At 40.0% G+C, this 132,495-nt stretch overlaps 1 protein-coding gene, 1 long non-coding RNA gene and 1 pseudogene across 6 annotated transcripts; 1 reads left to right on the top strand and 2 right to left on the bottom strand.

Annotated features, from left to right (window-relative positions):
• Positions 1-13,285: 13,285 nt before the first annotated feature.
• LOC149122690 (uncharacterized) lies at positions 13,286-100,038 on the top strand. 4 transcript variants are annotated; one of them, XR_016219804.1, is made up of 5 exons: positions 13,287-13,397; positions 29,908-29,983; positions 41,213-41,320; positions 84,929-85,005; positions 99,776-100,038. It is a non-coding gene; the product is annotated as an uncharacterized LOC149122690 (long non-coding RNA). The 4 variants fall into 4 exon arrangements; XR_016219803.1 differs by lacking the exon at positions 41,213-41,320; XR_016219805.1 differs by lacking the exons at positions 29,908-29,983; positions 41,213-41,320 and having other exon boundaries at positions 13,286-13,397.
• On the bottom strand, positions 75,897-77,264 carry LOC100349616 (N-acetylgalactosamine kinase pseudogene; annotated as a pseudogene).
• AKR1C1L (aldo-keto reductase family 1 member C1 homolog) lies at positions 95,147-113,905 on the bottom strand. Of its 2 annotated transcripts, NM_001297497.1 has the most exon segments (9): positions 95,147-95,189; positions 97,188-97,270; positions 102,598-102,763; positions 102,990-103,096; positions 106,984-107,106; positions 107,525-107,602; positions 108,894-109,010; positions 111,307-111,474; positions 113,766-113,849. In NM_001297497.1, coding segments are annotated over 9 exon segments (969 nt in total).
• Between the last annotated feature and the right edge of the window lie 18,590 nt (positions 113,906-132,495).

Below are 132,495 nucleotides of genomic sequence, written 5' to 3'. Positions count from 1 at the left end.
TTTCTTTAAGTATCTTTAATTCTTGTTCACTTATCTAATTTATTTTGGTTCTTTGTGTTATATACTGTTACACTAGTTCACTAGTTTTTCTATAACTCTTCTAATGAATTGTTTGCTTATATCTTATTCTAGAGGTTTATATTTTATTTATTTTTTATTTCAAGAAATCTTATTTAATTAAAAAATTCAAGGTCAGCGCTGTGGTGTAGTAGGTGTAGTAGGCTAAGCCTCCACCTGTGGTGTCGGCATCCCATATGGATGCCAGTTTGATTCTTGGCTGCTCCATTTCTGATCTAGCTCCCTGCTGATGACCTGGGAAAGCAGTAGAATATGGCCCAAGTGCTTGGGCCCCTATATCCATGTGGAAGACTTGGAAAAAGCTCCTGGCTCCTGGCTTTGAATCAGCCCAGCTCAGGCTGTTGCAGTCATCTAGGGAGTGAACCAGTGGATGGAAGAACTTTCTGTCTCTACCTATCTCTGTCTGTAACTCTATCTCTGAAGTAAATAAATAAAAATCTTATAAAAAATTCAAGAAATATTATTTACTTAAAACATTTACAAGTCTGTTTTAAAAATATATCTCTTTATTTCAGGTGATATCAACACCTCTTGTCTGCCCTTTAAATAGTTTATAGTTTATAAATGTGTGCATTTTATGATCTTTTCTAGGTTGTCTTATCCAAAATTCTTGAGATTTTAGTCCTTCAATTATTTTTGTGAACTATCATTCATATTGTTTCTTTAAATTTTTTATTCTTTCATTTTAGATTTTTATTTTTTATTTATTTGAAAGGGCAGAGTTACAGAGAGAGGAGGAGGAGGAGTAAGAGGAGGAGGAGGAGGAGGAGGAGGAGGAGGAGAAGAGAGAGAGATATCTTCTATCCACTGGTTCACTCCCCAAATGGCTACAATGGCCAGGGCTGGGCCAGACTAATGCTAGGAGCCTGGAGCTTCTTCTAGGTCTCCTATATGGATGCAGAGGCCCAAGCACTTGGGCCATCTTCTGCTGCTTTCTCAGGTGCATTAGCAGGGAGTAGGATTGGAAGTGGAGCAATTGGGTCTCGAACCACTGCCTATGAGGGATGCTGGCATTGCAGGCAGAGGCTTAGTCTTCTATGCCACAATGCTGGCCTTTGTTTATTTATTAATTTGGTGTGTTTACTCATCTTCAGAACTTTAATTGTAGAAATGCATTCGTTTGTTTCTTCTAGTTATCTTGGAAGTATAAGAGGCTTAGGACCAGTTTTTTTTTTTTTTTTTAAGTTTCTTAGTTTTGGAATTTTTGGACCATATAGATTGTGATTAAATTTGAACTTTAATCCTGAGAAAGACAACTGACAACTGAGGTTTCAGTTTCTTGTATGAGGGGCCAGCACTATGACATAGCAGGTAAAGCTGCCACCTGCAGTGCTGGCATCCCATATTGGGAGCCAGTTTGAGTCCTGGCTGCTCCACTTCCCATCCAGCTCTCTGCTATGGCCTGGAAAAGCAGTGGAAGATGGCCCAAGTCCTTGGGCCCCTGTACCCACATGGGAGACCCTGAAGAAGCTCCTGGCTCCTGGCTCCTGGCTTCGGATCGACGCAGCTCTGGCCATGGCGGCCAACTGGGGAGTGAATCAGTGGATGGAAGACCTCTCTCTCTTTTTCTCTGCCTCTGTCTTTCTGTAACTCTGCCTTTCAAATAAATTATAAATCTAAAAAAAATTCTTCTATGAAGTTTTTTTTTAAATTAGGTAGTAAAAATTTTCTCTGTGCCAATGGTGAATTTTTTTTTAGTCCTTGTCTTATGAAGGTTTTTCTCCTATGAAGAGCTTTGTGCAGGAGTCTCAGTTCTAACTGCATGGGCCCAGGACCCTCTCCTCTGGCCATAGGTAGATGTTTAAACCAATATCCTTGAATACCAGAACCAATAAACAAACTGACTCTGCCAAATTCTGTTGTGGGTGATCTACTGCTAGTTGTTGAGGATCTTTGGGCCTAAGATTCCTCATCAGCAGAAGTGAGGATAATTATTCCTAGCATAATGGGTTATTATGAGGATTAAATAAAATAACATATGTTATTACCTAGTCCAGGACCTCGCCTGAGAAAAATGCTTAAATGAGGTCAATTTCCTCTCTCTGTTCTTGGTAGTTGAAATAAAGTGTATTAACTTATGCAAATTGTGCTCCAGTGTAGGAGAGAACCCATCTCCTCGTACCCTTGCCAGCTTTGATATTAAAACAAATATTAAAATATTTTCTCATTTGTTTTACTTAGATTTTTCTTTGTTAATGAAGTGAAACATTTTTTCAGACCCTATTGATGGTAATCTAAAATTTTTCTGAAATGATTTCATTAAGGATCCGAAAAAATTCTTGTAAATTTTAATCCAATCATTTATTTTCTCTGAATTCATGTAAAAAATAGAGATAAGGATTGAAATGATGATTAAGAATCTGCGATGTGCCCAGGAATCTTCATTTTAAAGATCAGGTTAAAATGACTAACTTATTAAATCTAAGTTAAATTGGAATGTTATTTTCACCATCTAGGAAGGGAGGGCTGGGCAATGTGGTTGGGTTCAACCTGTGTCACTGCGGTCTCTTGACTGTGATGCCTTCTCCTTGAGGGGCCCTTTGAATCTTTCTATTCTCATTGTCTTCTCCATATCTCTTCTCCCTCTTATCTACCACTCCCTTTTAACTTGGTGAAATTTCTTAGTGCATTGGGTTGGAGAGTGAACCAATGGAAGGAAGACCTTCTCTTTGTCTCTGTCTCTCTCACTGTCTATAACTCTACCTGTCAAATAATAAAAAGTAAAAAAAGAAAAGCTCTAGATATTAGGCTAATGAAAATGTAAAGCTCTTTGTTTTTGAGAATGCTGCTGGAGGACTATGTATTCAGAGGTGTTTGTGTGTGTGTGTGTTGTTGGGGGGTCTATATGAAATGACGTTGATAAACTGGAGCTTGACTTGAAGATGATGAACAAAATGATGAAGGACCTGAAACCTGATGCAGTGCAAAAGAAACTCTAAAGATTTTGTCTGAAGAAGAGATGATAGAGATGAGAAATGTGAGATGATATTAAAAGAACTTCATTTGCAAGAGGGATTCATTTTTTTTTTGTAACTACAACTTAATTTTTTTCATATTTATTTGAGAGGCAGACATGCACACACACACACACACACAGAGGAGAGAGAGATGGCTTTCACCTTCTGGGTCATTCACCAAAGTCTCAGAACAGCCAGGGTTGGTCCTGGGTTGAAACCGGTAGCTGGGAACCAAATCCATGTTTCCTGTTAGGGTTCCAGGGACCCAATTACTGAACCATCCCTGCTGCCTTCCAGGGTCTGCATTAGTAGGAAGCTGGAGTTGGGAGTGGAGTTATGTGCTGAAACCTGGCACTCTGATATGGGATGTGGGTGTCTCAGCAGATGTATTAATTGTTAGGCCAATCACCTACTGTATATATAAAGTCCAGATACTAGAAATTTTTTTTTTAAATTTATTTGACAGAGTTAGTCAGTGAGACCGAGACAGACAGAAAGGTCTTCCTTCTGTTGGTTCACCCCCAAATGACTGCCACGGCTGGAGCTATGCCGATCTGAAGCCAGGAGCCAGGTGCTTCTTCCTGGTCTCCCATGCGAGTGCAGGGGCCCAAGCACTTGGGACATCCTCCACTACCCTCCCGGGCCACAGCAGAGAGTTGGACTGATAGAGGAGCAACCGGGACTAGAACCAGCACCCATATGGAATGCCGGTGCCACAGGCGGAGTATTAACCAAGTGAGCCACGGTGCCGGCCCTAGAAATAATTTTAATGGATAAGAATTACTGAGGGGCAAAATTTCCTTAGTCTAGATGCTGTTAGATTCTCCCTTATACACCAAAAAATAAAATAAAATAAAAGATAGTATAGGGTCCTCTTGTCACTGAAAAATAAGCAACAAAGAAATGACCACTGTACTTCATGATGGTGAAACTATGGAATATAACTTTAGGGTGGGCATAGTGTGAGTGGAGATCAAGGAGGCAGAGAATCAGGTTGCCTTCCGTATTGTAACCAGGATGTCAAATTTTCTGTTTTTGTGCTTGGGTTATACATAATAATTTGTGGGGAAACGAGGCTTTTTATTTCTAAATCAAATGAAATGAAATGAACCCAAACTAAATGAAACAAACAACCTTTCCAAGCCACAAGTCTGAAAATTACATTGTTGGAAAGAATTTGGGTCAAGGCAAACAGAAGCACACTGGCAGTCTGTCACAGAGTGAGGAGAGGATGCAAGCTCCTCAGCTCCTGGACCTGTGTTGTACTTATTTTCATCTGGCTAGTCTGTAAAATCTAGAAGGTAGAACTGGCAAAATTACATATATGTTAGCAGTAATCACATATAACTAAACAGTTTTTTTAACATGCTTTTTTTGAGGGGGTGCACTTTCCTACAAGCATAGACTGCTTGGCCAAAGGGAACTTCCTAGTTTAGTTCAATTTCTTCATTTTTTCAGAAGAAGAAACAGAAACATAGATGTGTCAAGTCACTTAGGATCACACAGAGCTCAGGCTTCCTGATACTAACATTCTCTGGAGTCTGGTTCCTTGCAGAGCTGGATGACTCTGCATTTCTGACCACAAGGAGAGAAGATAATTCTGCTTCAAGAGTGGATGATTATTTTGGACATGGAGCCTGTAATTGAAGATAATTCTGCTGAAATGAAATAAAAGTGAGAGATTATTGGATATTTATTCAAAAAGACAAGTGTAGGGACTCAGATGACATTGGGATTATATTTTATCTCCAACAATCAAAGAAAGGTGAAGGATATGTATATCATTCTGTGAGTATCTGGGGCTTAGTGAGAAGGCAATAATATAACTGATAGCTTGCTTTTCAGAGTATAAAATCATACAAAAGTAATTTTTATTGTAAAAGCAGAAGGAGCAATTTAAATTAAAAGGGGGATGCTTCTCTCTCTCTCTCTCTCTCTCTCTCTCTCTGTGTGTGTACTCAAATGGTGGACACTGGAAAGAGTAAACAATCATCAATCTATAATTTCGGCCAATAATTGTTATGGGGATGGGGATAGGGATGTAAGCTCCTGTAAGTTGGAAAAACAGTTTCCTGGGAAGACAGATCCTTAGACAGAATGGACAGGCCATCAACTATTGATGTTCTCTCATTTTGCTCCATGGGCCAAAAGGTAAACCATCCTTTACTAGTTTTGCTTTCACAAAACAACACTCTAATCTCATAACTCCAAAAACAAGGTGGAACATGAGTAGGATGAAAGGCAGATGTCTTGATAAAAACTTTTTTTTCCCTTATTCTACTTTGGTAGAAACCTTCCATAAATTCAGTTATCCCTTCAACACATGTTTCTTGGATAGCTACTCTGTACAAGAAATATAGGTGCTAAGTACTGTAGTATGATCATTTGAGTACTTCCAGATCTGGCTACTCAAAGTGTGATCCATGGACTAGCAACGTCAGTGTCACTGAGAACTTGCTAGAGGTTTCTATCCCAGAACTACTGAACCAGAATCAGCATTTTATTGAGAACCCCAAGTGAAAAGTGAAGCTACATGAAGCACTAACAAAGAGCTTTGTCATAGGGATTATTAGTTTGCGAAATCATACAATTGAGTGGAAAGTGAATCTCTCAAGAGTACTCGAAATGATTAGCTTCTTTATTCTTTTTGGAACCCAAGGTGACTTCACCTCAGCAAGAACTGATGGAATTAATGTCATTTTGTTCCATTAAGATCTATAGCTTAGGGAAGGGCATTCGTGTTTTATGGGGCAGGGCTGCAGTAGAATAATAAAAAGTGTTGCTCAGTAGTTCCTATAAGACATTTCCCTGAAATAGCTCATTGGACCTTGGGCCTTGTGGAACTGGAGGGCCCAAGTTACTTGGACAAGTGCATGAAGAGTTAGGTTTTGTAGCCTGAGGAAAGTTGGGTGACATGCGCTTGTAGCCACAGCATAGATCTTATAGTAGGTTCTGACTTTTATTTTCCCTCCCATTGCATTTTCAAACATTTATAAAGCATACTTCTATTTCTGTTCATCCGACACTTGTTCCAGTTGGTGTCTTGGGCATAATAGCATTACTATTGCAATTTCACACTCTGTATGTGAGGTGATAGTTCACTGAGCCTATGGGGCTCCTGTCAGAAAGGAGATTTGAATACTCATTGCAGTAAGCAGCAGACACATGGCCAGGTCCCAGTGTTTGCAGGCTTGCTTATATCATACCCAACTGGAAGGCAGTGGAATTTGGGCTGAACCTGGAATTTGGGTTGAATGAGAGCATCTCCAGAGGATCTCTCAGCGACTCTGACTCTCTTATTCTTTTCTTCTAGGCATATTTTCTTTTCTTTCTTTTTTTAGAAAACTTTCATTTAATAAATAGAAATTTTGAAACTACAACTTTTGGATAATAGCAGTTTTTCCCCCCATAACCACCCTCCCACCCACAAACCATCCCATCTCCTACTCCCTCTCCCATCCCATTCTTCATTAAGATTCATTTTTAATTATCTTTATATACAGATGACCAACTTAGTATATACTAAGTAAAGATTTCAACAGATTGCACCCACACAGACACACAAAGTATTAAGCACTGTTTGAATACTAGTTTTACCGTTAGTTCGCATAGCGCAACATGTTAAGGACAGAGATCCTACATAGGGAGTAAGTGCACGGTGACTCCTGTTGTTGATTTACCAATTGACACTCTTATTTCTGACGTCAGTAATCACTCAAGGGTCTTGTCATGGGCTGCCAAGGCTATGGAAACCTCTTGAGTTCACAAACTCTGATCATATTTAGACAAGGCCATAATGGAAGTGGAAGTTCTCTCCTCTCTTCAGAGAAAGGTACCTCCTTCTTTGATGGCCCGTTCTTTCTGCTGGGATCTCACTCACAGAGGTCTTTCATTTAGGTCATTCTTCTGCCTCCTGGGCATATTTTGAAACATCCAGACTTTGTTATTGAAGAGATGGCTGACTTATCAGTGCTCTATGATGAAGATAACTACAGCTTTCCTTTTGTGAAATAAGTTGCTCAAATGACTTCCTATACACTTTGTTTTTATCTCCAATTTTTTTATTTTGAAACTTTTTCAATTTTTTTTTTTTTTTGACAGGCAGAGTTAGACAGTGAGAGAGAGAGAGAGACAGAGAGAAAGGTCTTCCTTTTTACGTTGGTTCACCCCCCAAGTGGCCGCTACAGCTGGTGTGTTGTGGCCTGTGCGCCGTGCAGATCCAAAGCCAGGAGCCAGGTGCTTCCTCCTGGTCTCCCATGGGGTGCAGGGCCCAAGCACTTGGGCCATCCTCCACTGCCCTCCCGGGCCACAGCAAAGAGCTGGACTGGAAGAGGAGCAACCAGGACTAGAACCCCGGGGTGCTGGCGCCGCAGGCGGAGGATTAGCCTAGTGAGCTATGGCGCCGGCGGAAACCTTTTCTAATCTGTAGAAAAGTAGAAACAAGAGTATAATGAGGCCAGCGCCGCAGCTCACTAGGCTAATATTCCGCTTTGCGGCACTGGCACACTGGGTTCTAGTCCCTGTCAGGGCGCCGGATTCTGTTCCAGTTGCCCCTCTTCCAGTCCAGCTCTCTGCTATGGCCCGGGAGTGCAGTGGAGGATGGCCCAAGTCCTTGGGCCCTGCACCCGCAGGGGAGACCAGGAGAAGCACCTGGCTCCTGGCTCTTGGCTTTGGATCGTGCGATGTGCCGACTGCAGTGCGCTAGCTGCAGCGGCCATTGGAGGGTGAACCAACGGCAAAGGAAGACCTTTCTCTCTATCTCTCTCTCTCAGTGTCCACTCTGCCTGTCAAAAAAAAAAAAAAAAAAAAAAAAAAAGAGTGTAATGAACATTGAAATATTCTTTTTTTTTTTATTTTTTTATTTTTGACAGGCAGAGTGGACAGTGAGAGAGAGAGACAGAGAGAAAGGTCTTCCTTTGCCGTTGGTTCACCCTCCAATGGCCGCCGCTGCAGCCGGCGCACCGCGCTGATCCGATGGCAGGATCCAGGATCCAGGTGCTTTTCCTGGTCTCCCATGGGGTGCAGGGCCCAAGCACCTGGGCCATCCTCCACTGCACTCCCTGGCCATAGCAGAGAGCTGGCCTGGAAGAGGGGCAACCGGAACAGAATCCGGCGCCCTGACCGGGACTAGAACCTGGTGTGCCGGCGCCGCAAGGTGGAGGATTAACCTATTGAGCCACCGCGCCGGCGAAATATTCTTTTAATCAGCTCATCTCAGTTAGGAATGTTTAAAACATTTTTTAACAAAGAACCTAGATGAAGTGTCTCGCAGAATGGCATGCATTTGGATTTGTCTCTTTTCTCAGGTTGGATATTTCTTGGCAAGAACATGTCAATGACATTGTGTACTTCTTTCTCTATCACATTAAGAAGTATGTCACAACATTTTGTTCCATTAATGATGATGTTAATTTTGATCACTTGGCTTAGATGACGTTTGTGAGATCTCTATTGCATGGTCCCTTTTCCCCTTTCTAATTAATATCTGTTGATATTTGTAAAGCACATGAATAGACTGTTTCTCAATAAATCTTCAACCAATGGGCTTAGCACTTAGTAACAACATGTGATTGAATAAATTATAAAACTGAGGATTACCAAATGGTTATTAATTAATTCTGTAATTTCTTCTATATTTTTTAGCTGGCATTCTTTTTTAAAAAGATTTATTTATATATTTGAAATTCAGAATTCTAGAGAGGGAGGGAGGGAGGTAGGGATGAGGGAGAGAGAAAGAGGAAAAGAAGAGATATCTTCCATCTGCTGGTTCACTTCCCAGATGGCTGCAATAGTTAGGGTTGGGCAAGGTTAAATCTAGGAGCCAGGAGCTTCTTCCAGGTCTCCTACTTGGGTGGCAGGGACCCAAGTACTTGGCCCACCTTTTTCTGTTTTTCCCAAGCCATTAGCAGTGAGTTGGATTGGTAGTACAGCAGCTGGTACACAAACTAGTGCCCACATGGGATGCTAGCCTAGCAGGTGATGGCTTTACCCGCTGTGCCACACGCTGGCTCTGGCTCATATTCTTTCGTAAACAAGAGCTTCTCTCTCCACCACTTTTTCTCTGTCTGTTTCTGCCTCAATCTCTGTCTCTTCATCTGCCTGTCTTCTGTCTGTATCTCCCTCATTTCTGAGTATTGCCATGGAATTACAGACTCCCTTTCTTTCTTTCTTTTTTAAAATTCCATTGTTTTAGCGAGCTTTCTGTGGCTTAAACAGGAAACTTGATACTGGGTAATTTGTAGAGGTTATAGGTTTATTTTAGTTCTTATTTGTGACACCAGGATCTGCTTAGCTTCTGGTGAGGACCCCATGGCAGAAAGTGGAAGAGCAAGTGGGCACTTATGGAAGAGAGGAACAGGGGCTGAATTCCCAAAATAGCTAACTCATTCCTGAAAGAAAATTCATTCACAAGGGCTCTACCCCTGAGACTCAAACCTCCCATGAGGTCCCACATCCCAACACTGTTTCACTGAGGACCAAGACTCAGTATGACTTCTGGTGGGGACAAACCCACCATATATTCTCCAAGAATATGGATGCAAAAATCCTCAAATAAATACTAGTAAAGTGAATATAACAACATATCAAAAGGGATAATATATCATGACCAGAAATACAAGTAGGATTTACTACAGGAATACACAATGGTTCAGTGTTTAAAAATAAATGTCAATCTGTCTTATTAATTGACAAAAGAAGAGAAAAATATGATAATTTCCACAGAAATGGTTTTTGATAAAATTTGTCAATCTGTTCATAATAAGCAGTTTCAGTAAATTAATAATGGAAAGCTTTTCACCCTAATAAGTGACATCTATACTAGTAATAACTTTGTTGGTGAAAACTCAATGCTTTCTTCTAAAATTGGAAGCAAAAGAAAATATATGGTTTTATTACTAGGATTCAACATCATACTAGAAATTTTAATGCAATAAAACAAGAAAAAGAAATTAGAAACATAGATATTGTAAAAAAAGTGCTCACAAATTACATGATTTCTATGTTAAGAATTCCACAGAAGCTACATAAAAACAATTGGAGTTGTTGAGCTATTCTAGAAAGAAAATAGAATAGAAGGTCAACAAAATCCATTGCATTGCTGTGAACAATTAGAAATTGAAACAGAAAGTAGCATTTTTAATAGAACCAAAATAAATAATAAATAAAAATAAATTACATGTGACTCTTTGTGTAATTTACCATAAAAAAACTGCTGAAAGAACTCAGAGAATACCTAAATAAATGTAATATTTTACCACACTTACAGATTGGAAAACTATAGATAGTAAAGATGTCATATAAATTTTTCCCGTATTGATCTATAGGAATAAAATTTCCAATTAGGTTCCTAGCAGGTTTGTTTTTATAGAAATCTATCAGCCAATTCTCAAATGTATGTGTGAGATTAAGGAACTAGAAATGCCAAACCAACTTTGAAAATGAACCACGAAGTTAGAGGGTTTACTTTACTTGATTACAAGGAATAGCATAAAACTACAGTACTCAAGAGAGCCTTGTCTTGGAGACAGATAAGCAGACTAAAATTGAGTCCAGAAACTGACTCATATATATTTTCCAATAGAGGTACAAAACCAATTCAGTCTCTTCAACAAACAGTGCTGAAATAAGTAAATATCCATATATAACAAAATAACTCTCAATTTATGCTCTTATTACTTCATGTATAAAATTAACTTAAAACTAATCATAGGAATAAATGTAAAATCTGAAACTAGAAAATTTATGGGAGGAAATATAGTAAAGCATTCTTTGTGCCTTTGGGTTAGGCAAAAAAATTTTTAAAGTTTTTTTTTGTTTTTTATCTTAAAATATTGCAAATAATAATACAGAAGTGTATAAAGAATAGTTCAAACAACACATATAGATGTAACAATTACTAACATTTTGCCATATTCACTTGATAATATAAACATTATATATACATATGTAGACACACATGCATACTATTTTTTGAAATGGGATGGATATATTAATATCACATAATGTAGGATTCATGACAATGATTCTAAAATGAAGAAATAAGAGTATATCATTATGTAAAGGCTATAATTCAGTAAAGACAGCATTTATAAACATCTATATGCCAAATAGGGGCCGGTATTGTGGCATAGCAGGTAAAGCCTCTGCCTGCAATGTGGACATCCCATATGGGCACCAGTTTGAGTCCGGACTGCTCCCTGCTAATGCTTCTGGGAAAGCAGAAGATGATCCAAGTGCTTTGGTCCCTGCCATACATGTGAGAGACCTAGAAGAGGCTCCTGGCTCCTGGCTTCAGCCTAGCCCAGCCCTGGCTGTTGCAGCCATTTGGGAAATCAACCAGTGGATGGAAGACCTCTCTGTCTCTTCTTCTCTGTGCAAATCTGCTTTTCAAACAAATAAAATAAAGCTTAAAAAAATCTATAAACCGAATAACACCACATCCATACAAATATATCATTTTGCTAAGTAAAATAAACCAACACAAAAGACAAATAGCACATATACGAGGAAACATAATGCTGTCCAGTTCCACCTACCATGTTGCAAAAATGTCAGAATTTCATTCTTTTTATGTTTGACTAATATCATATTGTGTGTATATATATGTATATATAATCACATTTTCTTTATCCATTAATCCATTGATGGACATCTAGGTTGATTCCATATCTGCTGTTTGAGTTGAGCTGTGATAGACACAGGAGTGCTGCTATCTCTTTCATATGCTGATTTTTATCTCCTTAGGGTCACTTGGAAGATCTATGCTAGTCTTTATAGGAATGTGCATACTGTTTTCTATAATGACTACACTAATTTGCATTTCCATCAACTATGTATCAGGGTTCCCTTTTTGCCATATCCTCACCAGCATTTGTTTTGTTTTTTGACATTTTCATAACCATTCTAACTGAAGTGAGATGATACCTGATTGTGGTTTATATTTGCATTTCCATGATGGCTGATGATCCTTTTTTATGTTTGTTGCCCATTTGCTTTTCTTTTTTTGAAAAATGTCTATTCAGACCCATTGCCCATTTCTTAATTGGATTGTTTGTTCTGTTGTTGAATTTCTTGAGCTCCTTATATATTCTGGATATTAATCCTTTATAAGATGCATAGTTTGCAAGTTTTTCCTCCTATTCTAGTATGATATAATCCTATTTATTTATTTTTGCATCTGTGGCCTATCCATTTGGGGTCTTATTCAAATAATAGTTGCCAGTGCTATTGTCTTTGAATGTTTCTCCTCTGTTTTTTCCTCTAGTAATTTCGTAGTTTCAGATCTTACATTTAGACCTTTGATCCATTTTCAGTTGATTTATGTATGGGGTGTAGGGCAGGGGTCTTGTTTCGAATCTCTCTATTTGGAAATCCAATTTTCCCAACACCACTTATTAGAGAAATGATCCTTTCTTCAGGGAATATCTTTAATACATTTTCAAAGAAACGCTGGTTATAAATGTGTCAATTGTTAAATCAACAACAGGAGTCACTGTGCACTTGCTCCCCATATAGGACCTCTGTCCTTAATGTGCTGTACAATGCGAATTAACGGTATAACTAGTCTTCAAATGGTACTTTATACTTTGTGTGTCTGTATGGGTGTGAACTGTTGAAATCTTTGCTTAGTATAGAGTTGATTTTCTGTATATAAAAATAATTAAAAATGAATCTTAATGAAGAATGGGATGGGAGAGGGAGTAGGAGGTGGGATGGTTTGGGGGTGGAAGGGCGGTATGGGGTAAGAACTGCTAAAATCCAAAAGTTGTACTTATAAAATTTATACTTATTAAATAAAAGCTTCCTATAAAAATTCAGGAAACCTAGAAGGTAGGATTTTTTTTACTTACCATATTGAAGATAAAAATTTCATGAATTTATTATGCACAAATGAGGGTACTTCAAAAAGCTTGTGGAAATGCAATTAAAAGGTTTATTTTGGTATAAAATATTTTTAAATCTTGTGCATGGAGGGGACTTCAAAAATTTATGGGCAATATGGTTTATGGAAAAACTATGTGTGGGTTTCAAAATGCTGTTGCTCCAAAATAAACTTATCTTCTAATCCTAAAATAAATAAATAAATGTGTGAATTTTTTTCTGAGATTTCTATTCTGGTCCATTGGTCTGTATGTAGCCAAAAATTTCTAAGATATAACACTAAAAGTGTGACCTGTTTTATTTATTTATTTTAGATCAATAAGTTTGCTATCACTTTTTTTAAAAAAGATTTATTTATTTATTTGAAAGAGTTACACACAGAGAGAAGGAGAGGCAGAGAGAGAGAGAGGTCTTCCATCTGCTGATTCACTCCCCACAGATCTGAAGCTAGGAGCCAGGAGCTTCCTCTGGGTCTCCCAGGTGAGTGCAGGGGCCCCAAGGACTTGGGCCATCTTCTACTGCTTTCACAGGCAATAGCAGAGACCTGGATGGGAAATGGAACAACAGAGACTTGAACCGGTGTCCATATGGGATGCCAGCACTGCATGCGGCAGTTTTACTCGCTAGGACACAGCGCTGGCCTCAACCTATTTTAAAAATGGATAATTTGCCTTTGTTAAAATTGAGGTTTCTACTCAATAGATAAAAGAGTGAAAAGACAAGGCACATTCTAGGAAACCATATTTATAAATCACACAACTGGTAAAGAACTTTGGCCCAATATTTATACAAATATCCTCTTTAACATTAAAAAATTCACAGCACTACAAAAAATTGCTTTTCTCACTAAACTTAGCTTTTGTTTTGGAAAATAGAGTTATTTCATGTAGAATTGTATTTATATTAATATGATATGTTATTGTTATTTTAATTGGATTAATACATCACTATTATATTAATAATTATATCAATCCTATTAAGAATAATGTTATTTATTATTGATATAAATTATCAACAATTCTATGAGTAACTATAAAACTGCTTATTATAAAAATCTCATTTTTAATGGTGATTATCATTAATATTGATGGATATAACTCACATAACCAAAAGTACTTTGAGGTCCTCTTTAAATTTTTGTTTATTTTTTAAAAATTATTTGAACTGCTGATTCATTCCCTTATGTCCACAACAGCTGTGGCTTGGCCAGGCTGAAGCCAGGAGCTGGGAACCCGATCTGGGTATGTCACATGAGTGGCAGGGACTCAATCATTTTGAGTCATTATCTGCTGAGGGAAGTCTTCATTAGAGTGTTAAGGGAACCTGAGACCAAAAACTGTTTTCAATCATTGTTTCTCAACAAAAGTCTGAGAATCACATTTTTGGTAATCATATCAGCTACATGCTCTGTGGGGGAAAGATGATTGTGCAAAGCAGGCAAAAGTTATTTTAGGATCACTTTGGCTTTCATTAAATGCAAGAACTGGGCCTGATCTCATATGCCCCCAAATGCTACTTTCTCACAATTGTTCTTGTTTAGACTCATCGGCAACACCCCTTATTGCAGCAGGTATTTTAGAAACTCTTAATTCCAGGCCAGTGTGGTGTGAAAAGATGTGCCTTCCTAGGTAAGTCAGAATTGCTTAGGGTGCTTTGGCTTCTGGTAAGTTGGTGAGCTATATACTGTTGTGCTCACCTGTTCAGTTTTGCATTCCTGGATCTGGAATCTCAGCCAAGAAAACTTTGTGTGTGTGTGTGTGTGTGTGTGTGTTTTGCAACTGTCAGTCACTGGGAAGGGTAGTTCTTTGCAGCTTGCTAAAGAAAGCATCTGGTTACTTTGCTTCTTTACTCCTGCTGACTAATTGCTGATTGAAGCTCTGCGTTTGCTTGGCTGTCACATTTCCCCACTGTCTTAACCTTTTCTGGCACTCCTCCACAGAGTGCAGTCTGGGAAATATTAGATGTAAATGAAGATAAAAATGTCTCTGAGATGGATTTTCTTCTGAAATATTTGCAAGAGGGGAGTAGGTGGGAGAAAAACTAAATGTCAGCAATAAATACGTTGCAGATTTCAACAAAGGAAGTGCTTCAGAGATGTCTTGCTTTGCCATTTCAGATTATGGAACTGGCTAATTGTCCCACTTGAAAGAGGAATATGATGGGTCCTAAAAATGAGTTTTAAATTATGAAGGAAATCTGAAGTTTTGATAAGATGATTGGCTCACTGAAATATTTATTGAGTGCCTGTGGTTGTCAGAGTTGATTCTGTCTGCCGCAGATTAAAAATCAGTGGCGGGCCGGCGCCGCGGCTCACTAGGCTAATCCTCCACCTTGCGGCGCCAGCACACCGGGTTCTAGTTCCGGTCGGGGCGCCAGATTCTGTCCCAGTTGCCCCTCTTCCAGGCCAGCTCTCTGCTGTGGCCCGGGAGTGCAGTGGAGGATGGCCCAAGTCCTTGGGCCCTGCACCCCATGGGAGACCAGTTGAAGCACCTGGCTCCTTCCTTCGGATCAGCGCGGTGCGCCAGCCGCAGTGCGCTGGCTGCAGCGGCCATTGGAGGGTGAACCAATGGCAAAAGGAAGACCTTTCTCTCTGTCTCTCTCTCACACTGTCCACTCTGCCTGTCAAAAAAAAAAAAAAAATCAGTGGCATGGTTAGAATTCTTGCTTTCACAGCAGATCTTAAAGAAGAAGCTAGGAACTTAATTCCTGTCAAGAATGGGTAATTCCTATTCATTTTTTAACCCTCACAATAAATGCCACTTTATCGAAGAACCATTAGATCAAGACATCTACACTTCCATAATTTGAAAATATGACATTTGAAAATATTGCCATTGTCCTCCATAGTGGTTGTACCCATTTATACTCTGCACAGCAGTAATGAGAATGTAAGTCAAGGCCTGTTGATTAAGAATCACTGGGAGGATAAGCTGATGTGGGCTGGGGAAGGATAAGCAGGCAGTGGGGGCTGCTGAGGTGATGGCTGCTGTGGGAAGGGAAGGCCAGGGTGCTGTAAGGATGTGGGGCAGAGGCCTCTCAACCAGCCGTGGAGCCAGGGAAAGATTCTTAGACATCTAAGCTGACATGTAATGTGAGAACTGGAGGATGTTTTGGAATTATCCATTTCATTTACTCAGCGTGATGCTGCTGTCTTTTTGAATCTCTAGTATTCCTTTAAAGAAGAGCCCTTTATATTTAATTCTGCCTACCAAAAGAGGAGGCATGGATAATATTGTAAAAGTTCTGTAGACTTAAATATGTGTTACTTGATATCATAATAATAAAGAAAAATATGCAATTTTAAATGATTAGTTTATTTGAACAAGTAATCCATTATATGGTTCAAAATACAAAAGGTACACAAAAACATACGGTGAAAAATTTCCCTTCTACTTGCCCCCTAGCCATCTAGTTCATTCTGTGGAAAAAATCAAGGGTCCATTATTTTCGTGCTTCCTTCTGGAGATTGTTCATGCATAAAATGAACAAACACACACACAAATACACATTTATATGTATGTGTATATAATTTTCCCTTTTTTTCCTTGTAAGTGATGAAAACAGATAGCACTTCCTCATTCGTTTACATTCCACTTTAAGAGATCCCATTAGCAATTACTTAGTCTCCTATTGATGGTTATTTGCATTGCTTCCAATCCTTTGCTCTTAAAATATGCTACCGTATGCGAATGTCTGCAGGATAAATTCCTAGGTGTGAAATTTCTGGACCAAAGTATCCAAACTTCTGTAATTTTGAAAAATACTGGCAAATATCTCTACCCCTCCACAGAGTGTGCCAATTTATAATCTCTGTATGAACATATGAGAATACAATCTAAGACTCACAGAGCAGAATTTTGGGAATGGGAATTGGAGAAAATAATTGCACAACAGCAGCAACCACTCAAGCTTCTAATAAGTATGATCTAGTTGTGGTGGATGCCAGTTCCCACGTGATTGAATCTGAGAGGTAGCTGCTGGCACCAGCTTAATATGGATGTGTGGTCAGCACAGAATATTCACATGAGAGCCAACAATGGGAGAGGCCAAATGTTATATGAGGCTCAGAGAACAAAGAACAAATATAATGTGAATTTTATAATAAAGTTATATTTTTACATTGTTATAATTAAAAGTCTCAGGCTCATCAGCTTTGGGAGTTTAGGTGGATTATCATTAATTTCAATACAAAATTATCATTGGCTGTGAGCTCCCACCTGACTGAATAGAGTGCCGTCTTTTATAGGCCTCTTACTCAAATATTTCTGGGCTTCTCAGGGGTGTGCACAGTTGCTAATGCATCAGTCCTGACCACTGATCATAGCCTGGCTTGTCCAGCTACAACTCTGTGGTCCCAGACCTCTGTTGCTGTAGAGACGGGATTATGCTCTGGTGCTGTTATGGGTATTGTCCCCCATGCCTGAAAGTTTGTGTGTTGGATGTTAGTGCCAGGAGAACTCAATTACCAAATCTTCAAGGCAGAGTCTTCATGACCATCACCTATTTCTCTACAGTATTCATACACTTCTATGGGCCTACAGGTCCTAGGACAAAGTCCTTCTTTACCTTATAGGATGACAGCCAAGCCTCTTTCAAGATAATGGGAGCATTCCAATCTCTATTATGATTGACTTTAGGAGTGTTGCAGTGCCCAGTGATGCACAGTTTCTGAGACCCCATTTCCTCTGATACTCAGAACCTGTTACCTGCCCAGTTTATGCCAGGATCTTCCTACCCTTTGTGGTGTCATTCCCTTTCTCCTGTTCCACATTGATGCCACCTGAGAGGGTCTCCCATTGTGGAAAGGCTCAAATACTGTACCATTAGGCTTTCAACTCCCGTGTAAAGGAGGGGACTCAAATATATAAGTACAGAAAGAATTAGGTCCAACTTCCATTGTTGGACCATCTGATCCCAAGGTCCTGCCCAACAAAGACATCTAATAACATCAATAATAAAGACTGAAATCAAATAAAGAGTGAACTTCTGAATGGAAAAATTGATAACACTTTGGAATTTTTTTTGAGAGGAATTATAGACAATCATATTTCTGTTCCACTTTAAAGTGCCTAAACTATATTTAACTGCTTTAAAAAGGTACAAATAAAATGTCCCTAGTACTTACATATCTTGGATCATCAACCCATTTGATGGCAAATGCATGTGCGTGTGCGTGTGTGTGTCTGTGTGTCTGTGTGTATCTCCAAATTATTATCCTGGGAAAATTATGAACTTAGGAAGTCATTTCACTGAACCTTGGTGTGCTTCAGGAACCTACAGACTTCTAGGTGGAGTGGAGGTAAAGACATTCCAAAAGTTTTCCCTGAGGAGAAAAGATGATATTGAGTTAGGATTAGGAGGACTTCGGTCTTATTGTGAGGCCTGAAATTCTGGCAGGAGGAATTTAAGTAATCACATATTGAGTCATCTATATATATTTTTCCTTGTTGCTTGTCCTTTGTGTTTTCTCATTCTGCTTCTTTTTTTTTTCCTTTGAACAATCAAGTACCAAAGACCAATTTTAAAGTTTATAAAGTTTGAGACTTGAAGGGGACAGGTCAAGAAGGCCATCTTCCTGGTTTTGCATCTAGCCATTGGTCAAAGACTTAAAGAATCCTTTGTGCCTTAACAGCATTAAGAATTCCATTTAGAATATGGGTGCAGTTAGTAATAAGCTATGATTTTTCCCAGAATGATCCACATGCATCTTTCTCCTGTGGGTCTACAGTGGATTCCAGCTGAGTCTTCCACCTGAACCAATTAGCTATTCTTTCTGAATTTTCCCTAGAGGAAGACAATCACATAGGTAGATTTGTCAGTAAACAGTATGTAAGATTGTCATAGGGTGATGAATAAGAAAAAGGTGAAGTTTTAGAAGCAGAGAGACATGGGTTCATACCCTAGCTGTGACATTTTATAGCTAGAATCAAGAATTAGAATCTAAAGTCAAGACTTGTTTTCCAGTTCTTAATCTATAAGATGAGGAGAATGGATAATGACAATCTTTTATTTTTTTAAAGAATTATTTTATTTGGCCCAGGAGTGCAGTGGAGGATGGCCCAAGTCTTTGGGCCCTGCACCCGCATGGGAGACCAGGAGGGGTGCCTGGCTCCTGGCTTTGGATCAGCGCGGTGCGCAGCGCGCCGGCCACAGCGACCATTGAGGGGTGAACCAACGGCAAAGGAAGACCTCTCTCTCTGTCTCTCTCTCTCACTATCCACTCTGCCTGTCAAAAAAAAAAAAAGAATTACTTTATTTCTTTGAAAGACAGAGTTAGAGAGAGATATAGAGCCAGAGAGAGAGAGAGAGAGAGAGAGAGGTCTTCCATTCCGCTGGTTCACTCCCTAAATGACCGCAATGGCTAGAGCTGAGCTGATCTGAAGCCAGAAGCCAGGAACTTCTTCCAGGTCTCCCACTAGAGTACAGGGGCCCAAGGACTTGGGCCATCTTCTACTGCTTTCCCAGGCCATAGCAGAGAGTTAGATCAGAAGAGGAGCATCTGGGACTCAAACCAGCACCCATATGGGATGCCAGCACTGCAGGCCAGGGCTTTAACCCACTGTGCCACAGCGTCGGCCTGTCTTTTTACTATGTGGTATCACTGACTTCAGATTTATCTTCCTCTAATGGCAGTGGTTTTCATATTTTAGGTTACAACTGAATCACCTGGAGGATTTGTTAAATCACCAATTGTTGGGTGTGCTGATGAAGAGGGAGGGCAGAGAATTTGTGTTCAGGAGGTCTGAGTGCGGCTAGGGAATCAGCATTTCTATGTTAATAGATGATACTAATACTACAGATCTGCTGCTACAGGGACCAGTGATTCTAAATCTTGGGTGCGCATTGAAATTGGGGGAGACTTAAAAGTATTCTTGCCTGGATCTTAACAACTCAGAATCTGATTGAAGTGATCTAGATTGTGCTCTGAAGTAACTGGGTTTGAAAAAAATCTTTTTTTTTTTTTTTAAGATGATTGTAATGTGTAACCAACGACACAAAACTCCTTAAAATCCTTCCCCAAACACTTCCCTAAGTACCTTGTGCTCCAAATTTGTAATCCCTAAAAGGACCACATTTTCTTGCACCTATATGTTTGCCTTTTAGATCGTCAACACAAAGACACCCTAGCTAAATCTTCCCCAAGCTTACTTTCACCAAGAAATTCATGGATGCATTTGCTTTATGCATTCTTCATACCTGGTCTCTTCTCCATCCTAATCTGTACTGGGGATCTTAAAATAGTTCATGGAAATTCACATTATGAAGAAAACTAGTCTTAGATTTCAAAGTTTTTTTCAACCAAAGTAAACTTATTTTAAATTTCATTTTTCCATGGACATTTTGAAGAACTTTCATATTATGATTGTTGGCTTAGTTTGGTTTTTCAGAGAAGAAACTGTGTGTGGTTCATCTTTGTGTCACAGTGCACAGTGGAAAATAATAGGTATTTAATAACTGTTTGCTAAATCAATAGTCCTTTATGTAGCTGTTATGTTGCAGGCAAAATGTCAGAATGAAAAGGGAATGGTGTAGTGAAAAGAGCACTTGACTAGGAATTTAAAGGCTTTGGTTGTAACTTGGATGTCTTGTGACTTTGGGCCAGTTTGTGGGTGGTGTTTCCTATACATTAACTTATTTATTCCTCCCCAAAGGTTTACAGGGTAAAGTTCTATTCCACATTAAAAATAAAGAAAACTAATAATAAACATTTACCCTAGTAAACTTTGCCCAATTTTTCCTCATATCATTTCTCTGTCACGTGTATTTCCCCCTCAGCCATGACCTCATGGCTCTGGGGCACAGTTCTCATCTGCTTCTCTAACGTTTCAAGGAGCTCCTCAGTCTTCATGGATTTCTTTAACTCATAGCACGGTTTATCGTGTCATATATACTTGTCCTGGGAGAACTCTAAGTTGTAGTGTCTTCTTCTATGTGGTGATTCTCAATCTATATTCACAGCTCAGGCTGTCTCAGTCTAGGGCCCCAGAGTGCACATCCAGCTGCTGATCAGGTGTCTCCACGTGGATGTCCTAAAAGAAGGTCAGACTCACCATTTCCAAAACCAAGCTCCTTATATGTTCCATTAACGGGCTATCAGTTGTTCAAAATATTGAAAAAAATCTGGGTTCCACTGTTTTATTCCTAGCTCCTAATTAAGCAGTTGTCAAGATTTGATGGGTTTATGCATTAATATTCTTGTTCATCTTGGTTACACTCTGTTCTCCAATATGGATTTGACCTCCATTTTCTATAAGTGGCAAAGCAGTGTTGCTGAAATTCAAGTCGTTGTTTGACCTAAAATCCTTCTCTAGAGGATCAGAAGAGATCTCAATAGTTCATGCTGGAATTCCTCTTAGGGAAGAAACTGTCTTTAGAAAACTGCTTCTGAGGTTTTGGGAAAAAATGTGAGAACTTCTGGGCATGAATTTCAGGAGACAGATTTTACTCAATTGCTCTGGCATTAGAAATATAGGCTACTTTTGGTTCAAAATAAAGGAAAAGAAAAAAAGAAGGGTGGGAGGTTAGACAGGAAATGGTGGGGCTGGGTCCCAGTATGGAGGAGAGGATCTAGAGCCTCAGTTGACAGAATAGCTGAAAGATTTTGAAAGAATGGAGATGTTTAATGTTTAGTTTCAAGCTCACTCTCTTCGAGTATATGTGTAAAACACCTTTGTTTCTTAAGAGAGTGACTCAGAGGTAAAGAGCTCTTGTACTCATTGAGATTCATCACAGGGCCATATCTGAATTGCAAAGCTTGGCTACTTGCCAAGCCAAAAATGAGTCCTCTTACAGAATGGGATGGATATGGAGGTACAATTAGTGGTCTCTGCCATAATATTATTATTATTTTTTAATTTATTTGACAGTAGAGTTGCAGACAATGAGAGAGAGAGACAGAGAGAAAGGTCTTCCTTCCATTGGTTCACCTCCCAAATGGCCGCTCTGGTTGGTGCTGCGCTGGCCCAAAGCCAGGATCCAGGTGCTTCTTCCTGGTCTCCCATGTGGGTGCAGGGGCCCAAGCACTTGGGTCATCCTCCACTGCCTTCCCGGGCCACAGCAGAGAGCTGGACTGGAAGAGGAGCAACCGGGACTAGAACCCAGTGCCCATATGGGATGCTGGCACCGGACCCCTGCTATGTTATTAAATTGAGGCAACCCATTGGAAAGAGAAGCTAGGGACAGGGGTTAAAGTAACTAAGTCAGGTGGAAACCTGCTCACACTGTGAATCTCCCAGGGTTTAGGGAGCCTCATATTCTCTTTCTGCCCTTTGCATGTATTCTTCACTCCATTCCAAACCACTATCAGTTATTTGAATGCCTCATTGCTTTTTTTTAATTTTTAAATATTTTTAGAAAACTTTTACTTAATAAATATGGATTTCAAAAGTACAACTTTTGGATTATCGCCTCATTGCTTTGTACATGCTATTTTCTCTCTCTGGAAAGTTCCTTTTAGATTATCTATTTAAAAAAACTCATAAAAATCCTTCAAGCCTCAGCCGAAGGTGTTCTCTTTATGGTAGATTTGGGTGCATCTTTTATCTTTTTAGGTTTATTTATTTATGTAATTTATTTAAAAGGGAGAGTGAGAGAGATTTAGCTCAGGTTTTCTGTGCCAAACACCTGCCCTGGGTGTTTTCTAGTGATCCCATAGTACTCTCTGTGTACCCCTGTCATAGTCCTCATCATTGTTACTGCTTTGTATCAGCACACACATGAACCCTACATGAGACTCTAGCTTTGTTTTTTCACTGCTTTATGGAGAAGCCATACAATTCATATATACAATATGCATAATTCAATATATTCTTATTATAGTCAAGACATATGCAGCAATTTTTGCCATATCCAAAGAAGCTTATACCATTTAGCTGTCACCATTCCATCTCTTTCTCCACTCAAGCCTAAGAAACCACTAATGTATATCTCTTTAGAGTTTCCTACTCTGGGCATTTCAAGTAAGTGGAATCACACAATATATGCTTTTTTGGTGTGCAATTCAGTGGTATTTATCACATTCCTACACATATATCTAGTTCTGAACCGTTACTCACTCACTCCCTAGTCTCTTCCATCTCCCAAGACTTGCAAACCACCAATCTATATTCTGTCCCTATGTACTTACTTATCCTGTATATTTCATATAAATCACATAATACATGTCCTTTTGTGACTGAATTTTTGACTTAGTGTATAGCTTTCAATGTTTGCACAAATGTTTAATTGTGTATCAATTCATTAATTTTCATGGATGAATAATACTCCATTACTTTTCATGGATAACAAATACTCCATAAATAGAGCTACAATTTATTTATTAATGAATCAGTTGATTGTCGTATAGGTGTTTATACCAATGGGATCTTATGAATAATGCTGCTATGAACATTTGTGTACAAGTTTTTGTGTTGACCCATTTTCATTTCAGTTGGGAATACACTTAGGTCTGGAATTGCTTGAACATATGGTAAATGAATTATTTGAGGAAGTGCCAGGCTGTTTCTCACAGTGGCTGTACCATTTTATATTTTCACTAGCAGTCTGAGGATTCTGACATTTTGATAATTGACATCCTAGTTGGTATGAGGAGATACTTCACTGTGGTTTTGATTTGCATTTCCCTGATGACTAATGATGTTGAACATTTTCTTGTGTATCTACTGACCATTTGTATACCTTTTAAAGGGATATGTCCATTTGGATTCTTTACTCACTTAAAAACATTTTATTTATAAGAGGGAAGAAATTTCATATATTTAATAGGTACAGTTTTAAGAGCATAATGATACTTACCACCCTACCATCCCTCATTGCCTCCCTCCCACTTTTCATTTTTCTTTTAATTTTTACAGTGATACACTTTCAATTTTCTTTATAATCATAAGCTTAACCCTCAACTAAATGAAGAATTTGACAAATAGTAAGAAGAAAAACCACTGTTCCTTAAAAGTATAGGCAAAGGGTATAAACAATAGTCAAATCTCAAAATGTCAATTTTGCTTATATATACTATATTTTTATACTCTATATGTTGAGTTGTACAAATTCTTCATGTATTCTATATTCAAATTCCTTATAAATACTTCTGACTTGAAAATGTTTCTCTCTCACTCTGTAAACTGTCCTTTTATTTTTTAATGTCTATCATTTTGTTTACAGGGTGGAGAGAGAGAGAGGTTGAGGGATCCCATCTACTGATTTACCCCCAAATGCCCACAGAGGTCAGGACGGGGCCAGGCTGAGCTGGGAGCTAGAGCTAGAACTGTAATCCAACTTCCCCATGTGCATAGCAGGAACTACATTATTTGTTCTATCAACATTACCTCTCAGGGTCTATATTAGCAGGAAGCTAGAGTCAGGATCCAGAGCTGGGAATCCAAAATTTTCCTGGTAGTGTCCTTTAAAGCACTGAAATTTTACATTTTGACGAAATAGAATTTATTTTCCCATTTATTATTTATGCACATTTAAGAACTGACTACTAAATCTGAGGTCATGAGGGCCCTGTTTCCCTGTGAGGTAATGAGTATGAGTTCCCATCTGAGTCCACATCCTTCACTTTTTTAAAAAGATTTTATTTACTTATTTGAGAGGTAGAGTTTCAGACAGTGAGAGGGAGAGATAGAGAGAAAGGTCTTCCGTCTGCTGGTTCACTCCCCAAATGGCTGCAACTGCCAGTGCTGCACCGATCCGAAGCCAAGAGCCAGGAGCTTCTTTTGGTCTCCCACATGGGTGCAGGGGCCCAAGGACTTGGGGCCATTTTCCACTTCTTTCCCAGGCCATGGCAGAGAGCTGGATTGGAAGAGGAGCAGCCGGGACCAGAACCACATCCTTCACTTTTAGAACTTAGAAGTCCTGTTCAAATGGTCTCAAGCCCACTTCCTATGGGTCTGGTTTCCTCTGGATGTCCTTTGAGGAGGAAAAAAGATGATGAAGTATACACCCTTAGGTGAAAGGGTTGCATAGGGCAAACATTTGTGGAGATTTGGAGAGAACTTGGATGTTGGGATTGAATGTTCAAGATATGTATACATAAGGCTATTTGGGTGTGTCAGGGAAACAAGATTGGGAAGAGAAGGAAGGCCTCCTTTCATGTTTATCCTGGCTCTGCAAATGTCAGGGGCAAGTCTACCTAAAACATAATGCCTGACTTATCAAAGTTTTCTGCCTACAAGTGCACTTGCTCTAATACCGTGTTATCTTATTCACTCTCAGCCATGTTTTTTACCAGGACTGCTCCCTTGTCCCTGCCTTAACCCCCATCTTGACATGCAGAACTGATTGGATCAGGACTGCATAGTTGACCAGGATAAACTAGTAAACTACTTCTCCTTCAGAATGTAGAGTTAGTGTTCAGGGATAGTCAGGAACATTCCACGTAAAACTAGAGTGTGTGTTGGCCAGATTTTTCTATAGGACTGAAGGAGACTAGGAAAGCACAGATGATGACCTCAGGGAGAGTTGGATGTAAACCCTGAGTCCTGGGTCCCATTCTTGCCAAGATATGGCAGGTTTGGGGTTTTGTGATATATCCCCATGTCCTTAAAATAAAATACTTCTAGTTTTTCTTAAACTTACTTGAGTTGTGTCTGTTATTTAAAACAAACAACTAATAGGTTATTAATTTGCTGAGGATAAAGGTCAACTCTATACTCATGGCATAAATCTATTTCCAAGAGGCATACACGTATACACGTAAAACTCTTACCAACATCAACATCACCATAATTTTCTTCATTTTCACCTTCGTCATAATCTTAGTAAGAAGTTTATTATTCCTGTGTTTGCTATAAGTTGAATTTCCAAATCTACAAGGCTTGGAAATCCAAAAGCTTTTTTATAACTTAGGTAGTGGCAGTACTCAAACTCCACTGATGTCAAGTTGTACAATCTTTATTCATTTCAATACCTCCAGCAACAATATCAATGTGTTTCAGTGAAGATTCTTCTCCAAACTCCATAGAGTGTTACACAAAATATGGTATATGTTTGGTAAAACTTCTACAAATTGTAGAAATGATTGATTCTCAACTATCAAAAAGCTTGTGGAAAATGGAATTAAAATATGGGTTTACTTTGGTACAAAAAATTGTTGAAATTCATGCATGTGAGGATTTTTCAAAAAGTTCATGGAAAATGTGTGTTAGAGAGGTATGGTTGTCTTCTTAGAACTGTACCTATGAAATGCATGAAATTTGTTCTCTTTATATTAATAAAAATAAAAATTAAAAGACTATAAATGGATTTCTAAAAATTTTTTTCGCCAAAACAAACATCTTTTAACTCTATTTTTAACATGAACTTTTTGAAGTGTCCTCATATTTAGAAGCTTATGGGCTTATATTTTTATTGTTATAATTGCAAGAACCCCAGATGAAGGCTACCTTTGTTATCTAGACATGCCTCTTTAACCATTCTGCTTTGAGTGAGATTTTAGCAGGCTTGGTAAAATGGTATATTCTGATGGGGATTGACACTGGTACACTAAAGCCTGGCAGTGTGCTTCCAGGGGGTTTAAAGGCTGTATCCATGAGACATCATTAGCCAAGTTCTTGTTTTTATATTTACTGCTTAGCCTGAGTGCTTCTGACCCACATGGAATGCATAATGTGAACCTCATACAGCATGAGACTTGAGCTCATGGCTATAATAACTTCTTATAGGGCATTTCTTTTCACCCACATTCCATACCAAACCAAGATTTCTTGTCTTTCTGAATAGATTGAGGATTATTTTTTCCTTTTCTTGATCATGCACTTAAACAGAGAGTACTTTTTTTTTTTAATGGATTTTTTCATTATGATTGGGCTTCCGTCAAGCAAGAACCTTGATGGATTATTTAATATCCTCTGTTAGCATCAGCTTTGGAAATATTGATTAGCAAAGCAGAACTTTGTAAACACCAAAGTAACAGGACTGTTGCTAAATATGTGCTGCCAAACTGTAACCTGAAACTTTAATACACATCTGCTGTCTCTAGGAGATGCAGGAACCATTGTCCCTAATTGAAATGTACAGCAATAACCTGAGCAAATTATCCTGAGTGTAATGAAGTAGTAAAAAGATCAAGGTGAGAAAGAAATTTTCAAAGCTGATTCAGCCAAGCCTGATCTACTGCTTCTTACTCTTGGAAAATTCACTAAGAAGTATGAGAATTTTGCTCAGTGATAATCAGAAAGCATTTCTGGAACACAATTTTGTGCCATATTTTGTTTCAGGGACCAAGGATACCAAAACCAAATATGCTGTACTAAATGACCCACAGATGGAAAATAGAAATTACATAAGACATACAAGCATTTTTCAAATGTTATAAACACTGGGCAATTATTATTTTTTAAAAGATTTATTATTTTGAAGTCAGGGTTACGGTGGATGGGGCGGTGTCTTCCTCTCCAAATGGCCACATCGGCTAGAGCTGAGCCTATCTGAAGCCAGGAGCCAGGAGCTTCTTCTGAGTCTTCCATGTGGGTGCAGGAGTCCAGTATCCTCTGCTATCCCAGGCACATTAGCAGAGAGCTGGATTGGAAGCGGAGCAGCCAGCAGAAAGCTGGATCAGAAGAGGAGCAGCTGGGACACAAACTGGCGCCCATACGGGATGCCATCACTGCAGGCAGAGGTTTAGCCCACTACGCACAGTGCTGGCCCCACTGAGCAATTATTGGTTGTATGCTGAAGCCTTTATTAGAAAGACAGCATCCATTTACCCAATCATCAGCAAACTACTCAAGAAGGAAAAAGAAAAGTGTATTTACCAAAGCTGTGTGTGTTGACACAGCCAGGTGAGTTATTCCTCTTCTTAAATTTCTCATTACTCTAGACTTCAAGAAATAAATACACTAACTTTTATTTTTGTTTTGGTGTCTCAGTGTGAGATATAAGGATTTTCGATTCAATAAATATTTTCTAAGGACATATGAAAGGTTTTCAAAACGTTCATGGAAAATGAGCATTATCCTTTAATTCCCCCATTTCATAAATGTTTTGGAGTTCTCTGGTACCAAGTGTGGGGTTCTATAAGTGTTACAAATATGAATAGGCCTCAGTGCCTCTCCTTAGTGTCTATCAGCAAGGGCTCACAAGTATGTGTGTGTGTGTGTGTGTGTGTGGTATCAGTAGCAAAAAAGTATGAAAAACCTACTGTAGGGGGGCACTTTCTATATGCCAAGAGCAGCTCAAAGTTATTTTTAAATATCATTTAATCCCATTATATGAGGTGGGAACTATTCGTACTTTATGGTTACATGACTTACAAAGGGTCAACAGCTAATACAGAGGATCACAACATACTTTCAAACAGCATGATATGGGGGCTCAAAGGAGGAAATATCACATTTGAATAAAGAGATGGCAAAAGTGTCAAAGTGGAGGATGTTTTTGCAAGACCTTGACACCCAGTCAGAATTTGAAAAGGCAAGGATTGTGGATTATGGAAAGTCTGCTCCACAGAGGGAAGAATTAGAGAAAATGCCCAGGGTTGCTTATGGAACAGCATGGTGTGCTTTGGTTGATGTGGTGGGATGTGTAGGGATATGGTGATGGATGAGGCTGGAAAGGGAAGTGTTGCAGTGGAGGCCATTTTTTTGAGTGACAGCTGAGAGTTTCTGCAATGCAGGGAATATTAATGACTGAGGAGCAGTCTTGTGTGGTTATCACTGTGTTTTAGGAATGACTCTGTCAGAGAATGTGTGGGGAGGGATTATAGAGTATATGTCAGGACTCAACATGTAAAATTAATCCTGGACGGAAACACAGGAAGCAGTGAGACCCGTTAAGATAGAATGACAAGGTTTTTATGATGGGTAACGGATCTTAACATGGACAGTGGCTTGGGGAGTAGACAGTATTATATCTTTTAGGATGAGTGCCTTGTGGGTTATTTTGTTCCAGTGTTCCTAAGGTTGAAATTGTATCCCTGGGCCAGCACCGTGGCTCACTTGGTTAATCCTCCACCTGCGGTGCTGGCATCCTATATGGGCGCAGGGTTCTAGTCCTGGCTGCACCTCTTCCAGTCCAGCTCTCTGCTGTGCCCCGGGAGGGCAGTGTGGAGGATGGCCCAAATGTTTGGGCCCCTGTACCTGCATGGGAGACTAGGAAGAAGCACCTGGTTCCTGGCTTTGGATTGGTGCAGCGCCGGCCGTAGTGGCCATTTGGGGAGTGAACCAATGGAAGGAAGACCTTTGTCTCTCTCTCTCACTGTCTATAATGCTACCTGTCAAATAAAAAAAAAAAAAGAAATTGTATCCCCGAGCATCAAGTAAATCCACTTAGTAAATATTTTGATTGATAATATGGTCATATGAATCATGGAAAAATTACACTAATATATGTTAATAGTTTGTTCCCAAAGTAGCTCTGTCATTGCCATTCTGTTGCCTTGTGAGATGACTGAACCAATGGACCCACCCAGTCTTGAACTCGGAACCCCTAAAATTGTGCCAAAACAAAACAAAACCTGTTTTTTTTTTTTAAATAAATAGCTTCTCTGAGATATTTTGTTACAGTGATAACAAGCTGATACAGGAATCACTGCCTTTTTGATGAATTTTCCCCTAGGGCTAACCTTTAGTCATTCCTCATATGTTCATAGGGTGACTCCTTAGATGGACCCTTTATTGCAGCTTTAAAATTTCCAACAAGTGTTTTCATTGTATTTTTTCTGTCATTTGCACATTGTACAGAAATCAAATTTCCACTGCTGTTAGGGATTCCTAGCCTACAAATAAACATATTTTACTTAAGAAAAAGTAATGTCTTATAATCCCTATTTTACTGAAAATTTGTAATTAGAGAAAAAAGTTAAGAGATTGAGTGGTTTGCCCAAGCTCATACAGCTAGTAAGAACCCAAATCTTCTGACTTCTAAGGCAAGACTTTTTTTCTCAAACTGTCTGAAGCTACTTGAGCAGTGAAGAAATCATACTGAGGTTTCTCCTGGAAGTGAGTGAACTTTGCTATTTCACATTATGTAAATACCTTTCTTCTTTCAGATTTACCAGGAATTGTCTTCAACATGGACAAAGCATGTGAAAGAAATGAATGGAAAGAGAATATTATACCCTGAGGGTAAGGCAACTTCTTGCTACCCTCTCCCCTTCCATAAGAAGACATTACCTAGGGCAGTGCCCTAGGCTCCCAGGGGCACATATCACTCCAAATCTCCTCATGGCTGTAGAGAAATGACTTCCTTTTCTAAAAGTTAATACTCTTTAACTTTGCTAAATACCAACTAATTCTGGGTTTCTTTCTGCTACAGACTCCATGACAAACCCATTAGTAGCTTATTAGCCTGGACTGTTGGAACTGAGCTGATTCTAATTAAGGAAAATTAGTTTGTGAAGCCTAAACCAATGCTTGTAGTAATCCTTGCCTAGCCTAACAAGAGCTTGATGAATGCACACTGCAATAGGCAAATGTTGGCAATCAGAAACAATAAAGCCATTAATGACTTTCAATAACTCAGTCGAAAAAGGTCACACGCTAGTCAGGGGTGGGATGAGCAGAGAGAGGATGTTCGCATTAAAGAGTAATCTCATCAGGAATACAACAAATTTGCCAGATTTGAGTAAAGGAAACAGAGTGATGTTGAAGACTGGACTCTAGGGCAATTGGGACAGTATTGAAGGAATCTTGCCAAATATTAAAGAAGTATATTGGTTCTTGATAACTTTTATGATCTTGGTTTCATTACTTCAATGATAGAAATGATTGGTAAACTTGTGTGCACAATGAAAGGTATGAAAATGACATCTTCTAATTTCTTAAGCTCTCAATGTTTTCCTTAGAAAAAGGAAAAATCATTTTAAATGGTCTCTTATTTGATTCTTGCAATAATTCTATGAGTTAGTGAAGACTGTTACATTTGTGGTAGCTTGAGGTGTGGTGCAACTCAGGTATGGCACAATGGATGAGCTACTAGGTAACTGCACAATCTTTGAAAGACAATTCCAGTTTCCAATTTTAATGCTACAAAATTAGATCCAAGAAACTACAGATTATGAAGACATTGTCTTTGGCTCAACTTGAAACACATAGTTTAATATACTCAATAAGGATAAACCTGTACTCATAGGGCATCTCACTTTATAAATATTAGTACCTTCCATTTTACCAAGATAGATCATTCTTTCTCTTTAGGATGGTTTGTATCTTTGCAAAACTTTATTTGTATTTAAATTTACACTCAGCAAAGTTGATGTGTGTGCATGTTTCAGGTCTGCCTGACAAACAGTAAGACTCCTACAATATTTATCAGAATCTACTGATTTTTTAAAAAGATTTATCTGTTTATCTGAAGGGTAGAAAGAGAGATTCCATCTGCTTGTTCACTCTCCAAATGGCTACAACAGCTGGGGCAGGACCAGGCTGAAGCCAGGAGCTGGGAACTCCATCTGGGACACCCACATGAGTGGCAGGAACTCAAATGCCTAAACTATCATCCTCCATTTCCCAGGCATACATGCAGGGAGCTGCATCAGCAGTGGAGTAGCCAGGACTTGAATCAGTAGTCTGATCTGGAATGTCAACATTCCAACCAGTGGCTTAACTCTCTGTACCACAGTATTTGTGCAGAACTAGTGATTCCTGAAGGCATTAGGCCAGACAAAATAAGTACTATCAAAGACAGCTTGCTTATGTGGTGAGAATTATCCCTAAAATCTAGTGCAAAATGATATCATAATAACATATAATAGATTTACTTCTATATATATTATATGTATAATTATACATTATATTATATTTTATTATATCATATCATATAATTATATATATTATATATAACATATATATATATATATAAGTTTTAAGAATGTTTTTCTCAGGTCAATTTCCCCAAATCCTTGATTCCCAAGTTTACATGTTCATTTGAAGGCATTTAAAAAAGTTTCTGAAAAATGTATATTGTGAAAAAAAAACTATGCATGAATTTTAAAAAATATTTTGCACCAAAGTAAACTTATCTTTTAATTCTATTTTCCATGAACTTTTGGAAGTACACGTGTATATTAAGCCTAGACTTGTCTTCTAATTCCCCATTATATAACCCAATAGCTTAGTCCACATCTCTACTTAATATCTGACAGGCATCTCAGATTTGACAAGTTCAAAGTTGAGGTGATTCTGAAGCATCTCCTTCCAAAAGCAATAACAAACTTTCTCCCTCTAGTCTTCCCTGTTTAGATAAATGACAATTTTATTTACTGACTTGGTTAAGCCAGAAGTTTTGGTATCCTATTTGACTTAATGTTTTTCTCTCATGTTTCACATCTAAGTTGTCAGCAAATTCTCATATATATATATATATATATATTTATAGTTAGAGAGGGAGAGGGAGAGAGAGAGGGAGAGAGAGAAGAAGAAGGAGAGAGAGAGAGAGAGAGAGATTGAGACAGAGAAATAAAAAGAGATAAAGATCTTTCATCCATCGGTTCACTCTTTAAATGGCCACAATGGCTGGAGCTAGGCCAGGCCAAAGCCTGGAGCCTAGAATGCCATCCGGGGGTCTCCAAAATGGGTATCAGGGGCTCAGATACTTGAGCCATCTTTTATTGCTTTCCCAGGTGTATCAGCAGGGAGCTGGATCAAAGTTGAGCAGCCAGGACATGAACTGGTACCTATGTACGGATATTGGTGTTGCATGCAACTACTTAGCCCGCTGAACCACAATGCTTGTTCCTTGCAAACCTTATAAATTTGATATTCAAATTATATTTACAATCCTTAAAAAGTCTATTGATATAATTAATCACATGCACATATTAAAGAATAGAAGTCATATGATTATTTAAATAGCTAAAGGAAAAGCATTTAATCATATTAACATAAATTCTAATTTAAAATTTTTAAAATTAATAGAGAGGGATTTCTTTAATGAATAGAAATTATAAACATCTATAAAATCAACTTAAATTTGGAAATATTGGAAACATTCCCTTTAAAATTTAGAATAAAACAAGGATGATTATTAACACAAGAATAATTATATTCTATTCAGTGTTACAACTGGAGATCCTAGTCAGTGTCACAAGACAAAAGCAGAAAAATGCAGTTGTATTATTCTTCCCCTCTCTTCTTCAAAATATGATTATCTTCCCTCCTAAGGCATTTGCTCATGAGGTTCTTTTCCTGAAATGTTCTTTTTAATACAGTATGTGATCAGCAAACATACGTAATATATTAACAGATCAGGAAGTAGGCTACATGTAGGCAGGGCTTTTTGTCTGTTTTGTTCATTACTCATTAGCCAGTGTCTATAGAAGCAGAACAGAAAATAATTCACAAAATGAATGAAAGCATGGTGCTCTCAACCGCCCCCTTTTAAAAAGTTGATTTTTCAAGGTGGTGATAGAAGAACATTAAACCAAGTGGGAGGACCCTCTGCAACTGTACAACTCTCACGCACATTAGGCCAGCCCTACATAGAAATTACATAATAGGCACTCACAGAATAATCGTTGAATTAAAGAATACACAAATAATCTCACCTTAACATTTCAATATTCATGAGGCAGTGGGTGCAAATGAAACTTCGAGAATGGCATCATTTGCCATGTGTCAGAGTTTGTGCCCTACTGTGGCCAAATACAGTTGGAAGTCAGGGAAAATTTGTTGTCATAGTCCACCTTGATCTACCCATGCTCCCAGAGCAGAGTGGAAAAGACTGGAGGGTGAATGTGAAGTGGAGAGGACTGCTCATCATGCTCACTTGTCAGGCTCAACTCTTAACTTATTCGCCAAGAGCCTCTGAGTGCCCTGAGAAGAGTGGCCTTGTAGGATCTCCAGAACGTAGGTCCAGTACAAGTGCATCCATAGTCCATCTTTAATACCTAATTAATGAATACATGGACAAATAAGTGAATAACAAAAAAGAGACTAGCATAGAGAAGAGGTAGTCAAAGTCACCTCCCATTAAGGGATGGAAACCTGCTGAGCTTGTCTAACATATGGGAACCATTTTACAAAAGGACTGGAAATGAAACTGAGTGTATTCAAAGAAGATGAGTCAAGTGTACTGGGACAGCCCTTCCACTCTGTCTCAATGTTCTGTGTACTGCTAACAGAGGTGTAGTGGGGAGAATGGAAGAGTTGGCCAGCTAACTTACTCTTCTTGGTCCCAGACTTCCTTTCATCACAGTCTCCCATGAGCGCTGTGACTAACTGAATCTATAAACTCAGTGTCATGTTTGCTTTGCTGCATTCAATGTCTGTCTCTCGGTCCACTCCCATTCTCCCTGTTATTAGCACCCTCATGTTCATGACACTTTCTCTCATACTTTCATTTGCAATGTGGCATTCAATGGCAAAATGAATTAAATGACCAAAAAGACAAGAAGTGAAAAGAAAAAAAATCAGCTCTCATAGGACTGCCTCAGGAAGAAACCGATTTAGACTATTTTGTGACATTTGATTCCCTCTGCTAGTCCCATTCACTGACAAGAGCATGATTCCATCTTCAAGATTAGCAGAAATCAATAGACAAGGGTGGATAAGAGGGGCAAATAATAAGAGTTACTATTTTAGATTGCAATGGACTAGACATAACACACAGATATGAGTTTGTATTTGAGTGGCAAACGACCCCACCCACATATATGGTGAGACAGGGAGTGTTGTGGAGGATAAAATGGAATACAGTAAAGGGTGGGCTAGTTGGACAGGTTATAAGGTCCATGGATCAAAGCCTTTATTGAGAGAGAATGCACATGGTGCCTCTCCTTGTTGGGTGAATTTGTTATTATGAGGAATTACATTCATAGGTCTATGTCGCAGGCAAGAAATTATGGCAGTTATATGAAAATCCACCTAATGGCAAGGAGAATCCTAATGGTTTAAATTGAGGAAAGGCTCTCATTAAACCCTGCAAACTAGCAAGACAGAACATGCAGTGCAGGGTTGGGACCAGGCTTCCAAACTCATACTAGGAATGGCATTTCAAGATTACTGTGCTTTGGTGTCCCATGCTCTTGGTGTATTTTAGGAATGTTTAATGGTCAAATACAGGTGACAGAAGTATTTAAAAGGCAAGCCACAAAGGTGGGAGGCTAAAATCACAATCTTGTGTGATTATCTAGCATTCAATAAATATGAACAGAAAGATTCCAGGCCAATTTGACTAAAATTTCCACCTTCATTATGTCACATCTTTTCCATAATCCATTATATAAAATTTGAAAAATGGCTAATTAAAAAATATTTATTTTTGTTTATTTGGAAGGACTCCCAGCATCAGGCCTGGCTGCTTGGGCCTGCTCCTTTACTGTTTTTGCCTCTTTGTCATCATCATGATAAATACACTGAAGGGCTGTGAGAAATGTAGAGTAAGCTGAGTTGCCCCAGTCAACATATAAGAAGATCCCCAGACTAGTAACTGAGCTAAGGGGGACACTAAGAGCATTAGATTAGATCACTGACCCACAGAATTGTGGCAGAAGTCCCCTCCAGTGTGATCCTGCACTGCTCCTGGCAGTGAAGAGCCAAATCCAGCTTTCAGGCCTCAAACAATGCGCCTATGTCGTATCCTTAAGTAAATTCTTTTTCTGCTTAAATCATTCAGAGTTATTTGCAGTTAAGAACCTTGAGCAATCACTTGATAAAAGACAAAAAAAAAAAAAAAACAAAACCAGATGAAAACACTATTCTGCCTTTCATCCTTCAGGCCAACTCCTGAGTCAGCTGGGGTATAACTCTGGCCTCACTGAAAAGCCTCAGCTCATGTGATATCCTATCTGAGCCAAGGAGTTTGGCCAAAATATAGATGGACACAGGCCAGAAGGAAGTGGAGAGAGCACTTGAGATGCTAAGGCAAGACGTCTATGGGCCTGGTGACTGGTAGAATGGGCCTTTGTTCAGAATCGCACCGGCTAACTTTAGTGGGAATAGAAGAGCTGAGAGCGAGGGAAAACTGAGGTTCAGTAAAAACTGGACAGAAACGGGAGGAAGACAGGATCCTAAAGTGGAGTCCAGAGGAGTCTGGAGAAGTACTGGAATGGAACAGGGACAGAAGATGGGGCTGAAACCTGTAACTGAAAATGTTTTGACCAGCGCCATGGCTCAATTGGCTAATCCTCCACCTGCAGCGTCGGCACCCCGGGTTCTTGTCCCGGTTGAGGCGCCGGATTCTGTCCCGGTTGCTCCTCTTCCAGTCCAGCTCACTGCTGTGGCCAGGGAGTGCAGTGGAGGATGGCCCAAGTGCTTGGGCCCTGCACTCACATGGGAGACCAAGAGGAAGCACCTGGCTCCTGGTTTTGGATCAGCACAGCACGCCTGCTGCAACGCGCCCACCGTAGTGGCCAATTGGGGCTTTGGGGGGTGAACCAAAAGAAAAGGAAGATCTTTCTCTCTGTCTCTCTCTCTCATTGTCTAACTCTGCCTGTCCAAAAAAAAAAAAATGTTCTGTCTCAGCTTTCTTATGTCTCTGGAGAAGGCAGGAATGACTCCCTGTGGGGCTGTGGATTCCAGTAAAGGCAGGAAGGAAGGCTCTTTTTGTGGTACAACTTGTTCCATTCTGGGATGAGTGTGTGACTTAAATTCATATTCTGTGCTCTACCGCCCTGGTTTCTGGTCTTGCCTCCCTCCCTACACCCGATTCTTTCTCTCTTGTCAGAATGAGGACAGGAGATGAAGACTTCAATTGTATTAAGCTAAATACCATGACTGATCTGTGTTCTCTACGTTTGAAATCAAATCAGAGTCAAATCTGATCACCGAGCAGCACAGAAACTCATTTAAGTCATGGGCTCACTGGCTGTTTCCATCACTTTCAGTTGAGAAGAAAGGGTGCTGGTTCTGTGATCCTGCGGAGAGGAAGAACTTTCGTGGAGAGGATTTATAATAGAGCCTCAAATAATACAAGGATGTGATCCTGGGGCATCTTCCTCCCTCCCTCTACACACTGATGTGTTGGGTCTCTGGGAGCACCTGTCCCTCTGCTTTGTGTCTCCAACACTGAAACCTTGAGAGAAGGTAGTACACATTTCTTGTATAATGTAGGAACATATTTCCAAATTATCCCTCCCATTGGATTACTGTGGTTTCTGCGATCACAGCATTAGAGATCTTCTGCTTTGGGGCTTGAGGCTCATCAGTGTTCAGGAAAGCCACACTTAGATCTAAATGTCCAAACGCTATGTAAAGGTGGATTTCATCAGCCACCACAGGCAGAGCAGTCCTTTAATAGTGAGGGGAGGAGGTAATGGGACAAAGCATATTGGGAAAGAGGGAGAAGTAGAAGAGGAAGAAGGTACTAAGAGTCAAACAAAGATGAAAACCAGTCAACTTCACAGTCTTGTCAGGGATGCCTCCAACATTCAGCAGCCAAACACTGCTGAAATGATAATTTTTCTGAAGTTGGTATTTCAGGTAAGAAGAAAGAAGATCATCCTGTTAGAGGCTATGGATATAGGGGTGTATGCTTGGAAGCTTAGAAGTTTTGTGGGAAGACATTCTAATATTTGTTAATATTAGAATTCTTCTTTCATGATTTCCTTTCAACTCTATTTATAAACATAAGCTCCATGTAGCAGGGAATCATGGATTCCTTAACACTGTCTCTCTGTCACAGAGTGGTTACTCCATCAATAAGTAAGCACTGTATGTGAACTTGTGTATTTTTTCAATCTGTGTCACCTCTGGAGAAAACAAGTTCCAAAAGTTAGCTACCCACTGGGTAAAGTAACATGTCCTTTGCTTTGTTGTCAAAAAAGAAATAATTAAGCTTTCCAAGTTCAAACTATGAACAAGGGTATTTTTCAGGGTCTACTTGGTGCTATGTTTTGTAGCATTTTTGCACTTTTTGTTGATGACTTTGCTTTTAAAAATGTTCCCCAGGTGTAGTGCTGTGGTGCTGTCTATTGTTCCTATGTTGTGTTTTGTGCTCCATGGGGAAAACACTTAAACCAGGAGACACAAGCTTCATCCCAGTCTCTCATGTGGGTGCAGGGGCCCAAGAACTTGGGTCATCCTCTTCTGCTTTTCCCAGGCCATTAGCAAGGAGCTGGATTAGAATGTGAACTGGTGGTGCCCATTTGGGATTCTGGTGTCACAGGCAGCAGCATTATCTGCTACACCACGATGCTGCTCCCTAGCTTGACACTTTTTTTTTTTTTTGAGAGGTAGAGTTACAGACAGTGAGAAGGAGAGACAGAAAGGGAGAGGTCTTCTATCCACTGGTTCACTCCCCAAATGGCCACTATAGCCGGGGCTGGGTCAATCTGAAGCCAGGAGCCAGGAACAACTTCTGTCTCTCACATGGGTGCAGGGGCCCAAGGGCTTGGGCCACCTTCTACTGCTTTCCCAGGGCATAGCAGAGAGCTGGATCTGAATAGGAGCAGCTGGGACTCGAACCAGCGCCCACATGGGATGCCAGCGCCGCAGGTGGAGGATTAACCTACTGCGCCACAGTGCCAGTCCCTAGCTTGACACTTTTAAAAAAATCATTCTTAGGGTAATAAATCAGGTCTGAATGCCCATTTTTTTCTTTGTGTACTAAAATTTAAAATAAAAACACGTATTTTGGTAAGTTCCTGAAAGTTTTTTTAGTGCAAAAGCATTAAAGAAAACTTTGATTTCCTTAAATATTCTTACTATCTTCTATACAGGTGTTTTTTTTTCTTCTCCAAGAGTAATACTTCATTGGGTATATTTTGTGAGTATTTTACAAGGTCTTTCTCTGACTGCTGGGCCCTTTTAAATATACTGTTTTTTATTTTTTCTTCTGTTTGGCTCATGGGAGTTTATGTCTTATTGCTAAAAGTGTAAAGGCAGGAGTAGTGATACTATAGGATCCTGTAAATGCAATTGTTGCACAAGATCGATGTTATTTATATTCTTGGATATTGCCCTCCCTGTGTTAACTTCTTAGAAAAATTAAAGACCAACATGGAATTGGAATCAGAGGTAATTATTCCCTGTTTAGTTTGTTGAGAAAATAAGGCTTGGATTAATTAAATCCCTGCACAGCATTCATTGAGGGGTGATAGTGGAGCTGCAGAATAGCCCTCTCTGTTATAATAGTGAATAGCAATCATCTGTTGAATTCTCACCCAGAGCCAGGCACTGATACATGTTTTATACATATGGTTTGAATTGAAGTTTCTTTTTTTAAGATTTATTTTATTTATTTGAAAGACAGAGTTACAGAGAGAGGTAGAGACAGAGAGGGGTCTTCCATCTTCTGGTTCACTCCTCAGTTAGCCGCAATGCTCGGAGCTGTGCCGATCTGAAGCCAGGAGCCAGGAGCTTCCTCCGGGTCCCCCAAGTGCTTGGGCCACCTTCTACTGCTTTCCCAGGCCATAGCAGAGAGCTGGATTGGAAGAGGAGCAGCCAGGACTAGAACCGGCGCCCATATGGGATGCCGGCGCTTCAGGCCAAGGCTTTAACCCACTGCACCACAGCACCGGTCCCGAATTAAAATTTCTTATGAAGCAAAATTATCAGGTTACTAACACATGCCGTTTACTCTGAGGTAGGCAAATTTAATATTCCCATTCACCGATGAAGAATTTCAGGTGGGAAGTGGAGGAATTGGGATTTTAATTCAGGCCTGTCTGTTTTAGAAACCTTTCGTTGCTGTTAGCTCCATTGTCCTGGCATTTGCCTCTTCCTTGGACAACAACGGAAGTTACTCCTTTCTCTGCTATACTTTAATACTTAGTTCAGCGGGTGATTTCAACATTTAGAAAAATCCTGAGTATTTTCTTAGTGTATGAGGTCAAGGCCACCACCTCCTCAATTCTCATACATTCTTCTCCACACAATAGTCTAGTTATTATTACTATTTATAATTACTTCCCTATTTAAATGCTTAATTAAAGAGATAGGTGAATAGGGTGGTGTTCTTAGGTGATAGATTGTGCATTCGCTTTTGCTTTAACCTTCCCCACCCCTTGCCCTTTCCATTAGCTGATTCACAGGCTGTTTCCTTATTACTGTGAATTCTGGGGGCAGAACAAATCTATTTCTGGTTTCCATTAGCATTTTTATTTTTTAAGACCTTTTGAGTGATGGGTATGGCATATGAGTGGTTTCTGACAAAGGAGCTTCCAAACACAGTCTAAGGAAAAGAGTTATGAGGTGTATGAACCAATGCTCAACTCAGAAATTGCTTTGGTTTTTTTTTTAACTTTTATTTAATGAATATAAATTTCCAAAGTACAGAATATGGATTACAATGGCTTCCCCCCCATAACGTCCCTCCCACCCACAACCCTCCCCTTTCCCACTCCTTCTCCCCTTCCATTCACATCAAGATTCATTTTCATTTCTCTTTATATACAGAAGATCAGTTTAGCATAAGTAAAGATTTCAACAGTTTGCTCCCACACAGAAACATAAAGTGAAAAATACTGTTTGAGTACTAGTTATAGCATTAAATCTCAATGTACAGCACACTAAGGACAGAGATCCTACATGAGGAGTAAGTACACAGTGACTCCTGCTGTTGACTTAACAAATTGACACTCTTGTTTATGGCATCAGTAATCACCCTAGGCTCTTGTCATGAGCTGCCAAGGCTATGGAAGCCCCCTGAGTTCACTGACTCTGATAATTTTTAGACAAGGCCATGGTCAAAGTGGAAGTTCTCTCCTCCCTTCAGAGAAAGGTACCTCCTTCTTTGATGACCTGTTCTTTCCACTGGGATCTCACTTGCAGAGATCTTTCATTTAGTTTTTTTTTTTTTTTTTCCAGAGTGTCTTGGCTTTCCATGCCTGAAATACTCTCATGGGCTTTTCAGCCAGATCCGCATGCCTTTAGGGCTGATTCTGAGGCCAGAGTGCTGTTTAGGACATCTGCCATTCTATGGGTCTGCTGTGTATCTCACTTCCCATGTTGGATCATTCTCTCCCTTTTGATTCTATCAGCTAGTATTTGCAGACACTATTTTGTTTATGTGATCCCTTTGGTTCTTAGTCCTATCATTATGATCAATTGTGAACAGAAATTGATCACTGGGACTAGTGAGATGGCATTGGTACATGCCACCTTGATGGGATTGAATTGGAATCCCCTGGTATGTTTCTAACTCTACCGTTTGAGGTAAGTCAGCTTGAGCATGTCCCGAATTGCACATCTCTTCCCTCTCTTATTCCCACTCTTATATTTAACAGAGATCACTTTTCAGTTAAGTTTCAGCACTTAAGAAGAATTGTGTATTGATTACAGTATTCAACCAAAAGTATTAAGTAGAACAAACAAACAAAAATACTAAGAGGGATAACATATCAAGTTGCTCATCAACAGTCAGGGTGAGGGCTGATCAAGTCACCGTTTCTCATAGTGTTCATTTCACTTTAACAGGTTTCCTTTTTGGTGCTTTGGTTTTTTAACTTTGGAATGTTGCCTGATTTATAATACCTCTCCATGAGGAATGGAGAGAGGAGGACGCCAGATACATCGGGTACCCAGGTGAGGGCTACTGCTGAGGCTCTTACAAAGGAAAAGGAGGTCAGTTTCTTCCTGTGCATGGGATCAGCCAAAGCCAGGATGCCTTATAGCTTCAAACTTAGAAACTCTTATCCAAGAGTAATCCCTCTGACCATCTGAGGGGCTCCCAGGCTTCCCCTCTGTAGATTCTGGGTTTTGATGGGCCCTGACATGAGTATTTTGTCAAATGTCCCCTGGTGATTCTGAGTTACATCTCGTGGGCAAAGTATTACATCAACCATGGTTGTTTAAGGAGACAGGGTTTGGTACTTATGGTCAGTAAGGGATCCAGAGTTCATTAAATGAGATGATTCATGTAAAGAACTTAACACTGTGTTTAGAACCTAATGAATGACCTTTATTACTGTTACTGGATCAGGAGCAGAGGGTAATTCCAGAACACAAATAGGATGTGAGGTCTGGATCGCAGAGGGTCAGAGTGACATCGTTAAGCCAAAGGCAGTAAAAGGCAGAGTGAGGCAGGCCGGGGAATGCACGGGATTCAGGTTTTAGGGTTGGAACAATGCAGAAAAGGCAGAAACAGCTCCACTAAGGATGTGATGATCAAGAATCCTTATCACCTGGGTCTACCAAATGCCCAGCCTACCCCCCACCTCCCCTGCTCCATGGGTATAGTGTCTGTGTGTTCAGCTTTGCTAGTCCCCTACCTGGTTCTGACATCATTTCACCAGTGCTTTAGGCTTCAGACATTAAAGAGAATCAATTCGCTCTTTGTGCCCTAGGCCATGGCAGATTTTCAATTTCCTGGCTAACACCTGGCTTGCTTTGCTTCCTGCTTGAGCCCCTAGAGAATGCTTTCTGGCGACTCTGCACAGAGAAATAAGATGAACAATGAGTTCCCTAAAGGAAGGGAGGCCAATAAGGAATCCACAGTGGGCATGTGGGGATTATGTCATGATTAATGACAGGTGTCTCCCTTGCTCAGTGGAGTCAAATTTTTCATTTAGCACTGCGTGACCCCACCACTAAGGGATTTAATTGCTTGCCTTAGTCACTTGAAATAGATCCATCAGTGAAGTTCGGGAAATGAGATAACTTGACAGCAAAGCTCTCTTCCTTGTCTAGGAGCCAGAGAGTCAGTGGCATTAAACACCACAGAGGACAGATGAGGTGCAAACACGTTGGGTACACATGGCTCTGACTCTGCTCTTATTTGGCCTCAGTTGTGGGTTGAGACAGAAATAGACTGAAATATCCTTTTTCCTGCCCCAGTCTCCCAGCTCACTTTTAGTCTCTGTTTTGTTTTTGGTTTTTGTTTTTTAATCAAAGTAAGCAAGTAATTTTTTTCGCTTGCTTAAAAAAGAAAGTTGGAAGTTGGGAATTTAGCTTCAGTAGATTTTACTAAGTTGCCCTTTAAAATGATTATACCCATTGTTACTTCAGTCAGCTGAATATACAAGTTCTACATATACAATATCATCAACTATTAGTATTTTTGACAGGCTGCTGAGTGTGAAGAACGCATCTTACCTCATTGGTTTTGTTCCCCTCATCACAAATGACATTGGTCTGCTTTTATATGTTGATTGTACATTTTCATTTCCTCTGAGTTGTTTGATTTTATCCTTCACTAATTTTTCCCAATTTTTAATCTTTTGTATTAATTTTAGGTATTCTTTATCTTTTATGGCTACAAATCCTTTATTAGACATTAGTATCTCTCCTTGCTTGTGCCTTTTAATCTTTTTGGTCCTTATTATAAATTATAAATAAAACTTTAAATTCTAATATAATTAAATATGTCAATCTTTTTCCTTTTGGTGGTGGCCTTTTGTGCCTTTATCTATATTTTCTTCTAACTTTTTAAAAATATTGCTACTTAATTGCAGTTATTTCTTATTTTTTTGGGGGGGGGAACAGTTTGAAGTCCAGATTTACATTAGTTTTGCCAATGCTGATAGTACCAGATATGGACTAGTTCCTACCCCCTATTTCACCATCATTGATTGAAATGATAACTTTGCCATATACACTTGGCCCTCTGTAACCAAGGATTTCATATTTGCAGATTTAAAATATTGCAAATATTCCAGAAACTTCCAAAAACCAAGTCTTGAATTTGCCATGCGCAGAGTACTGTGCTGAATCCACATGAATGAAATGAAATATAGGCACTGTAAGTAATCTAGAGATGACTTCAGGTGTATAGGAAGATGTGTTTAGGTTATATGTAAATGCAATGCCATTTTATATACAGGACTTGAACACATGTAGGTTTTGGAGTCCTGGGAATACAGGAGTAAATTCCACATCTACTGAGAGATGACTACACTAAATGCCAAGTTCACAAAGATTTTCTGCTGGTCTTCAGGGTCTAATTTGTTGATATATTTGTTGTTTACTGTTCTAATGATACACACATATGATCACAATAGCTCTAGAATATTTGCAATTGCAAAAACCACATTTTGTTCTTCAACATTTCTTGACTCTTCCTGTGTACATGAATTTTAGAATCAGCATCAATTTTGATGATACCTTTTTCTTGTTTTTATTATTTTCTCCCTTTAATCTTTCCCAACTACTATATTTTCTCCTCCTCTTTTTTTTTCTAGTTTATCTCTTTATTTTGTCACTCTCTTATCTTTTTATCTCCTTCCTTCTACTTTCTTTGGGTATGTGGATAGAAACTTGGAATGGAAATCAGAAAATCTAAGTTTTAATTCTTTTCTGAGCAAGAAATGTAATTGTAGGTGAATCATTTTTTCTCTCAAGGTTTTAGATTTTTTTCTATTTTTAAAGATTTATTTATTTGAGAGGCAGAGTTACATACAGAAAGAGGGAGTGACAGAGAGAGAGAGAGAGAAAGAGAGAGAGAGAGGTCTTGCATCTGCTGGTTCACCCCCAAATGGCTGCAATGGCCGGAGCTGGACCAATTGAAGGCAGGAGCCTGGAGCTTCTTCCAGGCTTCCCATATGGGTGCAGGGGCCCAAGCACTTAGGCCATCTTCCACTGCTTTCTCTGGCCATTAGCAGGAAGCTGGATTGGAAGAAGAGCAGCTGGAACGATAACTGTCAACCATATGGGATGTTGGCACTTCAGGGGGAGGCTTAAACTACTATGCTACAGCGCTGGCCCTAGATTATTTTTTTTTCTTAAATGTTAGAATGGATTAGATGAATTCTGACATCCCATGTAACTTCTGCTCTTTTTTCACATGACAGCTTTCAATCTGTTTAAAAAATAAATTTATCTTCCAATTCCATTTTTTAAAAAACTTTTTTGACAGGCAGAGTGGACAGTGAGAGAGAGAGAGAGAGAGAGAAAGGTCTTCCTTTGCCATTGGTTCACCCTCCAATGGCCGCCGCGGCCGGCACATTGGGCTGATCCGAAGCCAGAAGCCAGGAGCCAGGTGCTTCTCTTGGTCTCCCATGTGGGTGCAGGGCCCAAGCACTTGGGCCATCCTCCACTGCACTCCTGGGCCACAGCAGAGAGCTGGCCTGGAAGAGGGGCAACTGGGACAGAATCTGGTGCCCTGACCAGGACTAGAACCCGGTGTGCCGGCGCCACAGGCGGAGGATTAGCCTATTGAGCTGCGGTGCCGGCCTCCATTTTCTTTTTTAAAGCTTTATTTTGTTTACTTCAAAGGCAGAGTTATAGTGAGAAATCGAGAGTTAGAGATTGAGAGAGATCAAAAGAGGAACACACACAGAGAGAGAGAGAGAGAGAGAGAGGTAACTTCCATCCTCTAGTTCACTCCCCAGATAGCTACAAAGGCAGGACGGGGCCAGGCATGAATCAGGAACCTAGGGTTCCATCTATGTCTGCCATGTGGAGGCAGGGGCCAAGTTCTTGGGCCATCTTCTACTGTTTCCCAGGCATGTTAACAGGAAGCTGGACTGGAATCGGAACAGCCAGGACTCCGATAGCACTCCAATATGGCATACCAGCTTAACTCGCTGCACCACAAAATTGGTCCCTGTTCTGTCTTTAGTCTCTGATTCTTGCATCTCATTTGGCTCTACTGGTCAGTTTATGTCAGAATGAAAAATCCTTTCTTTCCACCCTTCTATTCCCACCTTTGCTTCTTCCATCCAACCACACACAAATCCAGACCCTGCTGTCCTGAAACCCACATACTTAGACTCAATGTTCTCAGACTACCCTTCAGCAAAACAAAGACAGGAAATGTTGTTTAGGAGGCTCCTTTTGGGTTGGTTTAACTATTTAAACATGCTAATTTGCTGGTTCCTTTTCGTTGAGTCTTGCTTTAAGACACAGAGGGCCTATCAACCAGGCTCACATGGCTAGGATTAGCTGACAATTTGCTGTCAAGGTAGCCATCACCTATCTGAAAGTGATAAACTTTAGCAAATGGCTAGAGTGTATTTGCCTTACCCATCTGCTGTGCTTGCTTTTCTAACTGTTAATGGTCACAGTTGGAGGGCTAATGAGGCAATAGATACTCTTCTGGCTAATTAGCTTGCAGTGAAAGTGAAGCATTAGCTCAGGTGATCTCTGAGTGCTCATTTGCCTTGAGGGATATGCTAATAGATAAGGCTTTTTGCTTACTCACTTGAATTTTCTAACAGCTTGAGAGAGGATTTGGCTCATGGGATTTTACCTCCCATGAGATACACCCCTCTTGCCATTTATTTTCTAGTTTTATTTAAAAATTATTTATTTTATTTGTTTAAAGTACACAGAGAGACAGGCAGAGAGCTCTTTCATCCTTTGGTTCATTCTTCAAATGTACACAACAGCAGCAGTTGGGACAGATTGAAGCTGGAATCCCAGAACTCAGTCCAAGTTTCCCATATGTATGGGGCAGAAAGTCAAGGATATGAGCCACTGCCTGTTGCCTTCCAGTGTATACTTTAGCAAGGAGCTAGAATTGGAAGTGGAAGTGGAGCCAGAACTTGAACCCAGGGGCTCTGAGATGGGATTTGGGCAACTCAGGTTGTGCTGTTCCAAACACCTGCCCCATCTCACCATGCCATTTTGAGGAGGAAGATGTGGGCAGTGTGGATTCATAACTTTTAGTCCATAGTTCTAGAAATTCTCAGGATGGGGCCAATATTTGGTGCAGAGGTTAAGATACCTCTTGAGATGTCTATATCCCATATCAGAGTACCTGAGTTCAAGTCCTGGTTCTACTTCAATTCCAGCTTCCTGATAATGTGCACCCTGGGAGGCAGCAGGCAATGGCTTAAGTGCTTGGGTCCCTGCCACTCACATGGGACTCCTGGATTAAATTATGGCTTCCTGGCTTCAGCCTGGCTCAGCCCTGGCTGCTTTAGGAATTTGGGGAATGAACCACCAGGTAGAAGATTTCGATCTCGATCTCTCTCTCCATCACTAAATCTATCCTTATCTCTCTACTTTTCAAGTAAAATAAATAAATAATATATAAGTAAAAGAAATTCCCAGGATGGCAGCATGGTTCAAAGCTGAGCACCTCACTGCGTATTTCTTTCTTGAGATTGCTACCTACCCTAGTGGATTGGTTCACTGCCAATGACTATTGATGCAAGTATCCAAAAGAAAATGCAGCTCCTAGTCTCAGGTTGGGACAAATCAGAACTATACCGAATCTAGATCTTTCTATAAGGTAGAAAGAGGCCTCAGTCGCTGCTGCTGCGTGAGTCAGCTTCTCCTTCAGCCCAATTGTGCCTTCATGTTTCTTTGCAGATCTATCTTCCAGGAACACTCTCCCAATACCTTCTGCATGTACTACTCTGTTTTAGAGTCTCTAGAGATTCTAATTCAAGATGTACACACATATTATTGACCCAGCAGTAGCTCCCATCTCTGTGTCTTCTTAAGGTAGCACCTAGGCAGAATGCTCACTTAGCATTTATTGAATGGTTGAGTGATGAATGAAGACAAAGCTTGGATAATACGATGGGTGAAATTTTGAATCACATTTTATCTTTGCCTAGCTCAATCTTTAATACATCTCAGGCATCTCAAAGTGAAGCAGCAAAAACTGATAAAAAGGTCATTTGTAAGGCAATTGTTGAGAGACTATGCAAAATGACTTTGAGTAGTATAATGTTGAGGTGGTACATATAGCTTTTATAATACTGCTTAAAATGGTTATCTTTTCAGCAAAACAACATCAGATTTGAGAGTTGTGTAGTGGGAATCAAGTATCCGATGACCTCTGACCTATAGTGGTACTGATGTCTCCTTAGCCTCTTGCTGCTTCTTTCCCAGAAACCCCTTCTATATCCTGAAGCAGGTAAATACCCCTGGACCCCTAGGGTTGCTTAGTGCTGTTCTTGGCTAGGCAATATCCTTCACATGCTACCATTCTCCCCCTTCTTCTTGCATGAATGCCTTCATGACCCCAGCTCAGACTTGATGGCCTGCTCATTTCTGGGCATTGGCCAAAGTTCCCAGTGGCTTTGATCTTGACTTTCTTCCCTCAAGCTAAAGGGGTATTCTACTTGTGTCCTTCAAGAACTTATTGTGTGGCAAGCTCATGAGAGCCCCAAGACTAGAAATTAGGCCTTCCTGGTCTTCTGCAGGAGAACCTCCACAAGTTTCCATGGAAGGATAATCATAACTGGGATTTGACTTTTTGTTTTTATGTCATAAGAGTCTTTTATTCTGAAACAACTCCAGGTTCTTTTTTTTTTTTTTTTTTTTTTTTTTTGACAGGTGGAGTGGATAGTGAGAGGGAGAGACATAGAGAAAGGTCTTCCTTTGCCATTGATTCACCCTCGAATGGCCACCACAGCTGGTGCACTGCACTGATCCGAAGGCAGGAGCCAGGTGCTTCTCCTGGTCTCCCATGGGGTGCAGGGCCCAAGCACTTGGGCCATCCTCCACTGCCTTCCCGGGCCACAGCAGAGAGCTGGCTCGGAAGAGGGGCAACCGGGAAAGAATCCGGCACCCCGACCAGGACTAGAACCCGGTGTGCCGGTGCCACAAGGCAGAGGATTAGCCTATTGAGCCGCGGTGCCAGCTAGGTTCTTTTCTAGTAGAAGCAATGTCCAACTGCTGCCTTCAAATGCCTCAGAGAGGCAATAATAATAAAGTTAACATGTGTTGAGCACTGTTTATATGATAAGCTAAGTGTTTCTCATGTCTCACATTATTTAATCATCCCAACACTCTTTTTTTGTGTTTTTTTTTTTTTATTTTTTATTTAGTAAATATAAATTTTCAAAGTACAGTTAATGGATTACAATGGCTTCCCCCCCCGCCATAATTTCCCTCCCACTCAAACCCCTCCCATCTCCCGCTCCCTCTCCCATTCCATTCACATCAAGATTCATTTTCAATTATCTTTATATACAGAAGATCAATTCAGTATATATTAAGTAAAGATTTCATCAGTTTGTACTCACACAGAAACACAAAGTATAAAATACTGTTTCAGTACTAGTTATAGCATTACTTCACATTGGACAACACACTAAGGACAGATCCCACATGAGAAGTAAGTACACAGTGACTCCTGTTGTTGACATAACAATTTGACACTCTTGTTTATGGCGGCAGTAATCTCCCTAGGCTCTAGTCATGAGTTGCCAAGGCTATGGAAGCCTTTTGAGTTCGCCAACTTTGATCTTATTCCGACAGGGTCATAGTCAAGGTGGAAGTTCTCTCCTCCCTTCAGAGAAAGGTACCTCCTTCTTTGATGGCCCCATTCTTTCCGCTGGGATCTCACTCACAGAGATCTTTCATTTAGGTCTTTCTCTTTTTTTTTTCCCCAGGGTGTCTTGGCTTTCCATGCCTAAAATACTCTCATGGGCTCTTCAGCCATATCCGAATTCCTTAAGGGCTGATTCTGAGGCCGGAGTGCTATTTAGGACATCTGCCATTCTATGAGTCTACTGTGTATCCCACTTCCCATGATGGATCATTCTCTCCCTTTTTGATTCTATCAGTTAGTATTAGCAGACACTAGTCTTGTTTGTGTGATCCCTTTGACTCTTAGACCTATTAGTGTGATCAATTGTGAACTGAAATTGATCACTTGGACTAGTGAGATGGCATTGGTACATGCCACCTTGATGGGATTGTATTGGAATCCCCTGGCATGATTCTAACTCCACCATTTGGGGCAAGTCCGATTGAGCATGTCCCAAATTGTACATCTCCTCCCTCTCTTATTCCTACTCTTATATTTAACAGGGATCACTTTTCAGTTAAAATTTAAACACCTAAGAATAATTGTGTGTTAATCACAGAGTTCAACCAATAGCACTAGAACAAAACAAAGAGAAAATACTAAAATGGATAAAGTATTACATTGTACATCAACCATCAGGACAAGAGCTGATCAAGTCACTGTTTCTCATAGTGTCCATTTCACTTCAACAGGTTTCCCCTTTGGTGCTCAGTTAGTTGTTGCCAATCAGGGAGAACATATGGTATTTGTCCCTTTGGGACTGGCTTAATTCACTCAGCATAATGTTTTCCAGATTCCTCCATCTTGTTGCAAATGACCGGGTTTCATTGTTTTGGACTGCTGTATAGTATTCTATAGAGGACATATCCCATAATTTCTTTATCCAGTCTACTGTTGATGGGCATTTGGGTTGGTTCCAGGTCTTAGCTATTGTGAATTGAGCTGCAATAAACATTAAGGTGCAGACAGCTTGTTTGTTTGGCAATTTCATTTCCTTTGGGTAAATTCCAAGGAGTGGGATGGCTGGGTCGAACGGTAGGGTTATCTTCAGGTTTCTGAGGAATCTCCAGACTGACTTCCATAGTGGCTTAACCAATTTGCATTCCCACCAACAGTGTGTTAGTGTCCCTTTTCCCCCACATTCTCCAGCATCTGTTGTTGGTAAGAGTTGTTGCTGTTTTCCCTATTTTGTAGATGAGATATAGGTGCTCAGGGGGATAAGGAACTCATTCAATTTGTCACATAGAATGGGAAAGCAATGAAATCACTCCAGGTAACACAGTGGTGGGAGGGCTGGTGTCTGAACTAAGCAGTCTGGATGAGTCTGCCTACTTGGACACAACTGAATAAATTTGCCCTCTGGATAGTGTCACATTCTGGAAAAAAACACTGGGTCACGTTGTTATATATCTCAGCTCTGTCACTGACTTTCCAGATAAGCTGGGGAGAATCATACAAGTCCTCTGGGTTTACATGAAATGGGAGATCTTGTCTAGATGGCCTTAGGATTATTTCCAGCTGGATGCTTCTATGAATCCTCATTGTTCTTCCATTGACCAGTTTCATCTTCCTCTCCTATCCCATTTTCCCATTGTTGACTCTGGTGGTTGTTGTAAGAGAAGAGGTAATATCTTGGCACAAGAAAAACTTCAATATCTACTGCTTTTCAGGGAAGAGATAGATAACTGGCTTGCCACTGGCGCAAGTTTTTGAAATATGCTGATTGTGGTTATAGTTACGTCTAATCATATGTTGTTTCATGATTCTGACAAGCTTCAGAACATGGGTTCATCAATGTTAGTCTCTCCTAAGCTATCAAGAAATAGGACACCTGACATCATCTACTGTGTTCTGCAAAGCCAGGACAGTGTATTGTTGCTATTTTAATGATTCTTCCTGGCCTTTGTACTGTACTTAAGATTTCTTCTCAGAAATGATAAAAACAAGAAGACTGCAGAGTTGTAGATTATTGTCTGTGGCATGGAATCTGGATAACAGAATGGTTAGATAACTGCAGTGTTATAGGGGGACAGGCAGAATCCCCTAGCCTCCAGCACCTGTCTCAGGCTGACCTGTGACCCAGTAGGAAGAGGTGACAGCTTTAGCTGAAAACATTGTTTCCCTGTAAATAACAAATACTTTATAGGAGGATTAACATAGTACGGTGGTGTCTGTGATCCACCCTTTTTTTTTTGAAAAAAAGATTTTATTTATTTGAAAGGCAGAGTTACAGAGAGAGAGAGAGAGAAAGAGAGAGAGAGAGATCGTCCATCCACTGGTTCACTCCACAAATGGTCATAATAGCCAGGGCTGGGCTAGTTCTAAGCCAAGAACCTGGAGCTTCTTCTAGTTCTCCCATGTGAGTGCAGGGGTCCAAGCACTTGGGCCATCTCCCACTGCTTTTCCAGGTGCATTAGCAAAGAACTGGCTTGGAAGTAGAGCAGCCAGGGCTTGAACTGATGCCTATATGGGATGCTAGCATTGCAGGCAGCATTTTAACCCATTGCTCCACAGCACTAGTCCCTCATGATTTACTCTTGAATGTGTATGAGATTATACCACCTTTAGCAAATGGTTAAGGATACATTTTTCTGAGAATGAACAGGAGATTTTGCCATTTTCTCATTTCTCTTTCTGGTAAAAGTGCTTGGAAAATTCCATATCCAATATTTATACTCTTTTCCTTCTTATTCTCTGTTGAGTTTACTCTCATGGAGTTTTTTCTCTTTGCATCGCATCTTTCTATTTCTCTTAACGACACTCGTGAAGACTCCATTGTCAAGCTCAGTTTCTTCTTGATTCACCTGACCTGTCGGCAGCACTGCATGCTCAAGAAACCTTCATGGACGCCCTCATGCAGTAGATTATGGCCAGGGGTGGGACACTGAACTTGGAGGGAATTCATTGCTTTTTTTTGGGTAAAGATTTATTTATTCATTTGAAAGTAGTCAGAATTACAGAGAAAGAGGAGAGGCAGAGATAGAGAGAAAGAGAGAAAGAGAGAAAGAAAGAGAGAGAGAGAGAGAGAGAGAATTTCATCCACTGGTTCACTTCCCAATTGGCCGATCTGAAGCCAGGAGCCAGGAGCTTCCTCTGGGTCTCCAACATGGGTGCAGGGACCCAAGGACTTGGGCCATTTTTTACTGCTTTCCCAGGCCATAGTAGAGAGCTGGATTAGAAGTGAAATAGCCGGGACTCGAACTGGCACTGCAGCCAGCGACTTTACCTGCTACGCCACGGGGCTGGCCCCTCCATTGCTTTTAGAGGAAATGGAGACAAGGCAGTCCTTTGTCTTGGGAAAGACATTGCTTCATTCTTCAGGGCTGCTTGCTTTAAGCACAACCCTAAGAAATAGCCTGGGCAAAGAGCAGTCAGGGCCAGTTGTACTTGATACAACTGGCAAGAATTTGCTGTGACTCTCAGGGCCAGGGCAGATGACCTCTCCCAGCAGTATGTGTATCAAAGGCAATAATTCTCAAGTTCCTGAACCCTGAACCTTCAGCCTTAGTCAAGTTTAACTTTGACTATTCATTATTAGCAAATATGCCAACATTAATGCACACCTGCTAATGATTTTAATAACTGACATGAATTGATTATGTACCATCTGGTGAGCTTCATGATGGCTTCACTTAAACTCCACACCTCTTGGTAAGAAAGATAATGTTGGTTGATATAGGCTAAGTAATTCAATTACTGAACACTAAGTGACAAAATGGATATTCAAGCTTGTGTCTGCTTGATTCCAAAGTCCAAGCCTTTTATGCCCCATCACACTTTCTGATAGGATTAAATTTTGCAGTGTTGCATGAAGTACACAAACAAGAGAGTATACAGGCAAGAGAGAAGGACCAAGGGTCACATTGTGAGGAACACTTGAAGGAGCCAAGATGTGAGTTTTTAAAAAGAGTGGTGGTGAACGACAGTATATGGAAGCCCAGGCAGAGAAGGACTAAGAACAGAGGAGTGCTTGGCTGCTCAGGTAGAAAAAAGGCTTTGGGGGTGGGAGTTCCCTAACTTTCTGCTGTTTCTTAGCCACGAATTCGAGCTGTGTTTTCAGAGCAGCTGACTGACATTTTGTACATTTTGTAAGACAGGGAGTACTTGAGACAATATTATTCTGATAGTGGAGGTGAGATAAGGAAAAGTAGAGCAGCCACCAGCACCAGACAGCTGGGAATAGAGATGACAGAAGGCGGAAGTCCATACACTGATGGAGTCCATGGGCTTTGGAGTCAGACAGACCTGGGTTCAAATCCCTAGTCCATCATCTATTAGTTCTTTGGAAAATTAGATCTGAGAAAAGTCCTTTTATGTCCCAGACTCTCCATTTATCTCACTTATGATATAGGCAGTACAATATCATAGCCTAGGTTTTTGAGAGAATTGAATGAGCTGGTATATATCTGAATATGGTCTAAGAAGAAACAATACATTTTGACTTAAAAATAAACCTTTGTGGGGACAGGCATTGTGACGCGCTGGGTTAAGCAGCCTCTTGAGACATCCACATCTGATATTGGAGTCTCTTGAATCTAGTCTTGCCCACACTTCTGATCCAGCTTTCTGCTAATGTGCACCCTAAGAGATAGCAGATGATGACCCAAATACTTGGATCCCTGCCTCCCATGGGAGACCTGGATAAAGTTCCTGGCTCCTGCATTCAGCATGATCCAGCCGTGATTGTTGCAGGAATTTGGGGAGCGAACCAGAGTATAGAAGATTTCTCTCTCTCTCTGTCTCTCTATCTTTGTATACAACCATGAAATTTGTTAGACTTACAATTGGGTCACTTATGCCAAACCCTAACAAAAGCAATCAGGAGGTCATAAAGGAGGGGCTCTATTGCACACACATTGAGATGAAAACAATTACAGGAACTCCCTGGAAATCACAAACTTGCTCAAAGGCCACAGAATACTTCTGCACTGGAGCCAAGGATAATCCTTTGAAAACAATATATGCAACTGCCCTCATTTTTCCTTTAAAAGCCCTTGTCTCCTTTATCCTTCTTGGATGCCCCTGTGTTTTGAGTATTCCAGGTTATAATTTCCTGTTTGTTGCTGAACAAAATCATTGCTTTGGAGAGCTACTCTTTCGGTTGTGATTTTAGGCTAGTGATTGAAATCTTTACTGTGTTTGTGATCCTTACCCCATCCCAGATTTCTATCCTATTCTGAATTCCATCCCATTCTTCCTTTTTTAGGGTAACAGTTTATTATTTCTTTTGAAAAATCTTTCTGTATTTCTTGGAGGGAGGGATGGAGTGAGGGAAACAGTGAGGGAAGCAGAGAGAGAGAGAGAGAGAGAGGGAGAGACCTTATATTTGCTGTTTCTCTCCACAAATGCCTATAGTTGCCAGGGCTGGGCCAGGGTGAAACCAGAAGACAGGACCTACATCCAGGTCTTCCACATGGTTTTGGCAGGAACTCAAGTATTTGTGCTATCACTTGGTATTTTTCAGGTGCATCAGCAGGGAGCTGGTTTGGAAGCAGAGTAGCTGGAACTCTAACTGGCACTAGAATTGGAACTCTAATATTGGATGTGGAATCCTGCACCCCAACACCTGCCTCAGAGTTCATTATTTCTGTGGGCATCACAGATTTCTTTTTGGGTTGGTGAATCTTTTTAGGCTCTTCTCATTATGATGTTTTTAAATCCAGAAAATAAAAATGCATACAATTACAAAACACATCATATTGAAATACAGCTGGATTCATTTACTGTTGTGCTGTAACAAACTACTACAAGCTTGGTGGCTTAAAATAACACATAGTCATCATCTCACAATTTTGGCAGTCAGAAGTCTTAAGTGAGTTGGCAAAGCTGCCTTCCTTCTGGAGGTTCTCGAAGAAGACCCACTTCCCCATCTGTTCCAGCTTCTGGAGTCTGCCTTGAATAAGGGCCCCTTCCTCCATCTTTAAAGTCAAGAATCTGCATCATTCCAACCTCTGCTTACATATTTGCATCTGCTGTCTGACTCTGATCTCCTGCCTCCCTCTTACAAGGGCCCTCTCGGTTACCCTAGGTCCACCTGTGTAGCCCATGATGATATCCTGATTTCAAGATTCTTTTTTTACACATCTATTTTATTTATTTATTTATTTATTTATTTATTTATTTATTGAAGGGCAGAGTGGACAGTGAGAGAGACAGACAGAGAGAAAGGTCTTCCTTTGCCGTTGGTTCACCCTCCAATGGCCGCTGCGGCTGGCCCACCGCGCTGATCCGAAGCTGGGAGCCAGGTGCTTCTCCTGGTTTCCCCTGCGGGTGCAGGGCCCAAGCACTTGGGCCATCCTCCACTGCCTTCCCGGCCCACAGCAGACAGCTGGCCTGGAAGAGAGGCAACCGGGACAGAATCCAGTGCCCCGACCGGGACTAGAACCCGATGTGCTGGCGCCGCAGGCAGAGGATTAGCCTATTGAGCCGTGGCGCTGGCCTATTTCATTTGTTTTAAAGGCAGAGTTAGAGAGAGAGGGAAAGAGAAAAGGGGGGGGGGAGAGGGAGAGAAAAGAGAGAGAGAGAGAGAGAGAGAGAATCTTCTGCCTGCTGGTTCACTCCTCAAATGGCTGTAATAGCCAAGGCTGGGCCAGGCCAGGCCAAAGCCAGGAGCTGGAAGACCATCTGGGTCTCCCAGGTGGAGGCAGGAGTCCAAGTACTTGGGTCGTATTCTGCTGCCTTCCCAGGCACATTGGTAGGGAGTTGGATCACAAGCAGAGCAACTGGGACTTGAACTAGCATCATATGGGTTGCCAGGGTTGCAGGCTGTAGCTTAACCCATTGTGCCACAACATTGGCCCCTCAAGATTCTTAATTTATACCTTCAAATACCTTCCTGCAGTATATAGAAACATATTTGTATGTCTCTGAGGTTAGGATATGGACATCTTTGGGCAGCTATTATGCTTCCTACCACAACAGTTAAAAGACATTTTTATTACATAATAATGCACATGCTGCTTTATTAGTGCACTAAATAATAAGACATAATGACAGGACTATTATGTACTATGTTTTAAGACTAATACAGTAAATATTATTCAGGATATCTGGAACAACTGTAACATGGTAGGAGAATTCTGATAATTGTGTGGATGAGTCACAAGTATCGTTAAAATCACTGGTTTGTTTTATAGATTGATAATGGAAAGAAAAGTTACTTTCAATTAAAATGCAGTGAGAATATGCATATAATTTCTTCTCCCTTCTAGGTTCATGGAACCTGAATTCTACCCAGAGTGGTTTATGGAACCCAGATTAGGGGACTGTGCTCTAGAACGTGCCACAGAGAGGAAATGGGAGTCATGGACGGGTTGGTGGCAGTGACGGGCAGAGCTCATCAACACAGTGTGAGCCAATCAGTGTGTTTTTGGGTCATTTGTGAACCTGGATACTGCCAGTAACCCTCATGAAAATATCCTATTTGGGGGATGGGCATGTAGGACAGTGCTTAAGGCGCTGTTTGGGATACTCACTCTTTCTGGGGAAAGAGATAGAAAGTAAAAGATGTCTCCGTTCAGAATAATGAAAACCAAAATCAGGTGGACTCTCTTGAGTAGCAGAATCTTACCAACTTTATGTATAGTGATAGAAATAATTCAAAGATAATAAATTGGCCATCCCCCAATGCATAGAGTATGTTATAAAGAATGTATATGACAAAGCAAAATGGTTTCCAGTTACCTATGACAGAATGCTCATTAATCAATGATCATAATGACAAGTACTTCACATGTACATTTTCTACCCCTTTTCCTTCCTCTTAATGCATTCATTAAAAAAGAGCCAGTGGATAGAACTTGAGAATAAAAATAGAATGGAACAAAACTGTTAAGACATGGGGAAAGAATCAAGACCACCACAGCTCATTTGCCCTGGGGCAGGAGAACAACTTATCTTTCTCTTTTTTTAATAGAAATCTTTTATTTAATAAATATAAATTTCATAAGTACAACTTTTGGATTATAACGATTCTTCCCCCCATATCCACTCTCCCACCCCCAAACCATCCCACCTCCTACTCTCCCATCCCATTCTTCATTAAGATTCATTTTTTAATTATCTTTATATACAGTAGATCAACTCTATACTGAGTAAAGATTTCAACAGTTTGCACCCATACAGACATACAAAGTATAAAGTACTGTTTGAAGACTAGTTTTACTGTTAATTCTTACAGTATAACACAGTAAGGACAGAGGTCCTACAAGGGGAGCAAGTGCACAGTGACTCCTGTTGTTGATTTACCAATTGACACTCTTATTTCTGACGTCAGTAGTCACCCAAGGCTCTTGTCATGAGTTGCCAAGGCTATAGAAGCCTCTTGAGTCCACAAACTCCGACATTATTTAGACAGGGCCATAATCAAAGTGGAGGTTCTCTCCTCTTTCTTTGATGATCCCTTCTTTCCGCCAGGATCTCATTCACAGAGATCTTTCTTGTAGATCATTTTTTGCCACAATGTCTTGGTTTACATGCCTGAAATGCTCTCATGGGCTTTTTAGCCAGATCTGAATGCTTTAAGGTCTGATTCTGAGGCCAGAGTGCTGTTTAGGGCATTTGTCATTCTATGAGTCTGCTGTGTATCCCGCTTCCCATGTTGGATCATTCTCTCCTTTTTAATTCTATCAATTATTATTAGCAGACACTGGTCTTATTTATGTGATCCCTTTGACACTGAATCCTATCTTTATGATCAGTTATGAACTTAAACTGATCACATTAACTAGTAAGATGTCACTGGTACCTGCCAACTTAATGGGATTGAACAACTTCTCCTGATATAAAACACAGACTATTTGAAGACAGACAAGTAGAGGAGAGGAAAGTCAGAAGAGATTACACTTGAGGGAGCCGAGTGGAAAAGAAGATGCACTGGAAGTTAGATTGATAAATTTGAAATTTCTACCAGGAAGATTAGATGCAAAATACAAGTTGCTGCAGCTACTGAAACGTTGCCTTGTAATAGATACAACAGCAATTCTGAAAATGTTTCCCAGCCACATTTGGCAAGATGATAAGAGCAAAGAATGTGATGATTGCATTCATCCAGGATTGGGAACTTGCAAGGTGAGAGGGGCCAAGGAAAGGAGAGAAGTGATCTGAGAATAATTCTCAGTTTCCCTGATGGATGATATGGGACAGGGAAGGAGATAAAATAGGAAGAGGTTGAAAGTGGAATGGAGTTGCTGATTTTTTTTTTTTAAGATTTATTTATTTCTTTGAAAGACAGAGTTACAGAGAGAAGGAGAGACAGAGGTCATCCATCTACTGGCTCACTCACCAATTGGCCTCAATAGCCGGAGCTGTTCCGATCCAAAGCTAGGAGCATCCTCTGGGACTCCCACTTGGGTGCAGGGACCCACGCACTTGGGCTATCTTCCACTGCATTCCTAGGCCTTTGGAAGGATTGGAAGTGGAGCAGCCAGAACCTGAATCGGTGCCCACATGGGATGCAGGTGGAAGCTTAGCCTACCATGCCACAGTTCTGGCCCCTTGCTGAAAGATTTAATATTTTGCTGAAGTTAGAGTGATTTATGGCAACATAATTGACCTATCTTTATTAGTTTGATTTGGGTAAATAAACAAAATCAATTTGCATTTCAAAACTCCATGGACTAGAAAATATTTTAAAAATATTTAAAAATCACATCATCTTCTAAAGGGCAAAATTCAATTTTACTTGGGACATCAAAAGATTTTCCTTTATTGAAAAAAAAACTGTAGCTTTATTCTAAGAGCAAAGTTAATTCATTTTATTGGATTTAAACTACTCACTGTATTCTGGCTTTCTAATGTTTTTACAGCTGTGATTATTGATCAAGTGAAAAGAGGGGAGTTTTGATTATTTCATAGATAAAATAATCCTTTCCTAAAAGTTCCTAATTGCACGCCAATGACTCATTTCTCTGCATGCCCCACAGCCTTTTTGTCTGTGCCATCTATTGGATTTCATTTACAAAAAAGGTGACTTTTTCTGATGATTACTATGTTACAGGATGAGTAAAGAAAGTTTCAAAGACAAGAAAGTATGTCATCATAATTCTTTGATTCAGGGAAAACAATGCTTAACAGATTGTGAAATTTTCTTATACGGCCTTTAAAAAACAGAAGTGATATAAAATGCATATGAAATTTTATATTTTTTCCATATTATGTTGCATCATGACTATATCAAAAATTTCAGACATTATTTTTAATATTTTCTTGATTTTTTAAATATGTGATATTATTTGTTGAATGACTCCTCTATCATGAGAATTTTAGTTTGATTTCATTGTTACTTATTATAAATAGCCCTGAGATAAATATAAAGATTTTTCCATGTCGTAGATTATTTCTTTAATTAAGTTTTAGAATTGGAATCACTATATTGAACTATGTAAACATTTTGATATATTTTTCAAAAATATATAAATGGGTTAATATTAATATATGAGAGTGCTTGAAAAAGTTCAAGAAAAAATCGAATGAAAAGGTAAATTTATTTTGGTGCAAAACAGTTTTAATTCATACATTGTTTTTTCACATAATGTATTTTACGCATAATTTTAAAAATATTTATTTATTTGAAAGGCAGAGAGACAGAAATAGGCAGACTGATAGAGATTGTCCATGCAACGGTTCATTCCTCAAATGCACAGAATAACCTGGGCTGGACCAGGCCAAAGCTAGGAGCCAAGACCTCCTCAGGTCTCCCATGTGAGTGACAGGAACCCAAGTGCTTTAGCCATCACCCAGAGTATGCATTAGCAGAAAGCTGGAATTGGAAGTGTAGCCAACACTTGAACCCATGCCCTGCAATATGGGTTGTGTGTATCCTAAGCTGTGACAAACATCCACTTCCCATGAACTGCTCATGTGCATGTATTTCAAAATGTTCTGCATCAAAATAAACTTAACTTTTAATTATGTTTTCTGTAACCTTTTGAAGTACGTTCATTTAGTCCCACAATACAGAATTGTTATCACACCATATCCTCACTGGCCCTGAATATTGAACCAAAAAAAAAAAAAAAACTTGTCTGATTTGTGCCATCTGTTTGTCACTTAATATACATGGCAATGATCTTTCCCTAACATATCTGTCACCCCTTTTACATCAGAGAACCAGATTACAGTTTATACTGTGGTGTTAGTTTGAATTTTCACTTAGGATTCTTGGACCTCCACCTTATATGTTGGAAATTACTATCTCCACACACAGTACAGTATATTGCAATAAGAAGTGAAAGATCCCTTTCCTCTAGGAAAATCCTGTCATGCTGGGATATATATGTTCCTTTCACCTCACTTATCATGTTGGTCTCTCTCTTTCTTGTGAAACTTGTAGGACTTTGGGTACTTTTTTTTTAAAAAAAAACTTTTTATTTATTTTAGAGTTAGAGAGAGAGAGAGAGGGAGGGAGGAAGAGGGAGAGGGAGAGGGAGAGGGAGAGAGAGAGAGAGAGAGAGAGGTCTTCCATCTGCTGCTTCACTCCCCAGATGGCCACAATGGCTGGAGCTGGTCCAATCCAAAGCCAGGAGCCAGGAGTTTCTTCCAGGTCTGCCACTCGGGTGCAGGGACCCAAGCACTTGGGCCATCTTCTACTGCTTCCCCAGGTCATATCAGAGAGCTGGACAGGAAGAGGAGCAACCAGGACATGAACTGGCACCCATATGGGATGCCTGCACTGCAGGTGGAGGCTTAGCCTGCTATACCACAGTGCCAGCCCATTTGGATGGCCTCTTGATGTATCTTCACAAGCAATTGGAAGTTACTCGCCCCCCTCCACCCCACCAGAGTTGGACCATGTTTAGCATATTTCTTTCTTAACTGTATACCTTTCTATGTGGATTCTGTCCAGCCCAGCCCATGGGTCTCTCCCATCACTCTGTCACCTGCTCACTCTACAGTCTCCTTGGGCAACTCCATTTGCCCCAAGGCAGATTTATCTTGGTTTGGAATTTTAAATTTTATATTATGTAATCATCATATTGAAGAACCTTAAAAATCAAACCAAGATGGAGTGACCTAAGCCAATACCATTAAAAACAAGAAGTTATCTTTGCCCCAAATAAAATTAAAGTTTAAAAATTATAGCCCTAAACTTTTTCCCCCAAAGCTAAAATTAGGTGCGGCTATAAAAATAAGGGACCCTATGCTTAGCTAGCTGCGACACTTGTGCCTGGCTGTGCTAAGAGCTAACCCAGTTTGTATACCCCCTAATACTCAAATAACGGTGTGGGAAGCAGGATGCCGCTCTCCCACAAGGGAAACAAAGGGAGCGAGACGTCGCCCCCCCCCCCCCCGCCCCAGGGTGAACAAGATGGCGCTGGCAAGGAAAGGAACTACTAAAGAAGTAAACAACAAAATCGCGACGAGGTGCATGCCTCCCATGTGATCCCGTAGCTGATTGGATAGAAGACGCATGCCCTTCACATGATCAGCTCGCGGATTGGACTGCTGTGTGCATGGACTCTATAGTGCTTTTGATTGGTCGCTGCGGGTATATAAACCGTGTGGCTTTGTGTTGGGGGTGCTCTCTGGACTCCCGAGTTCAGGAGGCCCATCTGCGCAGATGCCAAATAAATCCTCTTGCTTTTGCATCAGCTGGTCTGGACTCTGAGTCTTTGGGGTGTGCCTCTCGACGTGTTAGCATCCTCACTCCGAGGGTCTAACAATATTACATAATTTTATTATTTATTATTTAACCAAATTATTAATTTATTTCATGATTTATTATGTAATTAATACAGCATAATTTAAGCAATTACATTTTGGTGCAAAGCCTAATATCTTGGTGCAAAATCTGTAAATCACGTCAGCCCTTTGCTCTCGAGCTCTGGGCCTGATTTTTTACTAGATATTTCCATCTGGTTGTCCTATGGGCCTTCACAGTCAGTACGGCCATAATTGCCACAATTGTTTCTCAGACCTCACAGCCTTCTTGACCTTTCTCCTGTGTCCTCTAGACACCTGATGAAACTTTTGTCCCTTCATTCTTTAAAGTAGAAAATTAGGAGTGTTAAGTCCGCATTATTCCTATATGTCGGATACTCGTTATAACTCAGCCTTGCTGCTCTTTTGTCTACAGTCTTGCCTTTCTTCACATTTCAGTCAGAGTGGCCTGCCTAATTATGCTTAGAATCCTTCGGTGGCCAACTATTATTGATGGGATTAAGTTAGAAATCCTTAGATTAACACATAAAATCACACATTACTTGTTCTCAGTTAATTCTCCAGTTTTTCTGGTTTAATATGAAATTTTTCTTTTCAAGCACTCTGGCTTTCATGAATTCATCTTGTTTTCCAGTTGAGCTATGTTTTAGATGACAGATTCCTAGAGACAAGTACTATGCAGAAAAAGTACTAAGCAGAAAATGGTAGAAGACAGGATTACTGCATGCTAATAACATGTAACAAACTAGCTATGTGCTTAGAAAATACTTAACTTTTAGGGCCCAGGTTTCCTCTTCTGTGAGATTAGCTCCTAAAAGGGGATTTGGAAATCTCAAGCCTCCTCAAACTCAGGTTTGCTTAATGTTCAAAAACCTCACATGGTGTAATATCAAATATAGACACTAGAGGACAGCATTTATTAAAATTTGCTGAGATTGTATGCTGGATCTCAACGCAAGTTCATTTTGTTTTGTTTCAGCAAATGTTGGTGATAAAGATCACGGCCGAGTGAAGACGGTGTATTTAGTTGGTGGATGGTTCTCTGAACTTTACAGTTGTTAACTATCAGTATGTCTGTAGGCAAGAATGGTCCCTGTTCCCTCCACAGAGCAGGATGTGCGCAAGTGGGAGGGAGTCCAGCATCCTACAGGTGAGGGCACCGAGGACTGTTTTCCTGTCCACCTGAAATCCTTCTCATTGCAATAAGCTCTGTTTATCCTGTCCTAAGGAAATATAAGTTCCAGATTTGGAAGCTCTCAGAAAACATCAAATAGTTAAAATGGTTATAAGAACACTTTCAGGTCACTCAAATTTTTTTCCTCCCCAAATTCATAGGTGAGTTCATGCCCTTTTCACTGTGGAACTAGAACTTGCAAATATGGATTCTGCTAATGAATCAGAGATAGGAGCAAGGGTAAATTAATGTTTTACATGAAAAAGAGTTCTTCACATCCCTTTCTGGAACTCTGTGTTCTCTATTCTTGGAGTGTGGAGGCTGGGTGATTGCTGGATGGTGACATTCAGTACACATCTTTTGAGTCCTACTAGATACCTACTGGCACTGTGGGAGAAGCCGGGTTCCCCGTGATGGGTAACCTGTGGTTGGAGATAGAGTGAGTGAATAGGCAAATGTGATGTAGTTTAATAAGTACTCAGCTTGGATGCAAGCATGATGAGCTGAGGGAACACATGAGACAGCTCCCTAGCCCCATCATGGGCAGTCTCGGGGAGCCTCTTGGAGGAGTTGATACCTTAGCATTACACCAAAGGGGAAGTGAAGATTTGTGGTCCAGGGGTGAGGGAGGGCACAGCATGGTAGGGGAACTGTGGGTAGTTAAGCATGGTGGCAATGGAAAGTTCAAGGGAGGGATGACCAAGATGGGAGGCTCTGGAGGAGGCTTGGGAAGAGGCTGTCTGCCATGCTAGGGAGCTTAGACTTCCTTTGGGTGGTGGTGGGAAGCACTGAAGGACTAAAGAATGCGTGGCTTTCTTGGAAGGATGCCTCTCACTGCTACATAGCTATCTATTGGAGGAGGGTAAGGGCTGCCTCTGGGACGGCTGTTGGGAGACTTCTGTTTTTCCAAAGGGTACCACCATGTATTTACTCTGGGCAAATATTGTTCCTGCTCTGGCCTGTCACCTGTCCTTTGATTTTGGAGGAAAGCGTGACTGTTGAGGATAGCTGAATTTTCATTGGGAACATGTGAAGTGAAGTTAGGATTGAGGCACGAGTTGATGCGGAAGTCTCAGTTCTGATTTGATAATTTGGCTCCTGACTTATTCCTAACTCTGGTTTATCAATATTCTCTTTCTTTTCATGACCCAGTTTTCTTTTCTTCTCTTTTTTTATTTTTCCTTCCCTTTCTTTCTTTCCCTTTCTATTCTTTCCTTCTTATTTTTTTCTTTATATCTAGATGTCTATGTGTTTGGTAACATTTGTTGAAGACTATTCTTTCTGCTTTAATTACCTGGGCACCTTTGTAGAAAACCAATGGGCCATATACAAAAATAATTCCTAGAAAAATGGAAAGAAAAAATTTATTTTGGTGCAAAAATTTTTGAAATCCACAATAGATTTTCATGATATTTTTTCCCATGAGCATTTTTTAAAGATTCTCCCATAAGACTATATGTTCATCCATTCCTGTACTCTGTTCCATTGATCAATGTGCCTACATTTTCACTCTACCCACTGCCTTAATTAATATACCTTTGTAAGGTACTTTCAGTCCTCTAAATTTGTTCTTTATCAAAACTGTTTTGATTCGTCTCTTTTTAAATATTTATTTATTTATTTTTAGGCAGAGTTTCAGAGAGGCAGAGGAAGAGGCAGAGAGAGAGAAAGAGAGAGAGAGGTCTACCATCTATTGGTTCACTCTCCAGATGGCTGCAGTGGCTGGAACTGTGCCGATCTGAAGCCAGGAGCCAGGAGATTCTTCCAGGTCTTCAACACAGGTGCAGGGGCCCACACACTTGGGCCATCGTCCCTTGCTTTCTCAGGCCATAACAGAGAGCTAGACCAGAACTGGAGCAGCTGGATCTCAATCCAGCGCCGATATGGGATGCCAGCACGGCAGGCAGCAGCCTTATTTGCTATGCCACAGTGCCAGCCCCTAGAATCAGTTTTTAAATTTCTAAAACTAGGAGTGCTGTGATTTTTAGCAGGATTGCACTGAAACTGGAGAAAAAATGTGGGAGAATGGAAATCTTAGAGATAATGAATCTCTCCCATCTTTTAAAAAAATTTATTTTATGAGGATGGCACTGTGGCGTAGGGGGCTAAGCCTCTGCCTGCAGTGCTGGCATCCCATATGGGCGTCGATTCCTGTCCTGGCTTCTCCTCTTCACATCCACCTCCATACCATGGCCTGGGAAAGCAACAGTAGATACCCCAAGTGCTTTGGTCCCTGTACCCACATGGGAGACCTGGAAGGAGCTCCTGGCCCCTGGGTTTGGATTGACCCAGCTCCTGCTGATGGGGCCATTTTGGAAGTGAACCAGCTGGTGGAAGACCTTTCTCTTTGTTTCTCCCTCTCTCTGTAACTCTGCCTCTCAAATAAATAAATAAATAAATAAAATTTCAAACAAATTCTATTTTACTTATTTGAAACATAGAATTACGGAGAGAAGGAGAGGGAGGAGGAGAGAGAGAGAGGTCAATCTTTCACCTGCTGCTTCACTCCATAATTGGCTGAAACACCTGGGGCTGGGCCAGGCTGAATCCAGGAGACAGGAACTCGATCTTGGGGTCTCTCATGTAGGTACAGGGGCCCAAGTGCATGGCCCATCTTCTGCTGCTTTCCTAGGTGCATTAGCAGGAAGCTGGATTGGAAGTAAAGCAGGTGGGACTTGGATCAGCACCCATAGGGGATGCTAGTGTTGTAGGTGGCATCTTAACTCACTGCACTGCATTTCTGGCTCCTGAGTCTCCCACCTGTAAGCACAATCTGTTTCTCCATTTATTGAAAATTTGTTTAAATTCTGTTATCATTGGGGCCTGCGATGTGGCTCAGCAGGTTAATGCCCTGGCCTGAAGTGCCGGCATCCCATATGGGCGCCGGTTCTAGTCCCGGCTGCTTCTCTTCCCATCCAGCTCTCTTCCATGGCCTGGGATAGCAGCAAAAGATAGCCCAAGTCCTTGGGCCCCTGCATCCACATGAGAGACCTGGAAGAAGCTCCTGGCTCCTGGCTTTGGATCGGCGCACCTCTGGCCGTTGCGGCCATCTGGGGAGTGAACCAGCGGATGAAAGACCTTTCTCTCTGTCTCTACCTCTCTCTGTAACTCTGTTTTCTTTTTCTTTTTTTGACAGATAGAGATAGACAGTGAGAGAGAGAGAGAGAGAGAGAGAGAGAAAGGTCTTCCTTCCGTTGGTTCACCCCCAAAATGGCTGCTATGGTAGGTACTGCTCCGATCCACAGTCAGGAGCCAGGTGCTTCTTTCTGGTCTCCCACGTGGGTGCAGGGGCCCAAGCACTTGGGCCATCCTCCACTGCCTTCCCGGACCACAGCAGTGAGCTGGACTGGAAGAGAAGCAACCGGGACTAAAATCTGGCACCCATATGGGATGCTGGCGCCGCAGGCAGAGGATTAGCCAAATGAGCCACAGCACTGGCCCCTCTCTGTAACTCTGTCTTTCAAATAAATAAAACAAATCTTTTTAAAAAAATAAATTCTGTTATCACTATTTTGTGGGCTTTAACGTACAAATCTTGTACATTTGTTAGATTTGTTTTTGAATATTTTATGTTTCTTTTTAATTTGAAAGAGTTACAGAGAGGGAGAGCCAAGGTTGGGGGATGTTGTATCGACTGGTTTGCTCTCAGGATGGCTGCAAGGGCCAGGTCTGGGCCAGGCCAAAGCCAGAAGTTAGGAGTTTCCTTTGGGTCTCCCAAGTGGATGCAGAGGCCAAAGTGCATGGTCCATCTTCCAATGCTTTCCCAAGTGCATTAACAGGGAGCTGGATTGGGAGTGGAGCATCCCAGACTTGAACTGGCACCTATGTGGAATGCTGGCACTGTAGATGGAGGCTTTACCTGCTGCACCACAACACCAGCCCCATTTTATGTTTCTTAACACAACAGTAAATGACACTGATTTTTGAAATTTAATTTCTGTTAATTCCCATTTTACAAAATATCATTGGTTTAAAAAATACTGACTTTGTATCTTGTATTCTTACTAAACTTACAGATTTATTCAGTTAGTTTTTAAAATTTCTTTATGAATAGCCACATTGACTATGAATGGAGACAGTGTTATCTATCACTTCCTTCTAAATGGCTTATAAATGACTTTTGCTTTTATCTGATCTAAAATTGTCTACCTTTCAAATGGACTGTTTAAATCATTTATATGTGTATGTGTATATATATGTGTGTATTATATATGTGTGTATATATATGTGTGTGCATATATATGTGGGTATAAATATATATGTATAAATACACATATATAAATACACACATATATTAATAAATATATATATACACAGACACACATATATTATAACATGTAACTGGAATTGTTTAGTTAATAAATCATTCTATTAAAAATCAATCCTAGTTTAGGCCGGCGCCACGGCTCAATAGGCTAATTCTCTGCCTGTGGCGCCGGCACACCGGGTGCTAGTCCCGGTCGGGGCGCTGGATTCTGTCCCAGTTGCCCCTCTTCCGGGCCAGCTCTCTGCTGTGGCCCGGGAAGGCAGTGGAGGATGGCCCAAGTGCTTGGGCCCTGCACCCCATGGGAGACCAGGAGAAGCACCTGGCTCCTGCCTTTGTATCAGCGCGGTGCGCCGGCCGTGGTGGCCACTGGAGGGTGAACCAATGGCAAAGGAAGACCTTTCTCTCTGTCTCTCTCTCTGACTGTCCACACTGCCTGTCCAAAAAAAAAAAAAAAAATCAATCCTAGTGATCAGAACAATCTAATTAATAGGTTAAGATTTTTTTGCTTTGATATATACAAGGGAAATTCAAAAATTTCATGGAAAATGGGATGAAGGGAAGTTTATTTTGGTGCAAAAAACTGAAATCTATGAAGTTGTTTCACAATACATATATTCTAGAAACTTTTTGAAGACCCCTCATATTCATGATTTCAGATACAGAAATGAACTTGTGGTCTTGGTAGTGAAAATACTGTGAACTAATATTGATTCTTGCAAAGTTAAGTGTGGCATACATCAGTGCTTAGCAGGTCTATTCACTAAAGTTTTTCATAAGAAAAGAAAGCCCTTGTAAAGAAGCAACTAAATTATTCAGCAGACTCTTAGTCCTTTCATTATGATCAATTGTGAACTGAAATTGATCACTTGGAATAGTGAGATGGCATTGGTACATGCCACCCTGATGGGATTGAATTGGAATCCCCTGGTATGTTTTTAACTCTACCATTTGGGGCAAGTCAGCTTGAGCATGTCCCAAATTATACATCTCTTCCCTCTCTTAGTCCCACTCTTATGTTTAACAGGGATCATATTTCAGTTAATTTTTAACACTTAAGAATAACTGTGTATTAATTACAGAATTAAACCAGTCATATTAAGTAGAACAGACGAAAAAACTACTAAGAGGGATAATGTATTAAGTTGTTCATTAACAGTCAGGGCTATGCTGATCAAGTCACCGTTTCCCATAGTGTCCATTTCACTTCAGGAGGTTTCCTTTTTGGTGTTCAGTCAGTTGTCACCGATCAGGGAGAACATATGGTATTTGTCCCTTTGGGACTGGCTTACTTCACTCAGCATGATGTGTTCCAGATTCCTCCATTTTGTTGCAAATGACTGGATTTCGTTGTTTCTTACTGCGGTATAGTATTCTAAAGAGTACATATCCCATAATTTCTTTATCCAGTCTACCGTTGATGGGCGTTTAGGTTGTTTCCAGGTCTTAGCTATTGTGAATTGAGCTGCAATAAACATTAGGGTGCAGACCTCTTTTTTGTTTGCCAATTTAAATTCCTTTGGGTAAATTCCAAGGAGTGGGATGGCTGGGTCGAACGGTAGGGTTATCTTCAGGTTTCTGAGGAATCTCCAGACTGACTTCCATAGTGGCTTGACCAGTTTGCATTCCCACCAACAGTGGGTTAGTGTCCCTTTTTCCCCACATCCTCGCCAGCATCTGTTGTTGGTAGATTTCTGAATGTGAGCCATTCTAACCGGGGTGAGGTGAAACCTAAGAGTCAAAGGGAGCACATAAACAAGTCTAGTACCTGCTAACACTAACCGATGGAATAAATAAAGGGGAGAGTGATCCAACATGGGAAGTGAGATACTCAGCAGACTCATAGAATGGCAGATGTCCTAAATAGCACTCTGGCCTCAGAATCAGCCCTAAAGGCATTCCGATCTGGCTGAAAAGCCCATGAGAGTATTTCAGGCATGGAAAGCCAAGACACTCTGGCAAAAGATCTCTGCGAGTGAGATCCCAGTGGAAAGAACAGGTCTTCAAAGAAGGAGGTACCTTTCTCTGAAGGGAGGAGAGAACCTCCACTTTGACTATGACCTTGTCTAAACAAGATAAGAATCAGAGAACTCAGAGGGCTTCCATAGCCTTGGAAACTCATGACTGGTGCATAGGGAGACTACTGATGCCATAGACAGGAGTGTCAATTGGTAAAGTCAACAACAGGAGTCACTGTGCACTTACTCCTCATGTAGGATCTCTGTCTTTAATGTGCTGTGTATTGAGATTTAATGCTATAACGAGTACTCAAACAATATATTTCACTTTGTGTTTCTATGGGGGTGCAAACTGTTGAAATTTTTACTTAATGTATACTAAACTGATCCTCTGTTAAAAAAAAAAAAGAAATTATCAATTCCCAACTTGACTCTCACTGGGATTAAACATGACAATAGGTCTGATCTGATTTCATCATCATTTAAAAAAATCATCTATTATTTTTCACTTTATGTTTCTGTGTGGGAGCAAACTGTTGAAATCCTTACTTAATGTATACTAAGCTGATCTTCTGTATATTAAGATAATCGAAAATGAATCTTGATGTGAATGGAAGGGGAGAGGGAGTAGGAAAGGGGAGGGTAGTGGGTGGGAGGGACGGTATGTGGGGGAAGTCATTGTAATCCATAAATCGTACTTTGGAAATTTATATTCATTAAATAAAAGTAAAAAAAAATAAAAATTAAAAAAAATTATTCAGCAGATTCCAGGTATTTTAAAAGAAAAGAATTACAATTTGGATTCTAGATATCATGTTTTTAATGACTCAGATAATACTTTGGAGAGTGTTCTGTAAAGTTTAAAATGGCCTACAGATGTTTGTTCAACTTAATAAAAGTTAAATTGTTTACAGTACTCAGAACCCATTACAATTCAGATGGATGGATTTAATAGTTCAGAAAATGGTGTGATTCAGTCTTATCAGTTTATCTAGTAAGGAAATGTTTTTCCCCAGTGACTCAGATGTAGTGCAGAATGACCTGCATGAATAGGGAGGGTTTGTTAGGACAGTTTTCAGTGATGAGGAGGGGGTCTCTGATGAATGCAGAGTGGTTACTCATGGAAATATGAGAAGGAAACTAAGAACTATAACTTTGATAATGGGCACATTTGTCAAAGAGATGAATACAAATCTAACACCATGTTCTACACTTGACGTTAACCAAAAAGTCGAGAAGTGATTAACACTATGTTCCTCATTTGTGTCGAGCATGTCTTTCTCCTGTCTAAAGATGGACCTCTTGACACTAATTTTTATCTGATGAGTGACAGGGTTTTATTGGGAACTAAGAAATTGTCGTAGGATGATTCAAATTGAAAAACAGCAGAATTGTAAGTAAAAGTTGACCATGAAGGAGTCAGAAGCCCAGAAGATAAAAGAAGAAATGGGACAAAAACTTGCTCAGACTTTGAAAAATATGGCTTCCTCACAGAATTTTGTGAATAAAAATAATAAATAGACGCCTAGTTAAAGAGTTAGTTAATGATAAGATGCCTGCTATGTGTCAGGCAGCTTGCAAAATACTAGGGTCGCAATAGTGAAATGAGAAACACAGACCTTTTCTTTTTCGGCTTATGGGTTACATAGGTAGGGTTCACAGAAAAGAAAAACCAGGAAAGCAAGTGCTTAGCAAAGGTGACAATTTCCATGAGGGCAATATGTAGGGTGAAGATGAACAGTGGGAGGGATACAGTCTGGAAAGAGTGCCCAGAGAAGCCCAGCAACACTCAGGATGGTACAAAATGGAAACCAGCACTGATGGTACATCCTGCTCCCACTGGGCTGTAAACTCAGAGAGCTGAGTTCATGAAAAAGCCGCTACTTCCCTGGGGACTGACACATGAGGGTGGAGGAAGGGAACAGGAGTGCTCTGTTATTTCCTTAGAGATAGTTAAGAGTTTTCAGAGCCTGAACTTTAAAAATTGCTAACTTCATATGGCATGATACTTCCCTGAGATACATGTTTGTATTTCGTTCTTGGTGCTGTAGAAGAACCAAGAGTCTCCCCCCCCCCCCTATTTCCTCTCCTCTATAAAATCCTCTCATTACCTGGTTAATGCTACTCTTAGGATCATTGGTTACTATTCTCACCCTGTCTTTTATACTACGGTGTCTAAGTGTTTACAGCAGGTTATAATGAACAAACTAAGGCCTTTAAGAACCAGGCGGTCAACCAAATGCTGCTACAAAGATTTACTCGGCTCCCCACCCAGGAGACAGCGACTTGAGACATCATCCCATGCCAGCGAAGAGTACCTCCATCACCCCGTGTCAGCAGGAAGTAGCTCTAAAGACAGATCATTGTCCCTCTATCCCTCCTGGACTTTGGGGACTAATGTAATCCCATACAAATCCTGCTTTATAATAAACAAAAGGGGGGAATGTTAGGAAACTGGGGCAGTTTTAGCCAGGTGGCTGCATTGCCCAGCTACCTGAGCCAGGCTCCACCCCCATCCTAATGGGATTCACTGCTCCTGCTTCCCTGCCCACCCTCAGGTGAAGTTTTAAAAGGGCCTGTTCCTGAACACGTGCTCTCTCAGTCCTTCTCTCTGCTCTCTTGGCCTCTCTTGGCTCCTCTCCTCCTCTCATCTCTCTTCTCCCTCCTCTCTGTCTCTCTCTCTTACAGTCTCCTTCTCTTTTTCCTTCGCCGTCCCTTCACTCCTGTCTATAGGGTGTTCCCAATAAACCCTTTCCCTTTAAAAAAAAAAAAAAGAAAGAAAAACCAAGAGTTTGAGAAATAAAACAGGGCTTAGGTACTAGTAATAACCAGGGTGTTAAGTCAAGACAATCAGGGGCTTTCATTTTCTTCATGTGCAGTTAGGAGAACTCAGGAGAATGAAGGAAACAATGAAATTGTTGAGAGGAGGATCCATGTAGGCATTTGAAGAGCAAGTTTGAGAGGTTTTACCTAAGACTAGTCAGGCTCCATAAACATTGACAGGGTCCCAGTGAGGAGACAGGGAGAAGATGCTGGGTGCAACTTGCTCTGGGCATCTATTACTGTGTAAGGAACAATGCTCAAAATGTAGCGGCTCAAGACTATTTTGTCTCACAATATTGTGTATCAAGAGTCGAGGCACAAATTGACTGAATATCTTTTCTGAGTTCACTCGGTGATATTTGGCTGGCTGATGGGAGGTCTGCAGGATCTATGTTGGCTTCACTCAGATGCATGAAAGCAAGACTGGAAGTCTGGGCTCAGCTAGGCTCCTCTTTTCTCCACCTACTCTTGAGGGCCTTTGCAGCAGCCCCTTAATCGGGGTAGTTGGACTTCTCTATAGCTCAGAGTCTCAAGAGTCAAAGATAGAAGCTCAAAGTCTCCTTAAATTTAGATATAGAATTGAGAGAGCATCGTGTCTTCTGCTTTCCGTTGATCAATGTGAACACAGGTTAGATTCAAGAGGGATGGGAAACTGGCCCTGCTTCCCAGTAAGAAGGTACATCAAAGAATTCCTCTCTTGGGGCCTTCCCTGTGGCATAGTGGAGTGAGCCACTGCCTGTGGCATCCCTTATGGGCTCTAGTTTGAATCCTGGCTATGCCTCTTTGGATCTAACTCCCTGCTATGGCCTGGGAAAGCAGTAGAGGATGGCCTGAGTGTTTGGGCCCTTGAACCCACGTGGGAGACCTGGAAGAAACTCTTGGTTCCTGGCTTCAGATTGGCCCAGCTCCAGTTGTAGACATTTGGTGAGTGACCCAGCAGATGAAGTCCTTTCTTTCTGTCTCTCCCTCAGTCTGTAACTCTACCTCTTAATAAATAAGAAATCTTAAGAAAAAAAGAATTGCTCTCCACCTTGAATTCATATCAGATCTTTTGGGAATATTAGACCACAGGTTTTGGGACTTACAGGCCTAGCAAGGTTCTCTGGGCTCAAGACTGGCATAAAATCAGCACAGCTGTTCTCCATGGCTTTTGAGGGCACACCTCTCAGTGGTGCCCATTATAGGGCTGTCATCTACTATTCGCTGCCTTGCACAAAGCACCCGACAGAGGGCTCAAACAGAGCCTGAAGTGCCTTTGATAAGTTGTGTGCTCAGGGGAAGAACTCTGTTAGCAGAGGTGGGGATGCTATTTTCTAATTTGCACAGAGGTGACTCATGGTCAACAGAGCCTTGGAAAGACCTTTCTCCCATTTCCTAACTAGTGTAAGCACATCAGGACCTTGAACTATAATGACAGACATTGCATTTCCTGCCAACTTTGGGGGATGAAGTCTCAGAGCAGCTTAATTTGATGTAGAGAAATACAGGAGTTATGGCGTGGTTTTCAAATATTTTGTATGAAAATCACACCTTTTACTCTAACGGCCCTGTGAGGTTTAGGAGGATGGGCACATGGGCACTCTGCTGCTGTCATGGCTGCACCGGCAGCCCTTCCCCCTCTCCCCTGCCCTACGAACTCTGAATCCATGTTAAATACAGCTGGGAGAGGCCGGCACCGCGGCTCAACAGGCTAATCCTCCGCCTTGCAGCACCAGCACACCGGGTTCTAGTCCCGGTCGGGGCGCTGGATTCTGTCCTGGTTGCCCCTCTTCCAGGCCAGCTCTCTGCAGTGGAGGATGGCCCAAGTGCTTGGGCCCTGCACCCTATGGGAGACCAGAATAAGTACCTGGTTCCTACCATTGGATCAGCGCGGCCATTGAAGGGTGAACCAACAGCAAAAGGAAGACCTTTCTCTCTGTCTGTCTCTCTCACTGTCCACTCAGCCTGTCAAAAAATAAAAATAAATAAATAAATAAATACAGCTAGGAGGACAGAACCATGGAGGTCCAGTGTTCCTACGGACAGCCATGCCTGATGGACCTGTCCTAGTAATTCCTCTTTGGGACCTCGGTCCATGCCAATATCCACAGGAGGGGCTCTTCTGCTCACCCTGGAGTCTTCATTCAGAAGTCACTGTTGGATAGGTTGTCCAGTGAAAACCCTCTGTAGCAGGTGGGAAGTTTTTGCAGCAAATGAAAATGGTGGGGACCATGGTGGCTTTTAAATGCTTCACTCCTACCTGTCCTGTAGCTGACATCCAACTCAGTTTCCATGTCATTGTGTCCTGGGTGCATAACTGATACCAAGATGATGGTATTTTACCTACTAGAAATAGAACCAGGAGGTGGGCATCTATCTAAATGTGAGTCACAAAAAATCAGGAAAAAGACATATAGAAACTGGCAGGACACCCATCAGCACAGCAACAGAATAACTAGTACTCAAACAGTACTTCACACTTTGTGTTTCTGTGCGGATGCAAACTGTTGAAATCTTTACTTAATATATACTAAATTGATCTTATGTATTTAAAGATAATTGAAAATGAATCTTGGCTGGTGCTGTGGCTCACTAGGCTAATCCTCCGCCTGCGGCACTGGCACCTTGAGTTCCAGTCCCGGTTGGGGCGCTGGGTAATAGTTGGTTGCTCCTCTTTCAGTCTAGTTCTCTGCTGTGGCCCCGGAGGGCAGTCGAGGATGGCCCAAGTGCTTGGGTCCCTGCACCCACCTGGGAGGCCAGAAGAAAGCACCTGGCTCCTGGCCTCGGATGGGTGCAGCGCCGGCCGTGGTGGCCATTTGGGGAGTGAACCAACGGAAGGAAGACCTTTCTCTGTCTCTCTCTCACTGTCTATAACTCTCTTTGTCTCTCTGTCTCTCTGTCTCTCTCTCTCACTGTCTAACTCTGCCTGTGGGGAAAAAAAAATAAAATGAATCTTGATGTGAATGGGATGGGGGAAGGAGTGGGAGATGGGATGGTTGTGGGTGGGAGGGAGGTTATTGAGGGAAAAACCATTGTAATCCAAAAGTTGTACTTTGGAAATTTATATTTATTAAATAAAAGTTAAAAAAAAACTAGAATGGATAATCAAATAAAATCTTTCCTAGGAGTGATCAAAAGCTGGAGTATTTTTTTAGTAATCTATAAAATGTGATGGTGCCAGGTGGAAATTTACAATCCTGTATGCTGTTATACCTGTCAAGACCATGTTAAATTCCAGAAGATGTGATAGTTAATGATTCTGTCCACCTTGAGCAGTGGAAACTATTGTTTACATGGAGTGATGGGAGGGAAAAATACTCCAAAATTTAAACTGTTTCTAAGTGAGTCCTCTCTGGTCACACTGTGTTAGCTGAGAAGAGACCCTAATTAAAACATTAATTAGGCAGAGCAGTAGAGGGAGACTCTATTTGGATTTCCTGAGGAAGCTGTTTTCCCAAAAGCAGCTGAGAATGCTGGTTGGTTGTGATTACAAAATGAGGAAGAGATAAATTATCCCTAATGAGACCTAGGCTAGATATTTTGTTCTTGGGGAAATCTGCTATATAAATAATAAAAAATGATAGGTAAACATGAGTTAATTAAACAGATGTTTGAGATTTTCTATTGAGAGTCAAAACTCCAAAAGAGGTAAAAACAACAAAGCTAAATTTCCAAAAATTTTTGCAAGTAGAGGTGGAATACTCGAAGACAAATAATAAATATACTCCATTTTGCTTTGGTATTTTTCTTTTTTTTAAATTGTGGCAGTATGTTTATTGAAGTAAAGTCCAATCCATGTATTTAGAGTGTTTTATCTTTATCTTTAAAATCTTTCCATTGAGAATCTCATTAAATCAACCTTAAAATACCTAAGTCTAATGTTGGCTCTGATTGGTTTTTAAAAATCCTATTTTAAGATGGAAAAATAATCATTATGAAGCATAGAGAGCTTTCAGCTCTTTGTAAATACATCTTGATAATAGCAACTGTAAATTATAATATGAAACAGAAAGAGAATTAATTTACTGTGGCATAGGAAGTCCTGCCAGTTTCTAAATGCCATAAATAGTTTTCTGAGATTTTTTTTACATTGTTCAGGCCTCAAGGGAAACTAAAGCCCCATATCCAGGTTTGGTAGCAAACAAGCTCTGTTTGTCAGGTGCAAAGCTTCCGTCATTCCCCTGGTAAAGAGATTCATGCACATTTGCCAGGAAGCTGGGCGGCTTGTCAACAGGTACTATTTATTGATACTGTGCAGCCTTCCCATCCTGCTCCAGTAAACCATAATCCTTGAGCACCAAATTTCCCACATGTGTCCACCAGCTGGTCCAGCTCAGAGCAGCTGCACTCATACATGTCCCTCAGCTCCTGTGGCCCTGGTTCATTAACTCTCCCAGCAGCAGCTGGACCATGGTTTCAGGTGCTTCTTCACATATCTTCTGAAACTGGAGCACTCACGCATCCCCAGTGTATACATGCTTTACATGCTGGCAGTGTTTGAAGAAGGGTACATCTTGAGTGTTTTGACTCAGGATCTGGGTTTGGAGTTCATCCAGGCTAATACCCAGATACACGCAGATCACCTCAGGGCTATGGGGGTCAGAGTGAAGGGCATCCTCTGTGACTGACAGCATTCTTCCAGACTAATCCCTAGTTGGGCCTGTACCTCCTCCAGTCACAGAACTTTGTTCCATTGCAAGCCTTTGTGCTTAGTTTTGCAGCCAACTGACTCTCCATTACTCTGATACTGAAATGGGAAGTTGCTGCTGTGTTCGTTTACACACAGCTGTTGGCAATCACAAACACAGCTCCGCTAGGAAGTTTAACATCAGTTGCCCTCAAAGGACTAAATTATATCAACTTGACAATTCTTTCTTTTGCAAGAAATGGTATGGATTTGTCCATGCTTTCTCCTTCAGTGCCAATAAAATGTTCGTTCTTAGTACAAATTTTCGCATGTTCCACCTTGGATGGGTCCATTCTCTGTAATGTGAATGGCACCAAGCCAGCACAATAAACTAAGGCAATGGAGCTGAAGAGGCCAGAACTTGGTGGGATGTTTCCATCTACCAGGCAGGTCACTGGGACCAAAGTGTTCCTGAATTCCTTTAAATCCACATAGGAAATAGTTGTGCCACAGAGGCTTGGTTTTGTCAATCTGAATGTTATCAGAACAAGTACTGAAGTGTGGATACAAGGGATTTATGTTGGCCAGTTGGAGAGTGGTTTTCCCCCCACCCCACAGGTTCCACAGCTATTAACATATCTTGTTCTATAGCCATTGGAATTACAGAATATCCACAGTAATCTATATGCTCTCCTATCATATTTACTCTTCCTGGGGCTCGAACATAAAATTTGGGAGAGGATCCAAACTTAGAGTTAAACATCTCCTTCTGTTTCAGCAATCTGGAATGTTCTGCAACCTGAATTAGATACACGGCAGGGCCTTCCGTTGTCATATTTCTCTAGATCTTTCTTTCTTCTGCAGCTTCTAGTGGCAAGGCACAGCAATCACAAGGTATCTCTGGTATTCTTCTTTAAAAAAATTGAAAATAACTTATTTAGTATTTGGAAGACAGAGAGACAGAAAGATAGAGACAGAGTAACACACACACCAGACAGAGGGATATAGAGCTAGAGCTAGAGTGAGCAAGCGAGAGAGAGGGAGAGAAAGAGAGAAATGCACTCTAATTCGCAACTTCCCATACCCATAATGACTGGAGTTGAGTCAGGCTGAATTCATGAGTGGGGAACTCAATCCAGGACTCCCATGTGGGTGGTAGGACCCCAACTACTTGAGCCATCACTGATGTCTTCCAAGGTGTGCATTAGCCAGAAGTTAGAATTGGAAACAGAGCCGGGACTTGAATGCAGGCATTTGATATGGGAGTTCCAAGTGACATCTCAGCTGCTGTGTGCCAAAAGCCTGATGCCATCCACTTTTTTATTTTACTGAGGACTCCAACAGATTAGATGCTGCTGCATATGTTAGTAAGGGTGACCTTCTTTTATCAGTCTTTCAATTCCAAATTCAACTCAGTTGACTGAATTCAAATGCTAATCTTTCAGGAAAGATTCTTACTGACACATTCAGAAATTGCATTTTACCAACTCTCTGGATATCATTTATCCAAGTCAAACTGACACATAAATTTAATTGTTACTGTGTGTGTGTGTGTGTGTGTGTGTGTATATAAAAGAGAGATCCACAAGTTTCAATACGGGAACTGACAACTATTTAGAGTGGATTATTGGTCAAGCTGGGCACACCTGTAACCCACAGTTTAAGTCTTGGCATGCGCTTACATGATTGGTAGTGTCTCCTTCTCCTAACCCAGTAATTTTAATTTTAATTTTATTTATCTACTTGTTTATTTTTAGAAAATTTTTACTTAATAAATATAAATTTCAAAAGTAGAATTTTTGGATTGTAGCAGTTTTTCCCCACATATCCACCCTCCTACACGCAAACCATCCCATCTCCTACTCCCTCTCCCATCCCATTCTTCCTTAAGATTCATTTTTAATTATCTTTATATACAGAAGATCAACTTAATATACACTAAGTAAAGATTTCAACAGATTGCACTCACACAGACACACGAAATATAAAGTATGGTTTGATTACTAGTTTTACCATGAATTCACGTAGTACAACACATTAAGGACAGAGATCCTACATGGGGAGTGCACAGTGATTCCTGTTGATGATTTACCAATTAACACTCTTATTACTGGCGTCAGTAAACACCTGAGGCTCTTGTCATGAGCTTCTAAGGCTTTGGAAGCCTCTTGAGTTCACAAATTCCGACCTTATTTAGACAAGGCCATAGTCAAAGTGGAAGTTCTCTCCTCTCTTCAGAGAAAGGTACCTCCTTCTTTGATGGCCCGTTCTTTCTGTTGGGATCTCACTCGCAGAAATCTTTCATTTAGGTCATTTTTTGCCACAGTGTCTTGGCTTTCTATATCTAAAATACTCTCATGGGCTTTTTAGCCAGATCAGAATGCCTTAAGGGCTTATTATGAGGTCAGAGTGCTGTTTAGGGCATCTGCCATTCTAGGAGTCTGCTGTGTATCCTGCTTCCCATGTTGGGTCATTCTCTCCTTTTTAATTCTATCAATTATCATTAGCAGACACTGGTCTCATTTATGTGATCCCTTTGAAACTTAATTCTGGGATTGATCCCTGCTATGCAGGGATGGTTCAATGTTGGCAAAACAATCAACGTGATACACCACATTAACAGACTGCAGAAGAAAAACCATATGATTATCTCAATAGATGCAGAGAAAGAATTTGATAAAATACAACACCGTTTCATGATGAAAACTCTAAGCACACTGAGTATAGAAGGAACATTCCTCAATAAAATCAAAGCAATTTATGAAAAACCCACCTATTGAGTGGGGAAAAGTTGGAAGCATTTCCACAGAGATCTGGTACCAAACAGGGATGCCCACACTCACCACTGCTATTAAATATAGTTTTGGAAGTTTTAGCCAGAGCTAAAGTAAAAGAAAGGCAAGTAAAAGAAATTAAAAGTATACAAATTGGGAAGAAAGAAGTCAAACTATCCCTCTTTGTAGATGATATGATTTTTTATTTAGGGGATCCAAAGAACTCTACTAAGAGACTATTGGAACTCATAGAAGAGTTTGGCAAAGTAGCAGGATATAAAATCAATGCACAAAAATCAACAGCCTTTGTATACACAGGCAATGCCACAACTGAGAAATAACTTCAAGATCTAGGTTTTCTAGAGCTTCATTCTTGAGGCCAAACTTACCAGAATAGACCTGTGCTATGGTATCCATATAGGCATATATTAGTTTCTTAGAATCTTTAAAGGGTGGGAGACTACCTGGATTGGGGATCTGATATACTTTGAGAGTCATCTTGGTATGCCTAAAATAAGGGTTTGGTATATAATGAGGTGTCCTCATGAAAAACATTGGTGCCCTTTAACCCATTAAGCCCCCAATTTTTTAAGATTTATTGACTTATTTGAAAGGCAGAGTTACAGAGAGGCAGAGGCAGAGAGAGAGAGAGAGGTCTTCCATCCACTGTGCTGATCCAAAAGCCAGGAGCTTCTTCTGGATTTCCCACATAGGTGCAGGGGCCCAAGGCCTTGGGAAATCTTCTGTTTTCCCAGGCCATAGCAGAGAGTATTGGAAGCTGTATTGGAAGTGGAGCAGCCAGACCTCAAATTGGCACTGCAGCACTGCAGGTGGACCCCAAATTTTCAACTTTAGAATCAAAAAGGGAGAGAATGATCCAACATGGGAAGTGACATACACAGCAGACCCATAGAATGGGAGATGTCCTAAACAGCACTCTGGCCTCAGAATCAGCCCTTAAGGCATGGGGATCCTGCTGAAATGCCCATGAGAGTATTTCAGGCATGGAAAGCCAAGACACTCTGGGGGAAAAAAAAAACCTAATGAAAGATCTCTGCGAGTGAGATCCCAGTGGAAAGAATGGGTCATCAAAGAAGGAGGTACCTTTCTCTGAAGGGAGGAGAGAACTTCCACTTTGACCATGGCCTTGTCTAAATATGATCAGAGTCAGTGAACTCAGGGGGCTTCCATAGCCTTGGCAGCTCATGACAAGAGCCTAGGGTGATTACTGATGCCATAAATAAGAGTGTCAATTTGTTAAGTCAACAACAGGAGTCACTGTGTACTTACTCCTCATGTAGGATCTTTGTCCTTAGTGTGCTGTACATTGAGATTTAATGCTATAACTAGTACTCAAACAGTATTTTTCACTTTATGTCTCTGTGTGGGAGCAAACTGTTGAAATCTTTACTTAATATATGCTAAACTGATCTTCTGTATATAAAGAGAAACGAAAATGAATCTTGATGTGAATGGAAGGGGAGAGGGAGTGGGAAAGGGGAGGGTTGAGGATGGGAGGGGCGATATGGGGGGGAAGCCATTGTAATCCATATTCTGTACTTTGGAAATTTATATTCATTAAATAAAAGTTAAAAAAAGAAAATATTTCAATGAAATTGGCACAGATGCATTAAAATAGACTGGTTATTATAATCTAAACCTAATATATTTTTGCTTTCATTAACAACGAACTACATGTTGTTCTATAAGTGAGACATTTGGACAATATAGCCATCTTATAAAAAGGACATTAGGTAAATATGACATCCTTTTATATATTACACAACACACAGAAAAGTGATTTTCATGGTAGGTTCAATAATTTTTTTTCATGGAAAGGGTTACTTTACATTTTTTAATTCCCCACAAAAGACAGATTTATTATTATTATTTAATTTATTTACTATATATTTATAATTATATTTATATCTTTATATATATTTACAATTATTTTAATTATTTCTTAATAATTTATTATTATTTAAGGAATACAGATTTAATGCATTTCATAAGTACAACTTTAGGAATATAGTGATTCTTCCCCCCATACCTACCCTCCCACCCATTCTCACACCCGCCTCCTCCTCCCTCTCCCATTCCCAGTCCCATTCTCAACTGAGATCCATTTTTGATTAACTTTATACACAGAAGACCAACCCTGTACTAAGTAGAGTTCAACAATTTGCACAGTAAAAAAAAGAAAAAAAACTGTTCCCTAATAGTTGAGACAGGACTGTTCAAAATCATTGTATCTTGAAGTTAATTTCACTTTTCTTTTTGCAACTTAATTAGCATTAACAAAACACCCAAGAATGAAACATCTTTTGGGAGCACATAGACATAGTTATAACACAACTCTTTGAGGACAGAGATCCTGCATGGGACGTTCGGGCACAGTGACTCTTGTTGTTAATTTAACAATTAACACTCTTATGTATGACGTTAATGATCATCTAAGGCTCTTGACATGAGCTGCCTTGGCTATGGAAGCCTTTTGAATCCACAAACTTCATCAGTATTTAGACAAGGATATAAACAAAGTGGAAGTTCTCTCCTCCCTTCAGAGAAAAATACCTCCTTCTTTATTTCCACTGGGGTCTCACCACCAGGATCCTTCATGTAGAACATTTTTCTGGCTCAGTGTCTTGGCTTTCCATGCCTGAAAGTTTACATTACGTTTACATATTTAACACTGTCCTGTTAGTCTTGCTTGACATGATTTGTTTTGACATCAGGATATTCTTACCATTTGAGAATAATGTGGCTTCTCACAGCAGATCATAAGCTATCATCTTGGACATGAGTAGGTCTGGAAGCATTATGTTTTATTCCTTCTAATGGCTTCTCATTGCATTCTTTTAAGTATGCTAAACAGTTTCTTTTTTGAAATCCAACAAATTTCTGAGACCTTTCTTGTTTTTGTTTGCAAACCTGTGAATAATCCATGCATTTATGATATACATATCAATTATTCAAGAAAGGCCAGTACCACTTTTTTACTTCAACTAAAAGTGAAATATTTGGAAACCAACCATACCACCACTGAAATTGTTATAGGTACCATTACCCTTGGTTGAGGTACACCAATGCTGCTTTTTATTTCTTTTTTTTTTGCATTTTTGAAATTTAAGAAGTGGTTCCACCAAATCACATTTAATTCTAACACTGAAATTTTGATTATGTAACCATTTTACAATGAGAACTTCATTATTTGTATGAAATCTGTGATCACAGGATCATCTGGCTTGTTTTGCTACTTGCTGATATTTATACTGGGGAACCTTACAATTTCATTCCTGTAAGAAACGCAAAACCTGAATAGTGTTTTTATCTAAGTCCTTCATTGAGGGGCTACAGATAAGGATATAATCTCCATACGATGAAATGGCCCCAGCTTTTAACCTGAGCTCCCTGAGCTCTTTGTCAAGGATGTACCAAAGAAATGTGGGCTGTCCCTAAGGCCCTGAGGAAGGAATATCCACGTGTATTGTGGAGTTATGTTTCAGGAGGGGACAGTCCACTCAAGAGCAAACAAATATTGAGACTTCAGAAATAGGAGCATGTAAAAGCAAGCATCCTTTCAGTCTGAAACTGAACTAGGTGATGCCTTCAGATATCTGAGCTGGAATAGTATGTGGGTTTGGACAACGATGGGAATATGGCATCACACATGCCCTGAGATCCTTAATCATGTGAAATTCTCCATTGGTTTTATGACCGGCAGAATTGTAATATTATAGGAGAACTAACATAGTACTGGAGCCCTATTATCAAGAAATTTATTGGATTGCACTATGGTAAAGCCTCCACCTGTGGTGCCAGCATCCCATATGGGCACTGGTTCGAGTCCTGATTGTTCTTCTGATCCAGCTCTGTGCTATGGCATGGGAAAGCTATAGAAGATAACCCAAGTCCTTGGGCCCCAGCACCCATGTGGGAGTTCTGAAAGAAGCTTGTGGCTGCTGGCTTCAGATCGGCCCATCCATTGTGGCCATTGTGGCCATTCGGGGAGTGAACCAGCAGATGGAAGACCACTTTTTCTCTCTATCTCTCTCTCCCTCTCTCTATCTCTCTTCCCTCCTCCCTCTGTCTCTCTTTCTGCTTCTACCTCTCTAACTCTGCCTTCCAAATAAATAAATAACCAAATCTTTAAAAATACATTTATTAATCAGAGGTTGGAGTCCCCATTTGGTTTGAGGCTTTAAGAGATCTTGACATCAATAGGAAAAAGTAGTGGTCTCCTTTAAGAGGATTTGACAGGGGCAGACTGAGTGGCCTGTGCAAGAACACCACAGTCCCAAACCTGAGGGTTTACTTTATGTAGAACCTCAACAAGGAGGTTATCTAAACAAAGTGTTGCTTCAGTATTCATTAGAATTATAAAAGTTCCTGGGGCCAGCACCTCAAAGGAAGTACCCATGGAGGATAACAAGTCTCTGCCAAACAGAGCCATTGGGCACTCGGACATTACCAGAAACTGGTGGGAGACTAAAACACCTTTTATGTGGAAAATCACAAGGAAGGAAAAAAATATCAGATGTGAGGCTTACCATCAATTCCAGTAACAATACAGCTTCTGAAGGACAAGAATTCCAATCAATATTCTTACATGGGACATCCAAGGATATCCAGGACTCCAAAGTGAAATGGTCACATGAATTGTGGGAAGTATCTACATTCTAGGTCCTTTCGGTCCTGAGACAGGGACACAGAGAATTGAGAGTCCTCCCGTTCCTTTAGAGTTGAGGACAATCCTGTTTCCAATGCCCCTCTTATTTGCATTGAGGATATGACCTTTCAGGAGGGGACTTTTTTTGTGCCAGTTTCCCAGCTTTCTACATTCAAAATATTCTCCCTTGACTTTCTCATCCATGGTTGGATGGCCCTAGGTCTCAGAGTCAGTGATTATAGTGAATCCTATCATGTTCACCTGTTGTTTGGAACATTGTTTCCTGTACTGGGCCCCTTTTCCTCCTCAGTCTTATCTCTTAATAAGTACTCAAAATTTATATCTAGCATCTGTTTCATGGGATTTTAGGGTCTCGTCATTAACTTTGAATATTTCTGAAAATATCTGTGTCTGAGTGACTGATGAAAGACATATCCCTAGGGGTGCTGGGGCCTTTTGTTATATATATATATATATATATATATCTTTTAAGATCTCTATCCGTCATCCTTGGAATAGGGCTGGATTTTCTTCCCTATAATATATTGCTTCTCTGATTTTATAATAATTCATTGGTCTGACAATACATGTTAAGTCCCAGCCACTAAGCAAGTACCCATGTGGTCTCAACACCCTGAGTCCTCATAACCTTTTTAATAGTTCCAATTAGAATCCATCTGTGGCACTGCTATAACCCCCACACATATTGAGTTAGCTGTCAAGTTGCCAGAGAATTAGCATGGCTTTGGCTTTAGTCCAGATTTGCTGATTCTCCTCCAAAGTGCAACAGGTTAGAGACTCTACCATGACTGACTCTAGTTGGACTATTTTTCAAGCAGAGGGGGATGGATTAGAATTTAGAGTATCGTGTGAGGGGAAGGGTGTGGTAGCAGTTGAGAGAGACTCCACTTGAGGGAGAGGAAGACTTGTCACTCCCGGTTCGTAGTCCCAGCAACGAGGCAGGTTACAGTTGGGACAGTTGGACCCAGAGTTGGGGTGGAGAGAAAGGGAGCACTTAATAGTTGACCATCTATCAAATCTACTATCATTCTCTAGGGAGAAGTGAGCATTACAGACTACAATTCCCTTTGAGAATTGGATTTTGGAAGAGAATCATGAAGGCCTATATAAAGGTAATTTCTGACTACTTTCATTGTGTTTTATAGACAAAATCAAGTTAGAGGATCATGCTAAAATTGTAATTCCATTTAGTGGCCAAGTTTCCCCATATTCCAATATATTGGGGCCATGCAGTATTACAGAAAAATAAGCTTTTTGTTTTTCTTTCAATCATCCAAGTTAAAGGTATCCCAATTATTCCAAAGGCAGCTCAGTTGTAAGTCAATGTGACCGGATGAGAAGTGTCCCATGATCAAGTCTCTTGATGACCTGAAAAGAGACAGAATAGGGGACAGATGTGTCATGGCTGTATAAGAGCACCAATGACCCAGGTCCAGTCTGTCATCCCAAACTCCCAGTTGTAGCCTATGACCTGCTGAGCATAGTCAGTTGTCAGATATGTAGATGATCCCTGTCTGGCACTTCAGTATCCTTGGCTGAAGCTCGTGATGCCCAAGCTATTGCCAATTAAAATTAGGCCTGAGCTGCTCAACACTGCCAGTTTGCCAGAGACAAGAAGTTATTGTAGGGAAACAGGTTTCCTTTTAGAAACTGGAAGTCTTTGGGAAAGAGTAAACCTCTGATCCCAGATATGCTCTTTCCAGTGTGCAAGTTTGCAAAAGGGCTTTGTAAAGAAGAAAGTAGGAGTTGGGGAAGGTTGTCAGGCAGGCTTCTAGGGTCAGTGGCACCATTTAAGTGGAGGTTTCTTTGATTTGAAATTTACTGGAGACTGGTAATTATAAATTCCTCTCTTGTTTGGGGTTTGTTGTTTGGCCATCTACTTGTAGCCAAAAGGTTAACAGGTAGATTTTGTTATTTAGAATGTAAAAAATAGAGGAAGGTGCACTTTTTACAATTTTAAATGTGTGGCTAGTCCCAAGGTTGGAATGTGTAAAGGAGCAAGCAAAGTGTAGTACAGTTACAATTTCCAATTGTCAGTCTTTCATTCCTTAGCCAGAGAATAGGGGCTTCACTGCCCTTCTGGCTGCTTCCTAATGATTGGAGGTGAAGTGAGGGATTTAGGAATGAATACCTTTGATATAGTAAAGTATATCATTTTTGTCCCCTCCACCCGCCACCCTTTAAGGGAGAGTAGGTCAAAAATTTGTTTGGTTGTGATTTTAGATGTTTTCTTACAATATTTCTCCATACACAACATAATGGTTTTAAACCTTAAGTAAAATTACCATACTATTAATAGAATTGTTCATCTAATTTTAAAATTCCGTTGAAAATAGGCGTAATTCCAAAAAGTATTCAGTAAAATAAATTTGGAAAACAGTCTCCAGGGGCTGGCTATGTGGCTTAGTGGATTAACGCCCTGGCCTGAAGCACCGGCATCCCATATGGGCACAAGTTCAAGTCCTGGCTGCTCCCCTTCAGATCCAGCTCTCTGCTGTGGGAAAGCAGTAGAAGATGGCCCAAGTCCTTGGGCCCCTGCACCCACATGGCAGACCCGGAGGGAGCTCCTGGCTCCTGGCTTCAGATCGGCTCAGCTCCAGACATTGTGGCCATCTTGGGAGTGAATCTTCGGACAGAAGACCTATCTCTCTCTGCCTCTTATCTCTCTCTGTGTAACTCTGACTTTCAAATAAATAAATAAATCATTTTTTATAAAAGCACAGAAAGAAAACCAGTCTTCAAGCCCTTGGAAGAGGAGAGTTTGATGACCCAAAGTTTGTTGTAGTTGGGTAGTCTGTCTCCTAATTTTATCAGTACTTGTTTCTACCTGGGATGATGTGTTAACTTTAGCAGAGCAGGAAGGATTGTCTACTATCTAGAAACCACCCTATTCTTCTAGAATAGAGTCCAAAGCTATACTATTGTCTAAAACAATCTTGGTGAGGGAAGTCAGAGATTTTCACAAATTTGTAAATGAGTTAGCAGTTTCACTAGCCAGAACAAGAAAGGTCTTTGAAAATTTTATTAGTATACTCTGGTGAGCCGGGAAGTAGGGTGCATTCCGAAAACATGCTTCCCTATCTTATTTCTGCAGGAAGCTCATGGGTTACTATAGAGGAAAAATTGAAGGTAATAGTCCAGTGTACTTTCATCAGGCTTGTGTAAGCAGAAAGAAACAATCCAATGGCCCAGCAGGCAAATTTCCCAATATACCTGGTGACAAGGCATTTGTAAGTACACAGTGTTCCTTTATAATCTTCACAAAAAACAAGTATCCTGGGTGGACACACAGAACTCCAGATGATCCACAAGATAAGTTCAGAATCCTTTGGCAAAACCTTAGAGACTGGGTCAAACAAAGGACTAATAGGCATATCTCTGAGGAGAATGTATTTGTGCATGTTTTTCCAGGTGTTGAATTTGTCAAGATGCTGGGTAAGAGCTTGGTGGTACTGATAGGCTTTTGGAAATTGTCTTTACTAAGAGTAGGGGTTATTATTCTATCTCTAGTGAGTTTCAAGAATGTTAGGCAAAGGGGAAATTCTCTTGTTTGCCTGGCAGATTCAGCTTAAATAATGCTAGGAAACCAGTTGTTCATATTATTTTTTGAAGATTTTATTTATTTTGGAGGTACAGTTACAGACAGAGAGAGGGCAAGACAGAGAGATAGGTCTTCCATCCACTGATTCACTCCCCAAATGGCCCCAACTGCTGGAGTTGAGCCAATCTGAACCAGGAGCCAGGAACTACACAGGGGCAGGGGCCCAAGCACTTGGGCCATCTTATACTGCTTTCCCAGGTCATAGCAGAAAACTGGAATGGAAGAGGAGCAGTACCACTAGAACCGATGCCCATATGGAATACAGGCACTGCAGGTGGAGGCTTAGCCCACTGAGCCACAGTGCCGGCCCTGCCCATATTACTTTTTCCTTGACACTACATTTTATTAAGTGAAAAAGCAAATAATTGCTTAATAATGATGTTGTTAGTTCACTTGAAGCAATACATCATTTGGGAATTTAAAACAAATCCTACAGTTTTCCACAAAGGGATCAAGGGAAAACCATGGCAGGTGCCATGGGGTCTTCGGTAGCTACTTTTATTAATACATTGCTTGGAAAGACACTCTGCAATCTTCTACCATAAAGTTAGGCACAGAGGAATAATTAGTTATAGGAATAACTGAAGGGCCATCATAGTCATCAACTGGGAAGGGTTGGAGATGGCACAGTCATCAATCAGAATTATCAAGAGCAGTGATAGAGAAATTCTTAGTAATGCATTATTTGCCATCCCCACAAAGCATTTATACAGACATCTGGGATAAACACATTTAGCATCTCTGTCTCTAGTACTTATCTTGTCTCTTTGTTAAATGTATACATTAGATCCTCCACTGGCTCATGGCTGCAAGCTTTTTTATCAGATCGTCATTGTCTAGTGGAGCCCTTTTCACTCACATATGATGAAAATATGGGTTAACTCCTGCAAATTTTAAGAAGTGTGGGGGAGTTAGGAACATCTCACGTGGTCCAGTCCACTTCTCACTCAATTGCTGGTCAGGTCCGTGGTTTCTTTAGGTCTTTATCAGCACCTTATCTCTGAACTGGAAAGAGTTGAGTAACTCATCTGTCAGGTGAGTGAATGTGGAAAGGGCAAACTTATGCAAAGAAGTTAATATTTATTCTACTACTTTATATAAACAGTATTGGGCTCTCATTTCAATTTATAAATCTAGCAGAAGGTCCCCTAACACAGAGGACTGAAAAAGTCCCCCATATATTATTTCAAAAGGATTCAATCTAAGCCTGCTTTGGGATGCCTATTGCAAGGCAACAGGCAAAACATTGTGCCATCTTAGATGAGCCTCCTGACTGTCATAGCTCAAATGTTTTTTCAAGGTATCATTCATCTTTTCATCTTTTCTTTCTTTCCCATGGGCTTCAGCCTCCAAGATGCACGAAGTTCCCAGGTGATCTGTAGAGGTTGACTCAACTATTCGGTGACTCCTGACATTAAGGCTGGTGTATTATCACTTTGTGTGGTGTTAGGGAGTTCAAATATATGAATAATCTCTTTTGAGATAGAATGGTCAGAGATCCAAAGATCCTCTGTACCTGATATTAGAGAAGAAGAGAGGGGTCTTGAGCCTAGGTGTGCCTCCTCTAGAAGCTGGAAAGGGAAAAAATAGATTTTCTCCTAGAACTTCAATAAGAAGTGCAAACCTGCCCACACCTTCATTTTAGATGATTGAATCTGATATTGGACTTCTGACCTCCAGAGTGGTAAGAAAATAAATTTGTAATGTTTCTATCCAAGAAGTATGTGGTAATTTGTGACCATATCAGGAAACTTACACATACCTAATTCTGACAATTCTGACTAAATACACATCTAGAGCATTAGCCGTTTTGGTATGGTAACAAAATAAGTCTCTGCTGAATGGCATAGCTTGAGAAACCCTCTTCGATGGGATAAATGTAGTCACAAGAATGAAAATAGGGGCTTGTGATGTGGCATAGCAGGTAAAGCTGCCACCTGCAGTGCCAGCATCTCATACGGGCACCAGTTTGAGCCCTGGCTGCTCCGCTTCTTATCTCTCTGCTATGGCCTAGGAAAGCAGTGGAACATGGCCCAAGTCTTTGGGCCCCTGTACCCATGTGGGAGACCTGGAAGAAGCTCCTGGATCCTGGCTTTGGATTGGCCCAGCTATGGCCATTGCGGCCAACTGGGGAGTGAAACAGCCAATGGAAGACCTCTCTCTCTCTCTCTCTCTCTCTCTCTCTCTCTCTTTCTCTCTTCTGTGTGTGTGTGTAACTCTGAGTTTTAAATAAATCAATAAATTTTTTAAAAAAGAATAAAAACAATTGTAGGTTTAAATGTTGTATAATATACCTAAACAGCTATCAGTCTTCAAGTTCTTTGCTTAGCAGCCTATAATACTGTCTCAACTTTTGAAGAGAGTAATCTGAAATGAAAATTTTCTTCCTTGTGATTAGCTGAATAACATTAAAATTGTATTCCTAAAAAGCACTCAAAATAACTCTACATCCAGTTTAAAAATGTTTTTAAGGTTATTAAGTTTTGAAAATCTAGAAATCAATCCAAACATCTCCAGACAACTTATATTTGATCAAGGATCTAAAACCAATCCCTGGAGTAAGGACAGTCTATTCAATAAATGGTGCTGGGAAAATTTGATTTCCACGTGCAGAATCATGAAGCAAGACCCCTACCTTTCACCTTACACAAAAATTCACTCAACATGGATTAAAGACTTAAATCTATGACCCAACACCATCAAATTATTAGAGAGCATTGGAGAAACCCTGCAAGATATAGGTACCGGTAAAGACTTCCTAGAAAAGACCCTGGAGGCACAGGCAGTCAAAGCCAAAATAAACATTTGGGATTGCATCAAATTGAGAAGTTTCTGTACTGCAAAAGAAACAGTCAGAAGAGTGAAGAGGCAACCGACAGAATGGGAAAAAATATTTGCAAACTATGCAACTGATAAAGGGTTAGTAACCAGAATCTACAAAGAAATCAAGAAACTCCACAACATCAAAACAAACAACCCACTTAAGAGATGGGCCAAGGACCTCAATAGACATTTTTCAAAAGAGGAAATCCAAATGGCCAACAGACACATGAAAAAATGTTCAAGATCACTAGCAATCAGGGCAATGCAAATCAAAACCACAATGAGGTTTCACCTCACCCCAGTTAGAATGGCTCACATTCAGAAATCTACCAACAACAAATGCTGGAGAGGATGTGGGGAAAAAGGGACACTAACCCACTGTTGGTGGGAATGCAAACTGGTTAAGCCACTATGGAAGTCAGTCTGGAGATTCCTCAGAAACCTGAAGATAACCCTACCATTCAACCCAGCCATCCCACTCCTTGGAATTTACCCAAAGGAAATGAAATTGCCAAACAAACAAGCTGTCTCACCTTAATGTTTATTGCAGCTCAATTTTACAATAGCTAAGAGCTGGAACCAACCCAAATGCCCATCAACAGTAGACTGGATAAAGAAATTATGGGACATGTACTCTATAGAATACTATACAACAGTCAAAAACAATCAAACCCAGTCATTTGCAACAAGATGGAGGAATCTTTAAAACATTATGCTGAGTGAATTAAGCCAGTCCCAAAGGGACAAATATCATATGTTCTCCCTGATCGGCAACAACTAACTGAGCACCAAAGGGGAAATCTGTTGAAGTGAAATGGACACTATGATAAACAGTGACTTTATCAGCTCTTGTCCTGATGGTTGATGTACAATGTAATACTTTATCCATTTTAGTATTTTTTCTTTGTTTTGTTCTAATACTATTGGTTGAACTCTGTGATTAACACACAATTATTCTTAGGTGTTTAAATTTTAACTGAAAAGTGATCCCTGTTAAATATAAGAGTGGGAATAAGAGAGGGAGGAGATGTACAATTTGGGACATGCTCAGTCGGGCTTGCCCCAAATGGTGGAGTTAGAAACGAGCCAGGGGATTCCAATACAATCCCATCAAGGTGGCATGTACCAATGCCATCTCACTTGTCCAAGTGATCAATTTCTGTTCACAATTGATCACACTGATAGGTCTAAGCATCAAAGGGATCACACAAACAAGTCTAGTGTCTGCTAATACTAGTTGATAGAATCAAAAAGGGAGAGAATGATCCATCATGAGAAGCGGGATACACAGAAGACTCATAGAATGGCAGATGTACTAAATAGCACTCTGGCCTCAGAATCAGCCCTTAAGGCATTCTCCAATGCTCTCTAATAATTTGATGGTGTCAGGTCGTAGATTTAAGTCTTTAATCCATGTTGAGTGGATTTTTGTGTAAGGTGAAAGGTAGGGGTCTTACTTCATGATTCTGCATGTGGAAATCCAGTTTTCCCAGCACCATTTATTGAATAGACTGTCCTTACTCCAGGGATTGGCTTTAGATCCTTGATCAAATATAAGTTGGCTGTAGATGTTTGGATTGATTTCTGGTGTTTCTGTTCTGTTCCATTGGTCTATCCATCTGTTTCTGTACCAGTACCATGCTGTTTTGATAACAACTGCCCTGTAGTGTGTCCTGAAATCTGGTATTGTGATGCCTCCGGCTTTGTTTTTGTTGTACAGGATTGCGTTAGCTATTCGAGGTCTCCCATGTCTCCATATGAATTTTAGCATCATTTTTTCCAGATCTGAGAAGAATGTCTTCAGTATTTTGATTGGTATTGCATTGAATGTATAAATTGCTTTTAGGAGAATGGACATTTTGATGATATTGATTCTTTTTTTTGAAAATCTAATGCTATTTTAAATACGCTTTTTTAAATTAAAGAGCCAGATGGACAGACTGATAGCCAGATAGGGCTCCTGTTGGTGGTTCACTTCCTAAGTATCTGCAGTGGCCACAACTCAGCTATACTGAAGCAAGGAGCTGAGAACTCAATCTGGGTCTGCAACACATGGTGGAGGGATCCAACCACTGAGTCATCACCTGTTGCCTCCCAAGCTCTGCATTTCCAGGAAGCCAAAATCAGGAGCCAGAGCCAAGAATCTAACTCAAAGGAATCATACTGATATGGGATACAAGGATTTAAACTGTGTCTAAATCAACAGGCCAAATTCCATTTCCAATATTCTGCTTTGAAAAGATATTGGAAAAATTGACTGATTCAATGTTTTGCTAACAATTTTATTATTAACACAAATATTTAATGGATTTAGGGTCTTCTTGTGCTGCCTGGTTTTGTGTTTGAGACACTTGAAGGTATTATCAGATTTAAAAAATTCGAATTCATTTTTTAAAGATTTATTTATTTATTTGAAACTCAGAGTTACACAGAGAGAGAAGGAGAGGCAGAGAGAGAGACAGGTCTTCCATCTGTTGGTTCACTCCCCAATTGGCCCCAACAGCCAGAGCTGTGACGATCCAAAGCCAGGAGCCAGGAGCTTCTTCCAGGTCTCCCACACAAGTGCAGAGGTCTCAGGATTTGGGCCATCCTCTACTGCTATCCCAGGCCATAGCAAAGAGCTGGATTGGAAGCAGAGCAGCCAGGACTCGAACCAGAGCCCATATGGGATGCCAGCACTGCAGTCAGTAACTTTACCGTTATGCCACAGTGCCAAATTCATTTTTAAACACAACAAAATTTGATAAATCTGGAGTTGATATTAAGATAAACTTTATTAATCCATTGTTTCTTTGGTTTCCTACCTGCTATGGTGTGGACAGAGTTTTAGTTTCCCAAAGGTTGATATGTTAAAATTTAATCACCATTGTGAAGTAATATGAGGATGGAAATTTAATCCAAGTATGGTGTTTAAAGATGAGGCCTTGGTAGGTGATTTGGATTAACAAAAATAATTAAGACAGAGCCCCAGTTATTGAATATTCATGGCTGTGTAAGAAAGAGAAACCAAATTTACATGATTATTCTCTATCTCTTACCTTGTGATATAACAAGAAGGCCATCACAATATCTGGTATTTGGTTTTTTATTAACTTTTATTTAATAAATATAAATTTCTGAAGTACAGTTTATGGATTACAATGGCTCCCCCCCCAAAAAACCTCCCTTCACCTGCATCTCTCCCATCTCCCGCTCCCTCTCCCCTTCCATTCACATCAAGATTCATTTTCAATTATCTTTATACACAGAAGATCAATTTAGTTTAAATTAAGTAAAGATTTCAACAGTTTGCACCCACACCGAAACACAAAGTGAAAAATACTGTTTGAGTACTCGTTATAGCATTAATTCACATTGAACAACACATTAAGGACAGAGATCCTACATGAGAAGTAAGTACACAGTGACTCCTGTTGTTGACTTAGCAAATTGACACTCTTGTTTATGGCGTCCGTAATCAACCTAGGCTCTTGTCATGAGTTGCCAACGCTATGGAAGCCTTTTGAGTTCACCGACTCTGATCATATTTAGACAAGGTCATAGTCAAAGTGAAAGTTCTCTCCTCCCTTCAGAGAAAGTTACCTCTTTCTTTGATGGCCCATTCTTTCCACTGGGATCTCACTTGCAGAGATCTTTCATTTAGGTCATTTTTTTTTTCCCCAGAGTGTCTTGGCTTTTCATGCCTAAAATATTCTCATGGGCTCTTCAGCCAGGTCCAAATGCCTTAAGGACTGATTCTGAGGCCAGAGTGCTGTTTAGGGTATCTGCTATTCTATGAGTCTGCTGTGTATCCCGCTTCCCATGTTGGATCGTTCTCTCCTTGATTCTATCAGATATTATTAGCAGACACTAGTCTTGTTTATGTGATCTCTTTGATTCTTAGACCTATCATTATGATCAATTGTAAACTAAAATTGAATATCTGGCATTTGAACTTCTAGAACTGTGAGCTAAATAAACCTCTCTGCTTTATGAAGTTATCTCATTTCTGATATTTCATTATAATAATCCAAATCACATTAGTATGCTGCCCTACTACAATCTAAGATCTCTACTATTTCCTGGAAACACATAAATGAAGTAGGTGCAACCTTCAACTCTGACATTTAGATCAGGTATTTGGAAAACTCCCTTTATATGCAGGACATAATTGTCCAAAGAGCAGTTCCCAACATTTCCTAAGGATAGAGGTACTCAACTCCATCCTCCTGTACCTCCTCCATATTTGACTCTTGACCATCCTTCCAGGATAGTTCCCTCCCAACTTCTTCTGCCAACCCTCCCATAAGGATACCTAATTCCCAAGGTTTCTGAAGCTCTGATTCTTGAGATGTGGGAGAAAACTTGGACTGTTGGCCATCCCTGCAACATTGTCTCACCTCTCAGGCTCTATGCAATGAGTTTTCAAATTCCTCAAAGGACTAGAGAAACTGACTAAAAAAATGTCTGCTTACTGCTACTTCCCTACCAGCTGACACCTATACCTACTCCTAACCCAGAAATGCCATCAAATGGCTGTTATTATCTCCTTCCCCTTTCTCCCAAACTTCTGGGAAAATTGAGTTTGTCCCTGATGAGTAAGAAAGAAACACAATTATCAGAGTCAACACTAGGTAAGATTCTTTACAGAAAACAATATTATTTTATATTTCAGAGAGTGACTAAAATTTAGTGGTTTTTCTTCTTGCCTATGAATATATGAATTTGAGTTGCTAGGCAGCATAGATTAACTGGAAATTATGTGTCCAATCACCAGCATCTGAGACATCTCCCATGTTATGATTCACACCCAAGGGCTCCTGGTCAAAGTCAGGATGAACACTTCCAGGTTAATATTCATCAGAAAATGGATGGTTTGGGTGTCCATCAAAACTAAAAGGAAAAATAAAATGAATAATATGAGCTAATGATGCCACATGTAGGGAAGAAATGATTTCTATGGAACTGCCATTAAAATGAAAGTTTTTTTTTTAATTTCCTTATTATACAATCTGCCTTCCTTACTTCCGTGAACACGACTTTATAATAAATGTTTACTAAAATCATTAAATTAAACTCCCTTTCTGGAACTTAATATGGAGGACAATGTAAAACTTGAATGTTCCTTTCCCTTACCTACATTTGTCAGCAAAACAAAGCAATATTCCATTCTATTTTACTTCAAATTCTCAATATAAACAGAAACTGATTCTTCCTGGTATGGAACAATGTCATTCAGATATTCACCAATAGTGAAAAGTATGAAAAAGTATACAGGTTACGCCGGCGCCGCGGCTCAATAGGCTAATCCTCCACCTAGCGGCGCCGGCACACCGGGTTCTAGTCCCGGTCGGGGCTCCAGATTCCGTCCCGGTTGCCCCTCTTCCAGGCCAGCTCTCTGCTGTGGCCTGGGAAGGCAGTGGAGGATGGCCCAAGTGCTTGGGCCCTGAACCCCATGGGAGACCAGGAGAAGCACCTGGCTCCTTCCTTAGGATCAGCGCGGTACGCCAGCCACAGCGCACCAGCTGTGGTGGCCATTGGAGGGTGAACCAACGGCAAAGGAAGACCTTTCTCTCTGTCTGTCTCTCTCACTATCCACTCTGCCTGTCAAAAAAAAAAAAAAGTATACAGGTTATGACTAGCAATTTCACTTCCTGCTTACTTCATCATTTCTTTATGTACTATCCATCACACTCACCATGCAGTGTTATTTTCAGAAACAAGAAGAATAACGTTTATAAGACAGAGTCCCATGACCATGTTAACTACATAATATGAAGATCTATAAACTTAAGCCATAAATAAAATATAAAATTATAAAAATAGTTATTGTTAATATATTTGATAGTAAGAATTACTCATTACTTACCACATTCTCTATCTTTGCATTTTGTCCTGATTTTATTATTCATTTTCTCTATACTAATAAAAATATTAACAATGAAAACATCATCTCTACCAATTTTGAGCACATACAAGTATGAATTTTGCTAATCTCTTTGCATACATCATCATATTTTCAGATTTATGTCTATTGTGAATTCAAATTCCCACAGGCAGAAGAATATATATTCTTTGTTTACTCTCATTTATATGCCCTTTCTCATATTCTATAATCTTAGAAGCAGAGCATGAAGAAAGAATAAAGATCTTTTGGTTCACTGTAATTATCTCCAGCAATGGAGCCTTTCTTCAAATTCTGTCCTTGCTTTTAAATCTTTCTCCTCTAAAACTTCATCCTTTCAGTTGAGTTTTCCATATTTCCAAACATCAAAAACAAAAGATATGTTAACCTTATGAAGGTCAGCCTTTCTATAGGCAAGAATTTTATTTATGTCCTGAACAATGAAACAGGGAAAAAGAAGGGAGAAATTTGAAATTAAACATTAAATATATTAAATTTATGAGATCTAATGCATGATCTCATATGGAATTTATGGTATGGAACTCAGGATTGATGAAGATAACTTTAACTTGATAAACAATTCACAAATTTGGGAGAAGAAGAGAATGCAAACTCCCTTTTAGAAGCCTTTAATTAAGCTACATTGGCAATACATACAGTTATATAACAACTAGTTATTCGTAGCTATGAAAGAGCCCCATAAAAGTATAGATTTTGTAATGATATTGCCTAGAAAGATATTTCTCACAGAGTGAGAAATCCTGAGGCAAATATGTAGAAACCCACATAGACCCTAGGCTACTCATCAACTTGCTATAACAGCGAGCAGAGCTCTGGAGAGAATCTGGGACAAATCCAGAAAGCACCTGCCTCATTCTTGACTCAAAATAGCCCCTGTCTTTCTGACATAGAAGTAACTTTTAATACCCTTTCCATTCTCCTCTTTAGAAAATAAAGTAAGATAACGTGTGCACTAAGTTACTTACTAAGAACCAGCATTGTATCGCAAATTTCTGTTTAGGCCATCTATGGTTTTCATGTCCTCTGAAGTCAACTGGAAATCAAAAACCTATTATAGAAGTAGAAATTTTTCATTATGTTTAGAATTAATATTTATCATTCTAGAAATTTCAAGTGAAACACACTGAATGATACAGAGGCAATATTCAAAATCTCTGAAAAATTTCCAGAAGTTATTAAAGACATCAAGCAAAGCAGTTAAGTTGTTAGTGAAAATGAGGTGAAAAATAATAATAAAGGAGACCTCAAAAGAAGCTTGAGAAGAACATAGGTGACAATATTCAAACATGATAGCCTCATGTACTTAGAGAATTCAGAAGAATCCAGAGACAAATTTTTGAAATGTGTAATTTAACAACTTGAATGGATATAGTTAGATTTTCATACTCCAACATTGAACAACTAATATGACGTATGTATCAACTTAATTTAAAATAGAAATTGTCAAAACACCAATCATGTCATGTTAAGGAAGAAACAGGAACTTGCTTGAAGCTTTTACTGCTTATATTAGGGACACATTAGACATCAAGAGATTATCACTAATTGGTGATAAATACACTATGCCAAACTGACCACAAGTCCATAATAATGAGGGAGGGAGAATTGAGAAATTTAACACTTGATGAAGAATGGGATGGGAGAGGGAGAGGGAGATGGGGTGGTTGCAGGTGGGAGGGAGGTTATGGGGGAAAAAGCTGCTATAATTCAAAAGTTGTACTATGGAAATTTATATTTATTAAATAAAAGTTGAAAAAAATTGAACATTTGATGAATCTAAGTAAAACATATCAGCAAATTATTCTTTGGACCTGTCTATATAGTTTTACATTCTCAGAACAAAAAGGAAAAGTTATCAGAGATTATCAAAATTATCATTTTCTATGAATAAATATGGAAAATAAGTTTATCGAAATATGTTAAAACACCATCTAAATAATTGGAAAATCATTTTATGATCAGGGGTTAGAAATCCCAATATTAAGGGCTGACGTTGTGGAGGAGGAGGTAAAATCACTGCCTGTAACACCAGCATCCCACATGGGTACCAGTTCAGGCCCTAGATGCTCCATTCGGATCCAGCTTCCTGTTAACATACTGAGAAAAGCAGCAAAGATGGCCCAAGTGTTTGGTTCCTTGCCACACTCGGGGCAGAGCCAGATGAGACTTCTGAGTCCTGGCTTGGGGCTGGCCAGCCCCGGCCATTGTGGCCATCTGGCAAGTGAAACAGTGGATGGAAGATTTCTTCCTCTGTCTCTCCCTCGCTCTCTGTAAGCACGACTTTCAAAATAAATAAATATTTAAAAAAAAAGGGCAAAAAGAAATCCTAATATTATCAAGAAGTCAGGGGCCGGTGCTATGGCGCAGTAGGTTAATCCTTCACCTGCAGCGCTAGCATCCCATATGGGCACCAGTTCTAGTCCCGGCTGCTCCTCTTCCCAACCAGATCTCTGCTATGGCCTGGGAAAGCAGGGGAAGATGGCCCAAGTCCTTGGGCCCTTGCACCCATGTGGGAGACTGGGAAGAAGCTCCTGGTTCCTGGTTTTGGATCAGTGCAGCTCTAGCTGTTGCGGCCATTTGGGGAGTGAACCAGTGAACAGAAGACCTTTCTCTCTGTCTTTCCCTCTCACTGTCTGCAGCTCTACCTCTCAAATAAATAAATAAAAAATCTTAAAAAAAAAAGTCAGTTCTCAGAGGTGGTATTGCAGCGTAGCACAGAAAACTACTGCCTTTCCCAAAGGACAAATAACATATGTTCTCCCTGGCCTGTGATAACTTGTAAAGAACCTAAAATGCAATCTATAGTCATGAAATTGACACTTTGAGAAGCAAAGACTTTGAACAGCTCTTGTCTCATCTGTTGAGAAATATTTTTTATGCTATTTGTTGAACTCTTTACTTAACATTGATTTAATCATGTGCATAAAGTTAACTGAAAATAGATCTTAGTAAAAAATAAGAATGGAAATAGGAGAGGGAAAAGGAAGAGAGGTGGGAGAGTGGGTGGGAGGGAGGTACAGCGGGAAGAATCACTATGTTCCTTAAGTTGTAATTATGAAATATATGAAGTTTGTATTCCTTAAATGAAAGGTTTTTTGGAAAAAAAAAAAAAACTGCTACCTGCAATGCTGGCATCCTATATGGGTGTTGGTTCATGTCTCAGCAACTCCACTCCCAATCCAGCTGGGAAAAGTAGTGGAAGATAGCCCAAGTGTCTGGGCCTGTGACACCCATGTGGGAGACCAGAAAGAGGCTCCTGAATCCTGGCTTCTGGCTTCAGCCTGCCCAGCGTTGGCCATTGTGGCCACCTGGGGAGTGAACCAGTATATGGGAATCTCTCTCTCTCTCTACTTCTCCCTTTCTCTCTATGTAACTCTGACTTTCTAAATAAATAAATAATTCTTTAAAAAAAAGTTCTCTACAAATTTACTGTGAGTTTTGGTGCAATCTCAAACACTTAAAAACTTACTCTAGGGGCTGGCACTATGGCCTAATGAGTAAAGTCACTGCCTTCAGTGCTGGCATTCCATACAGGCATTGGTTTTTGTTCCAGATTCTTCACTTTCAATCCAGCTCCCTGCTAATGTGCCTGGGAAAGAAATGGATGATGGCCCAAGTCCCTGGGCCCCTGCATCCATGTGCAAGACTCAGAAGACGCTCCAGGCTCCTGGTTGCGGATCAGCCCCGCTCTGGCTGTTGTGGCCATTTAAGGAATGAACCAGAGGTTGGAAAACCTCTCTCTCTCTCTCTCTCTCTCTCTCTCTCTGCCTCTCTGTAACTTTGCCTTTCAAATAAACAAATAAACCTTAAAATAAACTTACTCTTTTATGGAATTTGTAAGATGATTCCAAATTTTATACAACAGAATAGTCAACAGTAACCATGACATTTTTATCTAGGAGGAGTTACAGAGGTGGAAATTAGCCTGCGTTCAAATCCTAGTACTGCACCCTTTTCCAGCTTCTTGCTAATGGCACATGTGAGGAAAAAGCAGATAATGACTCAAGTAGGCAAATCCTACAACTCATGTGGGAGATGTGCATTGTGCTTCTGACTCCTGAACTCAGCCTGGCCCAGCCCAGATGTTGTGCATTTAGGGAGTGAACAAGTGAATGGGGGATTTCTCACTCTCTTTTTCTCTCTCTCTCTTTCTCTATCTTTTGATAAAAATATTTGGCAATAAAAATAAGAGGAGTTAGGAAAATCTTATCATTCTAGACATGAACTCTCATTTTGAACATAATTAAGACAGTATGGAAAGGTAAATAATTCACTTGAAGAAAGTAAAAAGTCCAGAAGTGTACTTAATAACTAGACGTTTTGTTGTCCATTTAAAAATATAAATTCACATATTTACATTGAATTCCTATCTCATAGACTAATAGAGACTCTTGGTTGAAATAAAAACCAAATTTGGAAGGCAAGACTAATAGTTTTATTAGATAATGCAGTAGATTACTTGTTTTCAATATAGGAAAAGACATGATATTCATCAACCACAAACAAAAGGCATGAAAATGTAATGGCTTTGAGTGTAGGGACTATTATTCATGAAAATATGCCATAAAGAGGAAGAAAGAATAGCTTACAATTTGGGAGCCATATTTTAGTAAATATTTATGAATTTAAAAATGTTATATATTCAGAATATAAACATGTGGTAGATTGATTATCAAAATGCCTATCAACATTTCACTTCTCCCTGTCTCCACACTCTTTGTTATGTGAATTGGAACTTCACTGCAATAAGAGATTACATCTGTTTCCATGTCTGTTAAGTCTGTTTCAGTCCACAACTTGCATTGGCTGATAGAATTTGGCAGAAGCAGTAGTATGTTAGTTCTGAATCTATATATGAGAACGCTTTGCAAGTATTCTCTATGATGTGAGGTTGTGTCACATTATGAGGTAAAGCCTGAAGTACTGGCTGCAGAATAAAAATCTACATGGAGCAAAGCTGAGGTACCTGAGACAACAGATCAATCAATATCTTGGAGTTGAACTGCCTCATTATCCTGCATGCATAAACATTGACTGCAAGTACATGACAGAAAAGCAACAACAAAAAAAAAAATCCAGCTGAGTACTAGGCAATTGTCAATTATAAACTTAATAAATCATCTTGTCATTAAACCTCAGTGTTGTGGATGATTTGATACACAGCTATGAGTAATGATTCCATAATGGTATCCAATACACAAATAAAAAGACAAACACAAGAGGCAAGTTTTGTGGACAAGCATGTTATACTACCACCTGTGACAACCACTTCCCATTATCAGAGTGCAAATTTGAGTCCCAGTTGCTTCACTTCCAATCAAGCTTCCTATTAACAAACCTGCAGAGGCAGCTGAAAATGGCCCAAATACTTGAGTCCCTATCACCTACGTGTGAGGTCTGTATGTAGTTCCTGGCTCCTGACTTAAGCCTGGCAGAGACTAGGCCATTGCAGCTATTTGGAAGCATTGCAGTGATGGAAGATCTCTCTCTCTCTCTCTCTCTCTCTCTCTCTCTTTCTCTCTCTCTCTCCCCATTTTTTTCCCTTTCTGATTCTCCCTCTGCCTTATAAATAAATAAATAAATCTTTTTAAAAAATAGACAGAGGCCGGCACCGTGGCACTGTAGGTTAATCCTCCACCTGTGGCGCCAGCATCCCATATAGACACCAGTTCTAGTCCCGGCTGCTCCTCTTCCAATCCAGCTCTCTGCTATGGTCTGGGAAAGCAGTAGAAGATGGCTCAAGTCCTTGGGCCTCTGCACCTGAATGGGAGACCTGGAAGAGGCACCTGGCTCCTGGCTTCAGATCGGCGCAGCTCCGGTCATTGCAGCCATTTGGAGAGTGAACCAACAGAAGGAAGACCTTTCTCCATGTATCTCCCTCTCATTGTCTGTAACTCTACCTTTCAAATAAATAAATACATAAAAAGGTGGACAATCTCAGATAAAAAAGGAAAAATATCTGAATAGGCATTTTACAAAATGGAAGAGTGAACTGAATAAATATATAGACATTCAACTATATGAGTATTTAAAGAAATCCAAAGTAAAACCATAGGTATTTACAGGCAGAAAATCATCCAATCCAACTGCCCCATTTCAGAAAATGACGTAAGGAGATGTAGCTTCCACAGGGCTGCAGAGCCAATTTAATGCTGAAATCCAAATGTCTGTTTTCTCTCCCATCCTAATTCTATCCAGCCATGGTAGCTTTCCAGCTGTGGAGTAGAGAAAATGCTTACAAATAGACAGACACAAATCTTACAGGCAAAAGAAACAATAGGGATATCAACTTAAAGAAAGATAGCCGAGAACCTGCAAAGAAGCACACGTTTAGGAGACTGCAGGAGCCCTGATGCCCACAGCCCCTCTCATCACCTGAATGTTCTCTTTGATTCGCTTCTCGTTGAAACTCTTGGCCAAGACAACAACTCCACGCTGTAGCTGGTAGCGAAGGGCAATCTGGGCTGGAGATCGCTTATACTTTTTTGCCAAGGCACAAAGAACTGGATCTTCCAGAAGAACTGGAGCACTCTGGTCCATCCTGGAAGGAAAACCAGAATGCCAGACTCATGAAGCTGAGCATTCACTGTGTTAGGAGGCTTTGAACACAGAATACAGTGTCCAACTTCTCAAATGTGGTCCTGGACTAGCAGCATATGTATCATGCAATTTTTTTCCTTTCCCTGAACTAAGGAAAATTAACTCCAGTAACCCAAGTATGGTGTGAATAATGGAGCTTTAGGGAAGCTTGTATTAGTCCTCTTTACCATGTATCTCGTTGGGCTCCCAAAGCAAAATAGGCCACAAGAGCTATATTATTTGATTTGCAGAAATTCAACATTTTGCTCTGGTTGAGATAAGGATGACATTCCACCTGTAGTTGGACAAGATAGAAAAAATCAGATTACAGGAATACTAGTGTCAATATGAAAGACAAATGTGAAAAGTAAAAGAGCTGAATTTTAAAAAGTTGCATAGCTTGAAATTTAAACTGAAAATGTCAACATCAAATAACAAAATATAAAAATAATAAATTTAAAATCTGTCTTCTGAAAGGTCTAAAAATAAAAATAAAAAATAACAAGATGCAATCCTATAGATGAGATTGATTTTGCTAAATACCATTTTCAACTATATGGAGATATGATTAGATCTTGGATGAAGAATGAAGTCTATGAGCTTTGCATTTCAAATTGTGTCAAAAAGCAAGCATTTTGTCAAAGGCTCATGAGGGCAAGTCAGAATGACAAAAGAACCTGTTTTGCAGAAATCTCATTGCTGACTACCAGATAGATCTCTGCATCAAAAGGAATAATGGGGGCTGGCACCCTGGCTCAGTAGGTTAATCCTCCGCCTGTGGTGCAGGCATCCTGTGTGGGCGTCCAGGTTCTGGTCCTGGCTGATCCCCTGCCAATCCAGCTCTCTGCAATGGCCTGGGAAAGCAGTAGAAGATGGCCCAAGTGTTTGGGCCCCTGCACCCACGTGGGAGATCAGGAAGAAACACCTGACTCCTGGATTCAGATCAGTGTGGCTCTGGCCATTGCAGCCATTTGGGGAGAGAACCAGCAGAGAGAAGACCTCTCTCTCTGTCTCTTCCTCTCATTGTCTGTAACTCTACCTTTCAAAAAATAAATACATAAATAAATAAATAAATAAATAAAAATGTTAAAAAAGGAATAATGAATAAAATTAATTCTAATAACTATAATAAATAAAAATTTGTGAGTTGATAGCAATGATTAAACAAAAAGATAGAGGCAGAGAAAGAATATTTGTCCCTGCTAATAGTAATCCTTATAGTAGGTCCTTTCTAAGAATGTTCGCAAAGTATTAAGGTTTACCCAGCTTCACAAGAATAATTATAATTTATCTGTATTTGAAGTCTGATTTTCTTTTTACTATAAATGTTCAGGTTTGATTAGTAAAAATAACCATTACAAATGAAAATATCTATTTACAAATTCCAGTGGAATAACTAATTGACAAAAATTATTAATAGCTACAAAACAACATGAAAATTACTATGGAATGTAGCTTCTTTTCCTGAAAATTATCACTCAACAAATTACTAGTAATTGATATTGGGTAGAAGATGTGTTTACAGAAAACATATCAGGCTATCACTAGCCTAGCCAAGTAGTAATAACCAATATCACTAACAATGGGACAATATTACTCATTTCCAATTAGAATACAGTTTGAGAGGCAGCATACTAAAGACATTTTCTTGTTGGCAAAGTTTAACTTTAAAATAATAAAGCCTTAACATCCCAACTTCCAATTGATAGATAGTTGGAATAGAGAAACACATTATCTACCATTGGAATATAGCAATCTGAGAAGTACACAATATTTGACAGACTCTGTGTACAATGGGGAAGAAAAGATTGTTAATAATTCTAGGTTAAAAGAGTTGTACAGATATAAAAATAAAAAACTATGGGTGATCCATAATTGTACTCTGATTAGGAAATTTGTGTACTCAAGACATTTTTAGAAAACAACAGGAAATATGAGAACTATAGGGAGTATGAATAAGAACTAGATATATATTGACCTGAGCAAACAACTGTGCTCATCCTTAGATTGAATATGGGATTATATATTCATTCAAAAGAGATGCTTTCTAAGATCAATAGTGACAAATAGTCTTGCCTTCAACTTTCCTTGAAAAGGGTCAGCACAATATCACACAAGTTTACACATATATATGCATACATTAACCTACATTTGTTAACACAGCAAAATGTCAACAATTTTGGAGAAGTGGAAAATCGGGTTTTCACTATGATTCTTCCAAATGTTCTAAATGTTTCAAAATTGTCACAATAAATGTGCTAAAATCAATAGTAAAACTATATTCATTTCAGGATGTATGTTTAAAAATCATGGTACTGGGCCAGCACGTGACTCACTAGGCTAATCCTCTGCCTGCAGCGCCGGCACCCAGAGTTCTAGTCCCGGTCGGGGCGCCGGATTCTGTCCTGGTTGCTCCTCTTCCAGTCCAGCTCTCTGCTATGGCCCAGGGAGTGCAGTAGAGGATGGCCCAGGTCGTTGGGACCTGCAACCGCATGGGAGACCAGGAGAAGCACCTGGCCCTGGCTTCGGATCGGAAGAGCTCACCAGCCGGCCACAATGCACCAGCCATAGCAGCCACTTGGGGGGTGAACCAACAGAAAAAGGAAGGCCTTTCTCTCTGTCTCTCTCTATCTCACTCTCTAACTCTGCCTGTCAAAAAAAGAAAAAAGAAAGAAAAAAATCATGGTACTGAATAATTTTATAACAAATTCTTGAATTTTGTAAGCTATATTCTCAAAATGAGGATTCTTACTCTATGATTCCAACTTGTTTGAAGGTAAGTTACAGTACGGAACCAGCCACAGAATAGGTGTGTTTAAACAGTTGATTTGATGGCAAAAAATGTAGAGAAGGTGCAGACTTGTGTGCTATCAGACACGGAGTTATCTCAAGTTTCCCTAAGATTTTCTGAGTTTAGATTTCATTTACTATTACTACCTCTATCAGTAAATAGCTTCCTACCTCCGAACGGTATGACTCTCAGCATCTGCAGTTAAATTTTCCTCTATCTTTCCTCTGATCAAGATATGTGAAAAGGGGCCAGTGCTGTGGCACAGCGGGTTAACACCTTGGCCTGAAGTGCCGGCATCCCATGTGGACGCCTGTCCGAGACCTGGCTTCTCCACTTCCAATCTTGCTCTCTGCTATGGCCTGGGAAAGCAGTAGAAGATGGTCCAAGTCCTTGGGCCCCTGCACCCACGCGGGAGACCCAGAAGAAACTCCTGGCTCCTGGCTTCGGATCAGCACGGCTCCAGCTGTTGCAGTCAATAGGAGAGTGAACCATCTGATGGAGGACCTCTCTCTTTCTCTCTCTCCCCTCCTCTCTCTGTGTAACTCTGATTTCAAATAACTAAATAAATCTTTTTAAATAAAATACATGTGGAAATAGATACTAAGATGAAAGACACATCCATCTGGGCACCACACATACCCTGTGTTTCTCCTGTTTTCTCTTTATGGTTATGTACCATCTAGTCTTTCCTATACACAGTTCCCTTCATATGACCTTCATCCATTTAGATTTTGATCATTCATCATACCTCAGGGGTATTTCTAACTTTTCCTGAAGTTTTATAAATGACTACAGTTTTTGTTGATCATACTTACCTCTCCAGATTTTTAAACAAAATTCAGCACTAAGGTCTCTCTCCATTTCCCTAACATTTTACCAACACAGATAGAATAAGAACCCTTCATTCCATCCTGCATAGAGGTTCTGTTCTCAGAATCAGCAGTCCCTCAAAGATAAGACAAATAGAAGAAGAGGACAAATGGACATGTGACTGTAGTACAGAAAGGTTGGAATGAAAAGCAGTAGGAGAGGCCGGCGCTTTGGCACAGAGGGTGAAAGCCCTGGCCTGAAGCGCCAGCATCCCATATGGGCACCGGTTCTAGTCCTGGCTGCTCCTCTTTCGATCCAGCTTTCTGCTGTGGCCTGGGATAGCAGTAGAAGATGGCCCAAGTCCTTGGGCCCCTGCACCCACGTGGGAAACCTGGAAGAAGCTCCTGGCTCCTGGCTTCAGATTGCCGCAGCACTGACCATTGCAGCCATCTGGGGAGTGAACCAGTGGATGGAAGATCTCTCTGTCTCTACTCTCTGTAACTCTGACTTTCAAATAAATAAAATAAATCTTTAAAAAAAAGAAAAGAAAATCAATAGGAAAGGAGACTGAAAATGCTCACCTGGTTGCAGACAGGCTTGTACTTGAGCCCTGGCTTGTTCAGAATCATCTCCAACTGCCTGCGGTTGAAATTGGACACCCCGATGGACTTGGCCAGTCCTGCATCCTTGCACTTCTCCATAGCCTGGGGAGAAGCCAGGTAAGAATAATTTGTGTAGATGGCTATAGATCAGCAAAAATTTAAAATAGACTGTTAAAAGGAGCATTGTCAGGAATGACAATGAAGTTCAGTGGCAATGATTGTCCTGAAAAAAAAAACCTAGTTATATTTATAAAGATGATAATGATGGAAAAAGATGTCCTGGATCTGTTTATGAAAAAATGCATAATTATTCCTAATGGAGGCACACAGCTTCCCCTATTGCTTCTGATTTTCCTTTTTCTCTCTGATACACAGCAGAAATGCATTCCTCTCCACTGCCACAACAAAATAGCCTTTGTCATAAATCCAGCAGAGCATTACCCACTCTTACAGGTGCACATGTTACACGATTCTGTTTCCCCAGGCTTTCTCTTCTGTGTTGTCTTCCCCAAGCACTCACCTCCCAGGTGTCACAAATATCCACTGTGTCATATAACAGGTTTCCATGTTCATCACGTGGTATAGTCTCCTCTCCTGGCTGGATTCAAAATAGTCACTTTAATGATGAGATTGAGTTCATGCATTCACAGTTAATCACACTACCAGGTACATCTAGGATCTAGATATTGAACTTTCCTGAGGCAGGTACTACAACATGCTAGCTACTGATATTTGTAAAATATTTTGCATATGGAGTTGTAATATGTCTTTTTGAAAATAAGACCTCTCTCTCTCTCTCTCACTCTCTGCCTCCCTTCTCTCTGTGTAACTGACTTTAAAATAAAAAAAAATAAATCTTAAAAAAAGAAAATAACCTTCCTTTAATTTGATGGCTTCAGATATTGCTTTGTCTGTCCCTAAATCATAGTTTCCTCCAGACAAATGAAACTTTTTCATTGTAAAAAGCAATAATTACACAGTCTTGATATCCAGCAGTAATCAATTGTAGTCATGACCCAGGCAAGCAAAGTTTCTTATCCCCCTCAGCATATAGGAGGTAGTACAAGAACATACAAGTGAACAACGTGAAGTCAATCAAAGCCCTTTTCAAGATAAATTTGGATGTTAGAAAGCCAGAAAAAGTCTCAAGAATTACAGAACATGAACGTCAAACTGCCTGTGGGGTAAATATTTTCCATACATGATAAAATATGTGAAAAAAAATCAAATCAAACTTGTGATGCAGAAGTAATGAACAGATAAAAAGAAATATTTTTAAAGGCTATTTCAAATTCTTAAGGCTTTCAAATTACACAATGCACTAAGCCCTTTAGTGTAAATTAACTTGAGGTTTTTCTTTAGCTTTATGTCAGACATCAGTTACTAACGACTAAGTGCCATCTACATAACTCTATCATGAGGATAATCAACAGGAGAAACAAGGTTTCTTGAGTCCCTTAAGGCTGCTAGTTACAGACACACATAGACTGAGAACCATCAAAATTGTCAGCTTAAAATGACGAGAGATGATGGAGCCCCTCTGTGCACCCTGTGTGCTGGTTTGTTGTTCACAGCTTCACACAGCTCTTTGTCTGTGAACATGCCTAAGAGACTACGGAGCCATAACCAGTATGTGTCAAGGCTATTATTTTCTCAAATTTTTGACACAAAGACTTCAAGGTTATTGCAAACTTTCTTGAAGTCGTAGAGTAGGGAATAAAGAATTCAAAATTGCTAAATAAATGGAATCAGGAATTACTCTTTAGGATTCTGCTCCTGGGCAGTAATCTCTCCATACTCCAAAAAACAAATTTTAATTCAACTGTCCATGTGAAGGAGGGTCATGCTGACATTATGACTGAACTATTTGGAGCATACAAATTGCATACCTTCAAAGGTGTTGGGAAATGAATAAGATATAGGTCAACATAGTCCAACTGTACTTCTTTCAGGCACCTTTCCAAGGTCGGTTGGACCATCTCTGGTAGATGGAAAGTACACCAAAGCTGAAGAAGTTAAAGAATAGAATTTGGAATAAATAGTCAGCCTTGTTGATTTGTATCACCTAGCAGAGAGACATTTTTCTAGTAATTGACCATGAGTAATACAAGTTATAAAAAACACTCCTCTTCAATGGCTCAAGTGCTTGGGCCCTGCACCCACATGGGAGACCAGGAGGAAGCACATGGCTCCTGGCTTTGGATCTCTGCAGCATGCCAACCGTAGTGGCCATTTGGGAGGTGAACCAAAGGAAGGAAGACCTTTCTCTCTCTCTCTCTCTCTCTCTCTCTCTCTCTCTCTCTCAATGTCTAACTCTGCCTGTGGAAAAAAAAACACTCCTCTTCTTGTGTTTCTTTTCAAATAACCTACCCACTTAACAAAAGTACCCCGTTATCCATGGGAGATATGTTCCAAAATCCCCACTGGACACTTAAAAACACACTGAATGCCTATGTACTACAGTTTTGAACCATACATACATGCTTTAGATAAAGTAAAATTTAAACTAGGCACAAATAAGAATCGAAAATAAAACAATTATAATTTTTTTAATTTATTTGACAGGCAGAGTTATAGATGGTAAGAGAGAGAGACAGAGAGAAAGGTCTTCCTTCCATTGGTTCACTCCCCAAATGGCCACTACGCTGCGCCGATCTGAAGCCAGGTGCCAGGTGCTTCCTCCTGGTCTCCCATTCTGGTGCAGGGGCCCAAGCACTTGGGCCATCCTCCACTACCCTCCCGGGCCACAGCAGAGAGCTGGACTGGAAGAGGAGCAACTGGGACTAGAACCGGGTGCCCATATGGGATGCTGGTGCCGCAGGCGGAGGATTAACCAAGTGAGTCACGGTGCCGGCCCCATAATAATATATTCTAATAAAACTTATTTGGATGTGATATCTCTCTCTCAGTATCTTATTGTTCTACTGACTTTTCTTCTTCTTCTATACCAGGGATAATTGAAATCACCAAGAGCAAAACTATGTATAAGGATAACTACTGTAAACGTTTTTATATGATGGATATAAATTAGTATATCTACTGAAATGGTAAGGAAATGACTTAAAACATAAAATTTTCTATCAATAGTAATAATGACTATTAACAGAGTTATATTTTAGTTTACAGAATAGTCCATAAGCTTAGTCTAATCCTCTCATCAATTCAAAAGGGAAGAATTAGTATGTCTTTGTCATACATAACTGAAAGAAAATATTTAGAAGGTGTTAATATGTGCTTCACACTATTCAAGATGCATTAGCCATGTCTTATTAAATGCCTAAAGGACTTTCCTATATTAATTTCTCTTCTTCTAAATATTTGAAAGGCAGAGTGACAGGCAAGGACAATAAGATGTTCTCTTTCCCTAAATGACCACAATAGCTTGTTTGGGCCAGGCCAAAGCTAGGAGCCAGGAACTCCATCCTGGTCTCCTACATGGGTGACAGAAACACATTTACTTGATCCTTCATTTGTGCCTTTCCCAACAAATGATCAGGAAGCTGAATCAGCAGTGGAACAACCAAGACTTGAGCCAGCACTCTCATAAGTGATGCCAGTGTTGCAGGCGCAGCTTAACATACTGCACCATAAAACTGGTTCCTATTTTCTCTTATTGTCCAAATTGAAAATTGGAATTCACAATGTTAAGAAGTTTTAGAAAATCAGCTTGGAGGCTGGCACCTTGACACAGTGGGGTAAATCCCCAGCCTGCAGCACCAGCATCCCATATGGTTAGAGTCCTGGCTGCTCCACTTCTGACTCAGTTCTCTGATATGGCCTGGTAAAGCAGTAGAAGATGGCCCAAGTCCTTGGCCCCTGTGCCCACACAGGAGACCCAAAAGAAGCTCCTGACTACTGGCTTCGGATCAGCTCATCTCTGGCAGTTGAAGTCATTTGAGGAGTGAACCAGTGCATGAAAGACCTCTCTCTTTCTCTCTGGATCTACCTCTCTCTGTAAGTCTATCTTTCAAATAAAAAAAATCTTTAAAAAAAATTAAATGGCTTAAAAAAAAGAAAAGAAAATCAGCTGAGAGATAAGGAAAGCCATAATCCAATCACAATTTTGACTGATTTTATGGTCCATAGTAGATCATACTATTATAATCTGAGATGCAGAAGAGTAAATAACTTTATATTAATCATAAATTTATATGGCCCAATGATGATAAAACCATTAACATGTGTCAATAAAAGTTGTACTAGTAAGCACAATTCACCACACCTACTGATCAAATCATATAATTGTCATCTCCATACAGTCAAATTAAAAGTATGCACACAAACATACCATATACACAGTACCTTTGAAGTATAAAATATATCTTCCCTCTTCACAGTACCATCTGCAATCTTACTTTGGATGGCCAGTCCAATCTCCTTTTCATTCTGGTACAAATATGCAGAGTCAATATGACGAAAGCCAGCTTCTATTGCTAATTTAGTGGCTTCTCTAGCCATACTCTTAGGAACCTAAAGTAGTATATAAAGATTAACATAATTAAGAGGCAGTTCGTACAGAAATAATAACCTTCACAAAAATCAGCTTTTCCTCATGTCTTGGGAAAGATATGAATGTGTGTTGATAAGTCCATCCAAGTTTTCATGGGTCTTTTCTAGTTGCAAATAAAGGTTGGGCATCCTCGGAATCCCTTCAGTCCCAAGCAATTACTGGCTGACCCCTGGCATCAGAATTCCTTAAATATTCCATGTTCAGTGATTCGTTGAAAGGACTCACAGGACTAAGAAAACAGTTTCAATCTTGGCTATTATTTGTAAAGTGCAGTTACAAAGTAAAATTAATACAAGAGAAAGGAACATGCAAAGAACAGAGAACACTTCCAATGCAAAATGCAATGACTTCTCTCCCAGTAAAGCTATGTAGAACATATTAAATTCCCCTAACATTGAATACTTTTTAAAAGATTTATTTATTTATTTATTTATTTATTTGAAAGGCAGAGTAACAGAGAGAGAATGAGAGAGAGAGAGAGAGAGAGAGAGAGATCTACCATCCTCTGGTTCACTCTCCAAATGGCCACAGCAGCCAGGTCTGAGCCAGGCCAAAGCATAAACACTTGAGGTATCATCCACTGCATTCCAAATCACATCAGCTAGAAGCTGGATCACAAGAAGAGTAGCCAAGACTCAATTCAGCATTCTGATATGGGATGATAATGTGACAAGCAGTGGGTTAATCCACTGTACCACAATGCCAGCCCACAACATTGAATTTTGATGATAAATATGAAGTATTATCTATAAGAAAATCTGTTGCCGGCGCCAGGGCTCACTAGGCTAATCCTCCGCCTAGCGGCGCCGGCACACCAGGTTCTAATCCCGGTCGGGGCGCCGGATTCTGTCCCGGTTGCCCCTCTTCCAGGCCAGCTCTCTGCTGTGGCCAGGGAGTGCAGTGGAGGATGGCCCAAGTGCTTGGGCCCTGCACCCCATGGGAGACCAGGAAAAGCACCTGGCTCCTGGCTCCTGCCATCGGATCAGTGCGGTGCGCCAGCCGCAGCGCGCCGGCCGCGGCGGCCATTGGAGGGTGAACCAACGGCAAAGGAAGACCTTTCTCTCTGTCTCTCTCTCTCTCACTGTCCACTCTGCCTGTCAAAAAAAAAAAAAAATCTGTTTAGAGATTCAATTTCTAAACTTTTTATCTGAGATTGGTTTCATAACATCCTTTTCTATTATATTCAAAAATTCCAGTTCCAAAGGAAAGTAGGCAGACACAAACTCAACTGTTGATACAGCTAGTAAATATATAGTCATCATCATTAATCAGTTAGAAAGCAGTGAGAATTTCAAGTTCCCCAAATCCAACCAGGTGAAATTTTAAAATAAATACATCTATGAATAGTAGTCAATTAAGTTAACTCTTTTTTAGATAGTCATTCTCTCTAACAGAATAACAGAACTGAACACTAGGAGTAAAGAAATATACTCAAAGGATATAGTTTTACACACACAAAAAAGCTGTAAGAGATCCCATAAAGTTGATGTCAGTCCAGAAAATTGTGGTTCTTCTTTTGGGAAAGCCAAAATTAGAATAACATTTAAAAATTAGTGATTCATGCTATGGTTGGAAAGTGTTTTCCAAAAAGCATGTGGTAGAAATGTAATTACAGATGCACAAGAGTGACTAAGTGTTTAGGTCACAAGGGATCTGAATTCATAAATTAATTAGTGCCAATTATAGAGGGATTTAATGCTATGAGTTTCAGTTTTTGTGCCCAGGCCTAGTATTTACTGTATGGTGATCAAAACTACCCCACAGTACAATAGTTTCCTACAATTTTTCCCACACTAGATTGCCAGTAACTTTTATAATATTTTTCTGGATAAAATATACTAGGAAAGAGGAAATATTTCTTAGATTATATAAAGATTATATATAACTTATATATTATAAACAGCAAGATCAATCCATTTGCACTCAACCTCCAAGCAAGTGAACTTATGGTATTCTTTACTCCTGAGTTTCATCTCTTCTGCTAAATTAAGGCATAGACTGAAACCAAAGAATAAGCCAGTCTCCACAGTAGTTGTGGGTGTCCGTATGAATACTCCACAATGCAAAATGAAATCTGACTAAATTGCTTCTCACCTTGGACTCAACATGGGCTACCTCTGGCCTGGTGAAACTACCAACCAACTGAGACCCGAGAGTCACACAGGAGCATATGTGTGACAAGCTACTTCACCTTCCACATGCTCTCAGTCTATTTCCTTATAAACTCTCAAATCCAAGACACTATTTTTACCTCTTCGGGTGCATAGGTGCCAAATCCCAGAATGGGAATGAAATGACCATCATTTAGTTCCAGATAGTGATGTTTGAGATCCATAACTTGTTACTCTAATCAAACAAATGCTCGTTCTCTCTTCTGCCTTCACAGGTTACATGAAACACAAGCAGGAAACGTCCCAAGTACCTATCCAGAGGTGAAGCAATGACATGTAGGAGGAGCAAGTTTAAAGCAATATTCCACAAAATAGAACAGAATTAGAGTCAGTTTACATTTCTTTTTTTTTTTTTTTGCTTTCAAACTTTTATTTAATGAATATAAATTTCCAAAGTACAGGTTATGGATTACAATGGTTTCCCCCCCATAACATCCCTCCCACCCGCAACCCTCCCCTTTCCCACTCCCTCTCCCCTTCCATTCACATCAAGATTCATTTTCAAATCTCTTTATATACAGAAGATCAGTTTAGCATACATTAAGTAAAGATTTCAACAGTTTGCTCCCACACAGAAATATAAAGTGAAAAATACTGTTTGAGTACTAGTTATAGCGTTAAATCTCAATGTACAGCACACTAAGGACAAAGATCCTACATGAGGAGTAAGTGCACAGTGACTCCTGCTGTTGACTTAACAAATTGACACTCTTGTTTATGGCGTCCGTAATCACCCTAGGCTCTTGTCATGAGCTGCCAAGGCTATGGAAGCCCCCTGAGTTCACCAACTCTGATCATATTTAGACAAGGCCATGGTCAAAGTGGAAGTTCTCTCCTCCCTTCAGAGAAAGGTACCTCCTTCTTTGATGACCCATTCTTACCACTGGGATCTCACTCGCAGAGATCTTTCATTTAGGTTTTTTTTTCCCCAGAGTGTCTTGGCTTTCCATGCCTGATATAGTCTCATGGGCTTTTCAGCCAGATCCGCATGCCTTAAGGGCTGATTCTGAGGCCAGAGTGCTGTTTAGGACATCTGCCATTCTATGGGTTGCTGTGTATCTCACTTCCCATGTTGGATCATTCTCTCCCTTTTTGATTCTATCAGCTAGTATTTGTAGACCCTATTTTTGTTTATGTGATCCCTTTGTCTCTTAGTCCTATCATTATGATCAATTGTGAACAGAAATTGATCACTGGGACTAGTGAGATGGCATTGGTACATGCCACCTTGATGGGATTGAACTGGAATCCCCTGGTATGTTTCTAACTCTACCATTTGAGGCAAGTCAGCTTGAGCATGTCCCGAATTGCACATCTCTTCCCTCTCTTATTCCCACTCTTATATTTAGCAGCAATCACTTTTCAGTTAAGTTTCAGCACTTAAGAATAACTGTGTATTGATTACAGTATTCAACCAAAAGTATAAAGTAGAACAAACAAACAAAAATACTAAGAGGGATAACATATCAAGTTGCTCATCAACAGTCAGGATGAGGGCTGATCAAGTCCCCGTTTCTCATAGTGTTCATTTCACTTTAACAGGTTTCGTTTTTGGTGCTGTTAGTTGTCACCTATCAAGGAGAACAAGTGGTATTTGTCCCTTTGGGATTGGCTTATTACACTCAGTATAATGTTTTCCAAATTCCTAACAGGGATCACTTTTCAGTTAGTTTTTTTTTTTTTTGGCCAGAGTGTCTTGGCTTTCCATGCCTGAAATACTCTCATGGGAAAAGCAGGGAATAACCACAGATTGGCCTAATAGAAGCTGTTTAGGGGATTCCTTTATACAGAAGCCAAAGAAAGATAACTAACTTCATGCAAGCATGGGGAAACATAAAATCCATCAGAATAGACATACAAAAAAAATAGAAAAGATTCAAACCTTACCAACACAAAAAATCAACAAAGCACAAATAGGAAACAAAAAGAAAGAAAAGGACAGAGATATGCAAAATGAATAGAAAAATTTTTTCAAAATAATAAAAAAGTCATTACTTATAAGATTTTGAAAGGCACATGACAGAGAGATTGGAGAAGGGAGAGAGAGGGAGAGAGAGAGAGACTGAGAAACAGAGACAGAGAGAGAGAAACAGAGACAGAGAGAGAGCACTAGCTGGGGTTGGGCCAGGCCAAAGCCAGGATCATTGAACTTCATCTGGATCGCCCATGTGAGTGGCAGGCATCCAACTACTTAGGCCGTCTTACAATGTTTTCCCATGTACATTAGCAGGGATCTCAGAAGCAGAGCAGCTGGGACTCAAGTCAGCCCTTTACTGTGGGCTGCTGTGCCACTATGCCAGCTCTGAGTTTTTCTGTTTTTTTTTTTTTTTTTTAAATGTAAACAAACCAATAAACCACTAACTAGATTAACAAAGAGAAAAAGACACAAAATTCAAATAAATAAAATTAGAGTCAAAAAGAAGCTTTTAACAACTGATGCCACATAAAATTAATTACTATTACAAACAAAAATTTACCAACAAATTGAAAAACACAATATAACCTATCAAAATGTAATCATGAAGACAGAAAGCCTGCAAAGAACAATGAGTAACGTGATTGAATAAGTATAAAAATAAATCTCTGATCATGAGAAGGAATTTGAACTAGTAGTTAAGATGTCAGGTAAGACTGACCTGTCTCAGAACACCTGGATTTGAGTCTTGACTCTGGCTCTTGGTTCTGGCTTCCTGCTAATGCAGACCCTGAAATGTGGAATGTGATAGCTTATGGCATTGGATCCATACCACTCATGTGAGAGATCTGGATTAAGGTTCTGGCTATTAGATTCAGCATGGAACAACACTGGTTATTGCAAGAATATCAAGAATGAAGCAGAAGATGGAAGCTCTCTGTCTGCCTGTCAGTTGGTTGGATTGCCTCTTTTCAAACTGATCTGTAGCTGTCATCTAGGAATTTAGACTCCTCATCATTATCTAATAAGGTTTTGGGCTGTGAGTTTTTCCAGGAAACTACTGTACTTGAGGTGTTCCTGGGGAATTCAATTCCAGTGATAAGTGATGGCTTAGGACAGCAGAGGTTCTTGGCATCCCTCATTATTGTGATTAAGCAGGAAAGACAAAGCAAACTGGTATGAATTCATAATCCCAGATGCAGGAATATCTCAAGGCATAGGTAAAATTGATCCTTGTGAAGGTCACTAATTCTGACTGAAGTACCTCTCATCACATTGATATACAGTTACTAGTCTTGTTTTCTCCTCTAGATTTCTAAAAGTGAAGCAATGAAGCCACCAAATTAGCTGTAAAAGCTGGGTTCTGCCATATTGATTCTGCATATATCCACAAAAATGAAGAGGGGGAAGGACTAGCCATAGAAGCAAGATTGCAGATGGCACTGTGAAAAGACATATTCTATACTTCAAAAGTATTAGGTATATGGTGTGGAAGTGTACAAATTAATGAAATATGAAGCAGTGACAAATGTGAAATTGGATCTATGGATGTTGATGAATTGTATAAAGAGGTACAACTGTTATTCACACATAAACACATACACATATTCACATGTGTATGTGTGAAAATTCGTATGAAAATTAGTGAAGGGTGATGGCTTTCTAATCACTGTTACGTCCAAATTTATAACTTAAAAGTCACATCCCCTTACTTTTATGAATTTCAGCTCAAACCAGTGTGATTTACCATAAACTCTGGAATCAGACAGAAATATGTTCATATTATGGCTTTTCTTACCTTTTGAGAGAGTTTTTGAAGTTCCTTATCATACTCAATATCAATTTTCATTTTTATCAATAAGAGAAAACAATATAACAGAGTTCTTCGGTTATTTAATAAGACATTGCTAAACCATAAGGAATATTGATTATTTAGTCTGGGTCAAGTTTGTAATCCATTGCTGCTAAAGGTTAAATCTGTGTAACTGTTGATTTTTCTAGAGAAAGAAAAGCATTTCCACAGAGGAAAAATAATGTAAGTAATTAGCGGTGATGAGTATTTTTCCTTTTTCTTTCTTTCTGTTCCTTGCTATGGATCCATAAATTTTTATTTTCCAGAAAGTAAATTTGTAGTGATTTCCCCTTGTGGAAAGTGGTAATTAGCATCCAAGATCTTGTTGACACAGTCTGTTCTCCTGAAGAAGGCTCTTAAAAAATCCTGCCAAGTGACAGAAATATTTAATTTATGTTGTTAAAGGAAGATCATTTCTTGATGTTAATATTTTCCAGTTACATATGTTTTATTCCTTTCTCATTGTGAAAAGTGATAGGTTTTATCTGTGGAGACAGAACTAAAGATTAGATCACCAATGATTTTGATTGTGTTCTTCTCCCAAGAGATAGGTTAACTTGATACATAACTCAGTGTTTCAAAATGACAATTTTATTAATCACAGAACTTGTTACAAGCAAACATCCTTTACTCTGTATTTGAGTATTTCCAGAGAGGAAAATAGTGCTGTGCAAGGTAAACTTAGCATCAACTATGTTGCTTAGAATTTATTTAAAGTTTTATGAATTTTTTTACTTCTGAATTAAAAATAAAATTTATTTCCATAATTTATAAAATGTTTTTATAGATTTCAGTAGTAAAACCATTTGTTGATGGGAGATTCTTAATTATTGCTTCAGTCTTGTTGCTTGTTAGCTTCTGATTGGATTTACTGTATTCTCTTCATTTAATCATTAGGTTATATGTTTCCAGGAGTTCATCTATTTCTTTGAGGCTTTCCAATTTATTAGCACATAGTTGCCCATAGTACTTTCTTATGATTCTTTTTATTTCAGTGATATCAGTTGTAATGTTTTCTTTATTACCTTTAATTTTATTTATTTGCATTTTCCAATTTTTCTTGGTTATTCTAGCAGAAGATTTGTCTATTCTGTTTCTCTTCTCTAAAAAGACTTTTTATTTTGTTGAACTTTTGTATTTTTTGTGTTTTTTTTTCAATTTCACATACTTATACTCTGATCCTCATTATTTCTCACCTCCTGCTAATTTTAAGGTTTGTTTGTTCTTGAATTTCCACATCCTTGAGACGCATCATTAGATCATTTGTTTTCAAACTGTCTACTTTTTTAATGAAGCATTTAATGTTATAAACTTCTCTCTTAATATGCATTTGTTGTATCCTACAGGTTTTGATATATTGTATTTTCTTCTTTGTTTCAAGAAAAATTTTATTTTTTTAATTTCTTCAATGACACATTGGTTGTTCAGTAGCATGTTGTTTAATTTCCGTGTATTTAGTGTCAAACAGATTAAATAAATAAGACCAAGTGTCTGGTAATAACAATAGATAGAATTGAAAAGGAGAGAATAACCAAACACGGGAAACGGGCCACACAGCAAACTCATTGAATGACAAACATCCTAAACAGCACTCTGATCTCAAAATCAGCCCTTAAGTCATTCGGACATGGCTGAAAAGCCCATGAGAGCAGTTCAAGCATGGAAAGGCAAGACACTGTGGCAAAAAATTACCTACATGAAGGATCTCTGTGAGTGAGTTCCCAGTGGAAAGAAGAGGCCATCAAAGAGGGATATACTTTTCTGTGAAGGGAGGAGAGAACTTTCACTTTGCTTATGGCCCACTTTGTTTATGACCCAAAAGGATTCCACAGCCTTGGCAGCTCATGACAAGAGCCTCAGGTGATCACTGATGTCAAAAAAATAAGAGTGTCAATTGTTAAATCAACAACAGGAGTCACTATACGCTTACCCCTCATGTAGAACCTCTGTCCTTAATGTGTTGTACTATGAGAATTAACTGCAAAGCTTATTCTCAAACTGTATTGTTTACTTTATGTGTCTGTGTGGGTGCAAATTGTTTAAATCTTTACTTACTAATACAGTTGGCTTTCCATATATAAAGTTAATTAAAAATGAATCTTAATGAAGAATGGGATGGGAGAGGGAGTAGGTGGGATGGGAGTTGGGGTGGGTGGGTGGGTATGGGGAGGAAGAACTGCAATGTTCCTAAAGCTGTACCTATGAAATTTGTATTCATGAAATAAAAACTTTCTTTAAAAAGTTCTATTATTTTTCTTGTTTTTGATTTCTAATTTTATCTCTTTTTTAATATTTATTTCTTTAATTGAAAGGCAGAGTTACACAGAGAGAGAAGGAGAGGCAGAAAGAGAGAGAAGGAGAGTAAGGGAGAGAGGTCTTCCATCTGCTGTTTCACTCCCCAATTGGTTGCAATGGCCAGAGCTGGGCCGATCTGTAGCAGAAACCAGGATCTTCTTCCAGGTCTCCCACGTGGGTGCAGGGGCCCAAGGACTTGGGCCATCTTCCACTGCTTTCCCAGGCCATAGCAGAGAGCTGGATCAGAAGTGGAGCAGCTGGGACTTGAACCGACACCCATATGGGATGCCTGCACTGCAGGCAGCAGATTTAAATGGCTACACCACAGTGCCAGCGCCCCTAGTTTTATTTCTTTGTGATCTAAGAAGAAATATGGTATAACTTAAATCTTTTTAAATTTACTAAAACTTGATTTGTAGCCTAATGTATGTTCTACCCTATAAAATGTTCCACATGCTAATAAGAATGTATATTCTGTAGCTGTCGGGTGAAATGTTCTGTAAATGCTTATTATGTCCATTTCCTCAATCTTATGGTTTAACTGACATATCTTTAGTGATTTCTGTCTGGATGATCTGTCCATTGATGACACTTAGGTGTTAAAGTTCCCCACTATTATTGAGTTGGTGTTTATATCTCCTACTAGATATAATAATATTATATATATATGTGTGTGTGTGTGTGTATGTGTAGTCTTACACTGAGCACATATTATTTATGATTGTCATATCTTCTTGCTAAATCATTTATTTTATCTAGAAATATATAATGGTGCTTCTTTTCATAGTTTTTGATTTGAAGTCTGCTTTATTTACTATGGCATAGATACTCCTGCTTGTTTTTGGTTTGTATTTGCCTGATATTTCTTTTTCCAGCTCTTCACTTTCAATGTATGTGTATCTTTACTTATGAAGTGAATTTCTTGTAGACAGCATATACTTGATCTTAGTTTTTTAACCATTCAGTCAACTTAAATCTTTTGACTGAGTAACTTAATCAATTTACATTCAACATTAGTGTTAATAGATAAGAACTAACCACTGCTGTTTTGTTGATTGGTTACTGATTGTTAGTGAATTTTGTAGTGTCATCTGTTTACTAAAATATCTATTTTAGTCTGTTGTTTACTTCTAATGTAGGACACCCTTCAGAATTTTTTAGGCTGGTCTGGTGGTGATGAATTCTCTCCATATTTACTTATCTGGGAAATACTTTATTTCTCATTAACTTCTTTTTTAAGATTTTATTTATTTATTTGACAAGTAGAGTTATAGACAGTGAGAGAGAGAGAGAGAGAGAGAGAGAGAGAGAGAGAGAAAGGTCTTCCTTCTGTTGGTTCACTCCCCAAATGGCCACCACCGCCGGAACTATGTTGATCCAAAGCCAAGAGCCAGGTGCTTCTTCCTGGTCTCCCACGCAGGTGCAGAGGCCCAAGCACCTGAGCCATCCTCCACTGCCTTCCCAGGCCACAGCAGAGAGCCGGACTGGAACAAGAGCAACCAGGACTATAACCGGTGCCCATATGGGATGCCAGTGCCGCAGGAAGAGGATTAACCTAATGCGCCATGGCGCCAGCCCTTCTCCTTAACTTCTTTTTTTTTTTTTTTGACAGGCAGAGTGGACAGTCAGAGAGAGAGACAGAGAGAAAGGTCTTCCTTTGCCGTTGGTTCACCCTCCAATGGCCACCGCGGCCAGTGTGCTGCGGCCGGCGCACCACGCTGATCCAATGGCAGGAGCCAGGTACTTATCCTGGTCTCCCATGGGGTGCAGGGCCCAAGCACTTGGGCCATCCTCCACTGCACTCCCTGGCCACAGCAGAGAGCTGGCCTGGAAGAGGGGCAACCGGGACAGAATCCGGCGCCCCGACCGGGACTAGAACCTGGTGTGCCGGCGCCGCAAGGCAGAGGATTAGCCTAGTGAGCTGCGGCACCAGCCCTTCTCCTTAACTTCTAAATGATAGCTTTGATGGATACAATATTCTTGACTGGAAGTTTTTTTTTCTTTTAAGACCTTGAGGTCAGCGCCGCTGCTCAATTGGCTAATCCTCCGACTGCGGTGCCAGAACCCCGGGTTCTAGTCCCGGTTGGGGTGCCGGATTCTGTCCTGGTTGCTCCTCTTCCAGTCCAGCTCTCTGCTGTGGCCCAGGAAGGCAGTGGAGGATGACCCAAGTACTTGGGCCCTGCACCCACATGGGAGACCAGGAGGAACACTGGGTCCTGGCTTCGGATCGCCGCAGCGCACTGGCCATTTTGGGGGTGAACCAACAGAAGGAAGACCTTTTTCTCTGTCTCTCTCTCTCTCACTGTCTAACTCTGCCTGTCCAAAAAACAAACAAAAAAAAAGACCTTGAATGCATCATTACACTCTCTTCTGGACTTCAGTTTCTGATGAAAAGTCTGCTGTTAGTCTTATTGGTTTTCCTTTGCATTAAACATGACACTCCTTCTGTCTTTTGGATTCTCTCCTTGGCTTTAAGTTTTGAGAAGTTGACTACAATAAACCATTTAGAAGATCTGTTTTGGTTGAATTTCATTGGGGTCTTTTGCATGCCCATAACTCTTTTAAGATTGAGAAGTTTTCAATTACTATTTCATTTAACAGGTTCTCAGTGCCTTTTTCCTTCTTTTCACCTTCAGGAATCCCTGTAATTGGAATATTTGGTCTCTTAACAGTATTCCATAATTCACATTCCTTTCTCTTTACTTTTGTCTGAGTGGGTTATTTCAAGTGTCTTTCATCCAGATGAGATATTCTTTTCTTGACTTGTTCTATTTGCTGTTGAAGCTGTACTTCATTGATTAAACTTTTCAGCTTGAAAATATTTGTTTGCTTCTTTCTAAATATTTCTATATTTTAGTTAATTTCTCATTATGTCACCTATTACCCCATTTCTTTAATCTGTCTATCTGTACTCTCCTGAATCACATTGAATTTTCTTACAATCATAACTTTGAATTATATTTCAGACATTTCATAGATTTCCTTCAGATCAGTATCTATTTCTGGAGAATTGTTGTGTTATTTCAGATGTGTCATAATATCTTGGTTCTTGATGTTTTCTGTGCCTGCAAATTGACATCTGTGCTTCTGGATTAATAACCTCTTCTTATGTATGGAGTAGTATTTGTTGAGAAAAAGTTTATTGCTTAGACGGAATGCACTGCATCATTTGGCTTGTTGCTTTGGGTTTGGTCCTATACGAACTAAGAATTGAAACATCTGTGTCATTTCTTTTGGTTTAATCAATGCCAGCAATGTCTATAAGTGACACAATAGTCTAATCTGCAGCAATCTATGTGGGAGGATAGAAGACAATCTGACATAATGTTTATTGGAGTATTATTATTGACAATGTTTATACATCACTTGCAATGCGCTTATTTTATTTTGTTTTTCTTAAAGATTTATTTATTTACTTGAAAGCCAGAGTTACACGAAGAGAGAAAGAGAGGCAGAGAGAGAGAGATAGGTCTTCCATCTGCTGTTTCACTCCCCCATTGGCTGCAACGGCTGAAGCTGGACCAATCTGAAGCCAAGAGCCTGGAACTTCTTCCAGGTCTCCCAAGGGTATAGGAGCCAAAAGACTTGGGCCATCTTCTACTGCTTTCCCAGGCCATAGCAGAGAGCTAGATTGGAAATGCAGCAGCCAGGACTTGAACCAGTGCCCATATGAGATGCCAGTAACACGTCTTTACTCATTATACCACAATGCTGATCCCACAAAATGCCTATTTTAATTAAAGTTGTATATAGTTTTTTTTATCACAAATAACTTAAAAGAATAGCATAAATTATACAAAATATTTGTCAATATTTGGGGGTAGCTAACTTTATGGTAGCATTTAAAATTATAAAACTAGTTCAAAAACAAAATTTTAGAAATTTGTATATATTATAGTACATTGATACAACAGAATTTTATGAAACCACTGAAAATTAATATAGAGACAGTGATGTCAACAAAATGTTTTACCAGGGAGCTCCAGGTTGTTCAATTGAAAACCTCAACAACCTGACACCAGACAAATAACATTATAGAAACTCAGGTAAACAGTTGTTTACAGCAACAAAGGGAACATCGTGGTCAAGAAAACCAGATTCAACATAGGGAACTGTGAGTTCTAGGAGAGAGAACATGCCACTGAAGATTCAGTCTCAAAACACTTCTACTCTATTTCTATATAAATAACAATTTATCCGAAGACGGATTGTAAATATTCCAAACTTCCAATGCTCAGTAGGGAAATTGACTTGTGTATTGGAGATCTGTCTTACCAGTGTAGATTAATGGAGTTGGCAAAGATTTAAATTTTGCCAAGTTTTTGTATTGACAACTAAAGCAACCATATTCCATATTCTTGTGTGAAAACCAAAGTTAATTTAGCAAATCAAACTGTTCTCAACCCAAAACTGTGGACCCACTTGCTGGAGAGTTTTTTAAAATGCACCAGAAAGAGTTGTCATGTCAAGTAACTTATTTGCAGCAAATAAAGAGAACACAGTGAATAATTTCTGAAGCCATGACTCCACAAGCATAGAAATGATTACCTTTTATTTTAGAGGGAACTGAATATATAAGAGAAGTTCTAGTCATAGCATGTAGTGTTGGGTACAAGTTTGCATAGGTTGCGGCTGGCGCCACAGCTCAGTAGGCTAATCCTCTGCCTTGCGGCGCCGGCACACCAGGTTCTAGTCCCGGTCGGGGCGCTGGATTCTGTCCCAGTTGCCCCTCTTCCAGGCCAGCTCTCTGCTGTGGCCAGGGAGTGCAGTGGAGGATGGCCCAAGTGCTTGGGCCCTGCACCCCATGGGAGACCAGAAGAAGCACCTGGCTCCTGCCTTCGGATAGGCGCAGTGTGCTGGCCACAGCGCGCCAGCTGCGGCGGCCATTGGAGGGTGAACCAACGGGAAAAGGAAGACCTTTCTCTCTGTCTCTCTCTCTCTCTCACTGTCCACTCTGCCTGTCAAAAAAAAAAAAAAAAAAGTTTGCATAGGTTGCATGTTTTGGTAATAAGACTTAAGCTCCTCCTGGGACAGAGATCTTAGAGTGAAGCAAATGGTGACTTGGTAAACTTGGATACTTTTTGTTCACCTGCACACCCATAAAGTAGGGCCTGGACCAGTCCCAGAGGCACTGGTAATTGCATCTCCCCCTAAATATGACCGGAAACCTGAAGACATTTTTAGAGAACATCAGGTGATTTTTAGTCTTAAAATACATGAAACTTTTGAGCTACTTGGCATTCACCAGTGACAAAACAAGATTTAAATCCTAAAACAGTCTGAACTGGTTGTTTCTCACTCTTCCGGTTCAATGCAGATGCTAAACTTTTCTTACATGGTGGATTCATGTATTGTCTGGTTTAAACAAGGCACAGTCATGTGTGATTGTCGTTCACTTTACAAATCAAGAAGGAAACTGACTTGGCTATAGATTAAAGAAGTAGACTACATTCCCAGGCTCTCATGTTACCTATCTACAGGAAAAGGCAAACAATGTGATTGTGAATTGCTCAGATAGTGGAGACATAAATAACTTCTTCTATAGTGACCTTAAGAGGTAAAGCTTACACCCTCTTAAATTATAGCCCATACTTCCTGGATCACAGAGTTTATAGAAAAGTCAAGTTACCTGGGAAACTGCAGGACATTCTCACAGTACCTATAGTAATCTCATTGATTAGGTCTCTGCAGTCACCATTAAATCCACAGTGTACAATCAGGCTGAACCTGAAACTGATCTGAACAGACCTCAGAAGTTCTTAGACATGGGGTTGGAGAGGAGGGTAGGGGCAGCAAAGGAGAGAACAAAAAGTGACAATGGGAAGTAAGAAGGGTGGAAGGAGAGCAGAAAAGCAGGAATGGGAAAAAGAGGGTATCCTTGAGTCATCAAAAAACACACTCAAGTTTCTATTTTCTCTCTGCTCCATTAAAGAGAGTTTTTGTTAGCAGTGAAAAGCAAATATTTGCTCATCAAAGGCATATTTACATATTTAAAAATATATATTGGCAGCAGTATCAGTCCCTGGGAGATTTCTGTTTTGTTTAATGAATTCTTCAGGGTGAATGTTCTGTATAAAGAAAAAAACTTGGGCCGGCGCCGTGGCTCAATAGGCTAATCCTCCACCTTGCGGCGCCGGCACACCAGGTTCTAGTCCCGGTCGGGGCGCCGGATTCTGTCCCGGTTGCCCCTCTTCCAGGCCAGCTCTCTGCTATGGCCAGGGAGTGCAGTGGAGGATGGCCCAGGTGCTTGGGCCCTGCACCCCATGGGAGAACCAGGAAAAGCACCTGGATCCTGGCTCCTGCCATCGGATCAGCGCGGTGCGCCGGCTGCAGCGGCGGCCATTGGAGGGTGAACCAACGGCATAGGAAGACCTTTCTCTCTCTGTCTCTCTCTCTCACTGTCCACTCTGCCTGTCAAAAATAATAATAAAAAAAAAAGAAAAAAAAAGAAAAAAACTTACACCTGAACCATACAGAGGTCCCCATTTCAATTCCAAGATGAGTGTGGGAAAGTAGGGGAATCCAGGGACTTTTTGACCTTCCTACCTCTTCTACATTATTTGTTACTTTCTTATCACTTAATATCTATTAAACACTAGAATTCACTGGGAATCATGCTCTCAGATACTGAAAACTGCTGGAGAAATGTAAAAAGCAGTAGTGGAAGGGGTGTGAAAATCAAATGTTTAACTCAAATAGTTTTTTGGGGTTAGCATACACTCAGGTCAAAGGACCAGTTTCAACATGGCTTAAATCCAGATAAACATTTACCCCATAACAAATAGTCCAGAGCAACAGAAAGCACTGAGTAAGGTAATTATAGTACCAAAACTTCTCCCACCTCCTGGCTTTTTCTTCTTCTGTAAACTGCTGTCGTCCTGAAGGGAGAAAAAGACAGCCACACCAATCCGAGATCTCACAGCACAAAGTGACAATATCCAGTTGAAGATGAGACACTACCGCTTTTTAAAATGTCCTTCTTGGGAGAGACAGACAATTTTACAGAACTCATTTGCACAGTCTCACTCATGGGGCATCTAAGACACTTAACACAGTGACAACATGCCACAAGTAATGGGATTAACATGAGTAGCCTAATCACATCATTTGTCGTAATAGCATGGAGAGGCAACTATCTTGACCATGAAATCCATAGTCAGGAAGTCATGGTTTTCTCATGTTGGGGAACCTCAGTGGGAGAAGAGAGTCCAAGGTCTTATCACTGATGCAAAAAATAATTAAACAACAGAACTCAGACAAAGGCCAGTGGGAGGATAAGATTTATTGACAGATCAAAATTACTCAACACATAGCCAGGGAGGGAGCAGGCTCAGAAATTAAACTGCCCCAGGCCTCAGAAGCTGAGGTAGTTTCTTATCAGTTTTCCCAAGTTGCAAGAGCACCTGTTACTGAGGGGAGGGTCCTTTACCATGCTCAGGGTGAGTCTTGGTGCAGGTGCAATTGAGATAATTTGTTTTAACATATATTGTATGTTGCATTGGCATTTTAAGTCTCCTCCCAGGGATGTGTTGTTTAAAACTATACTGAGTCAAAGGTTGTTCAGCCTTCAAGATAACTGTTAAAAACTGGTTTGTGTTTATCAGCCCGGCTTAAAGAAGTAATTGATGTTTGGCTGCTTAATTATTAACAGTAAAGGCCTATTTCTCATCAAGAGATAGCTGTAACATTGCTAAGGTTTGCCACATAGCAGGTAACCTTACTCATCATATTATTTATTTCTCCCTTCCTCCTAATCCAGATACATCTTTCCCGCCTCATCTTTTCCCTTAAGAGATTTTTGGCCTTTCATAATGCAAAAATTTATCTGAGCCTTGCTTCTCTTCCAAGATGGGTAAAGCCATGTAATGTTTTGATGATTTTCCACTGGGTAGCCATTGGGAGCATGATTTGAATACTTTTTGATGTAGGTTACACCATTATTGGGGCCCTTAATATAAATTCCTTGTTGGACCTACTCTATCTCAGGCACAGTATAGTGTGGAGTTTTAGCTGTTTCTGGAAAATGGGGAGTCAGAGCCATCCCCAGGGCCTCCTGAGTGGCAACTCTTTTTGCTACCTTATCAGCAAATGCATTTCATCTGGCAATATCGTCACTTACCTTTTGGTCTATGCTACCATGAATGTAAGGTCTATGCCATTAAGAGTTCCAGCAAGAGTTCCAAAACTGTTTGTACAAGGGCCAAAATTTCTTGAAGAAGTTTGGTAGGCAAATTTTTTGTAGTTGGTACCATCTTCTTTCCAGATTTCCACATTGCTCCATTTCCTTGCAACAAAAGGAAAGCATATTTGTAATTAGTATAAACATTGACATTTTCCCAAATTTTAAGGCTCTGCTTGAGGCAATGAGTTCAGCATCATGAACTAAAGTGACTAGCATTATTGCTTTGTCCTCTCTAGTTTAAGATTCACTAGAGCATGCCTTGCCATTCCAATTCCACTTTTTCTTTATTATTATTATTTATTTGAACTGCAGAAATACAGAGAGAGAGAGAGAGAGAGAGAGAGAGAGAAACCCTCCATCCACTTGTTCACTCCCTAAATGGTCACAACAGCCCAGGTTGGGTAAAGCCAAAGCCAGGAGCCAAGAGCCTCGAGACTCCTCTGGATCTCCCATGTGGATGCAAAGGCCTAAGTACCTGGGCCATCCTCTGCTGCCTTCCCAGGCATACCAGCTGGGAGCTGGATCAGAAGTGGAGCAGCCAGGACTCAAAGCAGCGTTCATATGGGATACCACCACCACAGGTAGAGTCTCAACTCTCTATACCCCAGTGCTGCATTCCTCAGCACACACACCTCTTCTGAAACTATTGCTATCAGTGAGCCATTCAAGATCTATGTTTTCTAGAGCTTCATTCTTGAGGCCAAACTTACCAGAATAGACCTGTGCAATGGTATCCATATAGGCATATATTAGTTTCTTAGAATCTTTAAAGGGTGGGAGACTACCTGGATTGGGGATCTGATATACTTTGAGAGTCATCTTGGTATGCCTAAAATAAGGGTTTGGTATATAGTGAGGTGTCCTCATGAAAAACATTGGTGCTCTTTAACCCATTAAGCCCCCAATTTTTTAAGATTTATTGACTTATTTGAAAGGCAGAGTTACAGAGAGGCAGAGGCAGAGAGAGAGAGAGAGAGAGAGAGGTCTTCCATCCACTGTGCTGATCCAAAAGCCAGGAGCTTCTTCTGGATTTCCCACATAGGTGCAGGGGCCCAAGGCCTTGGGCCATCTTCTGCTTTCCCAGGCCATAGCAGAGAGTATTGGAAGCTGTATTGGAAGCTGTATTGGAAGTGGAGCAGCCAGACCTCAAATTGGCACCTATATGGAATTCCAGCACTGCAGGTGGACCCCTAAATTTTCAACTTTGAAAATATTTCAAAGAAATTGACACAGATGCATTAAAATAGGCTGGTTATTATAATCTAAATCTAATATATCTTTTGCTTTCATTAACATCGAACTACATGTTGTCCTATAAGTGAGACATTTAGACAATAGAGCCATCTTATAAAAAGGACATTAGGTAAATATGACATCCTTTTATATATTACACAACACACAGAAAAGTGATTTTCATGGCACATTCAATAATTTTTTTTCATGGAAAGGGTTACATTACATTTTTATTGCCCACAAAATACAGATTTATTATTATTATTTTATTTATTTATTATATATTTATATTTATTTTATATACTTATAATTATTTTAATTATTTATTAATAATTTATTATTATCTAAGGAATAGAGATTTCATGCATTTCATAAGTACAACTTTAGGAATATAGTAATTCTTCCCCCCATACCCACCCTCCCACCCATTCTCACACCCGCCTCCTCCTCCCTCTCCCATTCCCAGTCCCATTCTCAACTGAGATCCATTTTTGATTAACGTTATACACAGAAGACCAACTCTGTACTAAGTAAAGAGTTCAACAATTTGCACAGTAAAAAGAAGAAAAAAAACTGTTCCCTGATAGTTGAGACAGGGTTGTTCAAAATCATTGTATCTTGAAGGTAATTTCACTTTTCTTTTCTTTTTTGTTTAACTTTTATTTAATGAATATAAATTCCCAAAGTACAGCTTATGGAATACAATGGCTTCCCCCCCCATAACTTCCCTCCCACCCGCAACCCTCCCCTTTCCCGCTCTCTCTCCCCTTCCATTGACATCAAGATTCATTTTCAATTCTCTTTATATACAGAAGATCAGTTTAGCATACATTGAGTAAAGATTTCAACAGTTTGCACCACATGGAAAAATACTGTTTGAGTACTAGTTATAGCATTAAATCACACTGTACATCACATTAAGGACAGAGATCCTACATGAGGAGTAAGTGCACAGTGACTCCTGTTGTTGACTTAACAAATTCACACTCTTGTTTATGGCATCAGTAATCACCCTAGGCTCTTGTCATGAGCTGCCAAGGCTATGGATGCCTTTTGATTTCACCAACTCTGATCATATTTAGGCAAAGTCGTAGTCAGAATGGAAGTTCTCGCCTCCCTTCAGAGAAAGGTACCTCCTTCTTTGATGACCCGTTCTTTCCACTGGGATCTCACTCGCAGAGATCTTTCATTTAGGTCATTTTTTTTTTTGCCAGAGTGTCTTGGCTTTCCATGCCTGAAATACTCTCATGGGCTTTTCAGCTGGATCCACATGCATTAAGGGCTGATTCTGAGGCCAGAGTGCTGTTTAGGACATCTGCCATTCTATGGGTCTGCTGTTTATCTCACTTCCCATGTTGGATCGTTCTCTCCCTTTTTTATTCTATCAGCTAGTATTTGCAGACACTATTTTTGTTTATGTGATCCCGTTGGTTCTTAGTCCTATCATTATGATCAATTGTGAATAGAAATTGATCACTTGGACTAGTGAGATGGCATTGGTACATGCCATCTTGATGGGATTGAACTGGAATCCCCTGGTATGTTTCTAACTCTACCATTTGGGGCAAGTCAGCTTGAGCATGTCCTGAATTGCACATCTCTTCCCTCTCTTATTCCCACTCTTATATTTACCAGAAATCACTTTTTAGCTGTGTATTGATTACAGTATTCAACCAAAAGTATAAAGTAGAACAAACAAACAAAAATACTAAGAGGGATAACATATTAAGTTGTTCATCAACAGTCAGGGCGAGGGCTGATCAAGTCACCGTTTCTCATAGTGTTCATTTCACTTTAACAGGTTTCCTTTTTGGTGCTCAGTTAGTTGTCACCTATCAGGGAGAACATGTGGTATTTGTCCCTTTGGGATTGGCTTATTTCACTCAGCATAATATTTTCCAAATTCCTAACAGGGATCACTTTTCAGTTAAAATTTAAACACCTAAGAATAATTGTGTGTTAATTACAGAGTTCAACCAATGGTACTAGAACAAAAAAAATACTAAAATGGATAAAGTATTACATTGTACATCAACTGTCAGGACAAGAGCTGATCAAGTCACTGTTTTGAGAGTATTAAAATTTATGAAAGAGTATTTTCTTGGGACTTGACAGAGAATTTACTCCATTTCTGTTTAGTTCAACATTTTTACCAATAAAATTTAAACCATGAATTCATCAAATTTAAACAGCATACAATTTTGGGATATATACAAAATATTTGGAGTAATAGATGAAAGAAATGTGACCTTGAATCTCCAGAGAGACAAGTTGAAAATAATAAGTTACGATGTTGCGCTGCATGATTGGTTCTAAAATAACCAGCTGTGCAAATTACAAGATAGGGGAAGCATGGGATAATAGTAACATTAAACAAAACACTGCTTAGGGGTTTTAGCTAGCAAAAATTCTTTATTAGTTGAGAGTATAATTTAACTAATGTGGTCTTTTTGAACTGTAATGACATAAACTATAATAATGCTATGATACATTAGAAAGAGTGAGCAATCTCATTGGAAGAGGATATAGAAGTCATAAAGGATGTGAGGCATGGTCAGGTGCATTTAGAATAGGCAAGCATTTATAAGGATGAAAAGAACATGGTGAAGAAAGGTCAGCCTTTTCTAGAATAAGGCAATCCCTGAAAGAAGGCAAAAATACAGAAATTTATCAGTAATTTTGGACAATATTTTCTTGCTAAAACAATCAAGAAAATAAGTTAGAATCAAAAGGCAAAAAGAGGTCTTGATACGAAGAATAAAGTAATCAAATTATGGTTATTTGGTTAAGATGAATTATGTGTTGTAAGGGATTTTGTTACATGTGTGCTTTGGACCAGGCATCAAGTTTCATTCAAGAAATTCTGAATAAATTCTCTTAGGATGCGAAATATGATCATCAGAGAGTGAGGGACTTAACTAAGGTCCTTTAGCATAATAGTGCTTAGAAGTGATCAGCCTAATGATAATTTTGCTTCTTGTAAAGTGAGTCCATGGGATTGTCATGAATACATTGACATGGTTAATTTTAAATGTAAGAGTCAAGTATGAACAATGCTGAAGAAGAAATTCAAACTCCTCTAACATGCATTACATTTCTGTCTGCATTTTCAGAAAGATATACCTACAGAGACATGAAACAATCATGAAATAGTCAATGAACTTATTACAGTTTTGTTTTGGAATCTTCTACAGTTGTAATCCTGGCTCCACCCATTTTGTGGTTGCTACAAATAAAAGTGCTGGAGGCTTGTCTTCCCACTTGTCTCTTCAGAAAAGGAAGGATCAGCTGGGCGTGGACAATGATGGATCTCAAACACAGTCAATCTGTGAA

This window comes from Oryctolagus cuniculus, chromosome 13, assembly GCF_051225735.1.
Source record: "Oryctolagus cuniculus isolate XC-2025 breed Fujian yellow rabbit chromosome 13, ASM5122573v1, whole genome shotgun sequence".
NCBI lineage: Eukaryota > Metazoa > Chordata > Mammalia > Lagomorpha > Leporidae > Oryctolagus > Oryctolagus cuniculus.
This window is presented reverse-complemented; position numbering and strand designations above follow the sequence as displayed.

Excerpts from the sequence above, each read along its gene's own strand:
- AKR1C1L (XM_008248595.5), bottom strand. The coding sequence starts at position 113,849 with ATGGATCTCAAACATCACTATCTGGAACTAAATGATGGTCATTTCATT. Across the intron at positions 107,107-107,524 it reads ATATTTGTGACACCTGGGAG|GCTATGGAGAAGTGCAAGGA; the intron begins GTGAGTGCTTGG and ends GCTTCTCCCCAG. Across the intron at positions 103,097-106,983 it reads ACAAGCCTGTCTGCAACCAG|GTGGAATGTCATCCTTATCT; the intron begins GTGAGCATTTTC and ends GTCCAACTACAG.